We start from the raw sequence: 113,157 nt of genomic DNA, 5'->3' as shown, positions 1-113,157 counted from the left end.
TTTGGGTTCTGTTGAAAGGACTAACCAAATGAGAACTAAAAATATCCCTTGACATTTGCTGGTGACATGGAGGCCTTTGTTGATATTAGAGAGGGCTCCATTTTTTACCTCTAACATGAGGGAGAGGGACCTAAACAATCCAGGTAGAGTGGGTTGATGAGTGAGTATTGAGGAAACAGAGGTGTCAATATAAACCACCTCTAAAGTTTGTCACAGAGTGTGAGGATAGAGGCAAAACTATGCAGATGAAAAATGGTGAGTATGGTTAGTTTTTAAAAATTTGTTTAGGGGCACCTGGGTGGTTCAGCTGGTTAAGCAGCTGCCTTCAGCTCAGGTCATGATCCTGGAGCCCCAGGATCGAGTCCCACATCAGGCTCCCTGCTCATCGGGGAGTCTGCTTCTCCCTCTGACTTCTCCCCCTCATGCGCTGTCTCTCTCATTCTCTCTCTCAAATAAATAAATAAAATCTTTAAAAATTTTGTTTAATGGGAAGTATGCAACAGGCTTAATTTCAAAAAGTATGATGACATTTAGAGCAGACTTTTGCGTACAGTAGATATTCTCGCTACACAATTCACAGGATGCATATACACTCTAAGTCAGTGACAATCATAATGTTCCCTAACTCAAATATATGGGATACTTGGGTCCAGAAATCAAGGCTTGTTAGAAGCAGCCCTGTCTAATGTCATGCCCAGTGAGCCGATTGGGCAGTATTTGCTTCAGGTCTCTTCAACTCTGGCCTCAGCAGCTTTAGAGCTCTTGACACCTACAAGGTTAGCACTTCCAGAAATATGGCCAAGGTCCTATTGAAGTTTTCCAGATGCCTGGAATTTGAGATCTGTTAAGCCAGAAGGAGGAGACACCATTTTGGCAGGGTTAATTGACCGTCGTCATGAATGTCATTGTGTGAGCCTGGCAGTGGGCGTGCTCTGGTATCCACCTGTGACCAATCAGTGGATGGGAGCAGCCCAGGAGGTTTCTCAGACCAAAGACAGTGGTGGATACAGATGGCTGTCAGGCAGTTATGCTCCTGCAGCAGGATATCTGTGTGGGTAAGTGAGTCGGCTTTCTTTAGCTGCGGGCAATTCTCCAAGAGGGTTAAAGGCTGAGGGTTGTCAGATGGCTGTAGTCCCTGAACCTGGAGAGTTAAGCCCTTAATTTTGAAAGGAGAAATGGGTGACCCAACACAGGGTTGACTACAGTCCAATCCATTAATATTTGGTTCATGACCTGCAACAATATGTACAGTGTCAATAAAAGTTTATTTTTGATGTAGAAGAGTCGGTAGTTGGGAAGGGCTGTCCTTAGGAAGTGGGAACCACAGTGAGGACCTAAGGACTGTAGGATCACTGACAATATTGACTGCAGCTTTAAGCCTCCTTTTTACTCGTGTTCAAATGATGACCTCTCTTGGGGCTACCTGTTTTGGGCCCCTTGTAGACTAATATAGCCAAGGCCAGGATGGGGGTGGTAGGCTTGCTTTGGTCCTCTATAAATTTGTTCAAGATAACATAGTTTCTCCCCTTCGTGACACACAGAGTGCACCACAAAATCTATTTAAATGTTAGCTGTCAATCGTGTGCATGTGAAACTTTTGATTTCCCTACAGTTCAACCTGGTAAAAAAAAAAAAAAAAAAAAAAAAAAAAAAAAAAAAAAAAAAAGCCGGGGCATCCTCTTGATCTATAAAATTTGTGGAGTAAGTTCTGGATTTTGCAAAGAATAGATGCGTAGCACCTGGATTTCATCCAGCTGATGCCCCCATCTCTAAGATTCCCTGAGTAAAATTCCTGTATAAATTGTATCAAGTCAGGCACCTGGGTTGCTCAGATAGTTAAGCGTCTGTCTTTGGCTCAGGTTATGATCCTTGGGTACTGGGATCAAGTCATGCATCAGGTCCCTGCTTAGTGGGGAGCCTGCTTCTGACTCTGCCTGCTGCTCCCCGTGCTTGTGCTCTCTCTGACAAATAAAAATATTTAAAAACAAACAAACAAACAAACAAACATGAATCTCAGGCTCATGAGTTCAAGCTCCACCTTGGGCATAGAGCATACATTTAAAAAAAAAAAAAAAACCCCAACAACTACACTCCTAATACGCACAAAGTGGAAACAACCCAAATATTCATCAACTGATAAGTAAATAAAATGTAATATACTCATACAATGGGATATTAGTCACCAAGAAAAAACATGATGAGGGTGAATGGATGGCGCAGTTGGTTAAGCTGCTAACTCCTGATTTTGGCTCAGGCCATGATCTCGGGGTCCTGGGATTGAGTTCTGAGCCAGGCTCTGTGCTCAGGGAGTCTGCCTGAGATTCTCTCTCCCCCTTGCCCTCTGCCACGCCCCCACTCAAGTGTGCTTTCTCTCTCTCTCTCAAAATCTTTTTTAAAATGATGTATACTACAAAGCATATGAACCTTGAAAAGCACACTAAGTGAAAAAAATCACTAACAAAAATTATATTATTTCATTTCCATGAAATGACTATACAATCAATACAAACTAATAGAGAAAGACAATAGATTTGTGGGTGCTTAAATGTTGAGGGAGGAAGAAAATAAGGGTTGGACAGCCACAGGTGCTTGCAGAGTGATCCAAAGGTTCTAAAATGTAATGTTTGCACCACTCTGTGATATACTAAAAAACGTGGATCGGTATAGTTTTAAAAGAGTAAATCATATGATATGTGAATTATATCTCAATAATAGCTGTTGCAAAACACAGACCAAAGGGAAAATCATGATAATAGCTACATAAGTAAATTCATAAAAAATTTTGTCTCTGAAGAACATTGAGCAAAAAGATGTAATAACCATTAGCTGCCATAATAGTTTTACCACTAAATGCTAAAATATAGTATAAAATTACTGTAAAAAGAGAGTATGATATGACCCTAAGTCTAGAAATATGATATATGCACCTGATACAGGTGCATATAGAGCAATGCACTGTTTAATGAAAATGGAATTTCAAATCAGTATGTCGAGGATAGCTTATCAGTAGATCATTCTACAGAAGACTATGTTTCTGGAGAAAAAGCAAAAATGGATCCACTCTCCAACATCACATGATAAATTGCATTCTTGGAGGATAAACATTATAATGTCATTAAAACATACACTAAGAAAGAAAGTAGAAAACATGTATGTAATCTAGAGTTCAAAGAGAATTTTTCAAGGCAAGGCAAAAAAAAAAAAAACAGATTTTTTTCAAAAGATTCCTTTGGGTACATGAAAATGAAATATGTTATACAGAAACATGAACATAGCAAAACAGTTATGAATTCAAGGGATGATTAAGACACATTTGATAATGCACATAAACCATTCTCTGTAATGTGCTAATAAACTGGGATCTAAAAGAACCTTTATGAACTCCACCATGACCACCCACTGAAATCCACATCACCCGACAGTGGTAGGAACTTTAGAACCATTGCTGAATAACTGAAAATGCCTGTTATAGGTGCTGTTCCACAACTTAGAATGGGGAGCCCTGGACTGTATGGAAATTTTTGAAAAATAAAAAAATTGAAGCCAATGCAAGTGTATATAGAGGAATTTACTACATAACAAAAGTGGGATTTTAAATCCACATGTCACGGATAGTTTATCAATAGGTTCTACTACAGTACGGTTTATTTGTGAAGAAAAGGGAAAAATGAGGGGGCCTGGGTGGCTCAGTGGGTCAATCCTCTGCCTTCAGCTCAGGTCATGATCTCAGGGTCCTGGGATCAAGCCCCACATCCGGCTGTCTGCTGGGCAGGGAGCCTGCTCCTCCCTCTCTCTCTGCCTGCCTCTCTGTCTACTTGTGATCTCTCTCTCTCTCTCTCTGTCAAATAAATTTAAAAAAAAAAAAAAAAAAGGAAAGGAAAAATAGATCTACTATTCCACACTGCTATCCCATGAAACTACATTCTTAAAATGTCACTAAAAACAATTCATTTAGAAGAAAATTAGGAAATCTCTTGGACTCTAGAGTTTGAAGAGAATTTTTAGGGTAAGGGGGAACCCTCAAAATTACTTGTTAAGAAAGCATCCTCTGAGGGTAGACCCCGCCCCCTGCCCCATGCCCAGCCTTGCCCTCCTGACTTCCAAACACAGCACAGGCCTGGCTCAAGCCCCACTTAGTCTCTCGGGTCTGTCCCTGCCGTCTGCCCCCACGCTGGCCCAACTCGAAGACCCTCAGCACCTACTGGAGAGGAAACTACGGGTTCCCAGCAAGAAGTGGTCCAACGAGTCCGACGGTTCTAGTTGGAGCCCCGCCCCTTACGGCGAAAGGCAGGAAGCGGAAGTGGCGTCACTCGCGCGCGGCGGTATTTGCCGCGATGCTCAGCGTCTCCCTGGGCGACTCAGGTTAGTCGTCGTGGGGCTGAGCCTGTGTTCGGCGAGGCCGCGTGAAAAGGAAGCCCGAATGCGCGGAGGGCGTTAAAACACAGGTGCGACCCAGTCTCCAAGCGGCCTCTTGAGAGGAGAGGAATCCATGAGCTCGTGCCCTTCGCGGTCGCTGGTGCCCGCTTTGGGCCGGGCCGGGTGCGGTGAGGGCGCGCCTGCGGAGTGTTTTCGGCCACGGTGCCTCCCGGTTCAGACGCCTCAAGTAACCGTTGCGACTCTTTTCCCGGAGGAAGTGAATTTCCGACGAGCCAGGGACGTTGTCCCGACCCGGTGCCCTGCGGTTCTCACGACGCTGGCAATCCTGGCCCTTGTGGTGAGCACCGGCGGAGCCTTGGTTCAGCGGGCCTTTCCTCTACTCATAGGCAAGAGAAAGTTTCTTGCTAGCGTTTGGCCTTGGCATTGTCTGTTTTTCTTTTTCTTTTCTTTATTTTTTCTTTATTTTTTTCTTTATTTTTTATGTGTTTAGGGGCGCGTGTGGCTCAGTGGGTTAAAGCCTCTGCCTTTGGCTCAGGTCATGATCTCAGGGTCCTGGGATCCAGCCGCGCATCGAGCTCTCTGCTCCGCGGGGAGGCTGAGTCCCTTCTCTCTCTCTCTCTCTCTCTGTCTACTTGTAATCTCTGTCAAATTAAAAAAAAATTAATTTTAAAAAAAAGATTTTATGTATTTATTTGACAGGGACAGCCAGAAAGAGAACACAAACAGGGGGAGCAGCAGGCAGAGGGAGAAGCAGGCGCCCCACCTAGCGGGGAGCCCTAGGCCAGACTCGATTCCAGAACTCTGGGATCATGATCTGAGAATAAGGCAGACGTTTAAGGACTGAGCCACCCAGGCGCCCCCTGTTTTTCTTTTTGAACGTTACCTGTAGGTAGAAAGAAAAGAGACTTAGGTTCAAGAGTGTGTGTATTTCTGTGTATAAGAAGGGGCATGTATGGGCCACAAGCCATTCTTCTAAATGAAAGCAAGAATACTCCGCTGTCTCATGCTCTGAACATCCTGGGCCCCGGCATCCCCCACAAACCATCGCAAGAAGGGCCTCCAGGAGAAAAAGGTGGGGGCCTTGTGGCACTAGTCCAGAATAACTGACTTTACCCTTAACAGGATGTTTGGACTGAGTGTGGTTTATCCCCTCAGTTTTTCTTCTGTAAAATCTGAAACTTTGAACAAAATTTGAACATCCAGTACAGTGAATGTACATTATAGTAGTTTCACCCGTTTTTAACATTTTGTTTGCATGCTCTCTTTTGTGTGCATAACTGAATCCATTTTATGTGAACTCTGAGCATAAGTTGAAAATAAGATAACATACATTAAACTTGACCTTTATTTTATTTTTTATTATTAACATATAATATATTATTTGTTTCAGGGGTACAGGTATGTGATTCATCAGTCTTTTTTTAAATAAGATTTTAATTTATTTGAGACAGAGTGAGAGAACATGAGAGGAGAGAAGGTCAGAGGGAGAAGCAGACTTGTTTCTCAAATTCCACATATCAGTGAGATCATATGATAATTGTCTTTCTCTGATTGACTTATTTCCCTCGGCATAATGCCCTCTAGTTCCATCCATGTCATTGCAAATGGCAAGATTTTGGGTTTCTTGTTTTGTTTTGGTTTTGTTTTTAAATATTTATTTGACAGAGATCACAAGTAGGCAGAGAGGCAGACAGAGAGAGAGGGGAAGCAGGCTCCCCGCTGAGCAGAGAGCACGATGCTGAACTCGATCCCAGGACCCTGAGATCATGACCTGAGCTGAAGGCAGAGGCTTAACCCACTGAGTCACCCAGGTGCTCCAAGATTTTGTTTTTGTTAAAGGCTGCATAATATTCTGCCATATATATATATGTACCACATCTTCATCCATCTGTTGATGGACACCTGGGCTCTTTCCATAGTTTGGCTATTGTGGACATTGCTGCTATAAACATTAGGATGCAGATGCCCCTTCAGATCAGTCCATTTTTATGTTTGGGGTAAATACCCAGTAGTGCAGTTGCTACGTCATAGAATAGCCCTATTTTCAACTTTTTGAGGTACCTCCTTACTGTTTTCCAGAGTGGCTACACCAGCTTACATTCCCACCAACAATGTAGGAGGGTTTCCCTTTCTCCCTATCCTTGCTAGTGTCTTGTTTCCTGGCTTGTTAATTTTAGCCATTTTGACTAGTGTGAGGTGGTATCTCATTGTGGTTTTTATTTGTATTTCTCTGATGCCTAATAGTATTGAGCATGTTTTCATGTGTCTGTTGGCCATGTCTTTGCAAAAATGTCTGTTTATGTATTCTGCCCATTTCTTGATTGGATTATTTGTTCTTTGGGTGTTGAGTTTGATAAGTTGAGTTTGGTAGATTTTGGATACCAGCCCTTTCTTTATCTGATGTGTCATTTGCAAATATTCTGTCCCATTCTGTTAGTTGTTTTTTGGTTTTGTTGACTGTTTCCCTTGCTGTACAAAAGCATTTTATCTTGCTTTTTGAATGTTACCAATAGTAGATGAAATCCCAGTAGTTCATTTTTGCCCTTGCTCCTCTTGCCTTTGATGATGTGTCTAGGAAGAAATTGCTGTGGCTAAGGTTGAAGAGTTGCTGCCTGTGTTCTTCTCAAGGATTTTTTTTTTTTTTTTTTTGACAGAGATCAGAAGTAGGCAGAGAGGCAGGCAGAGAGAGAGAGGAGGAAGCAGGCTTCTTGCTGAGCAGAGAGCCCGATGCGGAGCTCGATCCCAGGACCCTGGAATCATGACCCAAGTGGAAGGCAGAGGCTTTAACCCACTGAGCCACCCAGGCGCCCCTTCTCAAGGATTTTGATAGATTCCTGTCTCACATTGAGGTCTTTCATCCATTTTGAGTCTATTTTTGTGTGTGTAAGGAAATGGTCCATATTCCTTCTGTATGTAGCTGTCCAATTTAACCAAGACCATTTGTTGAAGAGGCTGTCTTTTTTCATTGGATACTCTTTCCTGCTTTGTCGAAGATAGGTTGACCATAGAGTTGAGGGTCCGTTTCTGAGTTCTCTATTCTGTTGCATTAATCTATGTGTCTGTTTATTGTGCCAGTACCATACTGTCTTGATGATTTCAGTTTTGTAATAGAGCTTGAAGTCTGGAATTATGATGCCACGAGCTTTGGTTTTCTTTTTCAACATTGCTGTGGCTATTCAGGGTCTTTTCTGATTCTATACAAGTTTTAAGATTATTTGTTCCATTTCTGTGAAAAAAAAAGTTGATGGTATTTTAATAGGGATTGCATTGAATGTGTAGATTGTTCTACGTAACATAGACATTTTCACAATATTTGTTCTTCCAGTCCATGATCATGGAATGTTTTTCCATTTTTTCTTTGTGTCTTCCTCAGTTTCTTCCATGAATGTTCTATAGTTTCTGAGTACTGATCCTTTGCCTCTTTGGATAGATTTATTCCTAGGTATGTTATGGTATTGGTGTAATTATAAATGGGATTGAATCTTTAATTTCTCTTTCTTCTGTCTTGTTGTTGTATAGAAGTGCAACTGATTTCTGTGCATTGATTTTATATCCTGATACTTTACTGAATTCCTGTATGAGTTCTAGCAGTTTTGGGGTGGAATCTTTTGGGTTTTCCACATAAAGTATCATGTCACCTGCAAAGAGTGAAGAGTTTGACTTCTTTGATGATTCGGATGCCTTTTGTTTGTTTTTGTTGTTGTTGTTGTCTGATTGCTGAGCCTAGAACTTCTAGTACTATGTTGAATAGCAGGGGTGATAGTGGACATCCCTGTGTGTTCCTGCCTTAGTGGAAAAGCTCTCAGGTTTTCCCCATTGAGAATGATATTCACTGTGGGTTTTTCATAGATGGCTTTGATGATACTGAAGTATGTACTCTCTGTGCCTACACTATGAAGAATTTTGATCAAGAAAGGATGCTGTACTTTGTCAAATGCTTTTTCAGCATCTATTGAGAGGATCATATGGTAATTGTTTTTTCTTTTATTAATGTATTGTATCATACTGATTGATTTGCAGATGTTGAACCAGTCTTGCAACCCAGGAATAAATCCCACTTGGTCGTGGTGAATAATCCTTTTAATGTTCTGTTGGAACCCATTGGCTAGTATTTTGGTGAGAATTTTTGCATCCAGGTTCATCAAGGATATTGGTCTGTAATTCTCCTTTTTGACGGGGTCTTTTTTTGGTTTGGGGGTCAAGGTAATGGCGGCCTCATAAAATGAGTTTGGAAGTTTTCTTTCCATTTCTATTTTTTGGAACAATTTCAGGAGAATAGGAATTAATTCTTCTTTAAATGTTTGGCAGAATTCCCCTGGGAAGCTATCTGGCCCTGGGCCTTTGTTTGTTGGGAGGTTTCTTTTGTTTGTTTGTTTGTTCGTTTGTTTGTTTTAAGATTTTACTTACTTATTTAACAGAGAGAAATACAGCGAGAAAGGAAACACAAGCAGAGGAAGTGGGAGAGAGACAAACAGGTTTCCTGAGGGAAGCCCCAAGTGGGACTTGATCCCAGGACTCTGAGATCATGACCTGAAGGGAGACGCTTAACGACTGAGCCACCCAGGCTTGTTGGGAGATTTTTGAAGACTGCTTCAATCTCCTTTCTGGTTATAGATCTGTTCAGGTTTTCTGTTTATTCCTGGTTCAGTTTTGGTAGTTTATATGATTCTGAGAATGCATCCATTTCTTCTAATTTGCTGGCACATGGTTGCTCATAATATGTTCTTACAATTATTTGTATTTCTTTGGCGTTGGTTCTGCTCTCTCCTTTTTCATTCATGATTTTATTAATTTGGGTCCTTTCTCTCTTCTTTTTGATAGGTCTGGCCAGGGGTTTATCAACCTTACTAATTCTTTCAAAGAACCAGCTCCTAGTTTCGTTGATCTGTTCTACTGTTCTTTCGGTTTCTATTTCTTTGATTTCTCTTATTTCTCTTCTGCTGCTGGGTTTAGGCTATATTTGCTGTTCTTGCTCCAGCTCCTTTAGGTATAGGGTTAGGTTATGTATTTGAGACCTTTCTTGTTTCCTGAGAAAGGCTTGTATTGCTATACACTTTCTTCTCAGGACCATCTTTGCTGCATCCCAAAGAGTTTGAACAGTTGTGTTTTCATTTTCATTTGTTTCCATGACTTTTTTATTTATTTATTTATTTATTTTTTAAAGATTTTATTTACAGTGAGAAAGAGAGAATACAAGTAGGCAGAAGGCAGGCAGAGAGGTGGGAACTAGGCTTCCTGCTGAGCAGAGAGCCCAATGCCGGGCTTGATCCCAGGACCCTGAGATCATGACCTGAGCTGAAGGCAGAGGATTAACCCACTGAGCCACCCAGGTGCCCCTCTTTAGTAGGATGTTCTTTAGCTTCCATGTATTTAAGATGGGTTTTTTTTTTTAAGATTTTATTTATTTATTTGACAGACAGAGACCATAAGTAGACAGAGAGGCAGGCAGAGAGAGAGGAAGGGAAGCAGGCTCCCTGCTGAGCAGAGAGCCTGATGGGAGACTCGATCCCAGGATCCTGGGATCATGACCTGAGTCGAAGGCAGAGGCTTTAACCCACTGAGCCACCCAGGCGCCCCTGTATTTAAGTTTTTTCCAGCTTTCCTCTTGTGATTGAGTTTGATTTTCAAAGCATTGTGGTCTGAATATATGCAAGGAATGATCCCAGTCTTTTGGTACTGGCCAGGACCTGATTTCTGACCCAGGATGTGATCTATTCTGGAGAATGTTCCATGTGCACTAGAGAAGAATGTGAATTCTTTTGCTTTGGAATGAATGTTCTGAATATATCTGTGATGTCCATTAGGTCCAGTGTGTCATTTTAGCCTTTATTTCCTTCTTGATCTTTTGTTTAGATATCTGTCCATTTCAGTGGGGGAGTGTTAAAGTCCCCTACTATTGCTGTATTCTTGTCAATGTTTTTCTTTGATTTTGTTATTAGTTGCTTTATGTACTTGGCTGCTCCCATGTTAGGGACATTGATATTTAAAATTGTTAGATCTTCTTGTTGGACAGACTCTTTAAGTATGATATAGTGTCCTTCCTCATCTCTTATTATAGTCTTAAGCTTAATATCTGATTTGTATGACTATTGCCACCCCAGCTTTCCTTTGATGTCCATTAGCATGATAATGGTTTTCTACCCCCTCACTTTAAATCTGGGGGTGTCTTTGGGTCTAAAATGAGTCTCTTGCTTGCAGACATGGCTCTTGCTTTTTTTATCTAGTCTGACACTCTGTGTCTTTTGATTGGGGCCTTTAGCCCATTTACATTCAGGGTAACTATTGAAAGATAGGAATTTATTGCCATTGTTTTGCCTGCTGTAAGATGACTAATACTGTATATCGTCTCTGTTCCTATCTGGTCTGTGTTTCTCTGGGGCTCTCTCTTTGTTAGAGGACCCCTTTCAATATTTCTTGTAGGCTGGTTTGGTGATCACAAATTCTTCTGGTTTCTGTTTACCCTAGAAGCTTTTTATCACTCCTACATTCTTGGCTGCATATTTTTCCTCTTTATTATCTTGAATATATCATGCCTGTCCTTTCTGGCCTGCCAGGTCTCTGTGGATAGGTTTTCTGCCAATCTAATGTTTCTACCCTTGATAGACCTCTTGTCATGAGCTGCTTTCAGGATTTTCTCTTTGTCATTGAGACTTGTAACTTTTACTATTAAATGTCGGGGTGTTGACCTCATTTTTATTGATTTTAAGGGGGCATTCTCTGTGCCTCCTGGATTTTGATGCCTCTTTCCTTGCCCAAATTAGGAAAGCTCTCCGCTATAATTTGCTCCAATACACCTTCTGCCCCTCTCTTTCTTTTTCTTCTGGGATCCCAATTACTCTATTATTTCAGTTTATGGTATCACTTATCACTCGAATTCTCCCCTCATGATCCAATAGTTGTTTATCTTTTTCTCAGCTTCTTTATTCCCCAGTATTTGGTCTTCTTTATCACTAATTCTCTCTTGGGCCTCATTTATCCTAGCAGTAAGAGCCTCCACTTTTTTTTTTTTAAGATTTTTATTTATTTATTTGACAGAGAGAGATCACAAGTAGGCAGAGAGGCAGGCAGAGAGAGAGGAAGGGAAGCAGGCTCCCTGCTGAGAAGAGAGCCTGATGCGGGACTCGATCCCAGGACCCTGAGATCATGACCTGAGCCGAAGGCAGTGGCTTAACCCACTGAGCCACCCAGGTGCCCAGAGCCTCCACTTTTGATTGCACCTCATCAATAGCTTTTTTTTAATTTCAACTTGGTTAGATTTTAGTTCTTTTATTTCTTCAGATGGGGATTTTATATCTCCAGAAAAGGATTTGCTAGTATCTTCTATGCTTTTTTCAAGCCCAGCTAGCATCTTTATAGTTGTCATTCTGAACTCTGGTTCTGACATCTTACTAATGTCTGTATTAATTAGGTCCCTAGTAGTTGGTACTGCCTCTTGTTCTTTTCTGTTTGTTTGTTTTTTTTTTTTTTGAAGTGAGTTTTTCCACCTTGTCATTTTGTCCAGAGAAGAATAGATGGATGAGAGAACAAAATGCTAAAAGGGTAACAATGATCCCAGAAAAATATACACTAACTAAATCAGAAGAGACCCAAAACTAGTGAGGTGGTGGCTAGGGTGTGGAGGGAGAAGAAGGAAAAAAATATATGATTAGGCTGGTGAATGGAACAGAGCCACACACTTGATTTTGGGTGTATTTTGGTCTGTTAGAAGAAATTGCCTCCCAACATTTTTTTTAAAAGATTTTATTTGTTTATTTGACAGAGAGAGACACAGCAAGAAAGGGAACACAAGCAGAGGGAGTGGGAAAGGGAGAAGCAGGCTTCCTGCTGAGCAGGGAGCCCAATGCGGGGCTCGATCACAGGACCCTGGGATCATGACCTGAGCCAAAGGCAACCACTAAACGACTGAGCCACCCAGGTGCCCCTCCTCCCAACATTTTAAAGAAAGAAAAACTTATATATAAAAATAAGAGTAAACATGATGAAGAGATGGAATATAACTATAACGATAAAATTTTAAAAGATTTTTTTTTAAGATTTTTAAAAAGAAATTGGTAAGAAGTTGGTTTAAAAAAGAAAGAAAAGAAAAACAGAGAAAATGTGATCAGTCTGGAGGCTAGGACAAAGCCATACACTAGATTTAGGGTATATTTGGCCTGTTAGAAGAAACTTCTCCCAAAATTTTAAGAGAAAGAAAAGCATATATGTATATTTAGAATAAGGTTAAATACAATGAAGAGATAGAATAGGACTATAAAAATGAAAATTAAAAATGTTTTTAAGGGGCGCCTGGGTGGCTCAGTGGGCTCCCCACTTCAGTGAGCCCTCAGAGAAAAGCAGTCGTCACTCCTCACTTTCTGGTCTCTGGCCGCACTCAGTGCTCACCCAGCCTGTGACCAAGCATCTCTATCTCTGGCACACAGCCCCATCTGGAGTCTCCAAACCCAACAGATTCCTATAGCATTCTCCTGTGCTGCTCCTTCTCGTGGAGCCCTGGATCTGCCACTTGTGGGGTCCCTGCTTGAAGAATAGTGGTCTGACTGTGCCTCGGGTCACAGTTTAAGGTAACCCCAAGCTGAGAGCCCCTCTCCTTGGTTCCGTCTCTGCAGCTGGCTTCTCTGCTCTAATACCTGGGAACTCTGCCACACTTAGGCACTCCTGGTCTTTCTGTGACCCCGTAAGTCCTGAGACCACACTGTCCCAGTGAGGGCTCCACCCCCTGATTAGCCTCTGGAGTGACATACCTCTGTGGAACTTCTAAAAGTTCCAGTTTTGTGCTCCGCTGTTCTATTGCTTGCTGGGAGCTGGCCCCTGCACCCCTCAGCCTATCTCCCCGTTTATCACCTCGGATTCACTTCTCCATACGTCCTACCTTCCAGAAAGTGGTTGCTTTTATGTTCATAGAATTCCTGCTATTCTTTTATTCAATCTCCTGTTGAGTATGTAGGTGTTCAGAATGGTTAGATATCTGTCTAGCTGAATTCCTGGGACCAGACAAAATTTAGGTCTCCTACTCCTCACCATCTTGCTCCTCCCCTTTATTTTTATTTTTTAAAGATTTTGCTTATTTGAGAGAGGGACAGAGAGAGAACAAATGAGCATAAGAAAGGAGAGGGACAAGAAGGAATGGGAGAGAGAGGGAGAGAATCCCAAGCAGACTCCCTCTGAGTGGGAAGAGGTACTACAAAACTTTTTTTTTTCCCCAAATGATAATTTTTTAAAATAAAAAATATTTAAAACTTCTAAGGTGGGAACTAATGAGTCATTGAACACTACATCAGAAACTAATGATGTACTATATGTTGGCTAATTGAAAAAACTTTTTTTAAAGATTTTATTTATTTATTTGTTGGAGATCACAAGTAGGCAGAGAGTCAGGCAGAGGGAGGGAGAAGCAGGCTCCCTGCTAAGCAGAAAGCGCTATGTGGGGCTCAATCCCAGGACCCTGAGATCATGACCTGAGCTGAAGGCAGACACTCTTAACTCACTGAGCCACCGAGGATCCCCATCTTTTGGTTTCTTTTTGCATGGGATATTTTTTCCATCTGTTTTATTGCCAGTCTTGGGCTGTCAACAAGCAGCATTGTAGTCAGACCATACTTTCTTTATATGTATATATTTATTTTTAAATAGGCTCCACACCCAGCATGGAACCCAGTACAAGGCTTGATTCCCGACCCAAGATGAAGACCTGACCTGAGATCAAGCATCAGATGCTTAACCAGCTGAGCTACCCAAGTGCCTATGTGTTTATTATTCCTTTCCTACCTCAACTCAAATGCATAGACCATTTTTCAGACTTTATTCTATTATGTAAGCATTTGAAGCTTTGGCTAGTTTGTAGTTTGACATTATTTCAAAATATCTACTATATGTTGTATTTTTAATGTTTTTGTTATTGATTGTGACCAAGCTTCATTGTCTTTACAGAATTATATTAATCTTTTGACATGTTTGAGATAAGCTTTCTGGCCCTGTGTGTGGTCAGTTTTCAGAAGTGTTTCATACAAGCTTGAAAAGAATGTTTGCGGCCAGCAGTGCCCTGTGTCTCTGGGTCAGCTCATTAATTGTTTTGCTCAAGTCTTTGTGGTTATTGAATATACCTCTATTCTGTTCCAGAGAGAGGTGTATCAGAAATGTTCTACTCTGATGGTAACTTTTATAATTCTCTTTTTATATTGTCCATTTTGGTTTTCTGTTTTGTGAAAGCTGTATTATATAAAGAACCGTTTCTGCCAAAGTGAACCTATAAATCCTGAAAGAGAAGACCACTTACTCAAAATATACAGCTACCCATGTAAGTAATGAAGGATCATGAAAAATCAGGTAAGATAATACTACCAAAGGAAACTAATAAAGCTCTGATAACAGACCCTAAAGAAATGGAAATCTATAAAATGTCAAACAAAATATTCTTCTTAAAGAAGTTTAGTGAACTACAGGAACACACTGATATATAACTAAACAAAATTAGTAAAACAGTGCATGGAGAAAATGAGAAGTTTGGTGGTTTTTTATGGTTTCTGTTTCTTTGTCAAACAGAGGGGGGCCAAGCTGGTTCAGTCAGCAAAGCATGTAACTCTTTGGGCTCCTGAGTGGCTCAGTGGGTTAAGGCTCTGCCTTCGGCTCAGGTTATGATCTCGGGGTCCTGGGATTGAGCCCCACCTTGGACTCTGTTCAGCGGGAAACCTGCTTCCCCCCGCCCCACTGCCTGCCTCTCTGCCTACTTGTGATCTCTGTCAAATAAATAAATAAAATCTTAAAAACATGCAACTCTTGATCTCAGGATCATGAGTTTGAGCCCTATGTTGGGTATAGAGATTACTTAGTAAACTTAAAAAAAATAACCAAACAAAGCCTAGAGATGAAAAATACAATTAATGAACTGAAGAATTCAATAGAAAGCTTGAAAAGCAGATGTGACCATGCAGAAGAATGAATCAGTGTCCTAGAAGACTAGAGAGTTGAAGTATCTAGTCAGAGCAGCAAAAAGAAAAAGGAATGAAAGAGTGAAGAAAGCCTACAGGACAAATAGAGTCAAAAGAAACAATATCTGCATTATGGAAAATCCAGAAGAAGCGTTAAAGCAAGAATAGCTGAAAACTTCTCAAACTCAGAGAGAAATGGACATCCACATCCCTGAGACCTGACCCCCACTAGGTTGAACGTGAATAGGGATACAGCAAGACATAATTGTCAAAAGTCAAAGACAGAAATTTGAAAGTGGCAAGAGAAAAGATCTAATTTACATACAAAGGAACTCCCATAAAATGATGGGTGGATTTTCCAATAGAAAATTTTTAGGCCAGGAGTGAATGGAATGATAAATTCAAAATATTGAAAGAAAAACATTAAGAGAATTAAAATGTCAAACAAGACTTCTATACCTGGCAAATCTCTCTCCTTTTCTGAAGGACAAAGACTCTTACGACCAATCAAAAGCTGTGGGAATTCATTACCACTACACCTGCCTTACAAGAAATACTAACAGGAGTTCTTTGAGTAGATGTAAAAGAACACTGATTAACATCATAAAAACATAAGATAGTGTAAAACTCACTGGTAACGGTAAATATAAGCTCAAAGTTGGATTCTGTAACGTGATGATTAAAGATTCACTTATAACTCCAATTTTAAGTTAGAAAATATAGTAAAAATACCCATAATTATAATAATTTGTTATTCTATACACAAAATATGTTGAAAAAATAATGTAAGCTGTAACATCATTAACCTGAAATGTGAGAGGGAGAGTAAAAGTATAAAATTTAGGAATGCCACTGAAGTTGTTACCAGTTTTTAAAGGGTGTTAAAATTTAAAGATATTTTATGTAAGCTTCATAGTAACCACATGGAAATTAAAAAAAAAAAATCTGTAGTAAAAATTCATGATAGAGGTCCCTGGCTGGCTCAGTCAGTAGGACCTGTGACTCTTGATCTCAGGCTCCTTAAGTTTGAGCCCCACGTTGACAGAGAAGTCAGAAATTGAGAGCGGCGTGCTCCAGGTTCCAGGTAGCCCAGAGGATGGTTCTTCCGTGGCTCCTGGCCATCCTGCAGCACCGCCCGCAGCTGGTGGAGCATCTGTCCGAGTCTAAGCCCATCCCATGTGTGGCACAGCTCACGGGGTTTGCACAGATGCAGGCCCAGCTGCGCGGCCAGGATGCAGCCCGGCGTCTTCGAGCCCTCGTGGCTGGGCCCGCGTGCTCCCTAGGTTGCCACACTGCCCACTTTAGAAACACCTTCACTGAGGAGCTGCGCTGCAGCTTCTGGGAATGCCCAGGGTCACTGCCAGGTAACCAGAGGGGCCCCAGTGCTAACCCCTAAAACCAGGCTGTGCGGGCCAGGGTCGCCGACTTTCCCTTTTGGGCTTGACCTGGGCCTCGGCGCTCAACAGCCATCCTGGGCACAGTGCACGGCTTTGAATCCGGAGTCTTGACTGTTGGCCTTCAGAGCCCCATTTATCAGAAAGCCCAGGCCAAACCGACATCCCCGGGGAAGTCCTGTGATCGGACTGGGCATGGTGTGAAGAAATGACAACCCCCGCAAGCCGGGCCCTAATGCACCACATAGACCGTGAACCGAACCACAGCCCGAAGGAGGGTGCCCTCTGCGAATGGGACTAAAACTCCTATTCAGTGACACTGCTTCTGCACTGATAGAGCAGCGCTCTACTTCTAGGGGAGAGCACGGAGGGAAAGATACAGCTGCCAAAATTCTTTGATTAAATATGTGAGCTGAGGAGGGGCAGGAAGAGAGAAGTCAGAAATTGATACTGAAAGACATCAGAGAAAACCCAACAACAGGATAAAAACAAGGAATAAAGGGTCAAAACAGCCAGAATACAATGAACAAAATGGCAGTAGTTAGTCTTTAACTATCAATAATAACTTTACAAATGGATTAAATTCTCCAATCAAAAAATATAGAATGGCTAAATGGCTAAGACAACAAGATCTGGCAATATGCTTCATATAAGATACACATAGACTAATGGTGAAGGGATAGAAAAAGATATTCAGGAAATGGTAACCAAAAAGAAAGAAGAAAAAAAAAAACAGGTAACTACACTTATAGCAGACAATATACTTGAGCCTAAAAATGGTAAGAAGAGAACTTTAAAGGTTGTTACATAATGATAAAGGGGTTAATCATCCAAGAAGATATAACTGTTGTAAATATTTATGCATCCAACATGAAAGCATCAAAATATACAAAGCAAAAACTGACAGAGCTAAAAGCAGAAATGTATTTATATTGCAGAACTTTAATACTCCCAGTCTCAACAATGGTAGATAATCCAATCAATATGGAAACAGCAAATTTTAACAAACCCATAGACCCAATGCACCTGACCTATACAGAACATTCTACCTGACAATAGAATACAAATTTTACTTAAGCATACCTGGAATATTATATAAGACCGTATGTTAGGCTACAAAAAATCCTAGCAAATTCAGACTGAAATCATACCTAGAATCTTCTCTGACCACAGTGCCATGTAAACAAAAATCAAACTAGAAAGAAAACTAGAAAGTCAAAAAGTCTTCAAAATTAAACACTGTACTGAATAACCAGTGAATTAAGTAAGGAGGAAACAAAATAGTATCTCAAGACAAAAATGGAAACACAGCATATAAAAACTTATAGGATGCAGCAAAAAGATAGTTCTAAAGGATGTTCCTAACAACAAAAGATTATATTACGAAATAAGTTCTCAAATAGGCAACCAAACAACGCTTTAGGAACTAGAAAAAGAACAAAAACTGAGCCCAAAGTTAGCAGAAGGAAAGAAATAATAAGGCTTAGAGCAGAAATGGAAATAGAAAAAGCGAAACAATAGAAAAGATTAAAAGTAAGTGTTCATTCTGTCAAACAATAAATATAGTTGACAAATCATTTTGCTGCACTAGCCAATGAAAAAAGAGGACCCAAACCAATAGATTTATAAATGATAAAGCAGACATTATAATGGATACAAAGGACAAGAGGCTACTATGAACACTTATATGCCAAAAAAAAATTGGATACCTAAGAGATATAATAATCTTAGAAACAAATCTACTGGGGTGCCTGGGTGGCTCAGTCATTAAGCGTCTGCCATCAGCTCAGGTCATGATCCCAAGATCCTGGGATTGAGCCTCACATTGGGCTCCCTGCTCCATGGGGAGTCTGCTTCTTCCTCTCCTACTACCCCAGCTTGTGTTCCCTCTCTCACTGTGTCTCTATCAAATAAATAAATAAAATCTTAAAAAAAAAAAGAAATCTACCAAGATTGAATCATGAAGAAATAGAATACCTGAACAGACCAATTACTGATAAGGAGATTGAATCAGTAATCACAAACCTCCTAAAACGCAAAACCCCAGGACTATATGGCTTTATTAGCTAATTCTACCAACACTTGAAAAGAATTGATGCCAATCCTTCTCAAACTCTTTCAAGAAAAATTTAAGATGAGGGAATACTTCAAAATGCATTTTACAAGGTATCTACTAGCATTACCCTGATAGCCAAAGCCAGATAAGGACACTGCAAGAAAATTCATCAATACCATGATGAATATAGATACAAAAATTCTCTACAAAATATTAGCAAACCAAGTTCAAAATACATTACAAGGATTATACACTATGACCAGTTTGGTGATCCCCAACCCGAGGTGCAAGGATGGTTCAGTATACACAAATTAATAAATGTAACATCACATTAATAAAATGAAACAGCATCTTAATGTAGAAAAAGCATTTGAGGAAATACAACATTTTATTATTTTAAAAAGCCTTGAAAGATTGGGTGCGAAAGGAACATACATATGTGATCATAAAGGCCGTACATGACAAATCCACAGCTAGCATTAGACTCAACAGAGAACAAGGCTTTCCTCTAAGATTCTGAACAAGTGTACCCACTCTCACCACTCCTATTCAATATAGTCCTGGAAGTCCTAGCTAGAGCATCAAGGCAAGGCAAAGAATCCAAAGTCATCTAAACTTGAAAAGAAGAAAAACTGTTGCTATCTGCAAATCCTATGAATTTAAAATTTTTTTTAAGATTTTATTTATTTGAGGGGTGCCTGGGTGGCTCAGTGGGTTAAAGCCTCTGCCTTCAGCTCAGGTCATAATCCCGGAGTCCTGGGATCGAGCCCCGCATTGGGCTCTCTGCTTAGCGGGGAGCCTGCTTCCCCCTCTCTCTGCCTGCCTCTCTGCCTACTTGTGATCTCTATCTGCTAAATAAATAAATAAAATCTATTTATTTATTTATTTTAATTTTTATTATTATTATTTTTTAAAGATTTTATTTATTTATTTATCAGAGTGAGCACAGGCAGACAGAGTGGCAGGCAGAGGCAGACCGAGAAGAAGGCTCCCCGCTGAGCAAGGAGCCCGATGTGGGACTCGATCCCAGGATGCTGGGATCATGACCTGAGCCGAAGGCAGCGGCTTAACCAACTGAGCCACCCAGGCGTCCCAATAAATTAAATCTTATTTTAAAAAATGCACATATCAGTGGAACCTAATAGAGAATCTAGAAATAAACACACATTTTTGTAAGTTAATTTATGACAATAGACTTAATAATATACAATGGGGAAAGGACAGTCTCTTCAATAAATGATGTTGGGAAAACTGGACCACTGTCTTATACCATACACACAAATTAACTCAAAATGGATTAAAGACTTGAGCTTATTATTTTCTCGAAGAAAATATTGCTGTTAAGTTCCTTGACCTCACTCTTAGCAATAATTTTTTGGACATGGACTCAAAAAGCAAAGGCAACAAAAGCAAAAATAAAGTGGGAGTGTATTTAACACTGGTATATTTGTTAAGAGTAAATCCTAAGTTCTCATCCCAAGGGAAAACATTTTCTTTTTTTTAATCTTTTGTATCTATAGGAGATGATGGATGTTAACTAAACTTATTGTGGAATTAATTTCACTATATATGTAAGTCAAATCATAGCTGTATAGCTTAAACTTATACAGTGCTGTATGTCAAGTATATCTCAATCAAATTTGAAAAAATAAAACATATACCTTTAAGTGTAAAAAAATCCAAACTTGCCTCAACAGAAAAAAGGAAGAATAAATTTGGTACATTTATTTCATGGAACACAGCACTACAAAAAAAAAGTGATGGTTTATATGAGTGTATTAGTTTTCTATTCTTCCTATTCTTTAGTGGCTTAAAACAATACTCGTTTATTACTTCACAGTATCTGTAGGGCAGAAGTGTTGGCATGGCTTAACCTGGTCTCTGTTCAGGGTTTCACAAGGCAGACACCAGGTATGGGCCAAGCTGCATTCTTATCTGGAGGCTCAAATAGTAAAGGACGTGCTTCCAGTTTCCCTCCAGTTGTTGGCAGAATTAATTTATTGTGGCTGCAGAATTCCTGATGGATTTTTAAATCAAAGCCAGCAACAGAGAGAGGAAGGGAGAGTTAGAGGCTTTGAATCTCTGATCTGTAGTTCCTTTTTGAAGGAGCCCACTTGATTAGGTCAGACTATCTCCAATATACACTCCCTTTTGATTAGCCTACATGCAACTGATTATGGACTTCATGTGTACAAACGTCTTTATATATTTTGTCTACTAATACAAGAGTGATAGCTCCTCACTTCTGCCATTCTCTTGATTAGAAGGAAGTTGTATATCCCACCTACACACAATTGAAGGAGATTAAACAAAGGCATATAAGAGGGTAGGTGTCATAAGGACCATCTCAAAATTCTGCCTACTACACAAGTACATGCAATGACATGGATGAATTTCACAAACACATTGTTGTAAAAGAAACCAGGCATTAAAGAATGCATACTACATTGGTTCATGTGTAAGAAAAATATCAAACCAGGCAAAATTAGTACTGGTTTTGGAAAACATGAAATAAGCACAATTTATCTACACTGCCCCCCCTGAATGAAGGTATAAAGTTTGGACACAATGCCTGGAGCAGCTATTTGAGGAATCAAAAATATATATATTTGCAGGTAGACTGATGAAAAAGACCAGATTTCAGTGCATCACTAAATAACCAGCAAATTTTTTTTATCATGTTCAGTTAGCCAACATATAGTACATCATTAGTTTTTGATATATTGATATTCAACAATTCATTAGTTGCATATAACACCCAGTGCTCATCACAACACATGCCCTCTTTAATGCCCACCACCCACCAACCCCATCCCCTCACACCCCATCCCCACTTCTGAAACCCTGTTTCTTTCCTGGAGTCCAGAGTCTCTCATGGTTTGTCTCCCTCTGATTTCTTCCCATTCAGTTTTCCCTCCCTCCTCCTATGGTCCTCTGTGCTTTTCCTTATGTTCCACATATGAGTAAAACCATATGATAATTGTCTTTCCCTGCTTCAGCAAATTTATTCTGTTAATATTTATTTGAGAGGGGCCCCTGGGTGGTTCAGTAGGTTTAGCCTCTGCCTTCAGCTCAGGTCATGATCCCAGGGTCCTGGGATCGAGCCCCACATGGGGCTCTCTGCTCAGTCGAGAGCCTGCTTCCCCCTCTCTCTCTCTGCCTGCCTCTCTGCCTACTTGCGATCTCTGTCAAATAAATAAATAAAATATTTGAAGAAAAAAGATTTATTTGAGAGAGAGTATGAACAGATGGAAGAGAGGGAAGCAGGCTCCTTCATGAGCAGGGAACCCAATGCAGGGCTTGATCCTAGGACCAAGGATCATGACCTGAGCCCAAGGCAGACAGACAGTTAACAGAATGAGCCACCATGTGAACAGGCAGCAAATTTACCAGTTTATCCCCCTCTGGGATAAACTGTTCCAGACTCAATGCAGTTGAAAATCAACTGCATTGATCAAAGTAGGTATCAGCAACAACAGAGATTATTCCAGAAGATGCCCTTTGGTCTTGGCACAAGCAGTAGGTAGGCAGCCTTTCAGTGCTAAGTGAGAGAGCTAAATATCAGTGTTTTGTTTTCCACATATATTTATCTCCAACCTTTAAGAGATCTTGTGGTAGCAGTGAGATACATCATTGACCTCAAGAACTGGAATATAAAATAGATGACCCTCTAAGTAGACTGGCTTCTAGGTAGAGACACAAATAAAACTGCACACATTGTGAAAATTCACATTGAAACCACAACCCACAGAATGCTCAGTGAAACTGGTGAGCTGAACCCAAGTTGGCCAGTTACCTGTAAAAGAAAAATACCTGTATTCTCTACAGGATTTTAAGACCCAGAGTGTCATAACATAATATTTAAAATGTCCAGAATATAATCCCAAACTAGACATTACATGAGAAACATGGCTTCAGGGGCTGTGTGACACTACTGTGGTATAATATGTGACAGTAAGGTTTTGTTTTTGTTTTAAAGATTTATTTATTATTTGAGAGACAGACAGAGAGAGAGAGAGATTGATCAGGGGACGGAGCAGAGGGAGAGAGAATTCCAAGCAGACTCCACTCCCCAAAGTGGGGTTCATTCTCCCCACACTGAGATCATGACCTGAACCTAAACCAAGAATTAGATTCTTAAACAATGGAGCCACTCAGGTGCTCCCATGACAGTACATTTTTTTAATTGTAAGTGCTTGAGATTGTGAAAATTAGTAACAGGAAATGTCACCAAAAAGGAGTCAGGAGGCTTCAGCATGGAGAGTTCTCACACCCTACTGAGACAGAGAACTTGAGAACAAGCCCCTAGATACCCTGGGCACTTTTTGCTGGCTGTTATCCCTTTTCTTGCAGAGCATAGCAGAGACCAAGAAGCAAGCCCAGACTGATTCAGACTAGTTCAAGACAGACACCAAATTTGACCACTCACAGACTTCTTCCCTCGTTATAATGCTATAAATCACACCCAGAGATGGAGACTTAATATGTAAAAGAAACATGCCATGTATGAAGAAGCATTTTCTGTCAGTTGTGCCTGTGCATCCAATTTCCTGTATTTCCCCACCCCTACATGCTTAGACATCCCTCCTCTCCCACCTCGAGTCCTTTAAAACTTTATTGGGCCTTTGTTCAGAGAGCCAGTTGGACACTCTAGCTATGACTCAGTCTCCCTTGAGCTCCAGCCATTGCCCCAATAAATCCATGCCTGTTTGTACACTTTGGGTCCCGCCTTTTTTCTACCATTGCTGAGTTCAAGGACCTGAGTCCAGTAACAATACCACTCATGGTCAGTTGCAGACCCAACAGGATACTATTGCATATGGACACTATTCTTCTACTCCAGCAGAAGGAAGAAATGCTTTCCTCATCCCCCAAAAAACAGCTACCCCGATGAAAAGCCACCACTCTTCAAGTTCCCAGTTTACTGCAGGGATTTGGGGGTCATAATAACCTTACAAACTTCACTATTTTCTCCTTTTAAAAAGTGCCTCTCCTTTATTCCCCAGACTTGCCTTCAGTTTTGCTGCAGATTGTTTGTCCTGGATGACAGTTCTCTTTTATTCCAAAATAAACTCATCTTTGGATGGTAAAATAGTGTCTATTTTTAAAGTTAATAACATTGAGTTTTTGAATGCTGAGACAACTAATTCAAAGACATCCATCTGGGGGCAACTGGGTGGCTCAGTTGGTTAGGCTTCTGACTTGATTTTGGCTCAGATCATGATCCACAGGGTTGTGAAACTGAGGCTCTGCACTGTCCCTCCCTCCACCTCCATGCTCTCTCACTTTCTCTCTCTCTCTCTCTCTCTCTCCCTCCCTCCCTCTCAAAAAAAAAAGAAAAGAAAAGAAAAAAAGATCCATCTTGAATAAACATTGCCCCCTGCTCAACTAACACCCAAGCTATCTCACCTATGAAGTTCCCCTTTCAGAAAGCCCTGGGTGATCGAGAGAACTGACGACTTGAGTGACTCTCTTGTTACGTTTTAAATTCACCGATAAAGAGTGAATTCAAGGGGCATCTGGGTGGCTCAGTGGGTTAAGCCTCTGCCTTCAGCTCAGGTCATGATCTCAGGGTCCTGAGAGCCCCACATGGGGCTCTCTGCTCAGCAGGCAGCCAGCTTCCCCCACCCCCTCTCTCTGCCTGCCTCTCTGCCTATTTGTGATCTCTGTCAAATAAATAAAATCTTTAAAAAAGTGAATTCAAAGGGGGTGTTGTGGGTAGTCAATCCATGACCTAGACACCCCACCCTTGACCCAATACAGACAGAGTCCCAGGGGTATGCACACAGGCTCATACTCTCCCTCCCCCCTTCCCTTGACCCACCTGGGTATGTATCCCTGGGAATGCCTTTACCATCTATGACCTTGTGTTGGGGGGGGGGTTGTTTTCTTTTTTGAAAATTCCCTGATGGTTGTTGCTGAAGTACACCTTGCAATCATACTAAGAACCACAAGGGCTGGTCCAACTACAACATTGAATTCACCTGGGGGAATGATGCAGGGCTCCCAACAAGTGTACAGGCCCAGGTAAGTGCCCCTAGGCATTTCTAGCTGAGAGCATCGTTATCAATAGGCTAAGACTGACACAACAATGCACTTGTTCAAGAACACTAGAATACTGAGCGGCAATTAGTAAAATTAAATGAGCCATACTCAATGACATTTTAAGAGAACATATATTTGTATGCAAACATTCTAAATAAGATATTAGCAAAACTAATCTATCTAGGACACAAACGAATAATGCTCTATAACCAGGTTTATTCCAGGATTGCAAGAGTGGCTTATAGTCAGATATTGTCTCAACACGGTTAATAGAGTAGAAAGAAAACTGAATTATTGCAAGGGAAGGTGAAAAAAATCATCTGATAAAATTTAACACTCATTTCTCATTTTTTTTTCAAAGATTTTATTTATTCATTTGACAGAGATCACAAGGAGGCAGAGAGGCAGGCAGAGAGACAGGGGAGGAAGCAGGCTCCCCCCTGAGCAGAGAGCCCGATGTGGGGCTGATCCCAGAACCCTGGGATCATGACATGAGACGAAGGCAGAGGCTTTAACCACTGAGCCACCCAGGTGCCCCTCATTTCTCATTTTAGAGATATCTCGGTGGCTCAGTCAATTGAGCATCTGCCTTCGGCTTGGGTCATGATCCCAGGGTGCTGGGATCGAGTCCCATATCAGACTCCCTGCTCATGGGGGAGTCTGCTTCTCCTTCTGCCTACTGTTCCCCCTCTTTTTGCACTCTCTGACAAATAAATAAATAAATAAATTTTTTTGAAAACTTAACACTCATTCTGTATTTTTTTTTAAGATTTTATTTATTTGACGGAGGGAGGGAGAGAGATCACAAGTAAGCGGAGCAGCAGGCGGCGGGGTGGGGGGGTGGAGCAGGCTCCCCATTGAGCAGAGAGCCTGATGCGGGGCTCAATCCCAGGACCCTGGGATCATGACCTGAGCTGTAAGGCAGAGTCTTAACCCACTGAGCCACCCAGGGGCCCCCCATTTCGCATTTTAAAAAGTAAATGAGAGAATGCCAATTCCCAGGATGTTCTGTAAGAAACTGGAAGTGGTCACTCTGTTCCAACAAGGAATTAAAAGCTGAGCAACCTGAAGAATCAACAATTCTTCTTAACCCAGCAGAGAAACAGACATTTCAGGGCAAATAGCACCTACAAAATTGGAGAGAATGACAAGCAATTACAGAGAATCACAACACTCTAGATAGAAACCAGTACCCACAAACCTCTGCGGCAACAAGTACCAAGAGAGAGATTGACGAACTGCAATTGACAAACTGATGGAGGCCGGCATGGGCAAGTCTGACATAAAAAGTCCAGGGGAACCCAGTAACCAAGAGGCCCCACACATTTGCAGGATGTGTGCCTGTAGGAGCTCAAACAGGTTCCACCACGAAAACGAGAAAAATCTCCTCAGACTTCTGGAAAGATGAAGGTAAAAGGAACCATGTTGAAAAATGCCAGAGCATTCTAACCTTAACAAGGTCTTCCCTCAGGACAAACTATTTAACCAGAGCCTGACCTGCTGGGAATTTATGGGAACCTAACTCACCTGCAGGAAGGGATATACACAACTCTATCCCAGATGGGCTCCACATGCGAGCAGGAGAAGGAAAACACCTCCAGCCAACTCTAGCAATCCTATCCCACCAAAGAGAGAAAAGCAGGAGCATGTGTGAAATCCACAGTTCAGAGGTAAAGGGTCACTAAAAGAATGAGATCTGCTCATAGGTCTGTACAATGCTTCCCTTTCCACCAAACCTTACCATCATCACATAGCTCAAGTCTTATTTACAGCAGTTTTTTTTAACCTAGTTAATTATAATATAATTATATAAAACAGTAGAAGGGAAAAATAATTTGGAAGAGATTGTACAAGCATTAAAATTAGATTCAGAGATGGCAGGAATGTTGGAATGATCAAATATAAATCAATTGTGACTAAAATGCTACGGACTCTAATGGATAGACTAGAGAGAATGTAGAAACAGATGGCAGTATTTACAAAATCCACAAATAACAAATTATAAGAAAATATTATGAATTTTGATGCTAAATTTGAAATAGAAAAATGCCTGGGAAAACCCAACTTGCCTAAACTGACTTAAAATGAATTTGGAAACCTCAGCAGTCTTAAAAAACATAAAACTATTTGATGCTTGCTTTAAAATCATTCCAAAAAAGGAAAACAAAATGCAATAACTAATGACAACTAATATAGATGCAAATAATGTAAAGGGTGAATTTTTCCTTATATAAAAGAAACCATTCTTATCATAGGAAATACTTTTAAAGTTTATCAAAAGGAGGGGGCAGTCCATATACACTATGGAGTATTATGCCTCCATCAGAAAGGATGAATACCCAACTTTTGTAGCAACATGGACGGGACTGGAAGAGATGATGCTGAGTGAAATAAGTCAAGCAGAGAGAGTCAACTATCATATGGTTTCACTTATTTGTGGAGCATAACAAATATCATGGAGGACAAGGGGTGTTAGAGAGGAGAAGGGGGTTGGGGTAAATTGGAAGGGGAGGTGAATCATGAGAGACTATGGACTCTGAAAAACAACTGAGGGGTTTGAAGTGGGGGGGGGGAGGTTGGGTTACCAGGTGGTGGGTATTATAGAGGGCACGGATTGCATGGAGCACTGGGTGTGGTGAAAAAATAATGAATACTGTTTTTCTGAAAATAAATAATTTAATTTAAAAAAAAAAGGAGGGGGGCAACTTTTGTATCAACATGGACAGGTCTGAAAGAGATTATGCTGAGTGAAATAAATCAAGCAGAGAAAGTCAATTATTGTATGATTTCACTTACTTGTGCAGCATAAGGAATAACATGGAGGACATTAGGAGAAGGAAAGGAAAAGTGAGTTGGGGGAAACCAGAGGGGGAAATGAACCATGAGAGACTGTGGACTCTGAGAAACCAACTGAGGGTTTTGTAGGGGAGGGAGGTGGGAGGTTGGGTGAGCCAGGTGGTGGGTATGAAGGAGGGCACGTATTGCATGGAGCACTGGGTGTGGTGCATAAACAATGAATCTTGAAACACTGAAAAAATTAATTTTTTTTTAAAAAGGAGGGGAGACCTGGCTGGCTCAGTTGGAAGAGCATACAACTCTTTTTTTTTTTTAAGATTTTATTTATTTATTTGACAGAGATCACAGGTAGGCAAGCATGCAGAGAGAGAGGAGGAAGCAGGCTCCCCACAAAGCAGAGATCCCGATGTGGGGCTTGATCCCAGGACTCTGGGATCACGACCTGAGCCAAAGGCAGAGACTTTAACCCACTGAGCCATCCAGGCGCCCTGAGCATACAACTCTTGATCTCGAGGTAGTGAGTTTGAACCCCACGTGGGGTGCAGAGATTATTTAAATAAAATTTTTTAAAAGGAGAGGAAATACTCTTATCTTCACACAAGGAAACAGGGGAAAATACAGTAAGAAAAGAATGTTACAGGCTAATGTTAATCAAACATATTTATTAAATATCTAAAATACCAGTATAGGGGCGCCTGGGTGGCTCAGTCGTTAAGCATCTGCCTTCAGCTGAAGCATGATCCCAGGGTCCTGGTATGGAGCCCAGCATCCCATGGGGCTCCCTGCTCTGGAGGGAGCCTGATTCTCCCTCTCCCACTCCCCCTGCTTGCATTCCCTCTATCACTGTTTCTCTGTCAAATAGATAAATAAAATCTTTTTTAAAAAATAAACAAAAAGGGGCACCTGGGTGGCTCAGTGGGTTAAGTCTCTGCCTTCAGCTCAGGTCATGATCCCGGGGTCCTGGGATTGAGCCCCATGTCAGGCTCTCTGCTCAGGGGGGAGCCTGCTTCCCCCTCTCTCTGTCTCTGCCTGCCGCTCTGCCTACTTGTGATCTCTGTCTGTCAAGTAAATAAATAAAATCTTTAATAAATAAAAATAAAATACCAGTATGTAGGGCACCTGGTTGGCTCAGTCAGTTAAGAATCTGCCTTCCTCTCAGGTCATGATTCCAGGACCCTGGGATTGAGCCCCACATGAGGCTCCCGGCTCAGCAAAAAGCCTACATCTCCCTCTTCCTCTGTCCCTCCCCCTGGTTGTGTTCCCTCTCTGTCTCTCTCTGTCAAATAAATAAATAAAATCTTTAAAATATCAGTATATAGAATACATTCAGAAAATTTAAAAGGCAATTTTTTATGTCCAAGTTTTGTTTTCCTAGAATAACAAGGTTACTATAACATTGGAAATTCAATGAATTCACCACATTTTTTAAAAAGAGTCCTTTTATTCATTTAGTCATTCAAATATTCAGTTCTAAGGACTTGAATTAGATCATGGAAGAAATTCACCATTTCAGAGCAATCAGAAAAGCACATAATAAACTCAGTGGCACTTATGAGAAAGCCTTCCTAAACTATGAAAGGTAGGAAAAAACTTTAACCTTATCAAATTTACAACACCAATAAAGCAAATGGTAAAGATGCAATATGTAGCCCATTGATATTAACAAAAGGTATGCTTATTTTACAACTGCTAGTCATTATTTTACTAGAGATTTTATTTATTCAGGAAAGCAAGAAAAAGATACAAATGTTCTAAAGATTGAAACAGAAAAATAAAACTGTCATTATTTTAAATGATAGGATTGCTTATGTGAAAACCCCAAAAGATTAAATAAATATCAGAATTTTAGATAAAATTTAACAAGGCTGCTGGATAAATTTTGATATACGAAAACCACCTACATATTGTATACTGACAATCAGGAAATTTAAATTAAAATACATAAGATATATGTGTAATAAAATTATGGTAAGAAATTTTTAAGTACTTAAGAATGAATCTAATATCTTGCAGAGCTTTTGTGGGGAGAAAATTTTAAAATATTGAACCTCTTTGAAGAAGACTTAAATAAACAGGGAGAATCATCTTGGTCTTGGATTGGAATGTCCAATGCAAAAAATACATTTCTAAAAATGATTCGGTTCAGCAAATGTCTAATCAAAAGTAGACCAAGTATTTTTGGAGAACCAAAAATTTAAAAAATCATGATACAAAAATTTAAATGGATCTCCCACAACTTACTGAGTATAAAAAGAAAAATAGGAATGGCACAACGCAAGGAACAGATCTTTGCATCTCCCAATTAAACTGGCCATCTGGGACCCATCAGGTACATATAAGTTTTAGTGAATGCCTTCTCCAAGAGCACAAAATTATGTATTTTGAGAAATCAAATGTGTTCCTTGGTTACTATTAGTAATGTCAATAACTTCAAAGGGAATAAGGAGTGTCCTGACAAAACCATGTATTGTGGCCTCAGTATATATATCAGAAATATGTAATTTGGGTATGTGTGAGGCAAGAGATTCCCAGAGCTATTGACACTGAAGGGGATAATTTTTAGATGATGGCCCAGCAGTTCATAATAACCATGAAGATGGGGGCATTCATTGGCCAGGGCAGTCAGAGCCAAAAATGACTGACTGCCTGAAATTTGACCAAGTGTGATGTTTCCTGGGGTCCTATTTTTATTAGCAACATTCCACTGTGCTCCATCACGTAGGTTAGTAGTGCAATTCATTTAGTTTTTGAACACCCATTGCTGTTTACTCAGTTAATCCCAGAGGGTTCCCCAGGTAGCCAAGGGATAGATGGATGGATGGTTGAATTTATTTACCTTTTATGTACTTATTTTCAGCCTTAAGAAATGGCATAATTGGGGGCACCCTGGGTGGCTCAGTTGGTTAAACATCCAACTCTTGATTTGGCTCAGGTCATGATCTTGGGATCACGAGATTGAGCTCCACATTTGCTTCTGTGGGTCATAGCGCCTGCTGAAGATTCTCCCTCTCCCACTGCCCCTCCCCTGACTCAGAAGCACAATCGGACTCTTTCAAAAAAGAAAAAAGGTCAAAAGTCAAAACTGTGTTATTTAACTTTGAACCAATGGAAATGATCTCCACTTTACTAATGGGGTTTATATAATAAGTTTTAATCCTTGGTGGCCCTGTTTTAACTTACATTGGGCCATAATAATTATTTTAACAAGGGATTCATAGGGGTTTATCAAGAAAACGTGTGCCAACAAATTACCTTCACTTAAATGTATAATTGTTGTCATACATATACTCAAGATGATATATCTTAGGGCAACAGGTATACTAGGATTATGGGAATTCGTTATTTTTAAAAGATTTTATTTATTTGACAGGGAGAACAAGAGAACACAAGCAGGGAGAGCAGCAGAGGGAGAGGGAGAAGCAGGCTCCCCACTGAGCAGGGAACCCAATGTGCAACTGAATCCCAGGACCCCGGGATCATGATCTGAGCCAAAGGCAGATGCTTAAGTGACTGAGCTACCCAGGCATCCCAGGACTATAGGAAATTTAGGTAAGGCTACAGTTAAAGAAAGGCATACATATTTATTCTCTATTTTATTTTTAATTACTTTTTTAAAAGATTTTATTTATTTGCGAGAGAATGAGAGAGAGAGAGCATGAGGTGGGGAGGGTCAGAGGGAGAAGCAGACTCCCCTCTGAGCAGGGAGCCCAATGCAGGACTCGATTCCAGGACTCCAGGATCATGACCTGAGCCAAAGGCAGTCGCCCAACCAACTGAGCCACCCAGGTACCCTTAATTACTTTTTCTAAGTAGGCTCAATGCAGAGCTTGAACTCACAACCCTGAGATCAAATGTCATATGCTCAAACCAACTGAACCACCCAGGCACCCCTAGTTTCAATTACTTTTTAAAAATTATAGCGGATATCATGTTTAAATATGGTGTGATCCCCAGGTATAACTATATTTGAGACATAGTATGAAGTCTGTGAAGCTTTTTCAATTAGTACATTTTAGCAAATATTAATGTAGAAGTTATGTTGAAGAGGCACAAAAGCCAATTAATGCCCCTTTTATCTTTTTCTTTCATAACTTTTTTTAGCATATAAATGTTATCGCATAGTTGTTGTACACATGATTATTACATGTTTAGTTATCTAAGTTTTTAGGATATGAAATTTTAACATAAAAATTTTGGAATTCTAATTGGATCTAATTATGGGACTTAAATGATATAATTTCAATTTTATATTAAAAAATTATGGGGGTGCCTGGTTGGCTCAGCGGGTTAAAGCCTCTGCCTTCAGCCCAGGTCATGATCCCAGGGTCCTGGGATCGAGCCCCGCATCAGGCTCTCTGCTCAGTGCAGAGCCTGCTTCTCTCTCTCTCTCTCTCTGCCTGCCTCTCTGCCTACTTGTGTTCTCTGTCAAATAAATAAAATCTTTTTAAAAAAATTATGTATACATGTTTTTTATTTAGCTATCTTTTATTTTCTCTCCCTGCATCTATAGCTTTCTTGTTTTAAAATCAGCAAATAGGGGTGCCTGGGTGGCTCAGTGGGTTAAAGCCTCTGCCTTCAGCTCAGGTCATGATCCCAGGGTCTTGGGATCGAGTCCCACATCAGGCTCTCTGCTTGGTGGGGAGCCTGCTTCCTCCTCTCTCTCTGCCTGCCTCTCTGCCTACTTGTGATCTCTGTCTTTCAAATAAATTAATTAAATCTTTAAAAAAATAAATTAAAAAAAATAAGATCAGCAAATAATGTAACATTAGCACTATGGCATCTATACCTGGCATTTCCTGGGTGACCAAAATTTAAAGTTCTCTTTTGGGGGGCTGTTCTCTTTTTGTGCTTCCCAAAAAAAGCTACAGCCCTTACTTTTTAAAAATTGATTTAGTCTCCTGTCTGACCTGGATTTTTTCCCTTAAAAAAAAAAAAAGAAGAAGAAGAAGAAGGATTTACCTGATAAGCTCCTGGTAGTCCCAAGTGGCCCCTCCTATGAGCATCCACTTCTCTTTCTAGGATATCCCTATCAAATTTAGAGGGGCTGTGGTTTAAATCCAAGAGTAATATAATGGCAGATCCTGATTTTGTGATAATTTGATTTTTAGGAGGATGCTTTTAACATGCTGATAGGCAGCGGCATTCAAGAATGCCCAAATATGGGGCACCTGGGTGGCTCAGTTGGTTAAGCGACTGTCTTCAGCTCAGGTCATGATCCTGGAGTCCTGGGATCGAGTTCCGCATTGGGCTCCCTGCTCAGCAGGGAGTCCGCTTCTCCCTCTGACCCTCCCCCTTCTCATGCTCCCTCACTCTCTCTCTCCTAAGTAAATAAATAAAATTTAAAAAAAAAAAAAAAAAGAATGCCCAAATACACTGACGAGGAAACTAACAACTTCATATGAGCTGAGAAACCTCCTCAAAGGGGTCTTAGGGAAGCAAAAACAAAAATATTCCTTCCTTCTTTTCTTTTTCATTACACACTGAGCGACTAGTTTCCATGGATGGGATCTTCTTTAACCCACTAGGTCAGAGAACAAAGTACAAAGCAAGTATCAACACAGGGATTTCCCCTTAAAGCAGTATTTAAATTTTTGGAAGCAAGGATTATTCATAGGTTGGACCACCTCCGCCTAACTACTGAAGAATGAGAGGGGCCTGTTCAAATTTCAAATCAAACGGATGAGTGTTTCCCAAAGGTCACAATTCCCAAAGAACATTCAATGACAGCTTTTAATGGCCTGTCAGTGGAACACAATTCACCCCAGACTTATTTGTCCATCAAAGTAGATTTCTCACAAAGAAGGAACAGCACCTGGGACTCAATTCGTGTCTCCTAAGCCCTCCACTGTGGCCCTTGGTATGCTCTAATAGTGTTGGCAGGCCAGTGGATCAGTCTCAGCACCCTCACAGTAGTCTTGAGGATAACCATTCTGTGCTTCCCACTTTTCAGGAAACCTTCACCATGCCCCTTTTAGTATATGCCAATTATCCCTAGATGCTTCCACGACTTCTCATCCCGTAGGACACTTTGTTAATAAAATGTTGATTGGGGACCTCTCGTACACCCAATCATAGTAACTATATATAACAAGAAAGTGGGGTCAATCTCTTACCACAATTTAGATTGGAAAACCACAGAACATGCAAACACTGCACAAGGCAGTAATGGTTAAAGTTCAAGTGCACCAGTAGCCAGTACCCTCAGGCAGAACTTGCTTTTTGACATAGATAGTAAGTCAAGAGCAGTCCAGAGGCATCCCCCCACACACACCAAACGGAGTCACTTGTGCCAACGGATTTGTGCTAGGGTCCTAAATTATAAAGGTAACCAGATGATAACACATATAGGTTAATGCCACTGAAAGTTTATTAACAGTTCCAAGAGAAGGGGGCACACCAGGTAATGCAGGATCAATAGGGAAGCATCAGGTCAGTCAGGAGACAGAAAACAGGAATGAGGGAAAAGCACAGGTCAGAGCTGTGTTGGGGTTTCTTCAGGAAAGGCAAGGCAGAGCAAGGTAAAGATAAATATTGTATAGTTTGAATAATTCCAGTGGGCTCAGGATCACAGTTGTCTGCTACCTAGCCCTAGGTTGATTTAGGGCAGGAGAAATACTGGATTGTATGAGAGTTAAGATAAAGGAGGTGGTTGGACTATGGGCTCTGGAGTGATTGGTTTGCATATGAATCATATGTAAGCTTCCAAAGAAGTTATTTACTGTCTTTAAAATAAAAATTAGCTTGTCCTGCCTTTGTCTGGAGGCAGCCATCCCCTGAAAGGCAAGCCAAGAGGGGCACTTACCAGTACATCCAGGAGCTATGGAGGAGGAAGCAGTCCAATATAATAATGCTCCTTCTTCTCAGGGTGAGCTGCTGGCAGAGCCCCCAGCCCTGTGCACTTCACAGGGCCCTCCACCCAACCCAGCCCCATAAAGCATGCAGACTGGGGTACAAGGCCAAGCAAGTTTATGTCATATATTGGCTTCATGTGTGTGGTGTAGTGGCTGCAGATATCCAGTTCCTAAGGGTGCAGCCTATGGCAAGCCTTTCCATCATGGTGTTAACCAGCTAAAGTTTACCCAACATCTTCAGTCTGTTGTAGAGGAACAAGCTGGACGCCACTGGGGCTCTGAGAGTCTTGAATTCTTATTGGGCTGGTGAAGATTGCGCATACAAATTCTGTGAGGTTATGCTAATTGAGCCATTCCATAAAGCAATCAGAAGAAATCCTGACACCTAGTTCACTAAACCAGTCCACAAGCACAGGGAAATGGGAAGGCTGACTTCTGCAGGCTACCAAGAACTACGGCCTTGGAAAGGGTCACAAGTTCCACCACATTATTTGCGGTCCTCACCAGGCAGCACAGAGAGGGCACAATATTATCCAGCCCCACTGTTACTGCTAATATAGTAATGTTTGTAAAATTCTTACCTATTAAATAATTTAGGTCAAAAACAATAACAACAGCCTAGTGCTGGGAGGGGCAGTCTCTCGAGGCAGCAAGAACCCAAAGATGTTAAAGCAATATAATACACAAAAAATTAAAAGCATGATTAGTACAGTGGTTAAGCTAATGTCCAAACACAATGGTTTTTCCTCTTGGATGGAGGGTGATGATGCAAGATGGAAGAGATTCACATGGGTAGTTTGGTAACCTTCCATTTCTGTATCTGGAGGATGGATACCTGTGGACACACTAGCTTGTAGTTTATTAGCAACACGTAGGCACTTTCACACTATTTTCTGTATGTATGCTAGAATTATAAAATCCAAGGGTGGGGAAAAAAGGGACACCTGGGTGGCTCAGTCATTTAAGCATCTGACTTTGCCTCAGATGGTGATCTCAGGTCCTGGGACCAAGCTCCATGTTGGGCTCTGCACTCAGCAGAAAGTCTACTTGTCCCTCTTCCTCTCCTTCTGCCTCTCCTCCATTCATGCTCTCTCTCAAATATTTCTTTTAGCAGAATGGGGGGAAAAAATCACAGAACAGCATTAAAATAATGTAGTAGAGGTGGGGTACCTGGCTGGCTCAGTCAGGACAGCATACAATTCTTGATCTTAGGGTTTTGAGTTCAAGCCCCACATTGGGAATAGAGTTCGCTTTTTTAAAAAATTTTTTATTTATTTTTAAATTTCTTTTCAGTTCACTTTTTTTTAAAAAAAGGAGGTGGGGGTCTTGGTGGCTCTGTAAGTTAAGCATCTGCCTTCACCTCACCAGTTAGAATGGCCAAAATTAACAAAACAGGAAACAACATGTGTTAGAGAGGATGTGGAGAAAGGGGTACCCTCTTACACTGTTGGTGGGAATGCAAGTTGGTGCAACCTCTTTGGAGAACAGTGTGGAGATTGCTCAAGAAATTAAAAATAGAAATTCCCTATGACCCTGCCATTGCACTCCTGGGTATTTACCCCAAAGATACAGATGTTGTGAAAAGAAGGGCCACCTGTACCCCAATGTTTATAGCAGCAATGGCCACGGTCACCAAACTGTGGAAAGAACCAAGATGCCCTTCAACGCACGAATGGATAAGGAAGATGTGGTCCATATACACTATGGAGTATTATGCCTCCATCAGAAAGGATGAATACCCAACTTTTGTAGCAACATGGATGGGACTGGAAGAGATTATGCTGAGTGAAATAAGTCAAGCAGAGAGAGTCAATTATCATATGGTCTCACTTATTTGTGGAGCATAACAAATATCATGGAGGACAAGGGGTGTTAGAGAGGAGAATGGAGTTGGGAGAAATTGGAAGGGGAAGTGAACCATGAGAGACTATGGACTCCGAAAAACAATCTGAGGGGTTTGAAGTGGCTGGGGGGGTGGGAGGTTGGGGTACCAGGTGGTGGGTATTATGGAGGGCACGGATTGCATGGAGCACTGGGTGTGGTGAAAAAATAATGAATACTGTTTTTCTGAAAATAAATAATTTATTTTTAAAAAACAAAAAAAAATTATTTATTTTTTAAATTTCTTTTCAGTTCACTTTAAAAAAAAAAAAAAGGAGGTGGGGGTCTTGGTGGCTCTGTCAGTTAAGCATCTGCCTTCAGCTCATGACCTCAGGGTCTTGGGATGGAGCCCCGCATTGGGCTCTCTGCTCAGCAGGGAGTCTGCTTCTCCCTCTCATTCTTCCTCTGTGCTCTCTCAAATAAATAAATAAAATCTTAAAAAAAAAAAAAAAGGTAGTAGGAGGAGATAAAGCAGAAGAGCCAGGGAGATGGTAGTAAGAGGACTGACATTGCTGGTCTTTAAGAAGGAAAAAAGATCCAGGAAAAAAGGAAAGCAGAAGGGCATCTAGAAACTGGGAAAAGGAACAGATTCACCCCTAGAGCCCCGGGAAGGAATACAGTCCTATTAACATCTTGATTTTAGTTCCCTGAAATCCATTTCAGAGTTCTGAACTCCAAAGCTTTTAAGATAGTAAAGTTTTAGTTGTCTTCTGACATTGTTTGGTAGTTTGTTAGAGCAGCAGTAGTAAACTAATAACACAATGTAAAGCTAGAATATTAAGGTATAGATTTTGAGGGTATAAGAGAAGTATCTATATTTAGGATAGAATGGGTACAGTAGAATAGGATAGACAAAGTATATACTATTTTCTCAGAAATCTATACCAAGACAACCTTGGCACACCCTGTTCTATAAAGCCGGCTTTTTTAAAAGGTCCGCAGTAACTTTTATGATTAAATCCCAACCTCATTCAACTCACCCAAATCAGCATTTGGTAGAGCCAATCAGTCACTGCTCCTTGCCTTGGATTCATGGACATCAGTCTTAATTCTATTCCTATTTTATGGGCCACTACTTTTCAATTCACTCATTACCTCCTATGTGACTCCAACTGCCACAATCCCAGGGCTTGCCAATCCTCAGATGAAATTATCTAACTGAATGGCTTTAAGTGCCATCTATACATTGATGATTCTGAAATACAAGTGCTCAGCCTAGTAAGCTTTTTTTATGTACCAAGAAGTCTGTATATAAGCAGTCCAGTGACTGGTACAATACTACCAACAGAAGCATCTCTCTGTTTCTCAGCCATACCCAATTGGTCTGTAGTTTTTATCCTCACAGTACACAATGTGTAAGAACAATCCTTGAAGAGAAAAAGCCATTGGAGACTGTCCCCTTTTTAACGGTTTTCCCAGAATCCACACTGATGAGTTCTGCCTACTTCTTATTAGCCAGGACTATGAATTATAGTTTTCTCATAAATCCAAGGAAATCTGAGAAGTAGGAATGATTTTTTTTTTTAATTATGTGCCTGGAGATAACCTGGATTCTATTTATAAGGGACAGGAATACTGAGATGACTAAATACCACTTGCCATAAAAAGCCAGAATTTTCCTATAATCAAATACCATAAAGAGCTTCATTTATGACTCACTTGCAAATACACTAGAAAGCAGTATCTAAAAACATTATAAAATGCTCTTACATTGTGAGGGCACCTGGGTGGCTCCATCAGTTGAGTGTCCAACTCTTGTTTTCAGCTCAGGTCAAGATCTCATGGGTCATGAGACTCAACTCTGCATGGGACTCTGTACTCAACAGGGAGTCTGCTTCAAAGATTCTCTCCCTCGGTACCTGCCCCAGCTGATGTGCACACGCTCTCTCTCTCAAAAAAAAAAAAAAAAAAAACAAATACACACACACACACACACACACACTTACAGGGGCGCCTGGGTGGCTAAGTCGGCTAAGTGTCTGTCTTCGGCTCAGGTCATGTCATGGGATTGAGCCCTGCATTGGGTTCCCTGCTCAGTGGGGACCTTGCTTCTCCCTCTCCCTGCTGCTTCCGCTGCCTATGCTCTCTCTCTGTGTCAAATAAATAAAATCTTTTTTTTAAACGCTTTTACATTGACAAATAAATTTCCAAATATTTCATATAGTTCAATGAAGACATATATACAGGGAAGTCTTTAGATATGAACCATAATGAAGACACCATTATATCAAATGAGTATACCATTGCAGAAATTACTTGAGTATCTTTAAAAGCAACTAAAACTTTGTAATACAAAACCACCACAAAAATAAAGGTGCCAGCTGCTTTCCTTGAGAATGAGACACAGAGAAAGGTGACTGCATTTATGTCATTTATTTCAATCTGACCTCCAGGAAGAATTGTCTTGTGTACACTTAAGGAAGAGCAGTACCTGAAGGCTTCCCCAAATTCCTCTCATTCATACTTCATTCCTCCAGTGAGTATTCTGTGAGTCTCTTAATGGATGTGTATTTACCAAAAATCATTCCCACATTTTTACACGCATTCAGCTTCTTTGCAGGGTGGGTTTTCACACGTAGAGTAAAATGTATAAGATGGATACACCATTTCCCATGTATCCTACAACCACTATTTCTCTCCAGTGTAGATTATTTTTACCAATAATTAGCCAAAGCCAAAAAGTAAACACACACACACACACATACACACACACACATACACACACAGAGGCATATCCATTATTTCTAATAGTCATAACATTTTCTGCCTCTGTGAGATTGCCAAAGAATGTCAACAATGGGGCTGTTTTCCCACGTACCTTACCATCATAAGGTTTCTCTTCACTGTGTGTTGTGACTTACTCATTAACACCTGAACAATCTTCAACATTTCTTACATTCACAAGTCTCCCTGCACATGAAGCAATCAATAATTTCTAAAAGCTTTCCCGAAGCTTTCCCATATTTCTTCCATGCATAGAAATTTCTCCAGGTTTTTTTGAATGTTGAGTTCTTAAGATAAAAGAAACAACTGTAGGTCTTCCTGGGTCCTTTACATTTGTAGGTTTTATACCAGTATGAAGTCTCATGTGGCTATTAAGACCTTGACACTAAGGTTTTACCACATTCCTTACATACAGATGATTTATCCCTACTAGAATGAATTATCATGTGCTCTCAAAACCCGTTGTTATATTTTTTCATTAAGATTTTACTTATTTTATTTGACAGATCACAAGTAAGCAGAGAGGGAGACAGAGAGAGAGGGGGAAGCAGGCTCCCTGCTGAGCAGAGAGCCCGACTCAGGGCTCAATCCCAGGACCCTGAGATCACAACCCAAGCCAAATGCAGAGGCTTTACCCACTGAGCCACCCAGGCACCCCTCACTGTCATATTTTAAGGCTATACTTCATTCTTACCTTCACATCACTTTTACAGTCATTTTTTATTTGTAAGTAATCTCTATGCACAACAGGGAGCTCAAACTCACAACCCTGAGACCAAGAGTCGCCTGCTGTACCAACTGTGCCAGCCAGGCCCCCTAACTTTTATGGTAATTTTAGATATGTAAAATTAATGTCAGAGCAACAACAAAAAGGCTCTCCCACATACCTTATAATTGGAAGGTTCTCTCAAGTGTGAGTTCTTACACTTTACATTCTGTAAAGTATGAACAATTACTGCTCTCCCATATACCTTATATGCATGCAAATTCTGCCCCAGGATGTTCCTATCACGTAAGCATAAAAAATGAGTACAGCTTTCTCACACAGTCTTTACTTTCATAAGGTACTTTTTATCCAGATGAGTTTAGATGTGAATACTAAGATCTGGAGAACATTTACAGGTTTTTCCACATGCCTTAGTTCTTAAATGTTTAGCAAGTGCCGAAGACTGAGTGAAGGTTTTCCCACAGTCCTTACATTTATATGGTTTCTCTCCAGTGTGAGTTCGCATGTGAATATTAAGGCACGTGGAGTACCTAAAGGCTTTCCCACATTCTTTACATTTGTACGGTTTTTCGCCAGTGTGCGTTCGCATGTGCATATTAAGATTTGTAGAACGAGCAAAACCTTTCCCACAGTCTTTACATGCATAGGCCTTCTCTCCAGTGTGAGTTCTTAAGTGTGTGGTAAGGCCTGAAGACTGAGTGAAGGCTTTCCCACACTGCTTGCATTCGTATGGCTTCTCGCCAGTGTGTGTCCTGACATGTTGACTAAGCATTGAAGAATTATTAAAGGCTTTCCCACATTCCTTACACACATAGGGTTTCTCTCCAGTGTGTGTTCGCACATGTAAGACAAGTCCTGAGGAGCGAGTGAAAGTTTTCCCACACTCCTTACATAAATATGGCTTTTCTCCGCTGTGAATTCTTACGTGTTTTGTAAGGTATGAAGAGTGAATAAAAGCTTTTCCACATTCCTTACATTCATAAGGTTTTTCTCCAGTGTGAATTCGCATGTGTAAAATAAGTCCTGTGGATCGAGTAAAGGCTTTCCCACATTCCATGCACACAGAGGGCTTTTTTCCACTGTGAATTCTTCTATGATCTGTAAGGTACGAGGAATGAGTGAAGACCTTCCCACATTCTTTACATTCACAGGGTTTTTCTCCAGTGTGGTGTCTCCTGTGTGCCTTAAGGGGTGACTGATTAACAGAAGTTCTCTGACGCTCTTTGCATTCACACACGTTCCCTCGTGTCTGAGTTTTCTTGTGCCCAGTAAGATCTGAAAGCTGACCAAAGGCTTTATCGTGCTCGACACTCTCAGAAGTTTTCTCCCCAATGGGGATTTCCTTGAGCAGAGTACAAATAAAGTTCTTTTTAAAGGCCTTTCCATTCTGATTACCCTTAGAAGTTTTCTGTCTACTGTGAGTCATAAATGAGTGTCCACTAAACACTCTTCCACACAAGTCAGAGCCATATCGTTTCGCTCCAGCATTGCTTCTCTCCTGTTGATTAAGATTTAAATGATAACTAAAGACTTATGCACAATGCAACAGAATTTCTCCCCCATCACAACTTTTATGCATTGGAAACATCATCATAATTGAAGTGGTTTTTTTCCATTTCAGTGTACAGAGTTCCTGCCCTGTTTTTGAGTTATTTTAAGTCAAATAAACAGACTCCGAGGCTATCCTCTACTTTCACAGAGTATCTTCTGGTAATTACTCATACTAAATCATTTAAAACCTAATCCCACTGTATCAAAAACTGGACATCTGAGCTATATTTATGTGGATCTCTGAGGAGAAACAGGTTTGAAGTAGGTTTACAGTGCTCCCCAAATTCTTGACATTCAAAGAAATCTCTTCACAGATTCTTTCTTTGGGTAAATGACATTTATTTCATATCATCTCCATCAATTCTGTACTTCTGGCCCAGGTGTGGAAGAAAGCAATTACTTTTGGATATCTTACCAAATGTATTCCATTTGATGTTTTTTCCAAAGAAATATCCTGAAGGGCTGTGAAAACTTTAGTTTTGAGCTGCAAATCCAATTCTGAAAAAAAGTGGAAAATTTTGTTTCAGAGAAAAATCCTGGGACAAAGTTGTTTAAAAACATACAGCACAGAGAATGACACCACAAAATATGGTAGAGTTCTCCAGGACTCCTTCCCACCAGAAAACAAATAAAAAGCTTACAAAAACTATCAAAATCAACTATTACAGAACTTGGGAATCTAGTCAAAAACTTAGAACTGCCAAGCGAACACTTAGAGAAAAAAGCAGCAGCTACAGTTCACCAAGAGAGTGTGGAAGCGTTTTAATTACCCACCTACCATCCCCACTCCTCAGATCAGCTGCAGTCATGTAGACAACAGGATGCAACCCTGAGAAAGTTATAATTGCTGAAACAAGCACTATGGACTTTGCTCTCGGAGAACTGCCATTGTGCGTTTCCATCTGTCTGGCAGCTTCAAGTATCATGACTGCAAGGGTGTGCCTTTATATCATCGAACTCAAAGAGTTCCCAGAAGCAAGGCAGCATCAGACAACTACTGATTAAAGTATCTGAAGGCAAAGTATTGCCTACAGCAGTCCAAGAACAGGGAAAACATTTGAGACAAATAAAAGACAGCCTGAAAAGCCTTAGAAGGAACAGACTGGAAATGTTGGTATGTGCGGAAATAGGGTTTTGAAAAGCTCAGGTGTTTACCAGTGAATCAAGAAGTTCACATGCACACATGGGGCTGGGAGGCTGGAGAGGACCCAAAGATTTCACCTCTCACTAACCTTCAGCATCCACTCTACCAGGAATGGAAAGCTAAGAAAGAGTTGTACACGGCCCAGCTAAACACTGAAGGAGTGGCCCAACACATAGCCAATCAGCAAAAACTAAAAGAATATTTTTAGTTTTCTTTTCTTGGTTCCAGTTATTCAAGGAATTTCTGTTACTCTAAGATGACCACTAAACTAACAGAACACGGATTTCAGGGACCGCACTAAAAAGAATGAAGAACATACAAAAATAATTTATAAAAACAGCCACAAAACATGGGGCGCCTGGGTGGCTCAGTGGGTTAAGCCGCTGCCTTCGGCTCAGGTCATGATCTCAGGGTCCTGGGATCGAGTCCCGCATTGGGCTCTCTGCTCAGCAGGGAGCCTGCTTCCTCCTCTCTCTCTCTGCCTGCCTCTCTGCCTACTTGTAATCTCTCTCTGTCAAATAAATAAATAAATCTTTAAAAAAAAAAAAAAAACAGCCACAAAACAAACATCAAGAATACACAACAAGCAGCAACAACAAACCCAGGGAGGGGCTGAATCATATTTTCAATTGCCACATTATGATGTCTAAAATTTATACTTCCAACTAAAATATATGAGGTATGCAAAGGAACAATTTAAAAATTAATACAAATTGTTCCTGAAAGCCCAGGCATTGGACTTTAAATCAATTTGTTTCAACACACCAAAGAGCTAACAGAAACCATGGACAAAGAACTAAGAAAACTAGAAGAATTAGGACTCAAGTAAGAGACTGTCAAGTAAGAGACAGAAATTACAAAGAAGAACCAAATAAAATTCTGGAGCTGAGAAATACATTATCAGAAATGTGTTGGAAAAGTGCTCAACGTAACTTGGTATCAGGGAAATACAAATCAAAACCACAATGAGATACCACCTCACACCAGTCAGAATGGCTAAAATGAACAATTCAGGAAACAACAGATGTTGGTGTGGATGCGGAGAAAGGGGAGCCCTCCTACACTGTTGGTGGGAATGCAAGCTGGTGCAGCCACTGTGGAAAACAGCTTGGAGGTTCTTCAAAAAGTTGAACACATAGCTATCCTACAACCCAACAATTGCACTACTGGGTATTCATCCTAAAGATACAAATGTGATCCAAAGGGGCACGTGCACCAAATATTTATAGCAGCAATGTCCACAATAGCCAAACTATGGAAAAAACCTAGATGTCCGTCAACAGATGAATGGATAAAGATGATGTGATACTGGAATCACACACACACTGGAATACTATGTAGCCATCAAAAGAAATGAAATAACCAGAGGGTATTATGCTGAGTGAAATAAGTCAATCACAGAAACACAATTATCATATGATCTCCCTGATATGAGGAATTTGAGAAGCAGGGTGGGGAGTTTGGGAGTAGGGAAGGAAAAAATGAAACAAGATGGGACTGGGAAGGAGAGACTCTTAATCTCACAATACAAACTGAGGGTGAGTGGGGGTGGGGAGGTATGGAGAGGGTGGTTGGGTTATGGACATTGGGAAGGATATGTGATATGGTGAGTCCTGTGAAATGTGTAAGCCTGACGATTCATAGACCTGTACTCCTGGGGCAAATGATACATTATATGTTAATAAAAATAATTAGTTAAAAATAAATAAATAAATGGCAAAAAAAAAAAAACCAGAAACGTGTCGTACAGGAAAAAGGATAGACATATATACAAATAGAATAAAGAATCCATAAGAAAAACCCATACATTTAGAATAAATATATTCTTAACAAGTGTGCCATGACCATTCAATGGGGGAAAGAACAGTCTCTTCAATACACAATACCAGATAACTGGTATTTCTATGCAGAAGAATCAAACTGGACCCCTACTTCACACAATATATACCAATTCACTCAAAATGGATCAAAACCCTAATGTAAAGGCTAAATGTATAAAACCCTTAGAAGAAAACAAGGGGGGGGACGCCTGGGTGGCTCAGTTGGTTAAGCAACTGCCTTCAGCTCGGGTCATGATCCCAGCATCCTGGGATCGAGTCCCACATCGGGCTCCTTGCTCGGCAGGGAGCCTGCTTCTCCCTCTGCCTCTGCCTGCCATTTTGTCTGCCTGTGCTCGCTCTCCCCCCCCCCCGAAAAATAAATAAAATCTTAAAAAAAAAAAAAGGAAGAAGAAGAAAACAAGGGGGTAAATCTTCAGAACCTCAGATTTGATAGTGTCCAGTATTTCTGTTCTTAGACATGACATCAAAAGCACCAAAGAGAACAAAAGATAAATTGAACCCCACTGCAATTTAAAATATACATCAAAGAACACTATAAAAAAAGCAAACTGATAACCCCAAAAATGGGAGAAAATATTTGCATATCATCCATGTGATATATGTCCACTATTAGAGTACAGAAAGAACTCCTATGCTTTAACAACAAAACAAACAACTCAAAGTAAAAAATGGGCGAAGAACTTGAATCGGCATTTCTCCAAAGACACAGAAAATGGTCAACAAGCACACAAAAAGATGTCCAACATCATTTGTTTTAGGGAAATGAAAATCAAAACTACCGTAAGATACCACTTCATACCTGCTAGGATGGTTACTATTAAAAAAAAAGAAGAGGGAGGAGGGAGGAAGGAAGGAAGGAGAAGTGATGGCAGGGATGTGAAGTAACTTCTACACTGCTAGAGGGAATATAAGATGGTACAGCTTCTGTGTTAAACAGTTTGGTAATCCTTAACAAGTTAAACATAAAATGACCATATGCCGCACAAATCTATTTCTAAGTAATAAGTAATAGTCCTGAAACTGAATTCTGTATGATTCTATTTGATATGCACAGAACAGACAAACCTATAAATTAGAAAGTAGATTATTAGCTGCAGGGAATAGGGGTAGAGCTGAAGGGAGACTGACTGACTAATGGTTACAGGGTTTCCTTTTCAAGTGATAAGTGATGAAAATATTTTGGAACTAGAAAGCTGATGGTTGCACAACACTGTGTATGTACTCAATACCAATAAATCATATTTATTAAAATGGTTAATTTTTGTGTATTTTATCTTTAAAAATGGCATATACATATGTTTAAATATGCATGAAACAAGATAAAAAGGTTGAAACAAAAGGGAAGTTGGATTACAAAGAGTACAGCTGTGTTAGGAGTCTGGCAATGGTAAGGCTATGGTGTTAAAATCGTAGGCAATTTCCAAAGCTTAATACTCTGGAAAACTAAGGCTGACAGTGAACAAAAAACAGATAGAATCAGGAAAGCAAGAGAGAAAGCACTGCAAAATGAGCTACTGTAAGTAATGACATTTTCAACTGAGTCAGATAGACCTTTCGGGGAGAACAGAAAAAGGTTGAGATCACTGGAAATTTAAAGGTAAAGGGAGATGAAGGTTCCTAAGCAAACTCAGAAACTGAATGACTTCCTTCTCAGAAAGAGTTTACCTTTGAAAGTTTGCCAAGTGGCATTTCCAAACATATTGTACCTTTCCCAGGCTAGTCACATCACTTGTCACAAAACTGTATCTCATGAACTTACCCTGCAGAATTCCTCTCCCTCCTGTCCTCAGCTCTTCTGCTCCTCCCATTAGAGAGTAGAGATCAGGTTTGCATGATTCATATCCTGCTTACAGGAAGAATATGTAAGGACCTCGCAAGACATGAAACATGGCTCTCTGGATAGGAACCAACACTTTAGCTTCGGGGATTCTGTAGACAGTGAAGTCTCACTTTACAAACGCCAAATAATCACACAAAATTTTAAATCAATGCAATAAAACTATTCTAAAAGGAATAAAAATGTGAATACATTCTTTCTGTGCCCTCAAATGACGAGAGAGCTCAAGACTTAAAAATCGTGTCTGGCTCTCTACACACATTTAAAGTCCTAAGGATTTCAGTCCCTAAAAGGAATAAAGTCATTTATTTAGACAGATCTTCATTTTCACAGGGAATCCTCTAGACAGTAAGGCCCCTGAGGCCAGGGATTACATCTGTCTTGTTTACCACAGTATTCCCATCCGACAGCAAAGATACTTATGAAACATTCATTTCATAAAGAGTTCAGTGAAGAAATGATGCCAACCTTACCTAATATAATGAGATTCTGGTAGTTCTCCAACATCACATCTCTGTAGAGATCTCTCTGTGTTTGATCCAACAAAGTCCACTCCTCCTGGGTAAAGGTCACAGCCACATCCTCGAAGGTCACTAAGTGCTAAACCATCAAATACATACTGGCTTCAGCTAACCACTGTCTTCTTTGAGGTTCTCAGGAAGATGTATGAAAGACTGAGGAAGGTAGACCAGAAACCTACAGTACTCCTGGGACCAGACATCTTCTCTTCTCTACCTACAGATACTGCCTGGTGATCACAGCCAGTTACATGGACTTACCAGCATCACTGACATGTGACTAAACTTCTGTTACCACCACTTGACTATGGTCTCTTTTTGCTTTATTCCTCCTCTATTTATAAGCTACACTTAGCACTGAACACAGTGCAACACTCTGTAAAATCTTCTAACAGATGAATTATTTCCACAATAACACACGCTTTATATGAGATTAGTTACCTTCATATCATTCCTCAGTACCTATCATAACACTCAGCAAAACAACAGGTCAACAAGCATGACTGAGGGTCAGAAAGAATTAGTGAATAGTGGGATAAAAGAATCATATCCATGTAATCCCTATATATTCTGAGATGGCATAAGTCCTGGAGAAACTGACCAGAGACTCATTCCTTAAGCAGGGTCATTAGTTGCTATAAGAAGACTGGGGACATTACAAGGAGATACGGCTACCTAATATATAAGGCTGACATTCTGAAGAAAGATCAACTTTCCACTTACCTGAGAAGAATCCAACAGTAACCCAGCCACCATCTTTGCCTCCTCAATCTTCCCCTCAGGAAGACAGAAAGGGTTCCGAGAAAGATAACCTCAGAGAGAAGAATGCCATGAACTGGGAAGCCAATCCAATTCCAGTAATAACATGCTTATAAGCTATTCCACACCATGCACAGAACATACCACAAACACACTAATTCCATAAACTGGCACAGTGCTGAGTTACCTGGAGCAAAAAATGGTTTTCTGGATCTTGCTACCCATAAGAAACAGGTTAAATATTCTACCTTAGAGTTACACAAATTACAGTAGAGAGAGACAGAGCTGTCTGACACAAAAGAATTCATGAACACGTTATTCTCTCAAACACCACACACACCTTCTTGCCTCCCAAATCCCAGGAAACTGACTTTTATACATGCTCTACTCATTTCCATTGTTCTTCTATGGCCCACTGCACCATCGCTCAGGCTCTGAGCACTGAGCACTGGATCTGCCACTTGTGAAGGAACTACATAAAAAGAAGCATCAATAAGAACTCACCATACACCTGATTCACATCAAGGGCTTCCATCCTGTGATCTGATAGCGTTTCCAAATTATTCCATATCTCACTCTGAAGACCACTTCAGAGAAGCTTCTGAGTTTAAATTAAGAGCTTGATCTCAATTTCTCTTTGAATACTGGAGTGTCTGGGTAACTGGTTCACAATATCCATCATTAAGCAACAGACATTTTCCCTCAATCATCAAACACCACTCTCTAGCCATCTCTGTGCAGATGAAACATGTGACAGCCATTAGAAACCCGAATATCCTACCATGCAAATATTAATGCCAACCTCTATTTACTGAGGACTGTTCTACAATATATACTGTTATACATATATAACTCCTTTAACTGCCCTAACAACCCTCCAAATTGGGTATTAATAACTGTCATTTAATAGTTGAGAAAATGGAGGATCACACAGTATTAATAGCTGTCTCAAGTCACCCATCAGAAAAGCCAGGCAGACACATACTGGAACGGCAAGAGCCTTATCTCCTGTGGTGGTTGTTATTCCTGACATGACCAGAATTCAGTCCACATCCTCTGCTAGGCATAATGGAGATGAGAAATACAAAAGGTTTCATGAAATGAGAAGTCCCTCTGAATACCCCTGTAGGAGCTTTGTTGGATTTGGAAACTTTGCCACCTTCTGTCCCTTATTCCTTCATTCAGTTAGCAAATACTTAGTACGGGTCTTCCTTCTGCCAGGCCAGGTACAAGGCAATGAGAAGGGAACAGTTTTTAGGGATCTCACAGTTCAATCTGGTAATGCAGGTAATAAACAGATAATCATCAGTTGGTGATATGCAGTATAAAGAATCAATCCCATTAAAGTATAAGGAGTACTGCACATATACAAATATACTCCTGATACAGAGACAAGGCTAGTTAGAGGTAGGATAAAGACGGAACTGGGAAATAATCACTTCAGAAGCCTGTGATAATTGATACCTCACTTGCTTCAAAAGTAGTGCCCAAATTTTGACCCAAAGACACCCAACCTTGAAATATCATAATTTTAGAAAAACTCAAAATAACATTTCTCATGCTAGCCACTCCAACAGCATCTGAATCATGTCACTGGGTTGTTGGTTCTTTTTTTTAATGTTGAAACTAAAGGCTTTCCATATTATCTCACAGTTAACCACAAAGACTAGTATATAAATATATCGTGCATTGTTTCACCTTTTCTTATTATTGATCAGTTCTACTTTTTTCCATCATTAGTTTTATTTTTATTCACCCTTTCAATACATTTTCTTCTACTTCTTTATTTCTTGCTCAATCTTATGAAGTAGCATGCTTAGTTCCACTTCTCAAACTTCTTTTATTAAACTACAGCACACATACAACTAAGGGAGGCAATCATGAATAAAAACCGCAATAGGGTATTAAGAAATGAACAGCCCCATGTAACCATCATTCAGGTTGAGAAGTAGAACACATCCAAATCCAGCATCTCAGACATATTCCTGGTCTTTCCCAAATCACTCATTCCATGCCTCCCAACTACATCCACTATCCTGACATTTAACACTCTAGAGTGTTCTGCCCGTTTTTGAATTTTAAAGACAGAGTATCAAACAGCACGCATTCTTTTATGTCTGGCTTCTTTCATTCAACATTATGTTTTGTGACGTTCATCCAAGTTGTTGCATCTGTACTCCTTCCTTTTACTAAAGAGTATCCCACAAAAAATATATGCTACAATTCATCCACTCATCCTTTGATCAACTTTGGAGGATTTCCAATTTAGGGATATTTCAAATAATGTTGTTACAAATAGTGTTTATGTTGAATTGGCAGAAGTGTGTGTGTACTGGTGTGTAAGTTAGTTGATATACTTTGAAAATGTGTTTCCACTAGCAGTTATGCACATCTCACTTGATACATTAACTCTTGGCACTGCCATTTTTTTTAGTTTTACTTTTATTTAGATATTTAGTGTGTGCAGTAGTATTACACCGTGGTTTTTATTTGCAAATCTCTGGTTGCTAGTGATCTGAAGTATCTTTTCATGTATTTGTTGTCTATTTGCATTTTTTTCTTTTATTAAAGAGCCTATCCAAACCTCTTGCTCATTTTTCACCTTGGGTATTAATTTGTAGGAATTATTACATAACTCCTTTGTTCTTACGTGTGAGGCAATTAACCAAGTACTAAAGGTCGAATATCATGCCTGCAAATTATTTTAATCTTATTTTCAAAGAGCTTATCATAAACATTTAACTATACACATGGAGAAAGATGTAGAAAGAGGTACACTACGCATGCAAAATACTAACAAATGGTCAGTGTGCGACAAGGGAACACCTGAATAATTCGTCAAACGTCAATAATGGGTGCCCACAGCCAGAGAGAGCATTTCCGTCCACTGCTCACCAGAACCTCCCGCGATCCCCAGGTCAGTGAAAAGAGGGCACTGCGGCCGTTTTCCACCACTGCGTACACGTTTCTCCTCTGGAGAAGGGGCAAAGCGGTCTGGTAGCTTTGGAAGAGGAGCACACCGGAGGGAGAAGAGGCCCTGCCTCCTCCGCGGTCCCTGAGCCACGACCCCGCCCCCAACCCGCGCGGGCGGAGCCGACAGAGGCTCTCGGAGAGACCCGGGCGGCCTCAGTCCCTCCGGCGCTGTGTGCCGGTGGGGAGGAGGAGCCGCGACTCCCAACCACCCCCAAGAAGTTCGAGACCCCCGAGGCTGAGCGCGTTGCGGGAGGCCAGCAGAATGGAAAACTCACCTCCCACGCAGGGCGGAGCGGGAAGTGAGGCGTTAGCCGAGGAGCGCTTCCGCTTCCGCTTTCCGCCACGAGGTCAGCGTAAGGGGCGGGGCCCCAGGAACATCTGGGTCTGGTGGCGGTTGGCGGCCGCGTCCTCCATACGTTCCCGGTGGCGGTTGCACCTGGTTGCTCCCAGTCCAGGCTGTCCACACTGACTCGGCAGGAGAGCCGAGCGGAGTCCAGGGCACCAAGCTGGAAGAGCAGCAGACGTGGTGGGCAAGGTGTGCCTCCGGGTTCCCGGCCAAGGAGGCTCATCAAGTGCTTTTCTACAAGTCTTTCTCGTTGGTTCAGCTCCACGCAGCGCTATGTAGATTTATAAAGATAACCCTACTAATCCATAAAATGAACTAGCACATTCAGTTCTCTTTTTAGATCCTGAGTCTTGTTTGAGATGGCATTTTAGCACATCATTAACCCGCTTAAAATTCTTTTTAGTCAGAACTGTGTGTGCATCGATCACCACAATTTTAGTACATTTTCATAATCACAAAAGGGATCCCAGTACCCACCTCACCACAAGCCCAAGGCAGCAACTTACTTTTTGCCTCTAGGAATTTACCTATTCTCAACATTTCATGTGAACAAAATATTACAATATGTGGTCTTTGTGTCTGGCTTCTTTGACTTCTGTAATGTTTTCAAGGTTTGCCCATATTGTAGCGTGTACCAGTACTTCATTTCTTTTCCTTACTGAGTAATATTCCGTTGTATGGGTGTGTCCCAATTTATCCATTCATTAGTTTATGGACAATAGGTTACTTCCCCTTTCTTGACTATTATAAATAGTATGGGATATTTTTTTAACAGTGATCAGAGGAAAATTCATATTCTCAAACGTTTATACCCTGAAAAACAAAACAATAATATATATCAAGCTAAAAAACAAAAAAACTGGAAATAGCACAAACCAACATAGAAAGTTATATAGGAACTTATCATTATGAAAGAGCACCAAGCCCAGATGGATTGGTTTTCGTCTGAGTGGGGGTGATAACAGCTTTACTGAAACATAATTCACATACAGTTCACCCATTTAAAGGGTACATTAGTGGTTACCATATTCACAGAGTTGTGAAATCATTACCACAGTCAGTTTTAGAACACTTTCACCACCCCAAACTCCCCATCCTATCCCTAACCTGAAGCGGTTACTAATCTATTGTCTCTCTAGATTTGCCTATTCTGACAATTTCATTTTAAGTTTTTAAAAATACTATATGGGGGTGCCTGGGTGGCTCAGTGGGTTAAAGCCTCAGCCTTCGGCTCAGGTCATGATCCCAGGGTCCTGGGATCAAGCCCAGCATCAAGCTCTCTGCTCAGTGGGGAGCTTGCTTCCCCCTCTCTCTCTGCCTGCCTATGTGATTTCTCTCTGTCAAATAAATAAATAAAATCTTTTTTTTTAAAGATTTATTTATTTATTTATTTGACAGAGAGAAATCACAAGTCGATGGAGAGGCAGGCAGAGAGAGAGAGAGGGAAGCAGGCTCCCTGCCGAGCAGAGAGCCCGATGCGGGACTCAATCCCAGGACCCTGAGATCATGACCTGAGCCGAAGGCAGCGGCTTAACCCACTGAGCCACCCAGGCGCCCAAATCTTTTTTTTTTAATGCAAAATTTATTAAAAAATAAAAATATATGGTCTTTTGTGACTGATTTCTTTCACATAGCATAAACTTTTCAAGATTAATCTTGAAATTGTAGCATTTATCAGTATTTTATTTTTTAAACTTAAGTAATCTACACCCAATGTGGGGTTCAAACTCACAACCCTGAGATCAAGAGTTGCATGTTCTTCTGACTGAGCCAGCCAGATACCCTAGTATTTTATTCTTTTTAATCAGTGAATAATATTCCCATCAGTTGGTGGACATGTGGGTTGTTTTCACTCTCTGGCCATTGTGAATAATGCTATGAAATACTGTCATACAAGTTTTTATGCAGACATGTTTTCATTTCTTTTAGATATATGCCTGGGATAGGAACTGCTCCATCATATTCTAACACTATGTTTAAGCTTTAGAGGAACTGCCTATTTTCCCTAAGTGGCTGTACCACTTTACAATCTCACCTGCAATATATGAGGTTTCCAATTTCTCATCCTGTCCAACATTTAGTGTTTTGTTTTGTTTTTAATATTATAGACATCCTGGTTGATGTGAGGTAGTATTTCATTGTAGTTTTCATTTTCATTTCCTGGATGACTAGTGGGTATTGATTATCTTTGCATGTGCATATTAGCCATTTATGTTTTATTAGGAGAAATGTCCGTTCAGAATCCTTGACTATGTTTTGTGCTATTTACCATTTTATTATTGGACTCTGAGAGTTCTTTGTATATTAAAGATGTCAGCCCCTTTTCAGATATAGAATTTTCAAATATTCTCTCCCATTAAATAGGTTGTCTTTTCACTTTATGGTATCCTCTCAAGTACAAAACAATTCATTTTTATGAAGTCTCAACTTGTCTATTTTTTTCTTTCATTGCTTATGCTTTGGATGTGAAATTTAAGAAACCACTATCAAATTCAAGATCACTAAAAATTTACCACTATTTTCCTCTAAGAGTTTTAAGCTTCTAGCTCTTATATTTAGTTCTTTGATCCATTTTGGGTAATTTTCAAATACAGTGTGAGGCAGACATCCAGCTTCATGCTATGTTGTATGGATATCCAGTTGTCCCAGCACCATTTGTTGAAAAGACTCTTTGTTCCCCTAATGAATTGTTTTTGGCACCCTCACCAAGCATCATTGGACCCATAATGTAAGCCCAGGCATATTAATTAGGAGAATTATACCTTCAAAGTTCAAATATTTGTACTACTCCATAAGTTAAGAGCAATGAGAATGAAGAAAAACTTCCTAACATACAAAAATAGGAAGTTACAAAGCCATATCACTTATGAATATTGATTCAAATGAGCTATGTTAAATATTAGCAAAAAGAATGTAAAACCACAAGGGTACAAGGTGGTTGCAATTAGTTAAGCATCAGATCCTTGGTTTCTGCTTAAGATCTCAGGGTCATGGGATCAAAGCCCCACATCAGGATCTGGGCTCAGCTTGAAGTCTGCTTAAGATTCTCTTTCCCTCTCCTTCTACCCCATTCTTTCTCTCTCTCAAATAAATGAACAAATCTTTTAAAAAAGAATATGAAACTGCATTAAGAAAATAATAACCTTGAGCAAGTGGAATTTACTCTAGAAACTCCAGGTTTGCTTAGTTATTAGGAAATCTACTAAATAATATACCATATTAATACATTTAAGAAAACAAGTCATTATCATCTCCATGGGTGCTGATGAAGCCTTAAACAAAATTCAACATCCATTATTGACAAAAGCACTCAAAAATAGAAATTGATGAATATTTTCTTAAGATTATTGCCTATATCAGGGCACCTGGGTTGTTCAGGTGGCTAAGTGTCTGGCTTAGGTCACAATCTTGGGGTTGTGGGATAAAGCCCTGCATTGGGCTCCATGCTCCAATGCAGTCTGCTTGAGATTCTCTCTCTCCCTCTTCTTCTGCTCCTCCTGACCTCCCTCTCTCTCTCTCTAAATAAGTAAAAAAAATTTTAAAAGATGATTGCTTAGATCTATAGCTATGTGTGTGGGTATACATGTGTCTGGGTGTGTACAGCTGGTATTGGTTAATGCAGTTAGAGAAGAGAAACTAATAAGAAACATAAGAACTGCAAAAAAAAAAAAGTAAAACCATCTCTTTTTACAGATGATATGATATTATACATGGAAAGCTCTAGAGAATTAATGGTAAAATTAATGGCAAACAATAAAGAATTTAGTATGTTAGCAGGATATGAAATTGTCATCCAGAAATCGAAAGCCTTCATTTACTCAACCAATAACCAGTATATACCAATTGAGCCAGTCAGGCACCCCTAATTCTTCTTTAAATGATTGGTAGAATTAGCCTGTGAATCCTTCTGGTCCTGGGCTTTTTTTTGCTGGGAGGTGTTTCCTTCTAGGTTCAATATGCTCATTCATTATTGGTTTGTTCACAATTTCTATTTCTTCATGATTCAGTCTTGGTAGGTTGTACATTTCTAAGAATTTAAGCTTTTCTTCTAGGTTCCCCAATTTGTTGGCATATAATTGTTCATATTATCACTTCCAGCCCTTTGTATTTATGTGAAGTCACTTGTAAAGTCATCTCTTCCATTTATAATTTTATTCATTTGAATCCTGTCTCTTTTTCTTGGTAATCCAAGCTAAAGAGTTGTCAATTTTATCTTCAAAACAAAAGATTTTCTATTGTTTTCCTATTCTTTATTTCATTTATGTCTGCTCTGATTTTTGTTATCTCCTTCCTTCTGCTAACTTTGGGTTTAGTTTGTTCTTCTATACATAGTACCTTGTGATATAAAGTTAAGTTGTTGATTTGAGGTCTTTTTTTCTTAATGTGGGCATTCATTGTTATAAAATTCCCTCTTATACTCACACTGCTTCACCCCATAAGTTTTGGCAGACTGCGTTTTTATTTTTGTTTCAAAATATTTTTTAGGGGTACCGGGGGGGCTCAGTCAGTTAAGTGTCTGTCTTTGGCTCAGGTCATAATCCCAGGGTCCTGGGATCGAGCTCTGCATTGGGCTCCCTGCTCAGTGGGGAGCCTTCTTCTCCTCTGCCGCTCCCCCTGCTTGTACTCTCTCTAATAAATAAATAAAAATCTTTTTAAAAATATTTTTATATATGGTTATGGTAGGGTTTGTTATTACCAGGTTATACTTCTAGTTGCAATATGAATTGCCAATTTTTGGAAGCAATTCAAATAAGAGGATCCTCAACTGTTAATAGCTTTGGCTCAGCAATGGCACTTTTTAGGTATTTATTTTATGGAAAAGATAAAATATATGTATAAAAATTTAACTACAAGGATATTTGCTACATATTGTAACAATAGCAAGAAAGATTAGAAGCAAGTTTCTAACAAGGCATTAGCTAAAATATAGCTTATTCTGTGAAGATAATAAGATAAGATATAATGATGTCATAAAATATTTAAATATATGGGAAGTTGATTAAGTTTGAAAAGCAAATTACAATACATTATAATATGACTATTACAAAATATGTTTATAGGAAAATGATTAATAGTGGTTTATGTACTCCATGGAATTTTGGGTTATTTCTCTCTTTTTGCTTGTCTTTGTTTTTTTGTTTTTTTTGTTTTTAAAGATTTTTATTTATTTACATGTCAGAGATAGAGAGAGCACAAGCAGAGGGAGCAGCAGGCAGAAGGAGAAGCAGACTTCCTGCTAAGCAAGGAGCCTGACATGGGACTTGATCCCAGGACCCAGGGATCGTGACCTGAGCCAATAGCAGACACTTAACCAACTGAGCCACCCAGGCATCCCTTGTCTTTGCTTTTTACAACAAATATATATTGATTCCATAAAAACATGTTTTTTATTTCCCTATTGTTTACTTCTTAGACTCACTGGTTGCTCAGGAATGTGTTGTCCACATATTTGTGAATTTTCCAGCTTTCCTTCTGGTAATTTCTAGTTTTTTAGCATCGGGGTTAGCAAAGATACTTGGTATGACTTAAGTCCTCTTGAATTTGATGAGACTTCTTTTGTGACCTAACATGATCTGTCCTGGAGAATGTTCCATGTGTGCTTGAGAAGAATGTTGCCATTGAATGAAATGTTCTGTGTAAGTCTGTTAGGTCCATTTGGTCTAAAGTATATTTCAGGTCCAGTGTTAGTTTATGGACTTTCTGTCAGGTTGATCTATCCATTTTAGAAAATAGGGTATTACTTTGTTGCCTATTTTTCCTTTCATATGTCTCTTAGTATTTGCTTAATATATTTAGGTGCTCTGATGCTCAGTAAATACATATTTACAATTGTTAAATTCTCTTGACGAATTGATTCCTTTATCCTTATATAATGACATTTTTGTCTCTTATTACAGTTAATGACTTAAAGTCTATTTTTCCTGATATAACTACTTCTGCAATCTTTTGGTTTCCATTTGCATGGAATATCTTTTTTCATTCTTTAACTTTGACTCTATGTGTGTCTAAAGCTGAAGTGACTTTTGTGTAGGCAGTATAGAGATGGGCCTCTTTTATTTATTTTTTTTTAAATCCCTTCAGGCTCACTTTGCCTTTTAACCAGGAATTTAAAGATTTTATTTATTTATTTCACAGACAGAGATCACAAGTGGGGGGGTGGGGAGATGGGTGGAGCAGGCTCCCTACTGAACAGGAAGCCCAATGTGGGGCTCGATTCCAGGACCCTGGGATCATGACCTGAGCCGAAGGCAGAGGCTTTAACCCACTGAGCCACCCAGGTGCCCCTCAACCAGGAATTTAATCATTTACATTTAAAGTATTAACTGGTAAGGACTTACTAATGCCATCTTATTAAGAGTTTTCTGGCTGTTTTGCAGTTCCTTTGTTCCTTTTTGGCTACACTGAAAAGATGTTTACCCTAAATCTAACCTGTAAACGCTTATTGCCCAATAAGCTAGCCACTAGCCAAATGTGACTATTTAAATGTAATCAAAATTGAAACCTCAGTTTCTTAGTCATGCTAGCCATATTTGAAGTGCTGGAGAGTCACATGTGGCTCAAGTCTACTATGTTGAACAGTGCAGATATAGAACATTTCCCTCATCACAAACAGTGTTGCTCTAAGCCATGGTTTCTCAGTTTCAGCACTATTGACACATGGAGCCAGCCAAGTCTTTGTTGGGGAGTGGCGGCGACCTGTGCACTGGAGAATGTTTAGCCACATCCCTGACCTCTACATATTAAATGCCAGAAGCACTCCCAGTTATGACAACCAAAAACATCTCCACATAATGCCAAATGTCCTTTGGGAACAAAATGACCTCCATTAAGAAACACCACTCTAGACCTAACTTCCAATTTACAGGAAATGCAGGTAACTAAAAACAAGCTAAAATAAACCATGAGAAAACAATGAAACATCCATAATGTGAAACACCCAAGAAATTGATGTCGATTCCTCAAAATGTCATGAAGGCAAAAAAAGAGGGGGCACGTTGGGTGGCTCGGTCGTCAGGTGTCTGCCTTAGGCTCAGGTCATGATCCCAGCGTCCTGGGATCCAGCCCGGCATCAGGCTCCCTGCTCAGTGGGAAGCCTGCTTCTCCCTCTCCCATTCCCCCTGCTTGTGTTCCCTCTCTCGCTGTCTGTCAAATAAATAAACAAAATCTTTTTTTAAAAATGTCAGGAGTACTGTTCTAGACTGAAAATATATACAGACAGTAATAACCAATGTAAATGTGTAAACCTTGACTGAATCCTGGATTAAATAAATAATTAGCTCTGTGAGACTGTATTTTGGATTGAGTATACTGGGCTGTATATTAAATGGCATAACTATTTTTAATTTTTCTAGGTGGAATAACAATATTGTGGTTAAGTAGAAGACCACCCCTGGTTCTAGGAGATGCACATGAAAGCATTTAGGGGTCTGACATATGTCTTCTACTTGATTCAGTTCAAGTTCAGCAGAGGGAAAAAGTATAATAGATTTGGTAAAGGGTTAACAATTGATGGCTCCAGGTTAAGGGTATATATATACATTCTTGCAACTTTTGAAAATTTTTAAAATAAATGGTTGGCCCGAGGGAGGCAGGGAGTATTTCATTTGGTCCCAAACAAAACCGTTTTACAAGGAAATAAATTTTGACATTATTTTTCCAAAGAAACCAGCTTCTCTTCTTAGTGACACTGAGAAGCTACAGCTGGATGAAATGTTAGGGATTTAACTCCTCTCACACAAGTGGGATTAGGGGCTGGGCACCTGGGTGGTTTAGTCAGTTTAAGCCTCTGACTTCCGCCCAGGTCATGATCTGAGAGTCCTGGCTCAAGCCCCAGGATGGGCTTCCCGCTCAGCACACAGTGGTTTTGTCCCTCTACACCTCCCCCTGCCCCTGCTCTCTCAAATAAATAAAATCTTGGGGGAAAAAAAAAGAGAGAGACTTTCCCTCTTCCACTCCCCTCGCTCACGCCCACGCTCTCTTAAAAATAAAAGAGGGATTAGGGGCTCCCCAAGGACAGTCTGTCCGGTTCTCACCAGAACCCGCCCACATCTGCAGAGGAGCGAGAATGCGCCGACCAAGCCTCTGCGGAACTGAGCGGAAGTAGCGTGTTTTCTCCCCGTCAAAGGCCAGTTTTTCGCCGGAAGCCATGCCTGGCATCGGAGACCAGACTCACACGTTGACCCAGTGCCCACCAATGCCTACCACATCTGTCCAGGGCCCTCTGGCCCGTTATGGTCCAAGACCCGCTGGGCCAGACCGGAAGCCAATTTCATAGACTCCGCCCCCCACGTAGTGGGAAAGTTCGGCAGCAATGGCTGTGGCCCCAGAACGCACACTTCCGCTTCCGTTCTGGAGGAAGGAACGCCTACCACTTGGAGAGCAGAGAAATCCGTGTTCCTTCACCGAGAGCCTAGTTGAATACAGTGGTTGGACCAGGCCAGAGGCGTGGTCTGACTCGAATTCCTACCGACTTGGAGGCGAAGGCTTTGTTTCTGCAGTGATATTTTCTTTTCTTTCCACTAGCATCTACCGCCCAGGACCATGACCAGCCATGTTTATAGTGGCAGGCTTGCCAGTCTGTGAAATGTTATAGCCTCCCGTTCATTCGTTTTTCTTAAAATGTACTTCACTGGTTTGCTTTTTGCCATGTTGGTTAGAGTCGTTCCTGGATGCTTCATATACGCTTGTGTATATATACATTTCACACGGATGTTATCTGATTAATAGAATAATGGTATTTTTATGTATTGATCACGAATCTAGTAACCTTGAAAGAGACTAGTTCTAATAATTTGCTGATTTTCTTGGATTTTTAATGTAAATGGGTCTAAATAGCTATAAACAATAATCTATTTAAGATAGTTTTCTTTTCTGCCAGTAATTGTATCTCATTTTTCTTATGGTGTTGATCAGAATTCCTAATATTATGTTGAATAATGGCAGTGATTAGTAGGCATCCTTGTCTTATTCTTGATGTATAAAGCAGTGATTCTAGGGGCACCTGGGTGGTTCAGCTGGTTAAGCCTCCAACTCCCCAAGTCTAGCTCTGCGCTTGCTCAGAAACTGCTTGGGATTCTCTCTCTCCCTCTCTGAATAATAGTAAATAATAATAATAAAGCAGCAGTTCTACAGTTTCTCTATTAATTTTGATATTTGTAGTGGAGGGGTGTCAGTGACCCAAACAGGTAAAAAATTAATTTTTATCCTTGGATTAGGAAGAGATTTTATTGGAAAATGTGTTGAACTTTATCAAAGGCTTTTTTATGCCTTTGTTTTCTTTAACCTTAGGGAATCATAAGTCATATGAAATATTTGTGAAATCAAATTTGTCCTTTATAGTTTCTGGAAACTATTGTCCTTTTAGAAGTGAGTTCATAAATGCCTGGGTAGCTCAGTCAGTTAAGTGTCACCTCCAACTCAAGTCATAATCCCAAGATCTTGGGATCCAGGCCCAGGTCAGGCTTCTTGCTCAGCAGGGAGCCTGCTTCTCCCTCTGCCTGCCACTCCCCCTGCTTATGTGCTCTCTCTCTCTGACAAATAAAATCTTTTAAATAAATAAATGTGTATGTTAGGTCCCTCAATAATGGGTCCGTGATTAAAGGAGTGAGACTGATACAAAATGAAGGTCAAGCAAAGCTTTATTTTGCGCCAAGCACCAAGAATCAAACCGAATGTTTGGGGCCTCACCTCTTACAGAGAGGGCGACCTCTCTCTGCTTCACAGACTAGCTTTTAAGGGCAAAGTCCATGTGGTTGGGCTGGCCACACACAGATGGCCAATAAAATTGTAACACACAGAGAAAGCTGCACAATCATGTTAGGTCACACATAAGTGACCAATTGAATTACAATTTACCCTAGTAGATATTTGAATTAACCTATCACCTTGGTTAGAATTGGCACCCAAAAGGCTCCCAAAGGGTGGGGCCCATACTCCTTGGTAACTAGGGAGACAGTATGCACCCCCCTCCCCCACTGATTGGATGTCTCCACCTGGCCTGATCCAACCCTTGTATTTGGGCTTTGTTACCTGGGACTAGTTTCTGGGACTTGTTTTTAAGTAAGTCCCCTGGGGGAAAGGGGCAGGGACAGTTTAAGGCTTAAACAACAAGGTTATTGTTTAACTGGATGGAAGCGCTCTGGCTAAATAGGTCCTTACAATCACAAGTAGGCAAAGAGGCAGGCAGAGAAAGGGGGAAGTAGGCTCCCTGCTGAGCAGAAAGCCCAATGCAGGACTCGATCCCAAGACCCCAAGATCACAACCCGAGCTGAAGGCAGAGGCTTGTTTTAACCCACTGAGCCACCTATGCGCCCCAAATAAATACTTTTAAAATAAAAATATTTGCCATCCTTATGGGAGGAAAATAATGTCTCAGTATTATTTTAATATTGTTGGGGTCGATTCCACATTAAAACCTGCTAAACCCTTAGGGCCTGCCTGGGCCTGCTTAGCCAGAGTGACTCCATGTTACCTAGATAGCCATTTTGTTGTTTAATAAACGCTTCAGCAGTTAGTAATATCGGTTCTGGGTAACCATTGCTAAAACACACATCTAAAATAAGGCCAGACAGGTAAAAGAGATCCAATCAGCCAAAGCCACATATACAGAGGTCTGTGGTTGTGCCCTATAAAAACTAACCTGTAAAATGAAAGGGGGTTGCTCGCTTCAGAGGTGGCCCTGGCCGGTCAGTCTAACTTCTAATGCTTGGCATAAAATAAGGCTTTGCATAACTTTCACTTTGTCCCAGTCTTCTTCCTTTGATAACGGACCCAACAAATATACTTCTCCCTGACTATTCCTGTGTTAGGGCCCGTAATCAAACGAGCAATACTGATACAAAGCGAAGGTCAAGCAAAGCTTTATTTCGCACCAAGCATCGAGAATCAAACTGACTGGTCAGGGCTGTCTCTTGCAAAGAGGCGACCCCTCCCAGCCTCACAGACTTACTTTTATAGAGGTAGTTTAGCCAGGCTATACACAGGTGGCCAATGAGATTGCAATACACAGAGAAAACTGCACAGTCATGCTAGGTCTGCCACACACAAAATTGCTAGGTTACACACGGGCGGCCAGTTGAATTTCAATTTACCCTAGTAAATATATGCACGCCCCACTGATTGGATGTCTTCACCTGGCCTGACCCACCCTTGTGTCTAGGCTTTGCAAGTAAGTTCCTCTGGGAGGGGCAGGGTCAATCTAAGTTTACTGCATGAACAACAAAATGGCTCCCTCTGATCAAGTAGGCCCTTACACTGAGCAATTGTTTTTTTCATTCGTCTAATTTTCTGTCTCAACATGTGAAATTTTTTTCTTTTTTTATTTTTAACATAACCAACCGATGACACCATGTAATAGAAACACCATTTGTATTTTTATATATTCTACTTTACTAATGAAATTTATTTATAAACTATCATATTGTTTCAGTTCATTCTTAGATATACAAAATCTTGTCTTGATCTCTTTACCTATTCTTCCTAAGTTTCTCCCATTTCTGTAAAATATCTTAAAGTTCTGCTCATATCTTTTTTTTCTGCTGGTATCTTTTTAAAATGTTAAACATTCTGACACTTTCCTGAATTCCTGTACAAGTTCTAGCAGTTTTGGAGTGGAGTCTTTTGGGTTTTCCACATATAGTATCATATCATCTGCGAAGAGTGATAATTTGACTTCTTCTTTGCCGATTTGGATGCCTTTAATTTCCTTTTGTTGTCTGATTGCTGAGGCTAGGACCTCTAGTACGATGTTGAATAGCAGTGGTGATAATGGACATCCCTGCCGTGTTCCTGACCTTAGCGGAAAAGCTTTCAGTTTTTCTCCATTGAGAATGATATTTGCGGTGGGTTTTTCATAGATGGCTTTGATGATATTGAGGTATGTGCCCTCTATCCCTACACTTTGAAGAGTTTTGATCAGGAAGGGATGTTGTACTTTGTCAAATGCTTTTTCAGCATCTATTGAGAGTATCATATGGTTCTTGTTCTTACTTTTATTGATGTGTTGTATCACATTGACTGATTTGCGGATGTTGAACCAACCTTGCAGCCCTGGAATAAATCCCACTTGGTCGTGGTGAATAATCTTTTTAATGTACTGTTGAATCCTATTGGCTAGTATTTTGTTGAGTATTTTCGCATCTGTGTTCATCAAGGATATCGGTCTATAGCTCTCTTTTTTGGTGGGATCCTTGTCTGGTTTTGGGATCAAGGTGATGCTGGCCTCATAAAATGAGTTTGGAAGTTTTCCTTCCATTTCTATTTTTTGGAACAGTTTCAGGAGAATAGGAATTAGTTCTTCTTTAAATGTTTGGTAGAATTCCCCCGGGAAGCCGTCTGGCCCTGGGCTTTTGTTTGTTTGCAGATGTTTAATGACTGTTTCAATCTCCTTACTGGTTATGGGTCTGTTCAGGCTTTCTATTTCTTCATGGTTCAGTTGTGGTAGTTTATATGTTTCTAGGAATGCATCCATTTCTTCCAGATTGTCAAATTTATTGCCGTAGAGTTGCTCATAGTATGTTCTTATAATAGTTTGTATTTCTTTGGTGTTAGTTGTGATCTCTCCTCTTTCATTCATGATTTTATTTATTTGGGTCCTTTCTCTTTTCTTTTTGATAAGCCTGGCCAGGGGTTTATCAATTTTATTAATTCTTTCAAAGAACCAGCTCCTAGTTTCGTTGATTTGTTCTATTGTTTTTTTTGGTTTCTATTTCATTGATTTCTGCTCTGATCTTTATGATTTCTCTTCTCCTGCTGGGCTTAGGGTTTCTTTCTTGTTCTTTCTCCAGCTCCTTTAGGTGTAGGGTTAGGTTGTGTACCTGAGACCTTTCTTGTTTCTTGAGAAAGGCTTGTACCGCTATATATTTTCCTCTCAGGATATAAAATCAATGCACAGAAATCAGTTGCATTTCTCTACACCAACAGCAAGACAGAAGAAAGAGATATTAAGGAGTCAATCCCATTTACAATTGCATCCAAAACCATAAGATACCTAGGAATAAACCTAACCAAAGAGACACAGAATCTATACTCAGAAAACTATAAAGTACTCATGAAAGAAATTGAGGAAGACACAAAGAATGGAAAAATGTTCCATGCTCCTGGATTGGAAGAATAAATATTGTGAAAATGTCTATGCTACCTAAAGCAATCTACACATTTAATGCAATTCCTATCAAAGTACCATCCATCTTTTTCAAAGAAATGGAACAAATAATGCTAAAATTTATATGGAACCAGAAAAGACCTCGAATAGCCAAAGGGATATTGAAAAAGAAAGCCAACGTTGGTGGCATCACAATTCCGGACTTCAAGCTCTATTACAAAGCTGTCATCATCAAGACAGCATGGTACTGGCACAAAAACAGACACATAGATCAATGGAACAGAATAGAGAGCCCAGAAATAGACCCTCAAATCTATGGTCAACTAATCTTCGACAAAGCAGGAAAGAATGTCCAATGGAAAAAAGACAGCCTTTTCAATAAATGGTGCTGGGAAAATTGGACAGCCACATGCAGAAAAATGAAATTGGACCATTTCCTTACACCACACACAAAAATAGACTCAAAATGGATGAAGGACCTCAATGTACGAAAGGAATCCATCAAAATCCTTGAGGAGAACACGGGCAGCAACCTCTTCGACCTCTGCCGCAGCAACATCTTCCTAGGAACAACGCAAAAGGCAAGGGAAGCAAGGGAAAAAATGAACTACTGGGATTTCATCAAGATCAAAAGCTTTTGCACAGCAAAGGAAACAGTTAACAAAATCAAAAGACAACTGACAGAATGGGAGAAGATATTTGCAAACGACATATCAGATAAAGGACTACTGTCCAGAATCTATAAAGAGCTTAGCAAACTCAACACCCAAAGAACAAATAATCCAATCAAGAAATGGGCAGAAGACATGAACAGACATTTCTGCAAAGAAGACATCCAGATGGCGAACAGACACATGAAAAAGTGCTCCATATCACTCGGCATCAGGGAAATACAAATCAAAACCACAATGAGATATCACCTCACACCAGTCAGAATGGCTAAAATCAACAAGTCAGGAAATGACAGATGCTGGCGAGGATGCGGAGAAAGGGGAACCCTCCTACACTGTTGGTGGGAATGCAAGCTGGTGCAGCCACTCTGGAAAACAGCATGGAGGTTCCTCAAAATGTTGAAAATAGAACTGCCCTATGACCCAGCAATTGCACTATTGGGTATTTACCCTAAAGATACAAATGTAGTGATCCAAAGGGGCACGTGCACCCGAATGTTTATAGCAGCAATGTCCACAATAGCCAAACTATGGAAAGAACCTAGATGTCCATCAACAGATGAATGGATCAAGAAGATGTGGTATATATACACAATGGAATACTATGCAGCCATCAAAAGAAATGAAATCTTGCCATTTGCAACAACATGGATGGAACTAGAGCGTATCATGCTTAGCGAAATAAGCCAGGCGGAGAAAGACAACTATCATATGATCTTCCTGATATGAGGAAGTGGTGATGCAACATGGAGGCTTAAGTGGGTAGAAGAATAAATGAAACAAGATGGGATTGGGAGGGAGACAAACCATAAGTGACTCTTAATCTCACAAAACAAACTGAGGGTTGCCGGGGGGAGGGGGTTTGGGAGAAGGGGGTGGGATTATGGACATTGGGGAGGGTATGTGATTTGGTGAGTGCTGTGAAGTGTGTAAACCTGGTGATTCACAGACCTGTACCCCTGGGGATAAAAATATATGTTTATAAAAAATAAAAAATTAAAAAAATAAAAATAAAAATAAAATGTTAAACATTAACAATGTTAAAATGTTACTTTAAAAAAATTATTACAACTTATTCATCTGTTAAAGGTAACAACAAACCATTACATGTAGACATATATAACATTTTTATTTTTGAAAATAGAAGTATATTTTCCAAACCAGAACATTTAGAAAGAAGAGTGGCATTGATATTTTTGCATAACTTAATGTCTGCTAAACAGGTAAACAGGTAAACAGTCTGCAGTCCAGGTAAACAGCTGGACTCTCATATCTGCTTCTATAATCTATCTGTTGTGATTTGTTTTAATTGAAGCATATGAAGACTTTCAGCTTCACAAAGAAACATAGATGGAAAAGAGAAAAGTTTTTTAACAGAATTTTCAGATAATTGTGGATAATCTTTTTTGATACTGCATCAAAATTAACAAGTGGTCATTCCTTAAAGATTAGCTACAATGTGGAATCTAAAACAATATTAGTATATTTGTTGTGTTCTGTTGCATACAAAAATAGAGATTTTTAAATTTTATTTATTGGGACGCCTGGGTGGCTCAGTTGGTTAAGCAGCTGCCTTCGGCTCAGGTCATGATCCCAGTGCCATGGGATCGAGTCCCACATCAGGCTCCTTGCTCTGCAGGGAGCCTGCTTCTCCCTCTGACTGCCTGCCACTCTGTCTGCCTGTGCTCGCTCTCGCTCTCTCTCTCTCTGACAAATAAATAAAATCTTTTAAAAAAAAAAGATTTTATTTATTTGACAGACGGAGATCACAAGCAGGCAGAGAGAGGGGAGGAAGCAGGCTCTCTGCTCCCCGCCGAGCAGAGAGCCGATGCGGGGCTCGATCCCAGCACCCTGGGATCATGACCTGAGCAGAAGGCAGAGGCTTTAACCCATTGAGCCACCCAGGTGCCCCCAAAATAGAGAATTTAAATGTGAAACTAACTTCAAAAAATGAATAAGACACTAAAGCCAAAAACATTTATAATCACTTGTTTGGGGAAGGATTTCTTAAACAAGATGCAAAAACTCACACCAAAAAGGAAAAGACTAATAAATTTGATTAAAATTCAGAATCTCTGCCATCAAGACACCATAAAGAGAGGGACATTTACAGGCAAAAGTAAAAATTGATAAAGTTATCACACTCCTAAAAATCATAGGAAAGACAAAGATACAAAGAAAAATCAGCAAAAACATGTATAGGTAATTCCCAAGGGGAAATTAAAAATAGCCAATATTAGGGCACCTGAGTGGCTCAGTTGGTTAGGCAACTGCCTTCGGCTCAGGTCATGATCCCGGAGATCCGGGATCAAGTCCCACATCGGGCTCCCAGCTTCATGGGGAGTCTGCTTCTCCCTATTACTTTTCCCCTCTCATGCTCTTTCTATTGTCTCTCTCTCAAATAAATAAATAAGTATCTTTTTGTTTTTAATAGCCAATATTGGGGCACCTGGGTTCAGTCGGTTAAGTGGCTGCCTTCGGTTTGGGTCATGATCCCAGGGTCCTGGGATTGAGCCCCGAGTTGGGCTCCCTGCTTGGCGGGGAGTCTGCTTCTCCCTCTCCCTCTGCCTGCTGCTCTGCCTACTTGTACTCTCTAACTCTCTGTCAAATAAATAAATAAAATCTTTTTTTAAAAGCCAATATTATTTAAAATGCCCATTCTCAATAGTAATCAGCAAAACACGAATTAAAACAATGAGATACCATTTCCTAACTACTCAAAAATAAAAAATACAAGAAAAAGCATAAAACACAAGACAAATTTTAGCATATAGATTCTATAGCCAGCGAGTTCAGTTTTAGAGTAATTCAGTATATATGAGCAAGGGAGATGAGCAAGAATGTTCATGACGGGGCACCTGTGGGGTTCCGTCAGTTAAGCAGCTGCTTTCAGTTGTCCTGGGATGGAGCCCTGCATTAGGCTCCCTGCTCAGCAGAGAGCCTGCTTCTCCCTCTCCCTCTGCCTACTTCTCTAGTTGTGCTCTCTCTGTATCTCTCTGTCAAATAAATAAATAAAAATCTTAAAAAAAAAAAAAAAGAATGTTTATGGCATCAATTTTCATGATGGATGAAAGCTACAAACAGCCCAAGGAGGTGCATCCACTGTAGACTGGATAAATGAGCTGTGGTATATTCATACAAAAGGCCCCTATGCAGCAATTAAATAAATCTAAAACTACGAGACACACAAATAAAAGTTTAAAAATGTGAGCAAAAATATGTCACAAGAATGTATAAACATGCTATTCACTTACATAGTGTTTTTCCTTCCTTGATTTTTTTTTTTTAGTAATTTTATTTTGAAATAGTTTCAGAATTACAAGAAGTTGCAACAATATTACCCAATGGTAATATCTAACATAACCACATTCTATTCTCAAACCAGGACACTGGCATTTCTATAATACTATTCATCTACAGACCTCATCTGGATTTTATCTGTTGTTATGTGCACTCTTTTCTTTTGTGGGGGTAGATTATATAGTTATGTAGGTAATATATGAGTGATAAAGTTCTTTGACCTTTTTTCACTTCCTATCACATATACAGATAGGTTCAGAGACCCATTCTTATAATCAGGATACAAAATGATTCCATCTCTACAAAGAAATCTTCATGTTATCCTTCCCCCAACCCTTGGCAATGTTATCATGCAAGAAATTAATAAATTTAAGAATCACAATAGTTACTTCATCTTGAAAATAATCATGAAGATCCCTCACATAAGACCTGAGGTAGAACAATCTCCTATCTCTTGGCTTGGTTGATGGGTACAAGTTTATTGATCTTTAACTGTATGTGTATATTTTCAACAAATCTCTATTTTCAATTTTTCCAAAGAAAAATACAGAATAGAAATCACAACCATTACTCTAATTTGGTAGAAATTAATCCAAAATATTGGGTATCATAATAAGAGACCAGAGTGGTTTATAAACTGAAAGATATTTTCAGATTGGACTTTCTTATCCAGCTACAGCCTATTTATAAGGGACACATCTAAAGCTTAAGTACACAGAAGGCTTAAATTAAAAGAATGGAAAAATACGTAACCGATACTAACAAAAGAAAACTGGCATGGCTTTACTAATAATATTAAATTAATAAGATTAAAATAAGATCAAAAAATCTTTCTCTTTACTATCTCCAATTTTTCTTCTAGTTTGTCCTGAACCCACTTCAATCAGGCTTCTGTGGGCAAATAGGTCACAGAATCAACTTTGATAAGGTCATCAAGGACTTATATTGATATTTTGATATTTTTTGCCAATTCGGTCAAGAAAAAGGGGTAAGGGCCAAGGAGGACCAGGTAGGAAGAGTCTCAAACCTCAGCACAGTCTAGCCAAGTCTGGGCCAGGCCAGTGGAGGGTTCTTGAGCCACAGACATCACTCGAAGAGCCCTACACAGGAGTGGGCTTGCACTATTACTCCTGCCATGCTTAGTCACTGCTAGGAGTAGTCTTAGCACAACACCAAAGGTAGGTCCTGGCATGGGTAGCAACCAGGGCCAGCAGCCAACTAAGTCCCTAGGTGGCTATCCAAGGAGCAGGTTCTCATGGCTGCCACACAAATTTCTGATTGCTCCCCTACTATGAATCTACAATTAGGACTTTGTTTTAAAAGAAGATCTCTTTTTCTCATGTAACATGAGTCTAGAAATAAGCAGTTCAGGGCTGGTGCAGTCACTCAAAGAAACCCCTTGGGGAGCAAGGAGTCCTATGATCTGGCTACACCAACTCTACCTGTGGCTTCTGCCTGCGGGTTACAAAGTAACCTCCTTCCAACACTAGGCTCTGTATCCAGGGTCTAGGCAGAAAGGAGGAGGAAGGACCGTGAACAAAAAGTGAAAATAACAAGCATGGGGCTGTCCCCTTTCCAAGAACTTTCCCAGAAGCTACCCCAGTGATTCTGCCTACCTGCCGCAGGCCAGGGCTCTGGGACATGACCACTCCTTCAAGAAAGACTGAGAGAGCTGGCTGGGTTTTTGTTTGGTTTGTTTTTATAGTAAACATTGACAAATTGAGCAAAATCCAAGTTCTGAGAGTAAGAAGAATGAGGAGAATGGATAGACAGGCAGCCAGCAGTGTCTGCCACACTGGGCTAGAGAGAAAGTCCCAACAAATGCCAAAGAACCCATATCCTACAGATCACTGACTCTGACCACAAAGCAGTTACATGTGAAATGAAAAACAAGCCACCTAAGAACTCCTGGCATTGCACTTGAAAACACATTCCTGATCAACCCACGAGTCCAAGAAGTTGTTAAAATGGAAATGAGACAGCATTTACAATTGGGCCATAGTAAATACAAATATCACCTACCACAACTTGTTCAATAATGAGGGTATTTAGAGGGATAGGAGTGTTCTTGACTATTTATATTATGAAGGAAAAAAACACATTAATGAATTAGGGGTCCACCTCAAGAAGGCAGCACAGAGGCAATCCCATATTCACAACATGGACATGGTCTCTCTCCCTCAGAATGAGTTCTCTTGTATAGAGCAAGCGAAGATCCACACCTGAAGACCTTCCATATTCATTACACTAACAGGACTTTCCTCCAATGTGTCCTCATGTGTTTCATACAAGAAGCAGGGCTTGTGAAGGCTTTCACACTTTCTTTTGTGAAAAAAAAAAATTATATATATATATATATATATATATATATATATATATATATGACTTTTCTGCACAGTTCCTGCCCTGATTCGGAGTTGAATAAAATGACTTTTGCCAAATGGCTCTATTAAGTGTCTGTTATCCCAGAGCTTCGCACATTGAGATTTCTTAAAATAATTTTTATAACTAAATTATGTTCCAAATCCTCAATAAAGGATGTTTGGGATGGGAGAGATTTGATATTTGTTAATGCTAAATTAATGCTAAATTTCATCAGTGTATTAATGATATTTGATTATAGAGGAAAATGTCTGTGGGAAGGCAATTCTTCATGGGTAGCTCATGTGTGCACACCTTATTCTGCTCTAGACTATGTCTTGGAGGATGTTTATACAACATCCTTAGAGCAAAGGGCGGGTTTTTTGTTGTTCTGTGTAGGAAAGATAACATCTCCCTCTGGGGGAAAGAAAGAGCAGGTTTGTGTGCAGCTCTTTAGAAAAGCTTGGGGCTCCAGCTGTGATACAAATCCACTTCATGTCACCCCGGGGGGACTTGGGAATCAGGAGGAACTGACAGCAATATGACGCTTGTACTGCCCGCTGGGCTGTAATAAAGTCCTGGCCCAGAAGTCTGGTGTCTTTCGCCAACATCCATGAAACTGTGGCAGGCTAACTTGTTAGCCTATAAGTAGGGGGAAATCTCAGACCTTTGAGTTCTTGACAATGTCCCTGTTCTTAGTATAAATTTTGAAGAAGTCTTATATCTGTAATGGCTCATCCATATAATAAAATTATATACAAATGAGAAAAGCTTTAACAGTCAAAAATATTGACAACTGGTGAATCTAGGTGAAGGAATGGACTTTGGGAGAATTTTCCCAACCAGTACTATAAGGCTACCATATCCTTGAAACAATAACAGAAGGACAACATGAGAAAGAAAAACTGCAGGGCAATCTAATTCAAAGATGCAAAAATCCTAATATATTAGCAAACTAGGAAAAATGATGTGTAACTGATATGTGATGGCCAAGTTATTTAGGAATGCAAAGTTAATTTCACAGTGAAAAATCAATTAAAGTAATTTACCACACAAACATGTTAAAGCTGTTACATGTATTCATTCATTCATTCATTCAACAAATACTTAATGAGTGCCTACCCTGTGTCCTACCATTGTTCTAGGAGTTCTGAAATACATCAGTGAAAATATCATCATCTCAGGAGATGCTGAACAAACATCTGATAAAATTCGACATCTGTTCATGAGTAAGGATGCCAACCAATATCCTAGGAAAAAGAAACAAACTTTCTTACCCTAGTAAAGTTATCTACAAAAATGTTATAGAGAACACCACAATTAAAGATGAAATATGAAAAAAATGCCCTTTAAGATCAGGAAGAAGACAAGAGTACCTATACGACTACTTCTAGTCAATATGGTTCAAGCCCCAGTCAGAGAAAGTGAGGCAACAAACGCATGAGAAAGGTACACAAATTAAAAAGGAGCAGAGGAAATCTGCCTGTATTGGTACATACAATCATCTACAGAAAACATCAAAAGATCCACACATCGGTTATTAGAGTAAGAGTATAGCAAGTCTGCTACAGGCCAAACTCAACATAAAAAGAGAATTATAATCTATAAGGACCAGCAAGATGCATATACCTCTAGCCCTTCTCCAGAAAACTTACATCCTGGTTTTAGTTTGAAGTACCCAAAGACTATGAAAGAAAACCATTCAAGGTCTCACAAGAAGTCCAAAAAGACTTTTAAAGAACACAAGGAAAAGAACCAAATTAGAAAGTATGGCACTGAAACTACTGAGTAAAAGGAGGAAGACTCTGAAAAGGATGACATCTCCAAGCTAAATAAATACCTCACCTGAATTCCAATAAATGAGCTTATAAAGGGTCATACTCTTCGGTCATGCATCTACTCCAAAAAGGATTCATCAACTGAACTCACGCATCATTTGAGAAAAGATCATGCTGTTGTCCCCTACGAGGAATGCCACTATTGTAACGATGACTTCAGAGCTAAGTATTATGGACATATCCCACCACAATGGAGACCGTGGCTCATTTATAAAAGGAATCCCCTTTTATAACAGCTTTAGTGAGATATAGTTTACATACCATAAAACTCAATCCTTTTAAATGTACAACCCTTCTAAATGTACATTCAAATGATTTTTAGTGAGTGTAGCTGTGCAACATCAGCACAAACCAGTTTTAGAACATTACTATCAACCCAACAAGATACTTCGTGCCTGTTTAATCAAGGTCCCACCCCCTAGGCAAGGCAAACATGAACCTACTCTATGGCTTTCTCTATTCTGGATATTTCATATAAATGAAATCATACAATATGTGGTCCTTTGTGACTGGTTTCTCTCACTGAGCATAATGTTTTCAAAGTTCATTCATGTTGTAGCATGTATCAGAACTTCATTTCTTTGTATGGGCAAATATTGCTTCGTATGGATAGCTAGATTTTGTTTACTTATTTTCCAACTGATGGACTTTCAGGGTTTCCTCTTTTGGGTATTATGAAACATGCTATAAACATTTGTGGGCAAGTCTGTGTGTGGAAGCACTTTTTTCTTTCTCTTGGGGGCCAAATGGCAAATTTGTTTTAAGAAATTGCCAAACTTCGGTGTATAAACCTGGCGATTCATAGACCTGTACCCCTGGGGATAAAAGTATATTATATGTTTATAAAAAATTAAAAATTAAAAAAAAAAGAAGTTGCCAAACTTTGGGATACCTGGGTGGCTCAGAAGGTAGGATGTCTGCCTTCGGCTCAGATCATGATCTCAGGGTCCTGGGATTGAGCCCCGCATCAGGCTCCCTGCTTGGTGGGGAGTCTGCTTCTCCCTCTTTCTCCACACTGTTCCCCTACTTGTGTTCCCTTATTCTCTTTGTTCAATTAATAAATAAACAATTAATTAAAGAATCTTAAGGAAAAATAAAAGAAATTGCCAAACTTCATCAAAATGACCACACATCACTTTACAATCCCACCAGCAACACATGTTCCCTAAATGCTGGAGGCTTCTTTTTTCTGATCCCTCTTTTCCCTCAAGACCCATGTTTGTCAATATAGATGGTTATTTTAGATACTAAGAAACCAATGCCCATACATTTCATATGTTTAAGAAAATAGTATTTTAGGGGCGCCTGGGTGGCTCAATGGGTTAAGACACTGCCTTCGGCTTGGGTCATGATCTCAGAGTCCTGGGATTGAGTCCCACATTGGGCTCTCTGCTCAGCAGGGAGCCTGCTTCCCTCTTTCTCTCTCTGCCTGCCTCTCTGCCTACTTGTGATCTCTGTCAAATAAATAAATAAAATCTTAAAAAAAAAAAAGAAAATAGTATTTTAAATATGTATGTATTTATCAAATGTATAAAACTTTACTGAAAGACATTAGAGAATGACTAAATAAATGAAGTTATTGAGTTTAAGGCCTGAAAGACTTAACAACAATTCTACCAGTACTGATCTAATGAGATGTCAGACATGATACCAATATGACTTTTTGTGGAATTGTGCAAGTTTACTATAAAATACGTATGAAGAAATGAAAGGCACAGAAGAGAGAAGCTACTCTTGAAGAACAGGTTGTAGGGATCTCTTAGATGTTACAAAATAGTATAAAGTTATTAAAGATGGTGCTGGATTGATACAGGATTAACAAATTTGATTATAATAGAATGGAAGGCCCAGAAACATAAAAACATGCACACAGAAACTTTAAACTGGAGCTTTCAGTTTAGAGTTCTAGGAAAACTGGACCCCTCCTGACACACATATTTAAAATATCATGAGTTGATAGGAGAATATGTTGGAAGACATTTCAGAAGGACTTTTTAGAAACATTTTAGATGACAAGAGAATAGAACATATTTATGACTATTATTGTCCCAACATAACCAGCCAAAGACCACCAGGGACAAAACTTATAGTCTAACAAAGTCCAGCTTATTGGCTCATTGCAACAAGGGGGACCACACACCTAAGGAACCATGGGTGTCCTACCAAAGAACTATGGATATCATAAAATCTGGGGGAAGGAGAAAATTCAGGTGAAATTTAAATGAAGTTGTATTTTGATAGGCTCAAAAGAAAGTGACATTGTTGAGTTAAAATACATCGAACAGAAACAGTATTTAGAATTAAACCAAAATAAAAAATACCTTAGGTCGAAACCCATGTAATGTAGCTAAAGGGATGTGCAGGGGATCTCTATGGGTGCTTTTATTCACAAACAGGATCTGAAAACTAAAGAGTTAGATTTCCATTTTGAGGAGAAGACCCTGCTGAAAGCAATTCTATATTTATAACACTCGTAAGGTTTCTCTCCCACTCTGTATTTCTTTATGCAGGAACTGAATCCCCATGGAAGGCTTTCTCAGACGAATGATATGCACAGAGTTGCTCACATGTGAGACCAATGGGGCTTTCCCATGTGCTTCCAATCCCAGGGCTTCTCTCCACCGAGAGTACTCACATGTTTCCTCTGGGGTGGGTGACTACTCAAGTTACTACAGTAGCTACACTGGTCAATCTTCCTTGTATGTACCGTCTTGTCATCAGTCAGGTTAAGGCTCCTATTGAAGGCTTTTCCACGGGTACTGCAATGGTAAAGCTTCTCCCCGTTATGGGTTCTCATGTGTGCCATCAGATGGAATTTCCTGCTTAAGGCTTTGCGACAATCATCACACACACAGTCCCTCTCTGGTGTGCGCTCTCTTATGCACGGTCAGGCTCCTGCTCCTGATGAAGTCTTTCCACAGTCCTTGCATTTATACAGCTTCTCCCAATTGTGTATCCTCTCCTATGCTGGTTCAACTCATAGGATTTCTCTCCAGTGTGGATTCGCACGTGTGTCATAAAGGACGGGTGGTGACCAGAAGCTTTCCCACGCACAGGGTTTCTTGCCAGCGCGAGAGCACACGTGAGTCTGCAGGGATGAAAGACAACTAAACACTCTCCCACTTTCTTTACATTCATTTCTTTTCTCTCCTGTGTAACTTCTCTTTGGCCAAACAAGGTTAGAATTCCTTCTGATGGCTCTTCCACACAGATTGTATTCATGGGGTTTCTCTCCAGCTGGATTTAGTGCCTGTTGGGTAAGGGATAAGCGATAACTAAAGGCTTTTTCACTTTCACTGCACTCACGGGGATTACCCCCCACCATAGAAAGTCTGCACTAGGGATGCCTGGGTGGCTCCATTGGTTAAGCAGCTGCCTTCGGCTCAGGTCATCATCCCAGGGTCCTAAGATCGAGCCCAACATTGGGTTCCTTGCTCAGTGGGGAGCCTGTTTCTACCTCTCCCTTCCACTTCCCCTTGTGCTCTCTCTGACAAATAAATAAATCTTTAAAAAAAAATCTTTTTACTTATTCTATTTATTTGACAGAGAGAGATCACAAGTAGGCAGAGAGGCAGGCAGAGCAGCAAGCCCGATACAGGGCTCAATCCCAGGACCCTGAGATCATGACCTGAGCCAAAGGCAGAGGCCTAACCCACTGAGCCACTCAGGCACCCCTCAACTAAATAAAATCTTAAAAAAAAAAAAAAAGTCTGCACTATAAAAAAAAATAAAAATTCCTACTTGCTAAGTTGCTACCATTCTCAGAGCACATGCACTACTTCTGCCCTGAGTTCTTTCTAATTTTAAGTAAGGCGAATGCTCTGCCTCAAAGGCCCATCATATGGGCACTCATAAAGCTGCTTACGTAGATTTTTCTTGATAATTACTTCAACAAAAACTGAATTATACGTCAACATTCACTAAGTCATATTTATGAACTGCTTACTTGTGGGAACTCTTCATAAATACTGAAACTGGTTTAGAAGGTTCCCCAAATTCATGATACTCAGAGAAATAACTTCTTTTGGGTGAAGGTCACTGGACCCAGTGTCTCCCCACAGTGGCTGCGTTCTGTGACACAGTAATCCCAGACTCCTACTGCAGAGAACCAGCAATGTGCCCTCATGAACCTTACCATTTTCCTGACAGTGGATGTTTTTTCCAAACTTTATTCTGCTTTGCAGTGGTCTTTTGGGTGCTCAGTTGAAACTTTTAATCTGAAATTAATGGGAGAGAGGAGGAGAAAGATTTAGTTCTTAGAGAAATAAATGATGAGACAGATAATTAAAAACAAAAACAAAGAGCCAGGCCCACGTAGCTTTTCTTTGTAAACAGACTCTAAACATGAGAGTCTCTAAATATGAAAGAATGCCCCAGCAGTTGGACAGACTTTAAGGATTTCAGCAATATGAAGAATTTAATAATTTTTTATTTTATTTTATGTATTATTATTTTTCAAGATTTTATTTATTTATTCATGAGAGACAGAGAGAGAGAGAGAGAAGCAGAGGGAGAAGCAAGGAGCCCAATGTGGGACTCAATCCCAGGACTCTGGGACCATGACCTGAGCTGAAGGCAGACACTTAACCGACTGAGCCTCCCAGGTGCCCAGCAATATGAAGAATTTGACAGCGACAGGAACAAGGGATGGAAATGCTGAGAAATGATTTTCTTAAGAATGAGACAGCTGCCAACAGTCTGACAGAAGGCACTGACAAAGTTTGAGGACAGTAGAAAAATGAATAAATAAACAAGTGGGGCCATGGTCCAATATTTACAAAGGTGGACATGTTCAGAAAAAAAAGGAAGCAAGATAGAGCTTTCTCTGGGAGCAAAAGAAAGTTGGGGAGAAAAGGAAGAAGGAGAGGAAGGGAAGCCAAACCTTCAAGAGAAAACTCATCCTAAGTGGCCTGAGATGATTTCTCAGACAAGATAACATCTTAGACACTGTAAAATAGTAGTATGTGGTCGTAGATGCTAGCTACATTTGCGGGGAAGCACAGCATAACATAAAAACTTGTTGTCAAATCCCTATGTTGTACACCTGAACTAAGGTAACACTGTGTCAACTATACCTCAATTTTTAAAAAAGATTTTATTTATTTGACAGAGAGGTCACAAGGGGGCCGAGAGGCAGGCAGGGAGAGCGGGGGAAGCAGGCTCCCTGCTGAGCAGAGAGCCCAATGCGGGGCTCGATCCCAGAACCCCAAGATCATAACTGGAGCCGAAGGTAGAGGCTTAGCGCACTGAGCCACCCAGGCACCCCTACACCTCAAATTTTAAAAAATCATGACATTTTAGAAATTCCCTGCATGTTGTCCCTTTCACCTGGGCTGACCTGCACTGGTTTTGGGGGGAATCAGAACTCTCCTTTCCTTGGTCCCCCACTCCTCCTGCTCCACCTGGGTGAGCAGGCTGGGTTTATGGAAATGATGCCTGCACACACGGAAAGACACATCAGGGGGATGTGCAGGGATGAAAAGGCAACCTCCCCTCAGAGTGGGACCAACACCTTCAGAGGATGGACATGTGTGACCCCATGAGCAATGAGCTGATGTACCCCACCTCATGCCCTATAGGGATGGGGGACCCTCAGCCCCCAGCTCAGAGACACACTTCAGAACACCAAAGCTTCTAATCATGAAGAAAATAAAGTGGGCCTAAGAGATGAATCTTCATTCTCAAGGGGAAGATGCTAGACTGGGGATGAATGGCTAGAGCCCAGAGTTAGCCACCTGCTTTTGTGAATAAACTTTTAGCGGAACACAACTGTATTTGTTTACACACCATACTATTCCGGGCACTATATTAGCAATACTGTGTAGTTGCCACAGAAACTCTACGGCCCATGATGCCAAAAATATCCCTCTCTGGCCTCTAAAGAAAAGTGTGGCCATTCCTGTTCTACACTGTCACTGCTCAAGAGCGGGCCGCATCTCCTTCTTCACTACTTTTTACCTAAGACCAAGAACAGTTCCCAGAACGTAACAGGTGCTTAAGAAATACTTGCAGCAGAAATCTACCAACGAAGAGATGAGCGTGGCAGAGGCCAAGTTCCTGTAGTTCTCTAGCATCAGGTCTCTGTACAGAATTTTCAGAGCAGGCTCCAGGGGTGCCCACACCTCGTGGGAGAAGTCCACCACCACTTCCTCAAAGGTCACTGAATCCTGAAACGTCACACACATTCAGGTTCAGCCAAAGCTCATCTCAATCAGTGTCCCAGGAAGGCCAGGTGTGAGGAGGAAGGCATCAGAAGAACAAGGAGGGGGAGATTCAGATGCGGAGGGGAAGGGGCTCCTCACTTCATCTCTCTCCATTCACATATCCTCCGCGATCTAGCTCAGAGATTATTAGCTCTTCGACAAGTGGCTGAACTGTTCTCTCTGCAACTACTTTGTGAACCCATCTGCCCTGAGATGCCACACAGCCCTGGGCGCATGGAGGCCTGGGACAAATACATAGAGTAAGGCTCTGAATGATGTCTCCATGAATTCCTGAGATGAAGTAATCTCGTAGCCTTTCCTGGTTTTCTGCCCCGGCTCTGAAGTGACCACTGAGCTAATATGAACAAGGCACTGGAAAAAATTCACAAACGCTGAGCATTCTCTGAAAGTCCCTCAGCCACCATTCATGAGAGGCTAAGGGTCCTGAGGAAGTGTGGAGATAAGTCCTGGTCAGATTGGAAGGCTCCGGGCCACCAGAAGGAGACACAGCTAACCTCATGGAGGGAGAAGTCACATTGGAAAAACGGGGATTAATGATTATCTGTGGTCAGATTGTCGGCAACCCTGGAGCCATCACTCCCACCTCCACATTCCCGTCCTAGAGACAGGCGGTCACAAGCGGGCACAGCGAGAGGACAAGAGGGTGAATGTGAGAGGCAGGATATGCCCTAGACTCCAGCCGGCACATGCCTAGAAGCTGCGTCCCAGGACCCAGGACCCCACATGAAGGCCAAGCAAAAGCTTGCATGCACACAGGTTTCCTAAAAGGCCACGGGGAGTCCTGTCTCTCAGGACTTGCTGCTCCTTGTTGCTTGAGGAAGACTAGCAAACTTCCATGTCTATTGAGGGTACTCAAGTTCAAAGAGGTTTAGCAAGTCAATTGCCCAAGTTTATGAAAAGAATACAAGGTATAATGTATCATTCTCAAACATCTCAAAGCCAGGCCCCAACCCTGGTGCAAGCAGACTGGCAGGGTTTCTGGGGCTCCATTCCCACCTTGTCTGAGCCTTTGGAAGCCCTGGAGGAAAAGGCCAGGGCATGACCTAGCTCCAGGCAGGTGCACAACCAGGGAGGAAGCCCATGCAGGTGTGGCTGGAGTTGGTGTGACCTGGGTGTCTGGAGAAGAAAGTGATGGGACAGGGTGGCAGAAACGCCAGGAGCTAGGTCAAGATCACGGCAAACAAGCCTACATCTAATCTGAATTTATACCTTCTGACTGGCAGCTTAGCAGTTTTACAAGTTTCTTATTCCTATTTGTTTTCTTTTTTTTAAGATTTTATTTATTTATTTGACACAGAGAGAGCGAGCGATCACATGGAGGCAGGGAGGAAGGTAGAGGGAGAGGGGGAAGCACGCTCCCTACTGAGCAGAGAGCCTGATGCAGGACTCGATCCCAGGACCCTGAGATCACGACCTGAGCCGAAGGCAGAGGCCCAGGCGCCCCTATTCCTATTTGTATTTTTAAAGATCAAACTAGCTGCTGTTCACAGGACAGGAGAGGGGAAGGCCAGAGTAGAAGCAGGGGCGGGCAGTGAGGGGCAACAGCAGGGTCCAGGTGAGAACGGGACTCTTGGGGAGGGAGGAGCAGAAGAGATGACTGTGTGTACATGTGGGAGCATCATCAAAGAATTTGCAATGGACATACACTAGGATGAAAAGGGGGGTGGGGTGCAGCCAGTGAGAGAACTTAGAGAAACCACAGAAGGATCCAGTCTTTATACTGACAGTGTTAAGCTTCACACCCAAACCCTGTGCTTCTAGAAAATTCTGATGGGTAAGAAATCCCCAACCCTTTTGTGTTCTGGAAAATGTCTGAATGCAATTAAACACCTTTCCCTATATGATTTCGATAAAACAGAAGGATGACCCCTTGTTTACCTATGACAAGGCCAGGCACAGACGATCCAAATTCCCATTTTTTTTTAAATTTCTTCTCAGTGTTCCAGAATTCATTGTTTATGCACCACACCCAGTGTTCCATGCAATACGTGCCCTCCATAATAGCCACCACCAGGTTCCCCCAACCTCCCACCCCCACCCTCCAAAACCCTCAGTTTGTTTCTCAGAGTCCACAGTCTCTCATGCTTCGTCATTTTTGTCTCATGAATGAGTAGCTGAACTGTTTGTCTCCACTGAACTACCTAGATAAAATACCTTTGAATTTAAGTTGACTTCACTACACTTCAGTCCAGTTTTTCTCCTCCCCACAACCTACCCCCTGAGTGCTGGGACACAGAACAACCCTCTCTATCAGCGCCTCTGGGACAATCAGCTGACCTCCAAGACCAAAAACCCTGTCACCCCACCCACTCAGCCCACTTCCCAGCTTGTAAACTCTTTCTTATAAAAGTTTAACACCAGACTTTAGGTACGGCGACAGTCTCTCCTTATAGTACCAATAAACTGGGTAGGTAGTGGCGGGATAAACCCGAGAGGGAAAGAATACGAGACAAATTTGTTCAAGGTGAGGCTTTACAGGGAAAAAATATATATATTGTATAATATGTGAAAATTAATACATATATATCATGAATAATATACTTCATAAATATGCACAGCACTTAACATATTATGTACAGCATCTTAATGCTGTAATAGTAATATTAATACCCCATCGAATTAATCAGGGTATATAGTGACAGAGAGCCCAGGCCCTACGGATGCGTCTGTCCATCTGATTCCTGCCTCCCCACATTGTGGCACAAGAGGAAGCGGCTGTGAGCTGGAGGGTTCAAGAGAAGGGGAATTTCCTCCTGGCACAGGGCCACTTCCACATGGTTGCTTCCCCCTTAGAGGAGTTTGATAGGGCAGAGGGGTTTGATGGGGTGTTGGGGCTTTGGGGAGGATCTTTTTGCAAGAGGCCTATCAGGGCCTGTTTTTTTTTTTTTTAAAGATTTTATTTATTTATTTGACAGAGAGAGATCACAAGTAGGCAGAGAGGCAGGCAGAGAGAGAGAGGAGGAAGCAGGCTCCCTGCTGAGCAGAGAGCCCCATGCGGGACTCGATCCCAGGACCCTGAGATCATGACCTGAGCCGAAGGCAGTGGCTTAACCCACTGAGCCACCCAGGCGCCCCAGGGCCTGTTTTTAAGCTTGTGAGAATAATGTGGGTTAGCCGGAATAATTTCAAAACCAGCAGGCTGAGGCGGGGCTCCTAGTTCAAGCTTTTTCAGCACCGGGTAGAAAAACTGTCTTAGCTACAGATGCCAAAGGATGACTAGAGGCCATTGGTAGTTGGAAGTGTGCTGGGGATATTGGAATTTACGTCTACAAAATTTTAAATACTCCTATCCTTAAACCAGCAACTCATAGGATTGTCGCCAAGAGAAATCCCGGCATCTGTGTAGACAGACAGATAAGTAGAGAGATAGCTTGTCTACTACAAACTGTTTATCATAGGTAAGAACCGGAACTAATCAAAATACACATTACTGCATTAATTATCATGTATCATACTATGGGATATGATTATGGTGTTAATTTTTTTAAGATTTTGTTTATTTCAGAGAGAAAGATTACACAAGCAGGCAGAGGGGCAGAGGGAGAAGGAGAAGCAGACTCCTTGCTGAGCAGGGAGCCAGATGTGGGGCTCAATCCTAGGACCCCACAATCATGACCTGAGTGGAAGGCACTTAACTGACTGAGCCACCCAGGCACCCTGATTATGGTGTTTAAAACAAAGACTGACATAGATCTTAAGATAAAGTATAAATATATTTATATGATTTATAAAATATATATATGTACCTGCATTAAAAATTACTGTTAGGGACGACTGGGTGGCTTAGTGGGTTAAGCCTCTGCCTTCAGCTCAGGTCATGATCGCAGGGTCCTGGGATCGAGCCCCGCATCGGTCTCTCTGTTTATCAAGGAGCCTGCTTCCCCCTCTCTCTCTGCCTGCCTCTCTGCCTGCTTGTGATCTCTGTCTGTCAAATAAATAAATAAAAACTCTTTAAAAAAAAAAAAAAAGACTTAGGCAAAGGATTTGAATAGAAAGTTCCCCAAAGACATACAGATGGCCAGTAATCACGTGACAAGATGTTCATCATCACTCATCATTAGGGAAATACAAATCAAAACTATAATGAGATGCCACTTCATACCCATTAGGATGGCTATTATCAAAACAATAAAAATAACAAGTGTTGGTGAGGATTTGGAGAAATTTGAACACTTGCTCATTGCAGAAGGGATTATGAAACAGCACAGCCCCTGTAGAGAACAGTATGGTGGTTCCTCAAAAAACGTACACAGAAAAAAAAAAAGCATCCACAGAATTACCGCATAATTCAGCAATTCCATTTCTGAGTATATGCCCAAAAGAACAGAAAGCAGAAACTTGACCCGGTATTTGTAAATGAATGTTCATAGCATGATTCACACAATCCAAATATCAACAGATGAATGGAGAAAGAAAATGTACATTTAACATTTTAACTATAGTTTCTGAATTCGTTGAATGTTAAACAAGAAAAACAAAATACCCATGCATCAAGAAAAATTAAACAGCCAAGTATAAAAATAATGCACATAGCTGAATTATCACCTCCACCCACAGCTAATCTCACTGATCCAAGTGCCTTTTACCATCTCAACTCCACACACACCAGATGCCTTCCATTTGGAGCCCTGCCAACAGCATAGTCTAGACCCACTCATTACTGACTACAGATTCATATTTCATCTATTTTCCATCTTTCTGTCCAACCAAAGGAGGAGTTGTGGTTTTTTTTGTCAAAGGTTTATCTATTTATTTGAGCAAGAGAAAGGGAGAGGGAGAGAGAGAATTTCAAGCAGACTCCCCACTGAGTATGGAGCTCACCACAGGGCTGGATCTCAAATCTTGAGCCAAAATTAGGAGTCGGATACTCAGCTGACTGAGCCACTCACGTGCCCCTGGGAAGAGGTTTTTTTTTTTTTTTTTTAGATTTTATTTATTTATTTGACAGACAGAGATCACAAGTAGGCAGAGAAGCAGGCAGAGAGAGAAGGGGAAGCAGGCTCCCTGTTGATCAGAGAGCCTGATGCGGGGCTCGATCCCAGGACCCTGAGCTGAAGGCAGAGGCTTTAACCCACTGAGTCACCCAGGCGCCCCTGGGAAGAGCTTTTTAAATCAAACACCTACAGCCTTATGAAATGCATCCACATACAGTATCTTACATTCTTTAGATGGTGCAGAGCATACATTATTGTGCATTATGAAGGCAACATCATTTAATAGCACAGAATGTGCTAAAATTGTGGTTTTTATCACCTCCTGCCTGGAAGATTCCAATGTTTTACAAACTGGTTCCTTTGCTTTCTTCTATCTCTAAGCCTAATAGTTAATAATGTCCCATGAGGTCAACACAACTCTACTAGGGAGGAAAAAAGCCTACAAATTGGATCTTGCCCCCTCCCAGTTTAGTTTAAGAACTTCTAGAATGTCTACTGCATATAGCACACAGTCCAAACTCCAATCTCAGCAGGTGACACCTTCCCACCTCTGGCCTTTCACACACCTGTCTTGCCCCTCCCTGGTGGAAATGCTTGCTGAATGAGGACCAGGAAGATGACCAGGGTTCTTCTGGCATTAGTGGTGGGTTACTGGGACAATCTCTCGTGAGAGTTTGCAAACATAAGCCCATTCTCCCTTAGGTATTGGTGTAAATCACAACACCTCTGTGGTCCAAAACACCTTAAGCAAGAAACTAACATATGAACAAGCACACAGTTTCTGGAAAAACTCAGTTCCCACCAGGCCATAGAAGAGACCCAGTCACGAGATCCCCAGAAACCGAACACTGACAGTAAAACAACAACAAAGAAACCAGTTTAAGTCAAGGAATAATAATGGTTATAAGAAAGGAAAATAAGGAGCCCAACTCATTCATGAGCATAAGTGCAAAGAGCAGAAAGGAGGTATTAACACGCTGAATGTACCAGTGAGCAGGAGAATCTAAGACAAGCACACTGGGATTCAAGTTAGGGTTAGTGTCTTTACGAAAACACTTAATAGAATTCACTACATTTGCAGACTGGAGAGAATCATATGATTCTCTAAATATATTCAGTAAAAGTATTTTATAAAATCATTATTCCATGGCTTCAGGGAAAAAATTAAATAATAAGGGAACATCTTGGGGTGCCTGGGTGGCTCAGTCATTAAGCATCTGCCTTTGGCTCAGGTCATGATCCTAGGGTCCTGGGATCGAGCCCCACATTGGGCTCCCTGCTCTGCCGGGAGCCTGCTTCTCCCTCTGCTACTCCCCACTGCTTGTGTTCCCTTTCTCGCTGTGTCTCTGTCAAATGAATAAATAAGATCTTAAAAAAAAAAGAAAACAGTTTTATCAGAAAACAGTTTTTTTAGGGCACCTGGGTGGCTCAGTTGGTTAAACAACTGCCTTTGGCTGAGGTCATAGTCCTGGAGTCCCGGGATCGAGTCCCACATGCATCGGGCTCCCAGCTGCATGGGCAGTCTGCTTCTCTCTCTGACCTACTCCCCTCTCATGCTCTCTCTGTCTGTCTCTGGCTCTAATAAATAGGTAAAATCCTTGTTTTTTAGACCTACACCTTCCAGAATTTAGTAATTAGGCTGAGGTTATAAAAGAGAAGAATGCCTGTTTTTAGGAACTATAAGCACACTGAAGTCTTCAGAAGTAAAGGGTTATGATTTCTGCAACTTACTCTCAAATGACCCAGCTAATATAGTAATTATATGTATACCGAGAGAGACAAGAAATGTGGCAAAACATTAACAAATGCTCAATCTAGACAAAGAGCAAATGGAATTTCATTGTACTGTTCTTGCAACGTTTTCTCCTATAAGCTTCAGGGGGTTCCCAAACATTTTATTTTAAAAAAGGGAAAGGGGCGCCTGGGTGGCTCAGTGGGTTAAGCCGCTGCCTTCGGCTCAGGTCATGATCTCAGGGTCCTGGGATCAAGTCCCGTGTCGGGCTCTCTGCTCAGCAGGGAGCCTGCTTCCTCCTCTCTCTCTCTCTCTGCCTGCCTCTCTGCCTACTTGTGATCTCTCTCTGTCAAATAAATAAAATCTTTAAAAAAAAAAAAAAGAGAGAGAAATCTAGAGGCATCTGGGTGGCTCAGTTAAGCACCTGCCTTCAGCTCAGGTCATGATCCTGGGGTGCTGGGATCAAGCCCCACATCTGGCTCCCTGCTCATTGGGGAGCCTGCTTCTCCCTCTCCCTCTGCTGCTCCCCCTGCTTGTGCTCTCTCACTCTGTCAATTAAATGAATAACAAATTTCCCATAGTCCTAGTACCTGATGTTGGGAGAGCTCCTTCCTCCCTTTTTCCTGGAGATCCCCGTGGTTTTAACTCACACAATTTCATGCATGTCACTTATGCTTTAGACTTCTATTAGGCTTTAGCCGCAAGTATATGCCACCAAAATCCATTTTAATAATATCAAGAGCAAGAGATCCCCATGTTTTAAAACTTGGGAAGTATGTAGCGGAACCGCCTCCTTTAATTGTAAGTCTTGGTATTTACATTTTCATTCCTGCTGTTTCCTTCTCTGTTCCTGATTACACGTACGGACTGGCACTCACGCTACAATCCTGAGGAAGCATTTTCCCAAATGAATTTATCAAACGTTATTAACCGAAAAAAGTTTTAAGATCTTCTCACCTCAACCATTTCTCACAAAAGTCGCAAAAGTAAAAGTCTCTTGTGTGAGGAAGGCAGAAAGGGACCTCCTGGATGTCTATTTCACCGAGGCCTCTTAACCCCCAAAACCAACGACAAACCGACAAACCGAAGGATGCCGGCAGGTGACCAACTGCCTGTGCTCTCCCAGCCCGCGAGACTGAGGCCACGCCCCTCCTAGACCACGCCTCCTCAGCCCCGCCCACAGCCCCCTTTGTCCATCCTAAGACCCCGCCCCCCAAAGTCCTATCCAGAGCCCCATTTGTCCACCCTCACCGGAACCGCGCCTCTTCAGCTTCGTCAAGACCCCGCCCCCCAGAAGCGCTCCCCCCCCCCCCCCCCCGCCCACAATACTAACCAGATCTTGCACGTGCAGCCACTCTTCTGTGCTGGAAGTGAATAACGAGAAAAACCGTGGTGCCCTTAGAGGCAAGATGGCGGCCGCACGGGGGAAGCGCACCCCACTTCCGGTCTGGGGTTTGGGAAGTAGAAGGCTCCCACGGGGCGTAGAACTGCTGAGGCAGCGGGAGGGGCGGTGGCCACATCCTTGGGCCTCCACAGAGAAGTCCTGGCGTGGCCCAAGGCACTGCAGCTGGGCCCAGGCCCCGCGGGATCCACTCCAGTGACCCTGAGAAGGGAGACCCGCGCCCCGGCTGGGGGCAGGACCGGAGCCTGTTGGGCGGAGCCTCGATCCCGCCTGCCCCTGACTGGACAGGCAGCTCTCTCTCAGAAAAACGGCTGTTCTCAGTCTTGCTAATTTTGGCCATTCTAACCGGTGTATGGTAATATCTCAATGTGGTTTTAATTTGAATCTCCCTGAGGGCTAGTGATGATGAACATTTTTTCATGTGTCTGTTAGCCATTTGTATGTCTTCACTGGAGAAGTGTCTGTTCATATCTTCTGCCCATTTTTTGATATGTTTGCCTGTTTCCTGTGTGTTGAGTTTGAGGAGTTCATTATAGATCCTGGATATCAGCCTTTTGTCTATACTGTCATTTGCAAATATCTTCTCCCATTCCGTGGGTTGCCTCTTTGTTTTCTTGACTGTTTCCTTTGCTGTGCAGAAGCTTTTGATTTTGATGAAGTCCCAAAAGTTTATTTCCGCTTTTGTTTCCTTTGCCTTTGGAGACATATCTTGAAAGAAGTTGCTGTGACTGATATCGAAGAGATTACTGCCTATGTTCTCCTCTAGGATTCTGATGGATTCCTGTCTCACGTTGAGGTCTTTTATCCATTTTGAGTTTATCTTTGTGTATGGTGTAAGAGAATGGTCGAGTTTCATTCTTCTACATATAGCTGCCCAGTTTCCCCAGCACCATTTATTGAAGAGACTGTCTTTTTTCCACTGTATATTTTTTCCTGTTTTGTCGAAGATTATTTGCCCATAGAGTTGAGGGTCCATATCTGGGCTCTCTACTCTGTTCCACTGGTCTATGTGTCTGTTTTTATGCCAGGACCATGCTGTCTTGGTGATCACAGCTTTGTAGTAAAGCTTGAAATCAGGTAGCGTGATGCCCCCAGTTTTATTTTTGTTTTTCAACATTTCCTTAGCGATTCAGGGTCTCTTCTGATTCCATACAAATTTTTGGATTATTTGCTCCAGCTCTTTGAAGAATACCGGTGGAATTTTGATTGGAATGGCATTAAAAGTATAGATTGCAACATGTGTTGGAGGGGATGTGGAGAAAGGGGAACCCTCTTCCACTGTTGGTGGGAATGCAAGTTGGTGCAACCTCTTTGGAGAACAGTGTGGAGATTCCTCAAGAAATTAAAAATAGAGCTTCCCTATGACCTTGCGATTGCACTCCTGGGTATTTACCCCAAAGATACAGATGTAGTGAAAAGAAGGGCCATCTGTACCCCAATGTTTACAGCAGCAATGGCCATGGTCACCAAACTGTGGAAAGAACCAAAATGCCCTTCAAAGGACCAATGAATAAGGAAAATGTGGTCCATATACACTCTGGAGTATTATGCCTCCATCAGAAAGGATGAATACCCAACTTTTGTAGCAACATGGACAGGACTGGAAGAGATTATGCTGAGTGAAATAAGTCAAGCAGAGAGAGTCAATTATCATATGGTTTCACTTAGTGGAGCATAACAAATAGCGTGGAGGACATGGGGAGAAAGAAGAAGGGAGTTGGGGGAAATTGGAAAGGGAGGTGAACCATGAGAGACTATGGACTCTGAAAAACAATCTGAGGAGTTTGAAGTGGCGGGGGGTGGGAGTTTGGGGGAACCAGGTGGTGGGTATTAGAGAGGGCATGGATTGCATGGAGCACTGGGTGTGGGGCAAAAATAATACTGTTATGCTGAAAATAAATAAAAAATAAATTAGAAAAAAAAACGGCTGTTCTCTGAGTTAACGCGGCAAGCTGCAAGGATGTGTGAAGCTTGGAGATGCTTTGTTATGCAGCAGTACTGACTCCTCCATCCCCACTATTCTTAAAAATCTTTCTTGTCCCTTCTCAGTTTTTCCATTTTATCTTCGAACTTGTCTTACATTTGCATGTTAATCTTGGGACTGTAGACTTTATTTTTTTAAAACCTTGGTTTTTTAATATTTTATTTATTTGTTTGACAGAGAGAGAGATCACAAGTAGGCAGAGAGGTAGGCAAAGAGAGGAGGAAGCGGGCTCCCTGCTGAGCAGAGAGCCCGATGCGGGGTTCGATCCCAGGAACCTGAGATCACGACCTGAGCCGAAGGCAGAGGCCTTAACCCTCTGAGCCACCCAGGCGCCCCTAAAACCTGTTTTTGTATGACAAACAGTAAACGACATTTAGTCTTTCCTTAGGTATGAGCTTGTGTATATCTTTTATGTATTTCTATTGCTGTTTTACTTTTATGTGGTTACCATCATGTCCCCTAATAATGCTTTTCCTTTCATTCATTAAATTGCTCAGACCTTCACAGAGCTTTTATTTCTACTGGGGACAGATGGTAGAACTAGCAAGAAAACATGCATATCAATGCCACACTGGAGTATTTTTAGTATATCTAGAAACCTGTGGAGATTTATTGAATCATTTCTTTTTAACCCATTTCAAAAAAATAATATGATAAAGTGTTGACCTTAAAAATAAAAGTTATTTTACCGGGAAAAATAGGTTTATTGAGGAATAGCCAAGAATTAAAATTTGGGACAAGCAAACTATGGCAAAACCATATGCTAGTCCAACAAAGGACAGGAATGTTATTCACGGAATAGAAGGATAAGTTGGGAGGAGTTGTTTTTTTGTTTGTTAAGATTTTCTTCATTCACCTGACAGACATGAGATCACAAGTAGGCAGAGAGGCAGGCAGGCAGGCGGGGGAGGGGGAGGCGCAAGCCCCAGAGCCCAATGTGGGGCTCGGTCTCAGAACCCTGAGATTATGACCTGAGCCGAAGGCAGAGGCTTTAAACCACTGAGCCACCCAGGCGTCCCAGGAGGAGTTGTTTTGAACAAAAGTAAATTGCATAAAAGCAAGAGTAGAGAGTAATGAGGAGTTTCTCATTGGCTAAGTTGCTTGAAGGATAGTTAATTTCTTGTAGGAGATACAAGGTACATCTTTTCCTTTTGGAGGACTGTAATGGACAGTTCTTCCTGTGGTTCCTAAGAAGTGGTATAGCTATAGTGGTATAGCATGAAAACCACCCCTTCTGGCCTCCGGACTCCATTTTAGTGAGGTTTCTCTTTATTAATTTTCACAACAGAAAGTAAATTTATAGCTTAAATTTTATTTTATTTTCTAAAGATTTTGTTTTTATTAATTTTTTTAGAGAGGTAGAGACAGAATCTACTTCTAACTCCATCAGGGGGATGCCCGTGGCTTGGTCGGTTAAGCTTCTGCCTTTGGCTCTGGTCATGATCCTGGGACTGAGTCCCACATCAGGGTCCCTGCTCAGTGGGAAGCCTCCTTCTCCCTCTCCCTGCCACTCCTCCTGCATAATTATGCTCTCTCTCCTTCTGTCAAATAAATAATATCTTAAAAAAAAAAAAGAACCTCAGCTCTTTAAAAAAAATAATAAACTCCATCAGGTTTGGTGACTTCATTGGCAAACTTAATTTTCTTTGGCTGTACTATTTGATGAGAACAAAGGCAAGAGAAATGTAGCTAAAATTAAGTCTCCTTACAACTTGCAGCCAGTGATAAATCCCCAAGATATGTGGAATGTGATATTCCTCAAGGAATTCATGGCTACTTTACTGTTGATATTTCATTAAAGACTAAAAACAATGTTATCTTAATAGCTAGCCCTCCAATGTCCTGGAGACCTTACTTTTAACGTGCACAAATTCCCTAGAGACATACTATCCCTAACCTCCACTTACAAAAAAGTATACAATCAGTTACTCCTCACAATCCCATTGTGGCTCTTTCTGACCATAGGTCCCCATACTGTAATAAAAGCATCTTTTTTATAGTTTTTTTAAAGATTTTATTTATGTATTTGACAGAGATCACAAGTAGGCAGAGAGGCAGGCAGAGAGAGGAGGAAGCAGGCTCCCTGCTGAGCAGAGAGCCCAATGTTGGGCTTGATCCCAGGACCCTGGGATCATGACCTGAGCCGAAGGCAGAGGCTTTAACCCACTGAGCCACCCAGGCGCCCTTAATAAAAAGCATCTTATTGCACCAAAAATATCTCAAGAATTCGTTCTCTTTTTTTAAGGTTTTATTTATTTATTTGAGAGAGAGCACAGAGAGTGAGAGTGAAAGAAAGTAGCAGGCTTCCCAATAAGCAGAGAGCTTGATGCAGAGCTCAACCCCAGGACCCCAAGATAATGACCTGAGCCCAAGCAGACGCTTACCTGACTGAGCCACCCTGGTACCCCATCAAGAATTCTTTTTTAATCATTAGCTCACTGGTCATCACTATTTGTGAAAGCTTGCTGCGTCAATGCCAAAGAGAGGAAGACTCTAGAAACTACAGTCAGCTAGCAAGTTTTACATAATGCAGTAGAATTATAGGAGTCGTATCCCATTACCTCTGTCATATTCTCTTGGTTAGAAAGAAATATGATGGTGCAAATTTATACTCCCACACAGTATGAGCATTGCTGTTCTGCATCTTTATCCATACTTGGTATTGACAGCCTGTATACTTTTTAAGATTTTATTTACTTATTTGTTTGTCCAACAGAGAGAGGGAGAGCCAAAGAGGGCACAACCAGGGGAGCTGCAGGAAGACTGAAAATCAGGCTCCCTGCTGAGCAAGGGCCCTGGGATCATGACCTGAGCTGAAGGCAGACAATTAACCTACTGAGCCACCCAGCCTGTAATTTTCAGGTGTGTACTAGCATCTCTGGATGGTTTTATTCCCATTTCATTGATCACTGAAACTACGCATCTTTTCATATGTTTATTGTTTGGAGACCTTTATTTTTGGGAACTGCCTACTCAATGCTCTTGTCCATTTTTCTTCTGGAACTTTTATCTTTTTCTTCGGTAATACAGAAGTTATTCTGCACAGCAATCCTTTTCATACATATGTTACATATATCTTATCCCTCATTATAGCTTATTTTCCCTTTCTTAGTGGTGCCTTTTTAAAAAGATCTATTTGTTTGAGTGAGAGAGAGCACATGCAGTGGGGAGGAACTGAAGGAGAGGCAGATCTTAAGCAGACACCAGCCTGACTCCGTGGAGCCTGAATTAAGGTGCAATCTCAAGACCCTGAGATCATGACTGGAGTCAAAATCAAGAGTCAGATGCTTAACTGAATGAGCCACTCAGGTACCTCATGGTGTCTTTTTTTTTTTTTAAGATTTTATTTATTTATTTATTTATTTGACACAGAGAGAGCACAAGTAGTCAGAGAGGTAGGCAGAGAGAGAGGAGGAAGCAGGCTCCCCGCTGAGCAGAGCCCAAGGTGGGGCTCCATCCCAGGACCCCAAGACCATGACCTGAGCTGAAGGCAGAGGCTTAACCACCCAAGCATCCCGTCATGGTGTCTTTTTGATAGAGTTCTTTGTGTATTCCAATAGATCTGTCTTTAATGTGGTTACTGTTATTTCCTTATCTATAAACTGCCTATTTCCATGCCAATTCTCTACTGAATTGCTTGCCTTTTCATCACTGATACATAAGAGTAAGTTGTATATCACATATTCCTTCTCCTGGTTTACTTCTTGTCTTTCAATTCTGTATTAAATTTTGATGTAGTCAGATATCTTTTATATTTACATCTTTTTAAAAAGATTTTATTTATTTGTCAGAGAGAGAGAGTGCACGCACAAGCAGACAGAAAGAGAAGCAAGCTCCCTGCTAAGCAAGGAGCCCAGTGTGGGACTCAATCCCAGGACCCTAGGATCACAACCTGAGCCAAAGGCTGAGGCTTAACTGACTGAGCCACCCAGGTGTCCCGTATTTACATCTTTTTTTGAGCGAGAGAGAGAGTGAGTGCATTTGAGGGGACATGGGGTGAAGGGAAAGGGAGAATTTTAAGAAGGCTCCATGCCCAGTGCAAAGCCAACAGTGGGCTCAATCTTACAACCCTGAGATTATGATCTGAGCCAAATCAGGAGTCAATGGCTTAACCAACTGGGCCACGTGGGCACCCCTCCTTTTGTATTTACATTTTTTAAAAGATTATACTTATTTATTTGAAAGTGAGAGAATGAGATAAAGGAGGGGCAGAGGGAGAAGCAAACTCCCCACTGTGCAGGGATCCCATGCGGACCTCCATGCAGAGACTCCAGGATCATGACCTGAGCCGAAGGCAGTCACTTGACCAATGGAGTCACCCAGGAGCCATACACCTTTTTTTTTTTTTTTAAGATTGTTTATTTGACAGGGAGAGAGAATGAGAGAGCACAGGCAGGGACAGCAGCAGAGGGAGAAGCAGGGAGCCTGATGTAGGGCTCAATCCTAGGACCCTGGGATCATGACCTGAGCCAAAGGCAGACACTTAACCAACTGAGCCACCCAGGCACCCCTGTATTTACATCTTAAACAGGATATCCATAAACAACATATCCTCTAAGTGTACAAGCTTTCCCCCTAACATGTGAAAGATTTTTTTTATTTGAGACAGAGATCACAAGTAGGCAGAGAGGCAGGCAAACAGAGAGGGGGAAGCAGGCTCCCTGCCAAGCAGAGAGCCCAATGCGGGGCTCGATCCCAGGATGCCGAGATCATGACCTGAGTCGAAGGTAGAGGCTTAACCACTGAGCCACCCAGGTGTCCCTCCCCTAAAATTTTAATATCCAAATTTCCAAATACACAGCAAATCTGTACGAATTTTATAGTTACACCTTATAAGCTACCATTAGCGTTTTCCTATAATTGCATGATCATATATTTATCTATCCTGCCATCTACTCATCAATCTTTTTTACATGTTTTTCAAAGTCACCTGTGACATCAATACACATCTTCCCAAATTTTTCAGTATGTATATCACCCACTAGTTTAGTATTTGCATACAATATTTTCTTTTGAGGAAAAATTTACATAATGTGAAATTAAAGTGTGCAGTTCAGTCTTGATAAATACATCTCTGTAACCCAAATCTCTATCAAGTTATAGTTATCCTCGCTTGTGGAAGTTCATGTCCCTTTCCTAGTTAGTTCCCACCCAAAACTTCTGCGCTGGGGCCCAGATTACTTTTTGCTTTTCTCAGAACTCCATTTAAACAAGATCAAAAGATATATACACTTGTGCAAAGCTTCATTCACACAGCATGTTTCAGATCATCCATGCTCATGATGAGGAAAAAGAAGGCTGGCTGAGGACTAGGCAGAAACTGACACCTTGCAACCTCTCCCCACCCCGTACTCCTGGGTGGGACATTTGTGACATTCTTCCAAGATTCTCCCATCCTAAGTTAATACCTTGCAAGAGGGGAAAAACCACCATAACCTGACAATGGCAATGTCTCAAGGCCTCCAGTATCTTGTGGGTCCTCTTTAGCATACGAAAGTTTTTCTTCTTTTTTTTAATGTGTGTGTGTTCAAGATTTTATTTATTTGACAGAGAGAGATCGCAAGTAGGCAGAGAGGGGGTGAGGAAGCAGGCTCCCCGCTGAGCAGAGAGCCTGATGCGGTACTCAGTCCCAGGACCCGGAGATCATGACCTGAGCTGAAGGCAGACGCTTTAACCCACTGAGCCAGCCAGGCGCCCTAAAAGTTCTTCTAAAAACCCCCTTTTCCTTAACTCCCCCAGCCCCGTAGCATATAGTCAGCCACGCCTCACAACCCCAGGGCCAACAGCTCTTTCTGCCCACGGGTCCTGTCCCCACGCTTTAATAAACCACCATTTTGCACCAAAGATGTCTCAAGAATTCTTTCTTCGTCATCCCATATGGATCTCACCCCCCTGAACGTCACTTATACTCTAAAACTTCATCACTGATGTCCTTTTAAAAGTTCTCACTGAAAACATAAAAACACGTTCCTGTCCCCCTATACTTTTGGGTTATAACATCAGCCTAGCGCTCTGGAGAAGGGGGCCAAGGAGCAACAGATGAGAACATGGGGGTCCAGAACCATCTGGGCACAGACCCCGATATAACCCAGCCACCCACAACCTCCCCAGATCCAAAAAGCCATGGACCAGCAAGGCTCTAGCTAAAAGCGCCACAGGGACCGGACCAGACCTACCCTTTGGTCTGAATCCTTCCCGGCAGAGCCATTCGCCAGCGACACCAGAGTCCGCGTCAGGAGATCCCGGAAGCAACACAGCCACCTGTGGGCTCCCAGCCAACCCACACTTCCACTTCCGGTATTGTGGGCAGAGAAGGGGCGGGGCCCCAGCCTGGGGCGGGGCGTAATGGGAGGAGGGAGGAGCCCGAAGAAGCCCTCAGGGAAGGCTGGGTGCTGAATGGGCCAACCAGGGGCGAGTACCAGGTTGAACGGGCTGACCTAGAGGTGGGAACAGCCCCGGGGGGCGTGGCCTGGCTGGCAAAGACCAATCCTGGAAGGCGCGGCTAAGAGTAAGCAGCGGGCATCGTCGGCGCGGCTAAGGTGGATTCCAGACTCCGGGGGCGGAGCCCGGGTGGGGACCGGGTGTGAGGGCAGTGCTTAGGCTGAGCCTCACTTCCAGTTGGCCAGTCCTCAGGATGCCTAATAAAAGCTTTTTTGCTCCTTCTCTCTTCCCTTCTGAGACCCTTTGTGACGAACATCAGGTTTACCAAGGTACCTGTCAGTCCACAAAGTGGATCACACCTCCATTCATCCTGCTCCTTCCTTAGGCCCTTACATTTTGAATTTTCTTCTTCAATGAGTCGTATCTTTCAGTTAGGTCTATTCCTAGACACTATATGTACATACATTTAATTTTTCTTTTTAAGATTTTATTTATTTATCAGAGAGAGAGAGCGAGCACAGGCAGACAGAGGCAGAGGGAGAAGCAGGCTCCCTGCGGAGCAAGGAGCCCGATGCAGGACTCGATCCCAGGATGCTGGGATCATGACCTGAGCCGAAGGCAGCTGCTTAACCAACTGAGCCACCCAGGCGTCCCCATACATTTAATTTTTTTTTAAAGATTTTATTTATTTATTTGACAGGGAGAGCAGAAACACAAACAGGGGGCATGGAGAGGGAGAAGCTCGCTTCCCGCAGAGGAGGGAGTCTGATGTGGGGCTCAATCCCAGGACCCGGGGATCATGACCTGAGCAGATACTTAAGGACTGAGCCACCCGCGAGCTCCTACATTTTATTGTTTAAAGATTTTATTTATTTGTCAGAGGCAGAGCACAGGCAGGGAGGAGGGTCAGAGGGAAAGGGAGAAGCAGTCTCCCCGCTGAGCAGGAAGCCCCATAGAGGACTCAATCCCATGACCCAGGACCTAAGCCAAAGGCAGACACTTAACAGACTGAGCCACCCAGGCGTCCCCATATATTTAATTTGTTTCATTTCCCATTTGATTGTTACTGGGAAGTTCTAAAAGATGAGGGGGATGCTCTGGTTTAAATCACGGATGTAAATTGGATGTCCAGCCAAAACAATAGATGCCCAACAAATATACTTTCCTTTCATTGTTCCTATTTATGAAGGGCGAAGAGGTACACAAATATTAGCAACTTAGAATTACTGTACTGTGAGAAATGACCTAACAGGACAAATTCGGTGGCGTGCTGCCATCTAGTGGTAACTGATGGTATTACACACTCTGTCTCAAGCAGCTGCTCTTCAAACCAACCCTAAAAGTTTACTTCAGATTGGAAAGTTCTGTGAAAATGAATAAAAGGAAACCTCAGTTAGAATGAAGTCGGGGGACGCCTGGGTGGCTCAGTTGGTTGGGACACTGCCTTCGGCTCAGGTCATGGTTCCGGGGTCCTGGGACTGATTCCCGCGTCAGGCTCTTTGCTCGACGGGGAGCCTGCTTCTCTCTCTGCCTCTGCCTGCCTCTCAGCCTGCTCGTGTGTACTTTCTCTCTCTCTCTCTCTCTCTCTCTGGCAAATAAATAAAATCTTAAAAAAAAAAAAAAGCTACCGTCTTTGTTGGTGGGACTTATCTATGATTTTGCCATAGTTTGCTTGGGCCCAGGACTGTAACTTTTTGCTATTCCTAAATAAGCCCATCTTTGCTGGTAAAACAACCGTCTGTTTTGTTTTTAAGGTCAACAGTTCTCACTTTAGAAAGCATTTTCCCTTCCCACTATCCATTTGATTATAAAATCTTCCTGGCATTTGAGGTAAGGAAGAACAATGGTTTGACCGTTGAGAAAGCCAAGGCCCAGAATCGTGAACACACAGTATTTCCACTTCACCCCCAGCAATCTGGTTGGAGATGAGTATGAATGTCTGGGGGCAAAGGCCCTGAGGTAGGAGAGGTTTTGCCTCTAAACAACAGAAGCCCAGTGTCCAAAATGTTTGAAGTTTAAAATAAATAAATAAATAAATAATTTTAAAAAATAAATAAATTGTTTGACATGAGTTGGGCAGGATGGAGACTAGCTAGAAGTGAGGTCAGAGAAGTAATGGAACCGTATCACACTAGGCCACCTGGGCAACTGTAAGAATTTCGGGATTTGGGACAGTTGGTTAAGGGTCTGCCTTTGGCTCAGGTCATGATCCCGGGGTCCTAGGATTGAGCCCCACACGGGGTTCCCTTCTCAGCAGGGATTCTGCTTCTTCCTCTCCCTCTGCCCCTCCCACCTGCTCCTTCTCCCTCCCGAGAGTGTGTGGTCTCTGTCTCTCTCTCTCAAACAAATAAACAAATAAGGGGAACCTGCATGGCTCAGAAGCCTCTGCCTTCAGCTCAGGTCATGATCCCAGGGTCCTGGAATTGAGCCCTGTGTCTGGCTCTCTGCTCCGTGGGGAGAAGGAGCTCTCTGCTTCCTCCTCTCTCTCTCTCTCTGCCTGCCTCTCCACCTTCTTGTGATCTCTGTCTGTCAAATAAATAAATAAAATCTTAAAAATAAATGAATGAAATCTTTTTTTTTTATTTCTTTTCAGCATAACAGTGTTCATTGTTTTCGCACCACACCCAGTGCTCCATGCAATACGTGCGCTCCCTAATACCCACCATCTGGTTCCCCCAACCTCCCACCCCCCACCCCTTCAAGACCCTCAGGTTGTTTTTCAGAGTCCATAGTCTCTCATGGTTCACCTCCCCTTCCAATTTACCCCAACTCCCTTCTCCTCTCTAACTCCCCTTGTCCTCCATGCTATTTGTTATGCTCCACAAATAAGTGAAACCACATGATAATTGACTCTCTCTGCTTGACTTATTTCACTCAGCATCATCTCTTCCAGTCCCATCCATGTTGCTACAAAAGTTGGGTATTCATCCTTTCTGATGGAGGCATAATACTCCATAGTGTATATGGACCACATCTTCCTTATCCATTCGTGCGTTGAAGGGCACCTTGGTTCTTTCCACAGTTTGGCGACTGTGGCCATTGCTGCTATAAACATTAGGGTACAGATGGCCCTTCTTTTCACTCCACCTGTATCTTTGGGGTAAATACCCAGTAGTGCAATCGCAGGGTCATAGGGAAGCTCTATTTTTAATTTCTTGAGAAATCTGCACAATGTTCAAAAATTGTGGGTTTTACCTTGAGTGCAATGGGGGAGCCCCTGAAGGCTTTTGAGCTATAGGAGCAATATTATCTGATGTGTATTTTTATTTTATTTTATGTTAAAGTTCTCTTTGTTGTGTGACTCTAGGGAGGCAAAGGTAGAATCAGGCAGGACAATTAGAAATTTGAGGCAATAATCCCAATGACAGATGGAAATAGCTGGACGCAGGTGGCTGGGAGGAATGGAAGGAGTGGGACCAGCTCTGATGCTAAAATTAAGGCAGAGCCAATGGCTATCTGCTATCTGCTGATGGATCTGAGTAGTTTTAGGGCAAGGAGTCAAAATGGCTTAAAAGATTTTTGTTTGTTTATCATTGTCAAAAATTATTCTGGACAATGGTAAAGAAAGACTTCATTCAAAAGGATTATTTCAGGAGGGAGAAAAGCCTATTGAAATAAGAACACTCCAACCATAAGAGCTATAAGTATCTTAAAGGTTAGTTAGAAAAAGGCTCTTCTTTTAGAGGGAGGAGTAAGGGAACACGGGGAACATCTGTTTGAAGAGGTTCAGTGTAAGTACCTAACGTTAAGTTTTTGATTGAAGGGGCATCCATTTTATGAACTTGAATAAAGGAAATCTCATCTAAAATGGAGTCAGGAGTGGGACACCTGGGTGGCTCAGTCAGTTTAGCACCCAACTCTTGATCTCACTCAGGTCTTGATCTCAGGGTCCTAAATTCAAGCCTTGGGTTGGGCTCCATGCTGGCTCCATACTTAATAAAATAAATTGGAGTCAGAAAGCCAGAAGGGATAACACACCACTTCTCACAGCCCTTTGCAGAATGAGCAGGAAGAGACATACCTTGCATTCTCAACAGGAAGAAGCCTGCACATTTACTACCCCAGCAGTTGGAGGAAAGATTTACTCCTAGCTCAGCAACAGCCCAGCCAATGAGAGACTTGCACAGCTCAGCCAATGAGAAGCCACTATACTTCAAACTCCGTTTACTCCAATGGACTTATTGCTTATAATAACCCTTCCCAAATCCCCTCTTTCCTCTATAAAAGAGCATTCCTCTCCTTCATTCTCCAGACTTGCCTATGGTTTTGCCATAACCTGTATGTCATGAATTGTAATTCTCTGCTATTCCTGAATTAACCCTTTTTTTTTTTTTTTTTTTGCTGGCAAAAATAACTTTAATTTTTAAGGTTAACAAAATTCACCAATAAAGGTGAATCCACAAAACCTTAAGCCCTCCACCCCATCCTTAACCCCCAATAAAGGCAGAACTCCAAGACTGTTCATTCTCTCTCTCTCTCTCTTTCTCTCTTTGCTGGCAACCTTAGGTATGCCATGTACCCTCCAGGACTCCTAAGTTATAAGTCTCATTTTTCAAAGTTATCTGATAGTTGTTGCTGAGGTGTGTCTTGCAATCATAGTAAGAACCACAAGGGTGGGTCCAGCCACAACATTGGCTCCAATCAGGGTAATGCCTGTGGGGGCTCACTGCCAGAAGTAGGGGCCCAGATGAGTGCCCCCGGCATTCCCAGCCAATAGCATCACTATTACAGGCTGAGACTGACACAAAACAGGTATGCATCTATTTTAGTCCATTAGGGAGAAAACATCTTTCCTCTGGCTTTCCATATCCAAGGAGGGCAAATGTCAGCTAAAGTGACCTCTACACATACACACTTAAACCCTTTATCTCACTAGCAGATTTGGAAGAAAGAACTGAGGATCTTTGTATCTCACCCTTTCTTTCTCTGCTTGGGAGTCTAAGGAACTTCAGAGAAGGGCTAGTTTTATCAGGCTGGGGCCATACAGTAAACATCCAAAGGAGGTTTGTGGCCAACCAGTTGGACCATGCCCAAGTATATTTGGCAAATGCAGCAGTAAAACATCATAAGGCCAATGGGGGATACATAGCACACCAGCATGCTTCAATCCAAGTTTTGTTACTCATGAAGCTGATGTTTCCATATCGAACTTCCATGATTGGTCTCAAACTCAGAAGGGAGATTAAGAGATGTCATTGATTAGGGTGTGTAGCTAGCTCAGGTAAAAGAACGTGTGACTCTTGATCTCGGGTTTATGAGTTTGAGTCCCACGTTGGGTCCAGAGGTTACTTTAAAAATTTTTTAAACTTAAAAAAAAAAGTAATGCCTTTGATTTTTTCCCCAGAGTCCCAATAGTAGACAAAATCCTAGAAGACTGTACATCCAACTTCTCACAGTGATTTCCTCTGGGGCCTGGGATTAGAAAGAGGTTCGCTTTCTATAATTTTTTTAAGATTTTATTTATTTAATAAATAAAAGAGAGAGGCAGAGAGAGCACAAGTTGGGGGAGAGGAAGAGGGAGAGGGGGAAGCTGACTCCCCATGGAGTGGGGAAACTTATGCAGGGCTCACTTCATCCCAGGACCCCAAGATCATGACCTGAGCCAAAGTCAGACACGTAACTGACTGACTTACCCAGCCGCCCCTCACTTTCCATAATGTTAAAATCCTTTACAAACATATGTTATTTTTTTAATATCAGGAAAAATTATTTTAAGGAAAACATATGTTTAAACACAAATATCCATCTCTACTTACATAAAACTCTAGGATAATAAAAATAATTTATAGTGACAGAAAGGAGGCCAGTGTTTGCCTGAGGACAGGAATGGAGGAAGGGTTAAAAGGAGCTACAAGGAAACTTTAGGGAGTTATGGAAATATTTGTTATCTTGATAGTTTCACAAGTGTACACATGTGTCAGAACCGTCAAATTATGCACCTAAATATTTGCTGTTTATTTGTGTGAATTACACCTCAATAGAGCTCCTCATTGGGATGCTAGAGGAAATTCGTGCATGAAGGACTGACACAAAACAGACACTCAATTAAAGTTTGCTCTTGTGATTATCTTTACTTTCAATGGAGAGTGTATTAGTCATGTTTTTATTTTCTATTTTTTTTTTAAGATTTTATTTATTTATTTCCAGACAGAGATCACAAGTAGGCAGAGAGGCAGGCAGAGAGAGAGAGAGAGAGGAGGAAGCAGGCTCCCTGCGGAGCAGAGAGCCCGATGCAGGGCTCGATCCCAGGACCCTGGGATCATAACCTGAGCCGAAGGCAGAGGTTTTAACCCACTGAGCCACCCAGGTGCCCCTATTTTCTATGTTTTGTGATGCTTTGACACCTTAGGGTCTTGCAAACCTGGATAAGGACCACCCTTCAAGCCAACCAATACAATTACCTCCTTGATCTCAGTCTTACATGCAAACCAATATTCCCTCTGCCCTAAATCACCCCAGGGTCAAGTAGCAGACAACTAGGGACCACTTCTAGAGCCTAGACCCACCAAAATTATTCAAACTAGCCAATTCTAAACTTGCTCAGCTTGCCTGCCCTACCTTGCCCATTTCTTCCTGCAAAAACCATAATAAAGGCTCAGGCCCATGCTTTCCCCGTACTCCTGCTTCCTACAGGCCCTGGTTTTCCCCCCATAGTGGCTCTTCATTGCATGGTGAGCCCCCTGCTCTTGGTAATTTTAAGTAATAAAGTTTTCTTTCAAAGACAGTTGTCTCCATGTCTATCATCATATGTGATTAAAACAAGTCTCAGGTACATTTAATAGCAAAGGGCATCCTCCCACTCCCAGCCCCTTATCCAGAAGGCAGCGGTCAGGGGTGGAAGGAGCTCTGTCTTATGTCCCATAATCCTATCGCGCCTCAGACCTACACTCAGGAAAAGGGTCACTAAAGTTGGGTGAACCTAGAAGAAAGACACCACGAACCCGTGGCCTCCTGAAGCCAGCTCATGCCAGGTCAGGAGGGCCAATTGCTAAAGTTGCAAGGATTTTGTGAGCCAGTTGTTAGACTGTTGGTAGCTTGAAACCAGCCACGACGCGATACTCACACCACAGAAATGGGCAAACACTACAAATTAGGGCTCCCCTGCCCCATCATTACTTGCTAGCGCTGGCCATTAAATACTTCCATGTTTACCACTGTCTCCAATTTCATGCCTGCTACTCCATTTCTGCAGGAAAAGCAAGAATAAAGGAAGGAAATTATTTTTCCTCCTCAAGCTGCTCCAGGTGGGGCATCGGCAGCCTACTCCAGGACCACCAGCAGATCCCAGCATAAGACTGGGGTTGGCCACCCCATCATACTGCCCACAACAGACCTCAGGTGTCCAGACACCCTTAAGCAGATCTCTTTCCCCAACCTGAGACTTCACCAGTCCCAACGCTCCAGGCTGCATCAGTCTAGCCCACCAGGTGCCCTGAGCTGGAGCCGCCAAGTTTGAGCATGGCATGGAACAAGTAAAGTAGACCCTAGCCATGGCCACACTGAGGGGGTACTCATACCATAGTCCTCATATGGCCTGATGGGGAATTTCTGTTCTACCTGATAGTGAGAAAGCATGGGAGAGACACCCAGTCTCTGGTGAGTGAGCTTGGAACAAGGAACCAAGAATCCTAGCTCAGCCGTTTTCTCTTCTGGCTCTTCCCACCACAGAGCAGGCAGGCTGGGCTGGGGGGCCTCAAGGGTGGGCGCTCCTGATCACTATCAGCCTGCCACCTGCTTCTTTCAAGTGGCTCAAACTCAGCCTGCAGGAAAAGCATTGCTACTTACTGAACCTCCAAAACCCATGCCACCTGTGAGGAGCCCCCAACCTCACCCTATCAGCTGACTTCACTTTCTATGGCTCACCTCTTGTTCCCTCAGCCACACGGTTCTTCTTGATCCCGAAAAATGTCAAGTTCATTTACATCTCAGTGTCTTGGTCTTTTCTTTTTCCCAGCACTTCCCAGAGTGGGTTCCTCATTCCCTCTCAGGTCTCCAGACTTGAGCGGCTCATTGTGCTCACTCTACCAGACACGGGTACCTCCATCACGTGAGCTTGGTTTATTGTCTCTAAAACTATCCCATCGATGCATTCACCTGTTGATCGTCCTGCCTTCTACTCAGGGCTTGTTTTGATTACTGCTGTGGCCCCAAGACTTAGAACACGGCGTGTGATAGAGTGGGCATTCAAGAAAATGTCGAATAAGAAACCAAATGCTTTTTTGGAAAAAAAAAATTCTTTAATAGCAAAATAATATATACTGTGGAAAAATTGGAAAATACAGAATACCAAGTACAGAAAATACAACTTAGAACCTTCATTAACACTTTCGATCATCAAAGCCTAAGACTTGCTGGCTTTCTCATCATGTCCCTTGTGTGCAAGTAGGCATATCAATGGTGTGTGGGTGTGTGGGTGCACATGCATAGACAGTCTTTCCTGACCTCCTAAGGGGCCTTGGCCCTTCAGGTCCCCCTAACTCCTAACACCACCCTTCTGCATCCATCCTGTTCCTGAGAACAACCCTTCATCAAGGACCTTTTCAGCCCAGGGCTGGTAAAGAGTTAAGGCTTTGCAACGTAACCATGAGGTAGCTATGATCTCCCCCATTTCCAGATGTGGGGACAGGCCCTCCAGGAGGCTGGCAGATGTCTCAGAGGCCAAACAACTGGCAAACAGGGATTCCAATTGTCTAGAGGCCCCAAGGCTTTGGTTCTCTCCATCTGTGGTTTTCAGGCCCCATCAGCCTGACTACAGGCCCTCGCAAGGTGCCGTTCAGAGGGTGTGGGGCTCCCCAGTGAAAGCTGAGATGGACAGGTGGTTGTCACATCCACCAGTCCATGGACTCTTTGGGGCAGGCCCTAACGATGACCATACAGTGGGGCAGACCCCTACACAGGATCCTCTCAGCCTCCTGACCCTCCCACCCCAGACCCTGCAGCTCAAGGACCCTAAGCTTGGGCATAGCAAGGCAGGAAGAGAGGATTTCAGCCGGGGAAGGCATTTCTGGGGTGATAAGAGGGCCTAGCAAACACAGACTCTCCAGGGCTGGCATGCCCTCCAAGACAGACAGGCCAGGGGCAGAGAGGCCCCTCACGGTCAGCCGGATCTTCCGCACATCTCGAAGGTGGCGGCTGATGGCCAGGAGGGTGCTGTCGGCCGAGAGGGTGCAACCTAGCACCTCCAGCCTCTGCAAGTAGCTCAGCTCCTGGAGGCCCGCATCTAGCCCTGTCTCTGTCACACGGTAGGTGCCGCCGAGCACCAATGACCGCAGGGCACGAAAGCGTGTCAGGCCCTGCAGGTGCTCGTCTCGGAAGGCAGGGACGCGGTCCAGCACGATGCACTCAAGCAAGGGCAGCACGGTGGGGTCCTGCTCCTTGAGGAGCCAGGCCATAGAGATCTCACAGCTGTGCAGCTCCAGGGTCCTCAGGGTGCAGGGCAAGCTGGTGATGGGCACCATGCTCAGGTCAGCCACGTGTAGACAGAGGCGCTTCAGATTGGGGCACTTCTGGCCCAGGGCCCTCATCAAGGCGGGGGACAACTGGGGGGCCTGGGAGCCTGAGAAGAGGTAGCCACCCATCCGCAGGGAATGGAGCCGGGATGCCATGTACCGGCGAAGGAGGTGCCACATGACTTTAGGCCGCATCTGTAAGAGCCAGAAATGCAGGTGACAGGGTGAGAGATATGGAGAATATTCCACAGCCTCTGCCTGCCTGGAGACAAACAAGCCCCAGCTGGGGCTCTAGTGCTCCCCTGGGCTTCTGCTCTTCCCCTGCCAGCCTCAAGTGACTCTGTGCCTCCCCAAGAGTAACAAGACAATATAACCCATTCACTCTGATTTCTAGGTTTGAACAAAAGCAATGAGGGAAAAGAGAAAATCAGAATAGATCTGTCTTTAGCAACAGCAGATTCTCATTACCTGAAGTAAGAAAGCAGAGCAACTCACCGGCATTTTATTTTATCCCTTTCCTCATGACCACCGCCAACAGAAATAAGCAACACAAAAGCAAACTGAAAAAGGCTAGAACTGCCTAGAGTAAATTAGACCTGTGTTAAAAATCATCATCATCACCATTACCATCACAACCTGGTGACGATGAAAGCTGCAAAAATTAACCGTGCAAAGTTAATTACTAGAAAACAAAGTAACTGGAAGCACTGTGCATTTTAATGTAGGTACACTTTACCTTAAAAAAAAAAAAGGAAGAAAAAAGAAACTGCATAGTGTAAAATTTGTGCATAGCATAAAATCTGGGAGGTTGTTAGAAATTCAGGGGTGCCCGGGTGGCTCAGTGGGTTAAGCTTCTGCCTTCGGCTCAGGTCATGATCTCAGGGTCCTGGGATGGAGCCCTGCATCAGGCTCCCTGCTCCCTGCTCGGCGGGGAGCCTGCTTCCCCCCTCTCTCTCTGCCTGCCTCCCTACCTACTTGTGATCTCTGCCTGTCAAATAAATAAATAAAATATTTAAAAAAAAAAAAGAAATTCAGAATCTGGGGCCCTATCCGCATTCACTCAATCAGAATCAGCATTTTAACAAGATCCTTAGATGATTCATATACACAGGCAAGTTTGAGACACTCCTTTATAACACTGTTTGTAATAGTAAAAAGCTGGAAATAACTAAATGTCAACAGGAAGACAGATAAATTGTGGTATATTCATTTAACAAATTAAAAGGAACGAACCAGAGTTCCATGTCTCAATTACAATAAATTTCAAAAGCAATGTTGTGTGAATAAGGCTAGTTTTGGGTGGATATACAATAAATAGCGTTTCATTACCTCAACAGAATACCATTACTTAAACTTTCGATCAACACATGAGCAAAACTCTATGTTGCCTCCTGGCACTCACACAGGAAGTGAGTGAGAAATGAGAAAGTGGAGAAACCTAAGTTTCTAGAAGACTACATTTCCATTTTATAATAGCGGTGACCTCTGAGGAGGGTTTCAAAAAATGCCACGATCTATTCATAAATGTTGTGTGCCTACATGTACCCATAAACCTTTGCATGTATGTGTCACAGAATCTGCAGCAAAAATGACCAAAAGTCAAAGCGGGTTAAATATAGGTGAAGAGTACGTAGCCGTTTCAGATACTATCCTCTATATGTGTGGAATCGTTCCTACTCAAACAAGAAAAATAAATACGATGCAAGTGGGGAAAAGTGGAAAAGGTTCGGTTGCACCACTCAGGAAATAAACTGTGGAAATGAAGTGGAATCTGGAAAATGACTGCTCCGGGAAAACTCATTAACAGATCATGTAAGCAACCAACGTTTGTCCTATACTCACTGGACGCGGGACTCGGCTCTACGGTCTTTCCCTGCAGGAACTTGGTTATGCCCACTTTGGAGATGGGGAAACGGGCTGAGCAGCGAGTGTGCCGCGATGCACCCCGGACCGCCGAGCTCGAAATCTAGGGGGCGAGGGGGTGGGGCTCGAGACCCCGACACCCCCCCGCGGCCCAGGCCCGCCCGGTCGGCCCCGCGTACCGTGTACAGCGTCAGGTCGACATGTCGCCAGAGCCACCGGTCGTCCACCAGCCTCTTCCAGCGGTGACAAACCCTGGGGGAGGGGACCCGGCGTTAGAACCACCCCGCCCCGCGGGGACCCGATCCGCGTCCCAGGGGCAGCCCCACGCCCCCCGACCTTCCCGTCAGCCCCCCGCGGGCCGGGGCCGCACCTGGAGATGCGGATCCGGTCCCGGACCGGGAGGTAGGAGAAGATCTCCAACAGGACTGAGTCCGGCAGGTCCGCCAAAGTCGCCATGATCCGAGCGACACGCACTTCCGCTTGCGGCTGAGGGGATTCGGGATCTCGCCCGGGGGGCGCCAGCGGGTGACGGGGGGTGCCGGCAGGGCGGTGGCCGCCGCCTCCGACAGCGGGCGGAGAGTTTCAGCTTTCCTCTGACAGGGACATGGTTGGGTCCCGGCGACAGGCCCGCCGGCTACCACGACGGAGCCGGGAGGCGGGGACTGGGAACCAAGACCGCGTTCGGAAGGCGTGGCTGAGGCTCTGACGCAGCCCGGAGGCGGGGTTGGGGGCGCGGACGAGGCTGGGGGCGGGGCTGGGGCTGGGCCAGGGACAAGGGGCCCCGAGGCGGTGACTGGAGACCCGGGGACTTGTTTGGGTCGAGAACCGGCCTGGGAGCGGGATTACCCGCTGGGAAGAGGCTGGGGACAGGACTAAGGGCTGGGACGAGGCTGGGGTTAGGCTGGGGGCGGGGATAAGGGCGGGCAGTAGGCTAGTGGAGCGGGACTGACGGCGGGAATCGAGCCCGGGAAAAGCGCCCTGGGGCGGTGACGGACGGCCCAAGGGCGGGACCGGACGGCCCAAGGGCGGGACCGGACGGCCCAAGGGCGGGGCCGGGTGGCCCAAGGGCGGGGCCGGGTGGCCCAAGGGCGGGGCCGGACGGCCCAAGGGCGGGGCCAAGGGCAGTGACGAGCGGCCCCGCGTCGCGGCAAGTGTTGGGAGGGCGGAGCTGCAGACCCCAGGACCCAGCCTGGAAGGCGCCCTTAGAGCAGTGCTGCTGGGGGACGACCAGCGATTGTGCTAAGGGAGAGCGAGGCCCCAACTTTTCTACTTAATACCGCTTTTTTGATGCCTATAAACAAGAATAAATCTGTAGGGCCGAAATAGCTGGTTAACAGAGGGTGTGTTCTGTTTTTCGTTTTGATAGCGCCAAACTGTTATCCAAAGAGGCTGAGTGGACACGCCCACCAAATATATATCACTCATTTGTGGGGTTTTTTCAGAAATTTTTAAAAAAGATTTTATTTATTTGGGGCAACTGGGTGGCTCAGTGGGTTAAGCCTCTGCCTTCGGCTCAGGTCATGATGTCAGGGTCCTGGGATCGAACCCCCCTATCGGGCTCTGCTCAGCAGGGAGCATGCTTCCCCTTTCTCTCTGCCTGCCTCTGCCTACCTGTGATCTCTGTCAAATAAATAAATAAAATCTTTTTAAGATTTATTTGACAGACAGAGATCACAGGTAGGCAGAGAGGCAGGCGGGCCGGGGGAAGTGGGGGTGAAGCAGGCTCCCAGCTGAGCAGAAAGCCCCACTTGGGGCTGGATCCCAGGACCCTGGGATCATGATCTGAACTGAAGGCAGAGGCCCTAACCCACTGAGCCACCCAGGCGCCCCCACTCATTTGTTTTTAAAAGTTTTTATTTTTGAGTAAGCTCTACACCCAGCCTGGGTCTTGAACTTACAACTTGGAGATCAAGAGTCGCATACTCTACCCCTGAGCCGGTCAGGTGCCCCATATCATTTTTTTTCTAAGATTTTATTTTCAAATAATCTCTATGCACAACACAGGGCTGGAACCCACAACCCCAAGGTAAAGGATCGCATGCTGCATAGACTGAGCTGGCAAGATACCCCATCACTCTTTTTTTTTTTTAGATTATTTATTTATTTATTTGACAAAGAGAGAAATCACAAGTAGGCAGAGAGATAGGCAGAGAGAGGGGGAAGCAGGCTCCCTGCTGAGCAGAGAGCAGGCTGTGGGGCTCAATCCCAGGACCCTGAGATCATGACCTGAGCCAGAGGCAGAGGCTTAACCCACTGAGCCACTAAGGCACCCCCATCACTCATTTTTAAAGTAGCAATTCATTAGAAAATTATCAATTGATAGGGCACATATATATATATACATATACATATATATACATATACATATATATACATATACATATATATACATATACATATATATATATATATATTTGCATGTTTTTCTACTGGATAAATAACCAGGAATCAGTTTGATGAGTCAAAGGACACATGAAGTTTAACTGTGAGGTTTTGCTAAATCACACCCCCAAGAGCCCATAACGGCAATACAATGCTTTCAATACACACACACACACACACACACACACACACAGAGGCAGGAATTGGAGATGCTGAAAACTGTCTTAAAAAGAAATGCAAGCCCACCCCCCACCCCGGCCTGCCTCTCGGCCTACTTGTGATCTGTCTGTCAAATAAATAAAATCTTTGAAAAAAAAATGCAAAACTCATTAAGATGTATGCGTTAAATGTGTGCAATTTCTGTGTATCAACCATACCTCAATAAAGCTAGAATATATATATATCTGTATGCCCGTGCTTATCCATAAACAAAAACACCAGGGCTTTCACCTATCAGATTTAAAAAGATGAAGAAGGGGCCCCTGGGTGGCTCTGTTAAGCTGCTGCCTTCCGCTCAAGTCATGATCTCAGGGTCCTGGAATCAATCAAGCCCTGCATAGGACTCCCCACTGAGTGAGGAGTCTGCTTCTCCCTCTCCTTCTGCCCCTCCCCCTGCTCATGCACACTCTCCCTCTCAAATAAATAATAAACAAAATCTTTAAAAGCAAAACAAAACAAACAAAAAGATGAAGAAGCTGGAAAATACCCATACTGGCCTTGCTGTGAGGTTAACAGGCCCTTTCAGCCCTGCAGAAGGGGCAGAATAGATTCAAACTCTTTGAAGCCAGTTTAGTAATATAAGATTATAGCTTCTGTTGGACCCAACAATACGATCCCAAAATGTTAAAAAAAAAAAAATTAGGTAGGTCTTTCTATGTTGTTTGGAACAATCTTCAGGATACTGCTTGCTTTAAAAAGCAAAAGGTGTTGGATCAAGAAGATGTGGTATATATACACAATGGAATACTATGCAGCCATCAAAAGAAATGAAATCTTGCCATTTGAGACAACATGGATGGAACTAGAGCATATCATGCTTAGCGAAATAAGTCAAGCAGAGAAAGACAACTATCATATGATCTCCCCGATATGAGGAAGTGGTGATGCAACATGGGGGCTTAAGTGGGTAGGAGAAGAATCAATGAAACAAGAAGGAATTGGGAGGGAGACAAACCATAAGTGACTCTTAATCTCACAAAACAAACTGAGGGTTGCTGGGGGGAGGGGGGTTGGGAGAAGGGGGTGGGATTATGGACATTGGGGAGGGTATGTGCTTTGGTGAGTGCTGTGAAGTGTGTAAACCTGGTGATTCACAGACCTATACCCCTGGGGATAAAAATCTATGTTTATAAAAAATAAAAAATTTTAAAAAAAGCAAAAGGTGTAGAGATCAAGGACTATAATTTGATCTCACTGGAGATATATATACCTCCAAAAAATGCACACACAATTTATTGTGTTTCACCCTTTATACAAGGCCTGTATGAAAACTAAAACATTCAAAGGATTCCTGGATGGCTCACTTGGTGGAGCATGTGATTCTTAATCTCAGGGTTGTGAATTCAAGCCCCACAATGGGTGTAGAGATTACTTAAAAAAAAAAAAAAAGTCTTGGGATGCCTGGGGGGCTCAGTCTATCAAGCATGTCTTCAACTCAGGTCATGATCCCAGGGTCCTGGAATAGAGTGCAATTCCCCCCGGGCTTCCTGCTCAGCGGGGAGTCTGCTTCCCCCTCTCCCCCTGCTTGTGCTCTCTCTCCAGCAAATAAATAAATAAAATCTTAGAAAAAAAAGTCTTAACAAAACCAAAAAGCCCAAGTCATTCGTTTCTGCCCTTTGGCATAACTTAAAATATTGTATGTTACCTGAAAATACAAAGTCTCTCTCCATTGAGATGTGTTAATGTCTGAAAAGTTTTATCATTTTTGGGGAAGGCTCCACATCACACATATGAAGATGCAGAAACTATCTCCAAAAATGGAAACTTTTTTTTTTTAAGATTTTATTTGACAGACAGAGATGACAAGCAGGCAGAGAGGCAGGCGGAGAGAGGAGGGGAAGCAGGCTCCCCGCCAAGCAGAAAGCCCAATACAGGGCTTGATCCCAGGACCCCGAGATCATGACCCCAGCCGAAAGCAGAAGCTTAACCCACTGAGCCACCCAAGCGCCCCCGAAAATGGAAACTTTTAATGGTAGTTGCCCCTGGGGATGGCTGGGATCTGAAGGCAAGGACACTGTAGGCTGCCATATATTATATACTTTCATACTGCTTGAATTGTGACCATGTGCAATTATTACCTTAAAAAAAGTAAGTTCCACCTGTTTATTCATCAATCAAACCCCTTTGATATTTTTCCTCAAACAAAAGCACAGAAAAAAATGCTTCATGCTTTGGCAGCAATCCTGCAACTATGGAAAGACCAAAAGAATCCCACAGAGGTCAAATCACTTGCCAGCGCCACAGGCCCAGATCTGATGCCACAGTGTATCCCTCTACCACACTACTCTGTGGTCTTGATTCCTTCTGGAAAGCCTATGCCATCATGCATGGGGAATGCCTTCTTTGCTCCCAGAGCCTTGGGCTTCCCCCTCACAGCACTGTACTGAAGACCCCTTCACTTTTCTTATTCTTCTATGAGACTGAATTCTCGGGTGGTGGGTGAGCCTTGGTCACTGCTGTATCTCCAAGGCCTGCTGAAAGGCTAAGCTATTGGGAGAAGGAAACTCTTGAACAATTCCTTCCACGCCTAAGATTATTTCCTCTCTGGTGCTTCCGAGGTGGGGCAATTGCTTTAAAAATTTTTTATTTATTTGAGAGAGAGAGAGAAGGGAAGGAGGGACAGAGGGAAAGGGAGATAGAAAATCCCAAGGGGACCAGGCACTGAGCACAGAGCTCAAAACGGAGCTTGATCTCATGACCCTGAGATCGTGACCCTATCTGAAAACCAAGAGGGAGACACAACCGACTAGGCCAGATTTGGTTTAAAATTGCCAAATTTGGGGGGCACCTGGGTGGCTCAGTGGGTTAAAGCCTCTGCCTTAGGCTCAGGTCATGATCCCAGGGTTCTAGGATTGAGCCCCGCATTGGGCTCTCTGCTCAGCAGGGAACCTGCTTCCTCCTCTCTCTCTGCCTGCCTCTCTGCCTACTTGTGATCTCTGTCTGTCAGATAAATAAATAAAATCTTTTTAAATAATAAAATAATAAAATAAAATAAAATTGATAAATTTGGGGGCACCTGGGTGGCTCAGTCGTTAAACATCTGCCTTCGGCTCAGGTCATCCTGGGAGTCCAGGAATCAAGACCCACATCGGGCTCCCTGCTCAGCAGGAGGCCTCCTTCTCCCTCTCCCACTTTACCCTACTTGTGTCCTCTCTCTCACTGTCTCTCTCCCTGTCAAATCAAGGAATAAAATCTTTTTTAAAAAATTAAATTGTCAAATTTGGGGGCAACTGGGTGGTTCAGTTGGTTAAGCATCTGCCTTTGGCTCAGGTCATGGTCTCGGGGTCCTGGGATAGAGTCCCACATCAGGCTCCCTACTCATCAGGGACTCTGCTTCTCCCTCTGTCTCTGCCCCCAATCCTTCTGTTCCTGCTAGCTCACTTTCTCTCAAATAAGACAAAATAAAATCTTTAAAAGAAATAAAAATAGGGCGCCTGGGTGGCTCAGTGGGTTAAGCCGCTGCCTTCGGCTCAGGTCGTGATCTCAGGGTCCTGGGATCGAGTCCCGCATCGGGCTCTCTGCTCAGCAGGGAGCCTGCTTCCCTCTCTCTCTCTCTGCCTGCCTCTCCATCTACTTGTGATTTCTCTCTGTCAAATAAATAAATAAAAAATCTTTAAAAAATAAAAAGAAATAAAAGAAATAAAAATAAATAAAATTGCCAAATTTGGTTTAAATTGCACCCCTGGGGCATCAGCTTTTAAGTTCAACAAAACCCAGGCGCTCCTGCCCCTGGGGCTCAGTTACAGGGTGAGTACAGAGGGTTCCACCAGCATACAAGGGTGGAGGGAAGGAAAACACACATATAAACTCCTTCCTCTGGGTCAGAAACCCAAAAAACAAGTGGGGAGAGAGGGCCTTCCCAGCTTTCTCCTTGGGCTGTACCCAGAACTCTCCCTCTCAAGAAGCACCTATCTCCTCCTCACCCCAGCACCTCTGACAGCCAACCTTCTGCTGCTCAGACAGGGGGATGGGGCTGCCCTTGTTCCTCAAGGGGCATTCACTGAGGCCTTTCATGGGATGCTCCAAATTCTAATTACCAGGGTGTGGGGAGGGGTCTCTAAAGTGAGGTGCCATATCTCTCAAGGCCCCTCCCCCTTTCGCCTGAATGGGGGTAGGGGTGGAGGAGCGGGGATGGGGGGCAGAGTGGGGGGGGCACCATCATGCAGCAGTGACAGCCTAGTCCTTGGACTTCCCATTGCCCACCACCCCCCTCAGGATGGCTTAGCCCAGCTGGGGTTGGCAACCCCCCAGTGGATCCCCACCACCTCCCACTGGAGCTCAAACCCCCAACAATCCCAAATTTATTTTCATCCCCAGACTTCCCGTTGCCCCTCCACCAGCCTGTAACTCAGCATCATGATCCTGTGCTTGAACAATCTTTGGATCAATTATTGAGAAATTAGAAACTTCTCGTTTTAAAAACGTTACATTTACTTTTTTCCCCTGATGACAAGAGTAATATATGTTCATTGTAGATAATCTGGGAAAACCAAAAAGTGCCAAGGAGGAACAGGAGATTCAGCAATTCCACCACGGTAATTCCACAATGGTAACCACCATTAACATCTTG

At 42.1% G+C, this 113,157-nt stretch overlaps 2 protein-coding genes and 1 pseudogene across 9 annotated transcripts; 1 reads left to right on the top strand and 2 right to left on the bottom strand.

The window, feature by feature from the left end:
• The first annotated feature begins 16,398 nt into the window (after nucleotides 1-16,398).
• Nucleotides 16,399-35,400, top strand: LOC101688964 (annotated as a pseudogene).
• A 3,283-nt stretch (nucleotides 35,401-38,683) lies between these two features.
• Nucleotides 38,684-94,560, bottom strand: ZNF846 (zinc finger protein 846). 6 transcript variants are annotated; one of them, XM_045084396.1, is made up of 8 exons: nucleotides 94,470-94,560; nucleotides 50,675-50,905; nucleotides 47,931-48,159; nucleotides 47,391-47,479; nucleotides 46,623-46,749; nucleotides 46,072-46,155; nucleotides 41,743-41,825; nucleotides 38,684-41,274 (listed from the first exon to the last, which is right to left on the bottom strand). In XM_045084396.1, exons 3-8 carry the CDS (start codon nucleotides 47,959-47,961, stop codon nucleotides 40,135-40,137), a joined length of 1,554 nt encoding a protein of 517 aa, XP_044940331.1. In that variant the 5' UTR covers nucleotides 47,962-48,159; nucleotides 50,675-50,905; nucleotides 94,470-94,560; the 3' UTR covers nucleotides 38,684-40,134. The 6 variants fall into 6 exon arrangements, with proteins under 6 accessions (XP_044940331.1, XP_044940312.1, XP_004782042.1 ...); XM_045084377.1 differs by lacking the exon at nucleotides 94,470-94,560 and having other exon boundaries at nucleotides 50,675-51,535; XM_004781985.3 differs by lacking the exons at nucleotides 50,675-50,905; nucleotides 94,470-94,560 and adding an exon at nucleotides 50,322-50,668.
• An 8,329-nt stretch (nucleotides 94,561-102,889) lies between these two features.
• Nucleotides 102,890-106,689, bottom strand: FBXL12 (F-box and leucine rich repeat protein 12). Of its 3 annotated transcripts, XM_004781991.3 has the most exons (3): nucleotides 106,357-106,688; nucleotides 106,166-106,238; nucleotides 102,890-104,318 (listed from the first exon to the last, which is right to left on the bottom strand). In XM_004781991.3, the coding sequence occupies exons 1-3, from the start codon at nucleotides 106,440-106,442 to the stop codon at nucleotides 103,497-103,499; spliced, it is 981 nt and encodes a 326-aa protein (XP_004782048.1). In that variant the 5' UTR covers nucleotides 106,443-106,688; the 3' UTR covers nucleotides 102,890-103,496. The 3 variants fall into 3 exon arrangements, with proteins under 3 accessions (XP_004782048.1, XP_004782050.1, XP_012906193.1); XM_004781993.3 differs by lacking the exon at nucleotides 106,166-106,238 and having other exon boundaries at nucleotides 106,357-106,689; XM_013050739.2 differs by lacking the exons at nucleotides 106,166-106,238; nucleotides 106,357-106,688 and adding an exon at nucleotides 105,966-106,159.
• Nucleotides 106,690-113,157: the final 6,468 nt, after the last annotated feature.

This window comes from Mustela putorius, unplaced genomic scaffold (genome assembly GCF_011764305.1).
Source record: "Mustela putorius furo isolate JIRA1106 unplaced genomic scaffold, ASM1176430v1.1 tig00000095_pilon_pilon_pilon, whole genome shotgun sequence".
NCBI classification, from domain to species: Eukaryota; Metazoa; Chordata; class Mammalia; order Carnivora; family Mustelidae; genus Mustela; species Mustela putorius.
The sequence above is the reverse complement of the archived record's forward strand: the minus strand, read 5'-3'. Positions and strand labels throughout refer to the sequence as shown.

Coding starts and splice junctions, on each gene's coding strand:
- ZNF846 (XM_045084396.1), bottom strand. CDS start 47,961: ATGGAAGCCCTTGATGTGAATCAGGTGTATG. Junction 46,750..47,390: donor TACTGTTGGATTCTTCTCAG/GTAAGTGGAAAG, acceptor TTGATGGTTTAG/CACTTAGTGACCTTCGAGGA. Junction 41,826..46,071: donor AGGGAGAGGAATTCTGCAGG/GTAAGTTCATGA, acceptor ACTTTTTTTCAG/AATTGGATTTGCAGCTCAAA.
- FBXL12 (XM_004781991.3), bottom strand. CDS start 106,442: ATGGCGACTTTGGCGGACCTGCCGGACTCAGTCCTGTTGGAGATCTTC. Junction 106,239..106,356: donor GACCGGATCCGCATCTCCAG/GTGCGGCCCCGG, acceptor CCCCTCCCCCAG/GGTTTGTCACCGCTGGAAGA. Junction 104,319..106,165: donor TCGACCTGACGCTGTACACG/GTACGCGGGGCC, acceptor TGGCTCTTACAG/ATGCGGCCTAAAGTCATGTG.